This window comes from Vipera berus (genome assembly GCF_964194415.1).
Source record: "Vipera berus genome assembly, chromosome: Z".
NCBI lineage: Eukaryota > Metazoa > Chordata > Lepidosauria > Squamata > Viperidae > Vipera > Vipera berus.
In genome coordinates this window covers 96,055,255-96,199,433 of record NC_138205.1, presented here as the reverse complement: position 1 = coordinate 96,199,433, position 144,179 = coordinate 96,055,255, and the positions used below count along the sequence as shown (strand labels likewise).

At 37.2% G+C, this 144,179-nt stretch overlaps 1 protein-coding gene across 1 annotated transcript; it reads left to right on the top strand.

The window, feature by feature from the left end:
- Positions 1–28,144: 28,144 nt before the first annotated feature.
- Positions 28,145–126,282, top strand: LOC308678154 (histone deacetylase 9-like; the record flags this gene model as incomplete). Its single annotated transcript, XM_081345094.1, has 11 exons — positions 28,145–28,250; positions 83,007–83,248; positions 84,545–84,692; positions 86,588–86,714; positions 87,578–87,699; positions 99,639–99,770; positions 101,614–101,726; positions 109,293–109,415; positions 109,916–110,126; positions 111,172–111,389; positions 125,965–126,282. 11 exons carry the CDS (start codon positions 28,145–28,147, stop codon positions 126,280–126,282), a joined length of 1,860 nt encoding a protein of 619 aa, XP_081201220.1.
- Between the last annotated feature and the right edge of the window lie 17,897 nt (positions 126,283–144,179).

The following is a 144,179-nucleotide window of genomic DNA, read 5'->3' as shown; positions in this document are numbered from 1 at the left end:
AAACTGAAATATATCTTTCCTGTGAATGATCTTTCAAGTAAGCAGAAATCTTAGACATTTCTGCAAGATTCGAAAATTTAAGCACCCATTCTTCTATAGTAGGCAAACTATCCTTCTTCCAATATTGTCCCACCAGTAACCGTGCTGCTGTTATCATATTCAACATCAAATTAGTTTCTTTAACATCACAATCTACAACAATACCCAATGAAAACAATTGCGGAGAAAACTTTATCTTTCTCTTAAAAATCTTTTGAATGTTCCACCAAATTTTAATCCAAAAAGCTTTTATATTTCTACAAGTCCACCACATATGAAAATAGGTGGCTTCTAAACTACCACATCTCCAACATTTAGACTGTAAATTAGGATACATGTTAGACAACTTCTTGGGATCCAGATGCCATCTATAAAACATTTTATAAAAATTTTCTCTTAAGTTTTGAGCCTGAGTAAATTTAACATTTCTGACCCAAATTATCTCCCAAGTGTCCAAAGAAATTGGTTCCTGAATATTTTGTGCCCACTTTATCATACAATCTTTAACTAATTCTGTTTCCGAATCCAATTCAATTAAAGCATTATATATCCTCTTTATATGTGCACAATTTAGCTTTTCCTACTCTTTTATTGATTATGAAGGCTACTCCATTTCTTCTGAGGGATTCTTGCCCGCAGTAGTATACCTGATGGTCATCTGAATTAAATTCACCCATTCCTGTCCATTTTCGTTTGCTGATTCCTAAGATGTCGATGTTCAGTCTTGTCATCTCTTGTTTGACCACGTCCAACTTTCCTTGATTCATGGATCTTACATTCCAGGTTCCGATGGAGAAAAAATCTTTACAGTATCGGACTTTCCTTCACCACCAGATACATCCACAGCTGAGCGTCCTTTCGGCTTTGGCCCAGTCGCTTCATTCTTTCTGGCGCTACTAGTACTAGCCCTCTGCTCTTTCCCAGTAGCATATTGGATGCCTTCCGACCTGAGGGGCTCATCTTCCAGCGTCATATCTTTTTTCCTTTTGGTACTGTCCATGGGGTTTTCATGGCAAAGATACTGGAGTGGGTTGCCATTTCGTTCTCCAGTGGATCACATTTTGTCAGAACTCTGCTACATTGTTATGGCTAGCTAAACCCCCAAGCATTTACCCCATCCCATCTTCTACATCTGAACTCTAAAAGAATAGGAAAGGCACACTAGAAGCAAAAGTAAAAATGCCTGCTGATTCTCAGTTGTCAGAGCAACAACATCCATTGTTACAGCTCTCCTTAACAAAAAGGTGTAATCCTGCAATTTAAACAGAAGAATAGGTTAAGGGTTGCCTCTTGGCTTGTTGGGGTGTTTGTCATAGAAGGGACCTGGGTATTTTTGTCCCAACTTCTTACTAGGCAATTTAAGTCGTAGATATTTTGTGGATAAATACACTTTTTCCCCAACATGGAAAGATCTCTGGGGAGATAGTTTTTTATCAGCTTGCTTTTTATATGTCTCTGAGGCTTTTTTCAGCGCTGTTTTTGTTTTGTCCCAAACTTCCTCCCGTTTTGACATCCATTGGTCAGGAGTCTGGGAGGTAGAGGGTCCTTGAAGATACTCAGGTATTGGGTTGAATTTGTTTCTTGTGGCAATTTTAAAAGGAGTGAAACCAGTGCTGCTATGAACGGTATTGTTATAAGCCACCTCAGCAAAAGGGAGGAGGTCAGTCCAGTTTATTTGTTGGTAGTCCATATAGCACCTAAGGTACTGCTCCACCATTGAGTTCACTTTTTCAGCTACCCCATTCATAGATGGGTGAAAAGCTGACAACAGTCTTTGTGACAAGCCAATTATTTTCAGGAAATCCCTCCAAAACCTGGCTGTTAATTGCATTCCCCTGTCATAGATTATCCATTTTGGTGCACCATGCAGCCTGTAAATATGCTTAAGGAACATTTTGGCTAATTTCTTTTTTTTTTTATTTAAAAAGTTTTACAATACATTTTGACTTTAATCCCCCCCTCCCCCACCCCTACCTAACCCTCCCTATCCCTCTCCCCCATTCCCTCCTCCCCCCCCACTTCCCAGAGCTAAATACAGGGTATAAAATCAAAAAACAAACATAAGCACCCCTATGTTATCAGCAATAAACTATTAATTCTATCTCCCTCTAGCTCATATAAAATGAATACAAACAATATTAATATTACAAATAAAGTAAAAAAGAAAAAGAGGAAAACAGAAAAAGAGCTTTACTCAGAATAGATTTTCTTAATCCCAGTCCTTATTCATATTTCAAAAAAAAAAAGAAAAAAAACTTTCACCTATTATTTACATTCTCCAACCTTTCTCTAATTTCTAAACAAATTCTCAGTTACGCGCCAAAAGCGCCTATCTCTATTAACCTTAATAATCTCCAACCAAACTAAACTATGATCAAAAATAGTTCTTGCATGTATCACGCCAAATGTCTCGCAGTTCCAAATCATCCTTGAGTTCAAATAAAAAGAGTAAAAAAAAGGTTTAAGCAGTCTGTAAGACAACTTGTTGTTAATTAGGAGCTTGCATACCCATTCTTAGTTCAGCACATACTTTTAGTCCATAACCCTAATATACTTTTCTAACAAGCAAATAACATCAATCTTAACTTGTGTTAAATATTAAAAAAAATCTTTCTTTCTCCTCTATGATAAATTTAATCCATTGACATTCTAATTTAAAAATTTAATCACCAATCTTAACGCTCCAAAGCTTTTGGAGCACGTCTGTCATGACCCCCAAAACTTCTTTGGACCGCGCCCCTCCCACAGCTTCACTGTAAGTACACTTTGGAGATTCCATAACTTTCTGCTGGTCTTGCTCTTGCTCTCGTCTCGCTCTTCTTAGGGCGGCACGCGTCATCCTCTGGCCTCCTGCAACATCCGATGAAACTGTTTCTTGATCCCCTCCAACACCATTGTCCTCTATCTGTCTATCTGCAACATCTTGAAGCTTTCCCTCGCCGTATCCCTTTACAGCTTCCAAAAATGATAAGGGAGTTGCTTTTAACACATTGCTATAAAAATCACGTGCCTGGGCCACAGTAACCAGACAATGTCTTTTACCTTCATGCGTCACCACCAGTCCAACTGGAATCTCCCATCTAAACTTAATATCACATTTCTTAAGTTCCTGTACTAGAAATGCAAAATCTTTCCTTCTCCTTAAAATATTCGGAGGAATCTCTTTTAAAACCAAGACTTCTTGCTCAGCCACTACCAATTTAGTATCATAAGCAGCTTGAATGACTTCATCTCTAATTACTCTCTTTGTAAAATAGACCACCACATCTCTGGGTAACTTCCTCTGTCTTGCAATCCATGAATTTACACGAAAAATTTTGTCCATATTTCCCTCAATTTCAGATGCTGGCTGGCCCAATACCCCTTCCAGAGCCTCAGAAATCAGCTGCTTTAAATCTTCTTTACAATTCTCCTTTAAACCCCTAATTCTAATAGCATACTGCATCTGATGATACTGAACAAGGCTCAATTCTCCGTCCATTTTATCCCTTATATTTTCATTTTCTAATACCTTTGCTTCTAATATAGAGTTCTTTTGACTGAGATCCTTCACTTTTACATCCAGCTGTTGCACACATTCAGCTACAGATTCAATCATAGACAACATGTCCACCCTCATTGCTCTAAACTTCTCTTCCATCTTCTTCTCCAATTTCTCCATTTTCTCCTCCATTTTCTCCTCCAGCTTTTTCAACTTTTCATCCATCATGTCAGACATCAATTGTGAATGCTTTCCAAGAGCATCTTGTAAATCCTTAAGCGTCAATGCCGGAGGAGGTGCAGGAGGAAGCAAAGCTTGCAATGAGGTCTGTTGCACCAGGGAAGACCCCGCGCTCCGAAGAACTTTAGACGTTTTAGCCGCCATCTTCCCCCACTTTCACTTATTGCGCACTTTCACTTTAAAGCTATAAAATCCATTGAGCTAGAGAGTAAAGATAAGAGTCCACATCACCTTGACCTCCTGTACCGCTCTGCCTGCATCTTGACAATCAAAAGTATTTCCTTTTGGCAGGGGTGGTTGCTAACGCCTGGCTCCTCTTCTCCCGAGGAGGGGGCTTCAAATCCATCTAAACAGCTGATCGGCGCTGTTTACGATGGAAAAACACAGCTGCGGAGCGGACAGCCCGAAAAAGGCTGTCTTCGGCGTCGTGTCGCCACCGGAAGTCCCATTTTGGCTAATTTCTGGGCTGACAGGAGTCCCTTGCAGGCGATGAAGTAAGCTTGCTTCAAAAAAAAATCATTCACAGTCCATATTACCGTATTTCCTCTGCTTTTGGGTAACTCAACTGTAAAATCTATAGCAATCTCTTCCTATGGTTGGGAAGGGTCTGCGACAGGCTGTAATAGTCCGGGGGGGGGGGGTTTCCCCAGAATTCTTTTCATGTGGCACACACCGCACAGCTTTTGGCATAGTTTTCCATGTCCTTCTTCAAACTCGGCCACCAAAACTGCCAGCAAATTAAATGTAGTGTTTTCAAATAGCCAAAGTGTCCAGCTTGTTTTACATCATGGCTGTGTTGAAGTGCACAGAGACGGAGGGTTTTGGGCAAATATAACTTTCCCCCCTTGTAAGCTAGTCCATCTCTGCAGGTTAGGGAGGTTTGATGGTCTTTAAACCATTGATCATGGAGGAGTTTGTGCTTCAGCTTTCTCATCACGGGCCTGTCTGGGTTCAGATCTGCTGTAGATGGGGTTTTCTGTGGGGTTAATTGAGACACGATCTGTGCCATAGGCATGATCAAATCATTGACTTGTTCACACTGGCTTTTATACTGGGCAATCTGGACAGAGCACCAGCCAAAAAGTTCTCTCCCCTCCCCCCCGGTATGTACTTTAGATGAAATTAAATTGACTGAAGTATTGTGCCCACCGTACTTGTTTGGGGGAAAGTTTGCGACGAGTTTTCAGTGCCTCTAGATTTTTGTGATCAGTCCATACTTCAAAAGGCATCTTGCTCCCTTCCAGGTAGTGCCACCAGGTTAACAGAGCCCAACAAATTGCAAAAGCTTCTTTTTCCCAAACTGATCACCTCCTCTCACAATCATTGATTTTTTTGTTATGTGTAGGCACAGGGTTGTAAGACCCCCATGTTATTCTTTTGCAAAAGTACTGCTCTGACTGCTACATTGCTAGCATTGGCTTGAATCACAAATGGTTCCCCTGAGCAGGGGTGCTTTAAGCTTGGCTAGGCCACAAAAAGTCTTTTTAAATTCTCAAAAGCTGTTTGACATCTCATAGTCCATGTTGGCGGTTGGCCCAGTCATGGCTTTCCCCCATCTTTACCTGTTTTTAATATGTCTGTTAGAGATAAAGCAATTTCAGCAAAAGAAGGAATGAATTGACAATAGAAGTTTGCAAATCCCAGAAAGTTTTGAAGCTGCTTTCGAATTGTTGGAGGTTGCCATTCAATTACGGCTTTCACTATGTCAAGATCCATCTCTATGCCCTCACTGGAGATCTGGTAGCCCAAATAATCTAGTTGGGTTTGGTGGAATTCACACTTCGATAATTTAACATATAGTTTGGCATCTAGTAGTCTCTTTAGTACCTCTTGCACTAAATTCACATGGTCAGTCATGTTCTTGCAATAGATTAAGATGTCATCAAGATACACCAAAACCCCTTTGTATAGATGATTGTGCAGCACCTGGTTAATCAGCTGCATGAAAACAGCTGGAGCTCCTTGTAATCCAAATGGCATAACTTTGAATTAATAGCTGCCCATAGGACAGTTAAAAGCAGTTTTCTATTCATCTCCTTCTTTTATCCTTACTTGGTAGTACACTTCTCTTAGATCTAACTTGGTGAAGATATGACCCTGTGCTAGATAACAATTATTATTATTATTATTATTATTACTACTACTACTACTACTACTACTACTACTATTATTATTATTATTATTATTATTATTATTATTATTATTATTATTATTATTGGTTAGTAGGTCCTTCAGGAGGGGGAGAGGGTACATATTCTCCACTCTCACAGTGTTTAACCCCTTATAATCCATGCAGAGCCTCAGCGATGCATCTTTTTTTTCCTTGAATAACACCAGGGCCCCCACCTAGGATTTAGCCGGCTCAGTGAAGCCTCTGGCTAGGTTACTATTCACATACTGCTGCAGCTTGTCCATCTCAAGGGGAGACATATCATACATTTTTGATTTAGGCAGCTTGACTCCTGGTAATATTTGAATGGTGCAATCATTTGGCTGGTGCAGTGGTAGGATTTCACATTCCTTCTCACTAAATGCTTCTGCTAAATCTCGGTATTCCCTGGGGATGAGGGGCTCCCCTGGCAGGCGAATGGTGGCTACTTTCACTGTTTCAGCTGGTGGACTAGGCTCTCCACTAACATCAAAAGAGGCATGAGGGGGGTTGGGTCCTACTGGCAATGTCATAGTCCTCATCCCCTTTTCTCACCAAATAAAAGGTTTCCACTTATCTGGCCATGCTAGACCTATTTTTTTTTAAAATTATTATTATTTTAATTCCATTTATATCCCGCCCTTCTCCGAAGACTCAGCTTCAGTCATTTTGGGGGCCACCACAAAATGGATGAGCTCCCAATGTTTGCCTATTTCTAAATGTAACAAGCAGGAAACCGTATACCAGACATGTCAAACACAAGGCCCGGGGGCCGGATGTGGCCCGCGATGTGGTTTCATGCGGCCTGCGAAGCCATCCTGAAAACAGTGAGGGAACGGCCCCCACTGCCTTGGCCCTGGCCCAGAGACCCTCCTTTTGCCAGAGACCCTCAGATCTGTCCCACTCCTGCCCAGGCCCCATAGGCACCCTTGATGTGAATGATGTAGAGCTGGCCACGCCCACCCAGTAGGCCATATGCACTCTAGCCACGCCCACCCAGTAGGCCACACCCACCCTGGCCACACCCACCTGGCCCCTTGAGGGCAACCGCAATGCTGATGCGGCCCTCAATGAAATTTAGTTTGACACCCCTGCCGTATACCATTTCAGACAAATGGCTGTCCAGTCTCTTCTTAAAAATGTCCAGTGTTGGAGCATTCACCACTTCTGGAGGCAGGTTGTTCCACTGGTTAATTGTTCTAACAGTAAAGAAGTTTCTCCTTAATTCTAGGTTGCTTCTCTCCTTGATTAGATTCCATCCATTGCTTCTTGTCCTGCCTTCAAGTGCTTTGGAGAATAGCTTGACTCCCTCTTCTTTGTAGCAACCCCTGAGATATTGGAATACTACTATCATGTCACCCCTAGTCCTTCTTTTCATTAAACTGGACATATTCAATACCAGCAACGGTTCCTTATATGTTTTAGCCTCCAGTCCCCTAATCATCTTTGTTGCTCTTCTCTGTACCCTTTCTAGAGTCTCAACATATTTTTTTACATCATGGTGACCAAAACTGGATGCAGTATTCCAAGTGTAGCCTTACCAAGGCATTGTAAAGTGGTATTAATACTTCATGTGATCTTGATTCTATCCCTCTATTAATGCAGTGTAGCACTGTGTTGGCTTTTCTGGCAGCTGCAGCACACTGCTGGCTCATATTTAAGTGATTGTCCACTAGGACTCAAAGATCCCTCTCACAGTTACTACTATTGAGCAAGGTTTATGATTACGGACAGCTTGGGTTCAAAATGTTTTTTCAGTCTTCATTTTAATTCAGCATACGTTACTGACTTGATGCTGGCTGGTGCCACCAAACTTTCTGTGATGTCGTATGTGGCCTGTCCATACATGCAGAGCAGGGTCGCCACTTTAAACCCATCCTCTCCGACCTGGTTGGCCCGCAAGTAGGTGTCCATCCTAGAGACGTAGGAGCTCCATGGTTCTGGGTGGGAGACGTCAAACTCATTGAGTCTGCCCACCTTTGCTATGGTGGTATAGTGGTGAGGTCTTGGACACTGCTTCTCTTGCTACGAAGGAGATGAACTGCCTAGATCCTGGGGATGGATCTCTCAGGACAATGTGCTTCTAGTTTGGCTTACTGCCAGACAGGGTTGGGACATGGTCCTGCCAGGGTTCTGATGCCTGGGCTAAAACCCTGTGACTTCAACTCTAATAGGCATCACTCCTTCGCCAAGATCCTACCTTCGTCGCCACTGTTGCATAATGGGTTCGTAGAGACATTGACCAGACCGATTCAATGCAATATGTTTATTTACAAGAATAACAGAACTGAACTCAACCAACAGACTAACAGATATTTATATGTGCCGCCACTAGGCGGCGACCAATCAGATTTAAAGCTGGTTTTCCCACTCAAATACAACTTCAGTTTCCCTCCAAAACAGTTGGAGACACATTTAAACTAAAACACATTAATGGTCAATATTAGTACATAACACCACGTTCCCCTGGACAAGTCAACCCCAGTACATTTTATGCACATAATCATTTAAATATGCTGGTGGCTTATGCATTCCTTTGGAGCGCCGCAAAACTGTTTGGGGCTCCCGATCAACTTGTCGGTGAACCAGACCCAGTAGACCCATGCTGGTATGTCTGTCTGTACTGGGTAGACGGTTGTCACTATGTTTGGGTGACCTGGGTAGAACTGTACTGCGGTGTTCGTTTGCATTACTTTCTGGCAAGCATGGCTCAGTGTTCTGCATTGACTCTGGTTCTACTGGTACAGTCTGTGGGTCTGGATGATTCAGGAATGGCCACTTCCCTATACATGTCTATAGTTCTCTCACCTTCTGCCCCAAGACTCTTGACTTGCCAGCCGCTGCCGCATTTGGTCAATGTGGCATCAGACCACACAATCGTCATCCAGGGTCACCTCATAGGATAGTGGCCCTGACACCTTTGTCACAATAGCAGTTTCTTGGCCAAACAGGCTCACACAACTGTAAATTTCTCAGAGGCTTGGGTTGTGACGTTTTTGCAGCTGCTCTGTCAGGATGGAGAAGGTCCTACTTTGTCGTTAGTCGACAACCCCATCAGCTCCACTGGGCTGCAACCTGTAGCAGTACTCGGCGTTGTGTGCTGGAATAAAAGAAAGTCTGCCAGGTGATGATTCCAGTCTCCAGTCATTAGTCTTTTTAGCGACTCTTTAGTGGATCTCACCATCCATTCAGCTTGGCTGTTGGAAGCTGGATGGAGCAAGGCTGAAGTGGTGTGTCTCATCATGCTAGCTTTAAGGAAGGACTGGAACTCTGCTGCCATGAATTGTGCCCCATATTCTGACACAATGACGTCCAGCAGGCTGTGTATAGCAAAAAGCCTGTCTGTGACTTCAACTCTAATAGGCATCAATCCTTCGGCAAGATCCCACCTTCGTCGCCACTGTTGCATAGTGAGTTTGTGGAGACATTGACCAGACCGATTCAATGCAATAGGTTTATTTACAAGAATAACAGAACTGAACTCAACCAACAGACTGACAGATATTTATACGTGCCACCACTAGGCGGCGACCAATCAAATTTAAAGCTGGTATTCCCACTCAAATACAAACTTCAGTTTCCCTCCAAAACAGTTGGAGACACATTTAAACCAAAACACATTAATGGTCAATATCAGTATATAACACAAGGTACCACCTATACTATACTTGTACATTTGGTTGTTCTTGCCTAAACGTAGAATCTTACTTTTTTCACCATTGAATTTCATTTTGTTAGATAGTGCCCAGTGTTCAAGCCTGTCCAGATCCTCCTGTATCTTAAGCCTATCTTCTGGAGTGTTGGCTATTCCTGCCAGCTTGGTATCATCTGCAAATTTGATAAGTTCCCCTCTATCCCCTCATCCAAATCATTGATGAAGATGTTGAAGAGCAGTGGGCCTAGAACAGAGCCCTGGGGCACCCCACTACACACTTCCCTCTATGTAGATGCAGTTTCATTGAGGACCACACACTGACTACAGCTAGTCAGCCAGCTACAAATCCATCTGGTGGTAAGGCTGTCTAACCCACATTTTTCTATCTTATCAAGTAGTAGGATGTGATCTACTTTATCAAATGCCTTACTGAAGTCCAAGTAAATTATATCCACAGCATTCCTCTAGTCCACTAATTTGTCACTTGGTCAAAGTGCAATAAGATTTATCTGGCATGATCTGTTTTTAACAAATCCATGTTGGCTTTTAGTAATGACCTTGTTTGCCTCTAGGTGTTCACTGATTTGTTGTTTGATTATCTTTTCCAGAATCTTCCCAAGTATTGAGGTCAGGCTGATAGGTCTGTAGTTTCCTGGATCTATTTTTTCCCCTTTTTTGAAGATGGGAACTACATCAGCTCTCTTCCAGTCTTCTGATAGTTCCCCAGTGCTCCAGGATCTTTGAAAAATATAGTTCAGTGGTTCTGAGATCAGGTCTGCCAGTTCCTTCAGAACCTTGGGGTGTGATCCATTTGGTCCTGGTGATTTGAACTCGTCTAGGCTGGAAAGGTGCTCACTTAGCATTTTCTTGCTTATCTTGTGTTTCTAATCTGTTTTTTTTTTGTGTGGTACTGTTTTTGATAGCTTGGACTGTTTTTCCCCTTTGTATAAAGACAGATGCAAAAAAACAAATAAAATAGTTCTGCTTTCTCCCTGTTGCTTGTCACCTTCTTGCCATTTTCCCCCACTAATGGACCAATCATTTCCTTAACTTTTTCCTTGTTTTTTACATGTTGAAAGAAGCTTTTTTTGTTATTTTTGACTTTGGTCGCAAGTCTTAGTTCATTTTGAGCTTTAGCTTTCCTCACTTCATCTTTGCAGGCTAGGGCTATTTGCTCATATTCTGCCTTAATTATGTGCCCCTCTTTCCACTTTTTATACTTGTCAGTTTTATCTTTCAATTTATCAGAGAGTCAATCAGCATATATCAAAATGAAATTTCATTGCATACAGCTCTCAAAGGGTCACCTCCTCTGATATACACTCCTTGTTTGTGTCCAGCTCAAGTTTCAGATCATCCATTTTAGTCTCTAGGGAGGGAACGATGGCAAACAGGACAGATGGAAATGAAGCTCTATGTTGATTAGCCCTCAAATTACACAAACACACATGGAAAACCTCACTCTCCATATCCATGTCTCCAAACTAAACAACTTGGCTTTGTACAATATACAGAACTGCAAGCTGGACAACTAGTGTGTTATTGAAACTCAGCCAGATAATCCAGATTATTCCATTTTGATGGGGTGGTTAAATTGCATAAAGAATGGGTGGCAGGCAGGGACATTTACTAGTCCAGATCATGATTCCAATTGCCTTTTGGAAAAAGTACTTTGGGATTCACTAATTCAAAATTAACTAAAAGACAAATATAGCATAAAGTGAGGAATAAACACGACAAAAATACTTCTCAGAATTTGACTGCAGGGAAGTTTGGAGTTTTATTTTACAGAGCTCAAGATTCTAAGAATTCTAAGGAGCCTTGGTGGAGCAGTGGGCTAATGCTTCCTTAAGTAACACCAGCTGCCTGCAATTAGTGCAGGTTCGCATCCCACCAGGCTCAAGGTTGACTCAGCCTTCCATGCTTCCGAGGTAGGTAAAATGAGGACCCAGATTGTTGGGGGCAATAAGCTGACTTTGTAATAATGCCGCTTGGGGTGTGTGTGAAAGCCCTAATAAGCAGGCATATACATAGAATGAAGGCTACTGCTAAGCTTGTAAGCCGCCCTGAGTCTTCGGAGAAGGGCGGGATATAAATGGAAATAAAATAAATAAATAAATAAAGTTAATCTGTATTGTTTAATCAGGCAAAGAGCCAGCGTCCTTTAAACCCAGCTCAACCAAGCTGAGCAAGTGTAAAGGACTTGCCTCCAGCCACAGCAATATCAGTTGTGCCATACTGATCAACAGTATGAAAAGTGACATAATTTTTCCCATAGGAAAAATCTTTTTTTGTTCCTTGCTTTGCTTTTGAGCTCACCATAGGTGCTATACTTATGTACTTCACCAATTACAAGCACACTAGGTATCTTCGCTCTATTATTTTTACACCATGTTATTTTTTTCACAGAGCAAATGAATCACACAAAACAAACCTCAAATTTCTCAAAGATAAAAATATCTTAAAGTATTTCAATGTGGAAGCGGGAGGTAATAGGCATAGGTTAGTAATTATCCTAGCAGGTCAAATGAGGCAGAAGATTTCATTGCTCAAGTATCTCTAGAAGATATCTACAGTAGTCCCAAATTGTTTAATTTTTCTTCCATCTCTTAATTCTCTGATTCAGTTTTGATTTCAGTAATCTGCCATGCTAAGGCCATTGAATATTTTATAAATTTGGTTGCTTATATTTGAACAGTCTGTGAGTTTCCTAGCCATTCACTATACATCTACTGGATGAGATCAGTTCCAACAGTTTGTTTTTTAGAAAACAGGGAGAAGAAAATTGAGTGGCCAGTTCTGGCTGTCGAGTTTTCTACTTCATAAAAACCAGTCATATGTTTCAGTATGAAAGATTATATAGTACGTTTGACAAACTAAAAAAGGAAATCAGAGACTAAGTTATCATTCAATACTTAGCACTTCAGTAGCAAACTAATCCAGCACATTATATCATTTAGTAGCTAATACACTTCTGTATTACGTTCTATTACATTCTGTATTGCATTCTAGTAATTGTATTTTTCGAGATTGTAAAGCCCTAGTTTACTGTCTTTATATTTAATAGAGATTGCTAAAAACTTTACATTTGGCATAAAATAAGGTACCGTATATACTTGAGTATAAGCCGACTCGAGTATAAGCCGAGACCCCCAATTTCACCCCCCAAAACTGGAAAAAGTTATTGACTCGAGTATAAGCCGATCCGCCGTTCTGCAAGCCTGAATACACAGGAATACCCTGTGTGGCCGCGGCTCGTCGGCAGGTCTCCGTTCCTCCTGCCGACCTTTGGGGAGGTTTGGGCGCCTCCCCAAACCTCCCCAAACGTCGGCAGGTCTCCGTTCCTCCTGCCGACCTTTGGGGAGGTTTGGGCGCCTCCCCAAACCTCCCCAAACCTCGGCAGGTCTCCGTTCCTCCTGCCGACCTTTGGGGAGGTTTGGGCGCCTCCCCAAACCTCCCCAAACCTCGGCAAGTCTCCGTTCCTCCTGCCGACCTTTGGGGAGGTTTGGGCGCCTCCCCAAACCTCGGCAGGTCTCCGTTCCTCCGCGCAGACCTGCCGACCTTTGGGGAGGTTTGGGCGCCTCCCCAAACGTCCCCAAACCTCGGCAGGTCTCCGTTCCTGTTTGGGGAGGTTTGGGCGCCTCCCCAAACCTCCCCAAACCTCGGCAGGTCTCCGTTCCTCCGCGCAGACCTGCCGACGTTTGGGGAGGTTTGGGCGCCTCCCCAAACCTCCCCAAACCTCGGCAGGTCTCCGTTCCTGTTTGGGGAGGTTTGGGCGCCTCCCCAAACCTCCCCAAACCTCGGCAGGTCTCCGTTCCTCCGCGCAGACCTGCCGACCTTTGGGGAGGTTTGGGCGCCTCCCCAAACGTCCCCAAACCTCGGCAGGTCTCCGTTCCTGTTTGGGGAGGTTTGGGCGCCTCCCCAAACCTCCCCAAACCTCGGCAGGTCTCCGTTCCTCCGCGCAGACCTGCCGACCTTTGGGGAGGTTTGGGCGCCTCCCCAAACGTCCCCAAACCTCGGCAGGTCTCCGTTCCTGTTTGGGGAGGTTTGGGCGCCTCCCCAAACCTCCCCAAACCTCGGCAGGTCTCCGTTCCTCCGCGCAGACCTGCCGACCTTTGGGGAGGTTTGGGCGCCTCCCCAAACCTCCCCAAACTTCGGCAGGTCTCGGACGGCGGTGGCTTGGGAGAGGTGCGGGCGATCCCGGAAGCACCAAAGCCTCGGCCGCGCACAAGTCCTCGGTAAGTTTTTTTTGTTGACTGGAGTATAAGCCGAAGTGGAATTTTTCAGCCCAAAAAGTGGGCTGAAAAATTCGGCTTATACTCAAGTATATACGGTACTCAACTAGGAGGGTTTCTTTATTGTCATGCTCTCTTTTGTTTTCTCTGAGGGAGTTGCCTTTTTTCAGAGCTGAAAATAACAATGAAATAAAGGTTACGTCTGCGTACTACATCATTTGGATTGATTATGTTCTGATTTGTTCTCTATTTTTACTCTTTTCTTGCATTTTTTTTGTTGAAAAGTTTTACAATACATTTTTAAGATAAAAAAAGAAACAAAAAAAGAAGAAACCCCTCCTCTCCCTCCCCTCTCCCCAACCCACCCCTACCCAACCCTCCCCCCTCCCCGACTTCCCAGAGCTGAATACAGGGTATAGTATTACAAACATAAGCTAAAATATGCTAACAACCCAAAAATAAAACATTAAATTCTGTCGCACTTTAACTCTCCATAGTCATCATATTGCTAACAAATAACAAATAACTAATTATACATCATATAAAACCACTACTTATTCAAATGCTAAATGAAACTTTTTAGTCCCATATTTATTCTGAATATATTCAATCCATCTTCTCCATTCCACAATATATCTCTGTTGCAATTGTTCTTTCAAATATGCTGAAATCTTTGCCATTTCCGCCAAGGTAGAAACTTTCAAAGTCCACTCTTCTATAGTCGGCAGTTCCTCCTTCTTCCAATATTGCGCTACTAAAAGTCTTGCTGCCGTGATTAGATTCAACATCAATTTAGTGTCTATAACAGTAGTATCTGTAATAATACCCAACAAAAACAACTGCGGAGAAAACTTTATCCCTTTCTTAAATATCTTTTGCATATTCCACCAAATTTTAATCCAAAAAGCTTTGACTTTTTTACAAGTCCACCATATATGAAAATACATTGCGTCTTCACAAACACACATCCAGCATTTGGGCTGACAATTCGGGTACATACTTGCTAGTTTTTTAGGATCTAAATGCCACCTATAAAACATTTTATAAAAATTCTCTCTTAAATTTTGGGCCTGTGTAAATTTTACATTTCTAACCCAAATCTTTTCCCAAGTATCCATTGTTATAACCTCCTGAAAATTCTGGGCCCACTTTATCATACAATCTTTAACAAGTTCCGTTTCTGAGTCAATTTCTATCAATGCGTTATATATCCTTCTTATATGTGCTTGACCTTGATCTCAAATTTGTTTTACCAAATTTTCATCGGTTATCGAGAAACCAACTTTCTGATCCTCTTTCCATCTTGCCTGTAACTGCCCATACTGGAACCAAGTTTGTACAATCTTTTCTTCTTTTAAAATATTATATGGCTTTAATTGCCACACATTCCTTTCTAACCTTAAAATTTCCTTATATGTAGTCTCATCATGTTTAAATCCAACGTTTATATTTTCTATTGCATGTTTAGGTATTGTCCAGATTGGTATCTTATAATTTAACTTATGTCTATATTTTTTCCAAACTCGCAACAGAGCATACCTTAATATATGTATCTTAAACACATTATCCACCTTCTTGTCATACAATAGATATGCATGCCAGCCAAATAACAAGTCATAACCCTCAAGATTTAATAATCTCCCTTGTGTTAAATTAAACCAATCACTTATTGATGATAAAGCAGCAGCCTCATAATATAATTTAAAATTAGGCATTTTAAGACCACCTCTTTCGCGCGTGTCTTACATTATCTTAAATTTAACTCGTGGCTTTTTCCCTGCCCAAACAAATTTATTAATGCCTTTTTGCCATTCCTCCAAATTTAAATCCTTTTTAAGTATAGGTATCATTTGAAACAAAAATAAAAACTTTGGCAAAACATTCATTTTCACTGCTGCGATTCTTCCCAGTAAAGATAATTGTAGTTTTTTCCAATTATCTAATTCTTTTTGTGTTTTTGCCCATAACAGTTCATAATTATTCTTATATAACTTCACATTTGAAGCTGACAAATAAACCCCCAAATATTTAGTCTTTTTAACTATTTCAAATCCCGTTAACTCTTCTAGAACAACCTTTTGTTCTATAGTCATGTTCTTAAGACAGTATTTTAGTTTTTTGTGTATTTATCTTAAATCCAGAAACTTTCCCATATAACATTATTATCTCCATCAACTCTACAACTGAGTAAGTCGGTTGACTTACTGTAATAACCAGGTCGTCCGCAAACGCTCTCAATCTATAATCCTGATCTCTTATTTTAATTCCCTTAATTTTATTTGAATCTCGTATTTTTCTTGCATTTTTTTTTAATTGGCTGACATTTTAACTGGCTACCAGGTTGTCCCACCTGAATTTATTGTTTTTGTTCCGTTTCAAGTAGAGATGTGAATGCTGATCCCTCTTGAAACAGCCAGAATAAACTCAAATGAAATGGTAATAACAAATCACTTTATTTCACATGCTTCCAATGTCAATAACTCACGGTTACAGCAAAGGTCCATCCGGAATGCAAGGTTGTAATTTGAACCCATCTCATTAGGTAAAAAAATGATGAACTTCCCATCCTGTGCAAAGTTACATGTTGAAGTTGGAGCTTGATATCCCCAGCCATACCAGGGTTTATCCAGAGAGATAGGACAAAGACAAAGGCAGGAAGTCCTGCCATAAACTATGAAAACTCCACCCATTTAACTAGAAAGCATGGTATTCACTATACAGCTAGACTACAATTCCCATAAGGCATTTCTTGAGGAAATAAGGTTTAACCCTTACATACAATGGTACTAAGGGTGTTGTATTAACCCTGTAAATGCTGAATACACTAACACAGTTCTTACTTTCTAAACTAGATATAAAATAGAGCAGCTGAATGTATACTGGTCCAGCATGCTCCCCACTTGGAAATATATATAACTAATCAGAATAAGCAAAAACATAGCATCAAGCATGCAATATTGACTATTAACTGAACATTAACTAGAATAAGAAACATGGTATCAAAATATGCACAACATTAAGGTAAATAGAAAACATGCTTAACTATAACTAAGATAAGCAAAGTGTTACATAAAACAATGCAATCATGAGGTAGACACAGCATAGTTCAAGGTTCAGTCTTCAAGATTGGTCGTGTTCAGCAACAGGACCAGTTCGGTGATCGGTCTGGTGTAAAGCCATTTAATGAGAGTGCGAGTCACGACCTGACTCTTGTGGCTTTACGATCTGGACTTCGACTTTGCGAACTAGTCCACAGAGGTGGGTAGGACCTGGTACACAAGACCCATGGGCCAAGAGTCCCGATGGGCGTCCTTGTCTTTCAGCAAGACAAGGTCTCCTTCTGGAACCAAAGGATCTACAGGAACAGAAGAAACTGGAACCAAAAGATTCTCAGGGACAGAAGAAATTGGAACCAAAAGAATCTCAGGAACAAAAGAAACTGGAACCAAAGGCTGAGCGTTGGTGATAGGTGCACTTTCTGCCATGAGGGTAGCAAGGACCTCATGCATCAGTGTGGGTGTCTTAGTCAATATAGAGTCCAGGGTTTTGCAGGCTACGCCAGTCATGCACTCCCACACTCCTCCCATGTGAGATGCATGGGGACAACTGAATGTCCAAACACAATTTTGGACCTTTAGGTATTTGTTAATTACTGGGTCATGTCAAATGCCTTCATCAATCTGTAAGACCTTGCAGGCTCCTGCAAAGTTAGTTCCTTGGATGCTAAGACAAGTGAACAAAATGGTTACTGCTACACCAAATATGTGCGGTCTCCGTTTGTAGGAGTGTTTAAGGCGGGCTGGTGTCAAGTTTCCGACGTATGGGCTTTTCAAGTGACTCAGGGTTTGTTTACCTTAAAAGTCCTTTATTAGCGTAATACACCAGCAAATGCTTGCTCGAAGGAAGCTGGAATGTGAAATCTCTGCCGCTTGCACAATATATTAAAATACAATTCTGCACCTTTCTAACTTTGTCATTAATCATATTCTCCAATTAATTTAAATAATAAGCTTCCCTTCCATTAGAAAACTCGCCAAGGTCTTATCTTCTCTAGTTAGAGACGGCCTTGAAAAGTGTAATCCTACTCGTCCCCCCTCCCAACCTTAAACTAAATCTCTTGCCATTTCTTGTCAAGCAAGAAAATGCTAGCGGATGGTTTCTCTGTTTCCTTGTCCAGCACCTGAGGTTGAACATTGGTGTCTTGACCTGGATCTAGAAGCGTGTAGCATTCTAGTCTCGGTGACATCAGACTGTCTGAATGAGCCAATAACTCAGGACTCTTTAGCCATACTGAGTCTGCCAACTGTGATACAAAAATGGACCACTTAGCTTGGTCCGCAGGGTTCTGATCTGTTGGCATATGTTGCCACTGCTCAGAGCTTGCAGATTTTTTAATTTTTCCTTTTTTTCATATAAACTTTTTAATTGTTATTTTGTTTCTCTATATACCGGTACATATGTTAGTTTTTCAAACAACATGCGAGCTAGATTCATAACACGCTGATACATATACAAATTCTACTCTTTGGTTCTCTCTTCCAACCATTTATAAAATAAATGCCAGCTTTTATAGTATTCTGTTTCTTCTTTGTCTTTTAGTCTCATAGTTAATCTGTCCATCTCTGGCATTCCAATATATTCTTTATTACCTCCTCTTCTGACGGTTCTTGTTCATTTTTCCAGCATTGCGCATAACTTATTCTTGTTGCAGTTACAATATGTAAGACCAAGTATAATTTTTTTTTGTTAGTCTTTTCTGGTACAATACCTAATAAAAAAATTCGGGATTAAATGCTACATGTTCTCCTAATATTGAACTCGTATGGTTCAACAAGTAGATAGATTTTGTATCTTAGTATCTTCTTTTTTATTTTCTTTAAAAAAGAGTTCCATTTCTTTTTTTGTTAACTCTATAAGTTCTTTTTCCTTTAATATGGAACAGTTTAAAGTCCATCTTGGCCATTTTTGTGACTCTTTCCAAGTCATTTTCAAAGGGTTATGATCTGCCCATGTGCCTATTTCTATTCCAGTGTCCTGCACATTCATTCTCAAGTCAGCAGTCATCCAAATTATATCAGTTCTTGACCAGGATTTCTGGCTATTTAAGTAAAAAGTATATTGTAATTTTTGTGGATTTATTTCTCTCCAAATATCTTGAATTCCAATTTCCTCTGCCATGTCAAAAAATGTCTTAGTAATCTTCCTCTACCATTTTTCCTTGTTTTGTTACTTTTATAATCAATTTTTCCATCTGTTATTGCATTAAAATCTCCTAGTAAACAGATATTTTGATACTCCATTTCTATTATTTTTCTATGTAGGTTTTTATAAAAATTTTCTTGATTGTTATTCAGTGCATAAATTTCCATTAATAATATTTGTTTTTGATGCAGATAAATTTCTACCATTAACATTATTCCTTCTTCATCTGAATATACCATTTTCAAATTTATTGTCTCTTTAATATATAGAGCTACTCCTCTTTTTTCTGTTGTGTTGAAAGTTTTCCAATTTTTGGATATTCCAATAGATTATGATGATGTGCTTTTATATGTGTTTCTTGCAAACAAATTATATACAAATTCAGTTTCCATAGTTTCCTAAAAATCTTGTTTCTTTTAATTGGAGAGTTCAGTCCATTTATGTATACTGAAAAAATTCCACTTTATCCATTTCCGTTTACTTATATTTCGGTCTAACCGATCTAGTAGTTCTTTGTTCTCTAGCAGGTCCTTCATCCTCCCCTTTTAGAAGACCTTCCTCTTTCTGTTCGTTTGTGCAGTTGCTCCTTGAGTTTTCTCTTCTGTTTGTTTCTGTTCTTTACTCTCCCCTTGACCTCTTTTTACTCCTCCATCCAAAATTGACCTATTCTTCTCTTCAAAGTCTTCTGCTTTCCAAATTGAATCAAGTCTATATCTTGTATTGTTCCAGTTTATTAAGATGCCTTCTGGCATCAACCATCTAAAGTTTATGCCATTAGCCATCAACTTCGTAGTCAAAAAATGGTACTGTCTTCATGAATCTCTGACTCTCTTAGGTATCTGTTTTAACATCACAATTTCTTTATTTTTATATTGTATTGGTTCATCTCTTACTTTCTGCAGTATTTAATCTCTTGTTGTCTTCCTTGCAAACCGTACATGTACTTCTCTTGGTAACTTATTTCTTCTTGCGTAGCTTGAGTTGAAGTGGAATATCCCATCGAGTTCAAGTTGAATTTCCCCTCGGTCTGCTTTCAGAGCCTCCTCCAGGATATCAATAATCACCTCTTCTATGTTTTCTGCTCTATCTTCAGGAATATTTTGGAACCTTAAGTAGTGTTCCGCATTTGCCATCTCTAAAATCTTAATTTCATTGTCTTAATTTTTCATTTTCTCGCAGTAACATTTCTATCTTTTTGTCATTATCATCTGTTTTTCTTCAATCTTATATATCTTCTGTTGATTTTTTAGTATCATTTGATTTTGAGTTTCCAATTATCCCTTTATATCCAAAATTTCTTCATTTAACTTCTCCAGTGTTGTTTGTGTGATTTTATAATTCTCTTGTGTCTCTAAGTGGTTTTTTCCAAAGTCTCTTGATTTTTTAACATAAGATCCTGAAGAAATTTTAATGAAGTCTGTGTTTCACTTTGAGCTGTGATCTTTTCCCTTTGCAACATAGCTTCAATAGATCCCTGTATTGTAGGACTAGATTGTTCTACTGAGGGTGCAGAAGACGTTTTTTTCATAAGTCTAGTAATATTCGATGAAGTCATTTTGAAGTTTACAGTCTATAGCCAAAACAATGTCTGTTTAAATTTAAATAGAAGTAACTTTGAATCTCAGTCTCATAACAAAGCATCTTTATCAGCTGCAGCTGTTTTTTCCAAGGTTGAATTTCAGTCAACAAAGAATGTTACAAAAATTTCGTTCTTTTTTCACCACTAGATGTCCTCCTTGGCTTATTTATCAATGTCCAGTATTTTTAACAAAGAGCCTCTTCCTCCCCCATGTAATTACTCACCGCTCATAAATCTTCTGGGGGTCTTTACTTTCCAGCTCTTTCCACTCAGGGGTTCAAAATTTATAATCCTCTAAGAGAAGAAAAGGAAACATCTTGCTCACCCAGCTTCAACACACAGTTGGAGTTCCTCTGATTTATGATTATTTGCTTCCCGCTGGAGACGCCTATGGCCGGAGATTTAAAACAGCCTTTCTCTTCGTTTTCCAGAGGGTCCTACAGTTCGCTCTGATCGGGTGCCCCCTGATCTGAGCTCCTGAAGTATCTCTCCTCCTTCATTGCCCCTCCAGGGCAACTTTCCGACCCTTTAAGGGTCACTAGACGAAGAAAAAACCAAGCTGGAAAGCCGAGCACTGACTTTCCCAACTTGTCCTGATGCTACCAAACAGGAAGTCTCTTTAATCTTTCCTACTGTATTGTTTACATAGACGTAGAAGTTTCTGCTTTGGTTGTAGATGCAGTACAGCACCACCTTGCTGTTTGTGTAGAAGGTGATGGATTGAAACTCAAGGTTCATTGATTTAGTTATCAGGTCTGCTGTTTCTATGGCTAAAATAGTGCCGTGGAGTTCTAATATGGGCACGGTGTGACCTTGTAGTGGTGCCAGCTTTGCCTTTCCAATGACAAAACCAACGTTGCAACTCTCCCCACTGTAGACTTTGATGTATCCTACAGCTGCTATTGCCTTCTTTGTAGTGCCTGACAACACGAGCAGCTCTTTGTTGCGGTGGCAAGTGAGATGGAAACATACATGCTCTGTACGTAGGCGCTTTTGAGACAACTTAGAGATCCACGCCACATCTCCCAATCTTGCTTCTGTTCTGGTGGGAGCAGCTTGTCCCAGTCCGAGATGTGTTGGGAGAGCGCCAAACAGGCTCTTTACTGTAGACAGGACTCCTTTTCTTGTGAATCATTGTCTTTCGCCGGGATTCTAAAGGTGAAGACATGGGATTCTCTCCCATTACTGAAAATGGAGGTCGTTGAGAACTTCACCTGGGTTGGAGTTTGCAGCTGATCAACACGGACCGTTCTTGGGATGAACCATCCAGGTTCCATCCCAAAGGCAATTGGGGAACTTGTTAGGCCTCTGACCATTCTGTGATAGGCAAAGTTTAAGTTTAAGTTTAAGTTTATTGAATTTTTATACCGCCCTTCTCCCGAAGGACTCAGGGCGGTGAACAGGGCATATAAATAGAAATACAAAAGTTAAAAAAAGGATTAAATTATCACCCGGATTAAAACAATCAAAATATAAAAACATTAAAAACCCTAAAATTCCCCCATCAGGCCAGGCCAGCTTGTTCGAATAGATGGGTCTTTAACCCACGCCGGAAGGAGCGAAGATCCGGTGCCATCCGGAGCTCAACCGGCAGTTGGTTCCATAATGGTGTCAGGGGTGTCTACTCTCAACAGATTTCAGCCTCGGGCTTTAGGTGATCATCCATGTGCTTCAGGTGTGGTATGGTGTGTGTTACTTCTGGTGTAGATATTTGACTGTGATCATCTTGTGAGGCCTCCCATTTTGGCAATGGCGATGGTAGGAACTGTGAACTCTCATCTAATGACTGGATGCGGAGTTCAGTGACTGGCAATGGCAATGGTAGGATCTGTGAGCTCCCATCTAATGACTGGATGTAGAGTTCAGTGTCTTTCCTCCACACTGTGCTCTGTCGCACAGTGCATGTTGTGAAAGGCATCTCTTCGCTTGGGAGTGCACTTGGTAATGGCAAGTTGCTATATACTGATGTGCAGTTGACCTTGGTGAGTGTCTCTGGGCGCTCTTTGGAGCCATGCTGGGGCTCCTTGGTTGAAGAAGTAGTAGAAGTTGCTTGTTGTAGCTGCTCAGAGTCTGGATGCAGGGCCCCTGGGCGTTTGTTATCCTTGCTTGGGTGACACTTCCCCTTAGCTGTGCAAGCTTTTGCCACATGATCCGTAGACTCACAGCATTCGAAGCAAACCTTGTACTCTTCTGAATCCAACCTTCTTCTCCAGGATGCTGGAGGACCCATTGGTGGTGTGCAGGATTTGCCGTCAGGCTGGGCTGGTATGGCGTTGAGGTCATCAGGGGCATGATCAGTGGCTACTCATTGATCCTCATAAGCATTGCTGCTAAGAGCAAGAGAATGTGGCACAGAGGGCTGGCAGTTTTCTTCGCAATACTTCTTGTTGAGAGTAACTTCCCATGGCTCACACGAGGGGCCTTGAGGGTTGAATGAATGTATACTGATCCAGCATAGTTTTAATATCTTTTATTGTGGTGTTCATTACAGATTTTGCTGTTGTTTGTTATTTTTCCTATTCATTTTGCAGTTTGTTAATGAAAACAAGGAATACAATGGACATAAATAATAATAAATTAATATATGTTATACACAATGCACAGTACAATTTACTGGAAAGCCATCTTGTGAATATCTGACTAAAATGAATGGTAACCAGTAGGAATATATACTTTCAGTGGTATATATCTTTCCAATGAATTGTGTCTTTTATGGGCTAAATGAACCTATAATTTTCTGTGTTTCACAGTGATTATATACTGCTCACATTCAAAAAGAGGACATAGTAACATTTCAGTTTCTCTTGACATCACTGAGAAGTTTGTTTTCTTAATGATTTGTTAGCGGGCTTGTAAGAAACTAGTAAACAAGCTTTATTTTTATATTAATATTGTTATTCAAATAATATTTAGATAATTTTCTGAAAGCTAAATATGCAATCAATAATCACATATTTTATATTTTCACCAGTTATTATTAAGTTATGTTAATCAACCCAGGAAAAGAATGAATGAATAATAACATCTTTTATTAAACCTGTTATGTCCTTAAAATTGCATTGTTCTATCACCTCTAGCTTCTTCTGCTATCTACTTTGAAATAGTGCTAAGATTTTTTCATGTCAATAGTTTTTAGGTATTTTTTAAATTTCTTCTCTCTAATATGTACATCAATTCTGTTTTCTTATAAGACAATGCTAAACAGAGCAATTTGTTTCCTTGTTTGGTTTACTTGCACTTATTTTTTATTGGCATCACATATACTGAAGTTGGTTTGATTGGATGATTTATTTAGTTTTCTTTCATTCTTCTCAGAGACCCGTGTTATATCTCAAAATTTGGAGCATCTTATGTGTTGCCACAAATACTGTGTAAGCAAGCACTGGCATGTGAATGCTCAGAAGTATAGTCACAGAGACACAAAATAAAATGATAAGGTATAAGAAGATATGAGACTAAAGTATACCTAATGATGTCTCACTTATTCAAAAACTCTTTTAATTATTTTCTACATTTCGACCCAACAAAATGTTCCAGGAGGAAAATATAGAACTGATGCATATGCTACCAGATTACAGCGCTACAGATAAATTATGATGAAGAGGTTTATCCAATCTTTTTGGATTCATACATATTGCCTGACTCACCAGCAAACAATATAATTTGAGAACATTATGAAAATTGTGCAAATAAATGTAACAAAACCAAAATATAGAAAAACTTTGACTTTCAATTGTGCTGGACTTGAAAATAGAAACATTTAGTTGTAGATGATAATTTTATTTTTATAGTGTTTTATTGTATGCATGTTGTTGTATTGTTTTATTTTTAAAAACATTATAAGCCACCCAGAATTACCTTGTGATGAAATAGTCTTAGCCTTCCCAATAAATGTGCCTGATAGTAATCTGTCACTTCAGCATGTACCTACTCAGCTTTTATATATTTACTATTATGTAAAAATAAGCTTATTTGTAAAATTTTGATACTACCCATCTCATTCACAGATATAAATATATATCTGTATATGTAGGTCATAGAATGGATCCCACTTGATAAAAAGCATCCACAAAAGAGACCTAAAGCAAGATGGATTGACGACATCAGCAAGTATTGCAAACCTAATTGGCAAAGGAAAGTTCAGGACTGTATTGGTTGGAGACATGCAGAAGAGGCCTTCATCCTGCAATGGATAGACAATTGCTAAAATGATGATGATATAATTTTTGGTTATATTAATAAAATTGAATACAAATTTAAACAAATAAAAGAGAATTGGAAGGAGTAAAAAGTGAAAGAAAGAAGAGAGAGAGAGAGAGAGAGAGAGAGAGAGAGAGAGAGAGAGAGAGAGAGAGAAAGAAATATATAAAATGTGTTCCAATATTCATCACAAGTAGAAAAAAATTTAATGCCTCTGCACATGCTCTAAGTCTATAAACATTTATCTCTTCATCATATACATCTCATGCTACCATACATCTCATGCATGCCATAAAACATGCTACTTTTAGTCATAGAGTCAGCAAAAAGTTTTACCAGAACATATCCTGATCTAATTTCCTTCCTTCCTTTTACTTTTAGGAATCCTAATCTTTAGTTTGTAAAATGGATTTAATTATTGCTCAATTTTCATCCCATCACATGGAGTAATTGATGCTTATCAATCTATTTATTCTATCTTCAGGTTAGCGTTTGTTGTCCAATCACTGGACAAATCTCTGCAGTTTTCTTGGCAAGTTGCAAGAAATGGTTTGCCATAGCCTACTTCCTAGGGCTGAGATTTTGATTTGATTTTGATTTTATTAAATTTATATGCCGCCCTTCTCTTTGAGGACTCAGGGCAGCTCACAACAATAAAAATTAAAAAACATAGAATAAAAAATTTAAAAGAGAATTAAACAATAAATGCAAAATTACGAGACAATTTAACCCAGTAAAAAGCCTAATTAAAAACCATAGTCAGTCCAGGCCCGTTGTTAGAACAACCAGGTCTTCAGGTCACGGCGGAAAGACCGAAGGTCAGGGGCCGTCCGCAGCTCCGGGAGCAGTTCATTCCAGAGGGTCGGCGTGCCCACAGAGAAGGCTCTCCCCCTGGGGGTCGCCAGCCAGCATTGCCTGGCCGATGGCACCCTGAGGAGGCCGACTCTGTGGGAGCGAACCGGGCGATGGGAGGTTGACAATGGCAGCAGGTGGTCTCGCAAGTAGATGCATTACATCAGGGGTCCCCAACCCCCGGTCTGTAGACCGGTACCTGGCCATGGCATGCCAGCAACCATGCCGCAAAAACAAGCAAAGCCCCATCCGCGGGATGCAGGCAGCACACAAAACCATGCATCCTTGGGTCCATGGAAAAACCTATCTCCCTGGAACCGGCCCCTGGTGCCCAAAAGGTTGGGGACCTCTGCATTACATCATCAACTGGCTCTCTTATCAGTCTAGAAACAAATAAAACTATTTGTAAAGGGTTTTTATCAATCCATTATCATAGACATATTCTTGAAAGAAAGAAGACTGGGGAAAATAGGGAATCTTTGCATAAGAGGAATCATTAGTTCAGGGAAAAACACAATGTTACAATCTAAAATAAAACTTTCATAGCAATCCTGAAGTATAAAGGTAATGAAATCTTGGTTTGGGAATGCTTTCCAATCTGAGGATCCATCTGACTTATCATTAAAGGGAGCATGACAATTCTACAAGATCATACCAGAACACTTACTTTCAGTTCAAACTGAAATGGATGCGGGCCATATACAGTAAAACAATGATCCTAATAATCAAGTCTGCAGATTAATGAAAAAGAACAAATATTGCTGAATTGAGTTTGCAAGAAGAAAGTGTCATAATTTCTACATAGCAGTTTACCAAAATATTCATGCTTTGAAATAAGCAAAAACCATTAATGTGATTAGTTTATTCAAAATTTATATAGTAGTAAGATCTTTAGCAAGCTCTAATGTCTTTCATTGCCCAAAATATGCAAGAATTTTAGAAAAACTGATTTTTTTCATGGAAATCTATGTTAGATAAATGATGAATAGATTTCATTTCTTAAAAAAATAGGGAAAAATGCAAGTAAATATCTTTAAACAATATTATGCTGCTGATTTAAATAGTTATTTTAAACCAGTATTTATTTTATATTTAAATGTCTCTGCAAACTGTAAATTGTTTAGTGCTTTTGATCTTTTAAAGAGAGGCTATTGTAGGTTGCATCATTTTAACACGCTGTGCTGAATGATCCATGGGCAATGATCCATTTCAAAATCAAAGCACAACTTCTTATTGAAAATGTTTTTTCTCCATAGGGGTGCAATATCTTTTTTAAAAATAGAAAGCCCTCCCTGCCCTGTATCAGGATAGTAACAAAATAGCATTGCTCCAGCCTGTCAACTCTGCAATAAAGTAGAAGAAACAGCAAACAAAAATAGAACATCCAGGTTTGTTGTGTGAGGGTGAAGCAAAAGCCACAATATGACTAGAAGCTTCCACAGTGTTATTTCTGAACTTGCACAGATCTATTTCCCGTGTACTCTTTTGTCACAACAGCTCAGCATCCACCAGAGGGAAATACTGATCCCTCTCCATCACATGCATAAGCAGATTTAAAAATGTAAACATACATGCAAATATAGAGAGAGTGTAAAGGAGAAAGGGAGGGAGAGAGGGAGTGGGAGAGAGAGAGAGAGAGAGAGAGAGAGAGAGAGAGAGAGAGAAATGCATTGCTTTGGCATTGGGACAAAGTATTATTTCTGAGGGATTACATTGGAGACCTGCAGCTTTTTAAGACAGAGAACGGCCAGCTGGGTTTGCTGAAATATTTTTAAATGCATTCATGCAGGCTCCGATCATCAGGCCACGCTTGACCTATTTTTGGCTCAGACCAGCCATTGTTCTATTTCTGTTGCCTGCGGGCCCTGCTGTTGTTGATCTGTATGCAAATGAGCACTCACTAGTTCCAGCCAATTTTGCCAAGGAGAGGAAGAGAAGCAGGCAGAAAGGCAAAGACAGAACAAGAGGAGGAAGAGGAAGGGGAAGCATTGGACTCGGGAATAATGACATGTGCCAGGGTTGAGAGTAATTGAAACTGAATTCCATAGGGAATATAATCCCTAGAAAATGCCTGCTAGTTTTTGGATTTCAGTGGCTTTGTTTCTCTCATTTGATTCCTAAGAATAAATTGAAAGAAAAAATTATCTTTCTTCCTTCCACCTGCTCTTTGAATGCAGAACACAACTAAGGTACATAATAACGTTTATTTTTCTCTCATTTGCATATGCAAACACACACATGCACACATATACATACATACAAATACGTGCACACAGAGAAAGAGACTTTATTCTTCTGTAACAAATTGAATTGTCTTACAGCTGGATTTCATCATAATTGGAACTGGATTGATAACTTAGAAATCTGTCTGTATAAAAGTAGTTCATATATATTCATTTTGGCAAGTTGTACTATGAATATTGCTTAAATCCCAGAGAAAGGTTTGTTTCCAACATCTCTGAACGATTGGTGATGAATCTTTCATGTAGCTGAACTGCAGACTGATTGGAACATGCTGCAGACAATTTATGAGAGTGAATTGTTTTTTTTCTCAGATGGAGTTTCAAGACGCGATGAGCTCTTGGCTCAGCAAAGAATGCACAGCATGATCAGCTCAGGTAGGAAATTCAGAGTAATTTATCAATAAAATATAAATATGAAACATCTTTTATGTTCAGCTTCTTATTAGTTCTATTCCTTCCAATCTAATATTTTGTGGGTTGAATGTCATGTCATTCTGGGAATGATTCTTGGGTTGGGGTTGGGGGAGAGGTTCTCTCTCTCTCTCTCTCTCCCTCTCTCTCCCCCCCCTCTCTCTCTTGTTTTTTTTTAATAGTGGGTTTGGGAAACCATTACAGGTTATGATAATAAACTTGTCTAGTAGCTTGTCTGCTTAGAAGAAAGCCCCATAGGCTGAGGTGCTCCAAATCCACTTACCGGTAGTTATCCAAATCAATGAGTTCTTAGCTGCAAATTTAAGATATTGGTTTGCTGAAGAGGGTTATATCCATGTTACAACGAGAAGATCTGTTAAAATCCTTCTTAGACTTGATTTTACCAAAGGACAGCAATACCAACTCAAAGGTGCAAGTTATTGATGTCATGGACGCATGTTCCTACTGTCATACTATTGCTGGAAAATAATCATATGATTTCTGCTGATATGATTTTTTTATTCTGTAGTGATGTCTTGGAAGATTATACTTAAGTTCCTTGGTTTGCACTACATTTGAGTTCATTTCTAGTACTTGAAACATATTTGGGAAAATTGAATGTGAAAATTAGATGGCAATGAATCAATGCAAGTGTTTAAAAAACAGGTGTTTTAAAGATGCAGTTACCAAATGATTGAAGCCCCCCTCCCCCTCCCCCATCAACTTTTATGGCTTCTCTGTTTAGATATTTTGTAAAAATCAAGGTAATGTGATCTTGGAGGAATTATTTTATGTGTTTGCCAGTCATTTAAAATACAGATAAATACATAAATGTTCTTAGGTATATCACATGTTGCAGAGGTTGTACTGTATTTCCAAAATCGTAATGAGATTATTTTAACCCTAACTTCTCTAGTTTGTTCATTTTAAATTCTCTCCATCTTCTTCATTTGAAATATTTGCTCATACCTGCAAATAATTTATAAAGATTTTTGAGATTAAAAAAATTGATTGACACTGTGATATTTATATTTCCAGTACATCTATTGATCTCCACATGATTTAAATGTATGATATTTGATATTGTTACTTTTTCTGGTTTATATGGTAAAACATATGGAATTATACCTTTATAGAAAAATTAAAATAGAACAATAGGAATTGTGAATGCCTGTACCTCCTCCCCTTTAATTATGCTTTTGAGAATGATTTAATTTTATACTCTGTTAATCTATTATGTATAGCCATAGACCAGGGATAGGCAACCTTGGTTCTTTTATGACTCGTGGACTTCAACTCCCAGAATTCCTGAGCCAGCTATGCAAATTTTGAATTAGAAGGCACAGGCTTACTCTATAGTTCCTATACAGATGTACAGAAGTAAGATTTTTGACAGGTATGATTTTCTTAAACTCAAAAGATATGGCCAGCAGAATCTGATAAAATTCCATCTTAAAGTTTAAAGATACACAGCCTTAATAATTAAAGTATCAACAGGTATAATCTATACAGAGGTATCTCTCTAGAAGGATTCTTGACAATTCAGATCATGGTTGTCCAAAAGGTCCCTTTTCCAAAATACAATTTAAGTTCTGAAGAAGCTTCTTGGATGAGAGGTGAAACATTTTCAAAGGAAAAAAACCACAAGAAAGTCCATGCTGTCTTTTTGAAAAAGCATCTTTCATACATATAGAGCTATAATAAATTTAAAACTTCAGGCTTCCAATTACATGTTTTAATAGTCAATACATTTTTCCTTTTCTAAAACATTAGTAGAGATTAATCATTTATGAAATCTCTAACAGTCATTTGAATAAAATATTTTAAAGGATTTATTAAACAGAAGAATGATGAAAAGTTAGCTGATGGGATAAAGAAATGAATTCATGGAAAATAAAAAGATCTATAGTAGAGATCCTGGAAAGGCAGTGGTTTAGCAAAAGTAATAGTATGAGATATTATTTGGATGTTTGATTCCATGATTATCTTTGATGTCATGTTTATAGTAAATAATTTAATGGGTTTGTAATTAGTTCAGATATATAGCTATTTGTTTAATCCTGAGCATAGTCATTAGCATGGTTAACAACCTGGCTCTATGGCCAATGTATATTTACTCAACTCTGCTTTGAATTATTTTAATTAATAATTAAATAATTAACAACTGTTATTAATTATAATGTCATAGGATCCTACATAGGCTCTTTCAGGATATTTAGGAAAATATGGTGAATGTTTGCAACCTAATGCTTTGTATTAAAGCATGCCCACACAACTAAGATTTGTGTAAATGTAAGCTCAATACAGAACATTTCAGGGCTAAAAAGAATGAGAAAAAGCAGCCATATTTCTCTGCTTTCTTTACATGAAAGTTTCATTTAAATGTGTATTACTCTATCACAATCAACCTTATTTTAGCTGCTGAGTTCAGTATGCCTTGCTAATCTATAAAATGGTACACTCGTGTCATTTGGAGAAAGATTATGGTTAAAGGAATGAAGTTAATGTTTTCAGGTAAAACTAGAAAAGATTTATATTTAAAACCTTGGAATTGCTACTAACTGGTGTTAATTAATCTCTCCAGTTCAGTGCTTTCATATATGTTGGGGCTACAATTCACAGAATGGTAAAGCAATGTGGCAAAATAAAGGGTTAGTAATTACTAGTGTAGACACTACTAAGCTATATACTGTATATTGATTGATCTAAATCGGAGGTTTGGAACCTATGGCCCTTAAACACTTTCTGAACTTAGAAGATCCAGGCAATACCTTTATACCCTTTTGTTTATATGATACAACCTGGTATATATAAATCATCTACCACAAATTATAAAAGATAACAGTATGCACGCATGCATACAAACAGGCACTTTTATTACACATTAAACAGATTCCATTGGAATTTAAAAATAGATATAGATATATTACTGCTTAATAATACATCTTTAAGTTGTTATGTCTCCAGAAATATCTTTTTGAATATATTACTGCTTTTCCTATAACAAAAATACTTTTGAAAATACTCCCTATTTATATAAGAACCTCTATCGGTAAAATATGAAATTCAATCAGTACTTTTATCAAATGGAAGTTTACAGGAATTGATGGGATACTTATAAAAATGTGGCAAGAAGAAGAATCAACAAAGGTTCTAATCAAACTATGACAAACAGATTAGAAGTAAATCTGGCCAAACAATGTAAGAACTCAGTCTATGTATTTATTTATTATTTTATTTATTTATCATTCATTCATTCATTAAATTTATTTGCTACCCATCTTGTTTCAAATCAACTTTAGGTGGCTTACAGCATTAAGCATACATAGGAAACTTAATAGAGTATGAAACTATTGTACAATAATGTACAATTTATATGATAACAAAATAATGCAGATTAGAGCCCTACATGCCAGATATTCAACCTGATTTTAAAAGGCCAAAGAACAAGAGACATCATCCATGCTGATTGAGATAGCCAAAGAATACCAGAATGAACTCAACATACTCTTCATTGATTAAGGTAGTTCTTTTATTGTTGACCATGTCAAGCTATGGAATATCCTCTAGCTGTCATGGATCTGTCCCCACACCCCTCTCTGGACATGAGTTCAGAGGAGGAGGGTGAGTTTGAGTTGGCAGAGGAAAGTGCAAAGCTGTTGGTCAGGATTGGGGCTTAGAAAGTCCTAGCCTGACAGAGGAGCCTCAGCTGCATTGATCTGATGAGTGACAGACTGAGGCTGAGCAAGGCAAGCCACAATGGCAGCAAGTTCACCAGGAGGCTGGAGGCAAGGACAAGGAGCAGCTGTTGCCTATTAGCATGAAGAGGAGATGAAGTCCACATCTCCTAATCCAAAGTGACTGGTGCAATGCCAGTCAGTTAGATTACTCTTGAGGAGGCAACCTCACCTTTCATGAAGAGCTGCACTGGTGTTGCCTACTTAAAACTGCTTTGAGGACTTGAGTGTTGCTGGAGCAATGTGCCCAGTTCCGTGCCTTGTGTGCTTTTGCTGTGTATCCTGACCCATTTGAATCACGGACTGCTTTCTTGGACTTTTTATTTTTCAGTTGGATTCAGTTACCCGGGGGGGGGGAGGACTTGGGCAGCACATTAGCTGTGCCATTGGATTCTGAATAAATTTTAGCTTCAAATGTTATTCAAAACAGCCCCATGTAGAGTATATTGCAATAATTCAAGTTACCAAGGCATAAATGATTATGTGAGATAATTGGCAAGAGGGAATTGTGCAAAGACACTCTTGGACTCAAATGCTTCCTAGAAAAGCATGCAAGAGTAGGGGTGTCAAACTCAATTTAATTGAGGGCTGCATCAGCATTATGGTTGCCCGCAAGGGACCAGTAAATTGGTCACCGCGACAAGATGAATGTGGCTGGGTGGGTATGGCTGACTCGATGCCCCTCACTGGGTGCAGCTGACTTGGAATGGCTGGGTCGGGACGGAACAACTCACGCCAGCTAACTTAATGTGGATACAATTCGCTGTCTCAAACTCTTTGCCTTTTCAAACTGCTGGCAGCCAAGCACTTGTGCACAAGCACACACACCGCATTCCAAGTTTGGAACTTTTATCCACAGAGGAAGAAGAGGGCTATCTCTCCAAGTCCAGGTATGATTGACCGTTCTCAAAAGGAAATCCTCATTTCCAATTGTGTATGGTAAGGATGCTGGCTTGTTAGAGCAGCCGTCCCTCATGCAGCTTCCTTGCCACCCCCTCCTTGCCAGAGTTCTGACAAGGCAGAAGTTGAACTCAGAGGAAACTGCTTCCTGCATATTTTCTCCTCCACACTTCCACATGCAGCAGTGTTGTCCTCTGCCTCCTGCAGGGGGGGCAGAGGTCAGGCTGGAAAGTGGGATCTGAAGATCTCCAGCAGAGAAAGGCAAGACCGGGGTAAATGCCAAAACTTAGTCCACCAGAGGAGCCTCATCGTTCCTCTCAGGCCACACAGACAACTCTGGATAGTGGTGTGGGCTGCCCGAAGCCGTGGGCAGCATAGGGCAAGTGCCAGCCCAGCCCTTGAGCTCCTGGGGCCCTGCAGCCTAGTCCAGCCCATCTTCCCCGAGGGGACACCCGGCTGCCCTTACTTCCTCCCTGAGGCTGTTGCTGCTGTGCTTGCTCTCCTTGGCCAAGTTGCTCATGGTGGGTATGGGAGGGCAAAGTGCATGGATCAGAGGGAGGCCCACTCTGCTTTGTGTGAGGTTTTGTAATAGTGATAGGATGGGAGACCACCAGGAGAGACGAGGAGTGGTGGGCAAGGGGATGTTGAAAGGGCAGCAGGTGGCCAAGTCCTAAGGTAGGACTTCCCTCAGACCCTCCCCCCCTCTCATTCCAATCTCCCTCCTTCTCTTCCTTCCTTCCTCCCTGTCTCCTTCCTTCTTATTCCCATTTCTTTCCTCCCTCCTTCCCTGCCTCCCTCCTTCTCATTCCCATCTCTTCCCTTTCCCCTTTCCTCCTCCCTTCTTTCCTGCCTCCATCCTTTTCATTCCCATCTCCTTCCTTCCTTCTCCCCTTCTTCCCTCCCTCCCTTCCTTCCCTGCTTCTCCTTCCCTTCCCATGGAATGGAATGGAATAGAATAGAATAGAATAGAATAGAATAGAATAGAATAGAATAGAATAGAATAGAATAGAATAGAATAGAATAGAATAGAATAGAATAGAATAGAATAGAATAGAAATAACTTTATTGTCACTTTGAATGTACACTAATCGGCATACATTAAAATGAAATTTTGTTGCATTCAGCTCTCAAAGGGTCACCACCTCCAATATATATATACTACATAAATATGACACTAATAAATAAATAAATAAATACAGAATTATGCATATACCTACATTTATTATATGACACAGAGAAACAACAGTGTACTTCGGGTTATGTATACATGTACAAGGCAAGAAAAACAAATTTTGGGAGTTTACCAGATGGATGGCATAGGGAACAAAGCTATTACAGAATCAGGTAGTCCTGCTAGAAATACTTCAAAACCTCCTCCCAGAGAGGAGCAACAGAAACAGACTGTAAAGTGGATGTGTGGGTTCTCTAACAATGCTTTGAGCTCTAAGCACATAGTGCTTATAAGCAGCATCCTGAATACCAGGGAGCGAGCTTCCTATGATCTTCTCAGCTGTCCTTACCATTCTCTGTATGGACTTTCCATCTGAAGCATTGCTGCCACCAAACTAGACAGTGATGCAGTTGTTAAAATGCTTTCAATCGTATCTCTGTAAAAAGTGGTGAGGACAGAAGGAAAAAGATGTGCTGTCCTCATCTGATGCAGGAAATGCAGACACTGATTTGCACGCTTCACTAAAGATGACGTGTGGAGAGACCAATTCAGATTGTTAGGTATTTGCACCCCTAGATATTTAATAGTGTTGACTACCTCTACAGCTGCATCCTTGATACTGAGTGGAGTATGACTATGCCAGCTCTTTCTGAAATCTACAATGATCTCCTGTGTTTTATCAACATTTATAACCAGGTTGCTTTTATTGCACCAGTCCACCAGAGCTTTCACCTCTTCCCTATAAGCATCTTCATTGTCATCCTGGATAAGACCCACTACTGCCATGTAATCTGCTTACTTCACAATATGATTTGTAGCAGATTAGGCACAGCAGTCGTGGGTCATCAAGGTTAACAGTAGCAGACTCAGGACACAGCCCTGTGGAGAACCTGTACTCAAGAAGATGGAATTGGAATTTTTCCCCATCTCCTTCTTGTTTTCCTCCCTCCTTACCTGCCTCCCTCGTCATTCCCAGATCCTTCCTTCTCCCTCCCTCTCTCCCTTCTTCTACACCCAGGAAGGGACGAGGGGGAGGAGAGGTTGGCAGTACTGCCAGTGGCCATGTAGCCAGTGGCTGTGGCTTTGCCATGTGGGGGCAGTGATGGTACCAGTGAAAGGGAAGCGCTCATGGCCTGGGAGACCAGGCTGGCAAGTGGGGCATGGGGATGCTGGTGGTGGACATGGCACTGATCTACGAGTTTGTGGCAGCCATTTGGGCCAGAATACAGTCAGCCTTATATCCGGCCTGTGGGACTGCCCTGGAGACAGCGAGGGGTTTCCCCCACAACCTTGGCTTTGCCCCTGGGCATGTGCAGAGGAGGCAGTGAGTGCATAGGGGCTGGCACAGTCCCCACAGGCTGACCTTGTTCTGATCTTCCCTTTCACCTAGGACACCAGCTCCTGTATGGTTGCTGCCTCCTGTGTGTGCACTCAAGGTGTGGGGCCAAGGGTAGTCCCTCACTGTCTCCAGGGTGGCCCCACAGATCTAAGGTTGACTGTATTCCAACCCAGATAGCTGCCACAAAGTTGTAAATCAGTGCACAGCCGGGCTTGGCTAGGACCAGGATAGAGGGGGCTGGTCCCTCGCTGTCTGCAGAGCAGCCACGTGGGCCAGATCTGGCCCACAAGCCTTGTGTTTGACATGTCTTTGCTAGACTGTGTCTCACTGAACTCCAGTGAATCTGTATATCCAGATTCCAAGTCAGAGATATCCAAGTGACAGTCTATCTGTAAATGTGATAAGAATATAAAAATAATTATAAGTTGCTACTCTAATCACAATGTAATCTTTAATATAGACCTTTTACTATGCTCAGGTGTGCTTGCTTTTTGTTTTCTTCCAGTGAATCTCTAGATCCGTCGTGGCGAACCTATGGCATGGTGCAACAGGTGGCACGCAGAGCCCTCTCTGTGGGCATGCATGCCATCGCCCCAGTCCTAGTAGGCCTTCAGCTGGGTTTTATAAAACTTTTTCGGTTTCCGCCGCTGTGACCAAAAAAATAAGTTCAATCAATCAATTTCAACATCTCACAGGAAAAAAAAGATCTCGCAAAGTTGGAATTGATTAATTGAACTTTTTAGTCCCACCCAGTCTGCCATTACCACTGCGGCCACGCCCAACCAGCACCCGACGATACAACATGCATTTGTCCTTAAGGCATGGTCTTGTGCAGCCAGAATTAGTCCCTCGGTCTCTTTCTTCAACTTTCCTGCTCTTAGCCTGTAATGTATTGGGCTTTGTCTTACCAAAGAGTATAACATGGGGTTAATTGCTGCAAGGTTGCTTAAGCAGGGAAGCTGGCTAACAGCTCCCAGCTCCTCAGACAACCCGTCTCCGGTGCCACCATTGGCTGCTTCTAGAGTCGCAATAGATTGCTTTAAACCTATTGGCCGCTACCTAGGGGCCAGAGTATAAATAGCTGCATTCGCAGCCCTGTTTCTCAGTTCAGTTCCTGTAAGCAAATAAAGAATGATTCTTGCTGAACTCACTCGCCTCGTCTCTTCAATCAAGCACAGAACCCAGTATATAACACTGGCGATGAGGATGGGATCCTGCTCCTCCAACAGAGCTGAGAGTCACTAGGAGAGAGACCGGAACACGCCTGGTGGGAAAAAGCAATTCCCTCCCCCCTATGGTCAGTTTAGCACAGCCATGCTAGTGACCATGCGCCCAGAGGACCAGTTCCTGGGCATACGGAGGAACAGGTTAAGAAGACGATGAGCCCCAGCCGCGAAGACCAACAGAAATGGTGAAGGTCAGAAAGCTGGAAGAATTTGATATAGCTCATCCTGAAAAATGGTCTTTGTGGTCGAAAACTATCTCCCAATCAAGTTGCCGAGGACGGCCTGAAGGCTGCTATGCTCCTGTGTGTTTGTGGCCCAGCCACATTCGTCATCGTGGAGAACTTGTTTGCGCCGATGCCATTGGAGTCCGTAACATTCACGGACTTGAAGAAACGGCTCAGTGACCATTTCCAGCCCAAGCTTTTGGTAATCGTTTGGTGCCATGCATTCGAACAGAGGGTACAGCAGCAAAGTGAAACAGCATCTGAATTCATTGCGGCAGGCCACATGCCTATGTCAGTTCTCCGAAATAGAGGAGAAGCTTTGGGACCGGCTCATCTGCAGCCTCCGGATTCGAGAGTTACAGGAAAAATTCTTCACCAAATAGACCCTGTCATTCCCAGACAGAGATCATGGCAGACAAAGCCACCGGCAGGGCTGTACGAGCCATGCGACCCACCAAAACAGCACAGCACAAGGAAGCTGTCCACCACGAGGACGCAGAACACATGGAAGACCCTGAAGACAACACGGAAGTTGACAAGCTTCATAGGCACAATGACCAACAGTGTCACAGCGACAAGCAACAAGGGGCAACTTACAAACCCTTCCTTAGGTGCCCAGGATGTGGTGGCCGCCATCAACATATGGACTGTAGGTTCCGGACAGCCACATGCCGGGCCTGCGGGAAGACCTGCCACATCGCGTCCCTCTGCAGAGGTCGCCAGGAGGACCTGCAATCGAATGGCCAGTTGGACATTCTGATTAGGAGAGGTACCAGGGCCCTGGGGCAGTATAGCAGAAGCATTTGCCACACGGGAGCTCGCCGTCCTATTAAACCGAAGTTTAGACTTCAGGTGGAGCTCCAAGGGGTCCCTTGCAAGATGGAGTGGACATGGGCTCAGCCGTCTCCATTATATCACTTGAGACATTTAATTTCATCTGCAATCACAGCAGGAGATGGGCCAAGCTTAGGCCATCTGACATTATACTGACCGACTTCCAGAATGCCAGAGTCACAGTCAAAGGTGAGGCCACACTGACCGTCAAATTTAAGGGGTTTTCTGGGCACCTGGATGTTGTCGTAGTAGGGGGTCAACGAACGAGCCTGATCGGGCTCGATTGGTTTGATGCACTAGGTATCCAAGTAACTGGAATCAACCGGATGGAAGTCACGAGTCTAGCGACAGTATGCGAGGAATTCGCAGATGTGTTTGACTCAGGTCTGGGAACGTACATGGGCCCGCTAATAACATTTAAACTAGATCCTACTGTAGTACCGGTCAGGATTAAACCTCATAGAGTGCCATTTGCTCTTAAACACAAGATAGATGCTGAGTTACATAAACTCATAGAACAGGGGGTACTTCAGCCTGTAGATGGGGGTGAATGGGAGACCCCAATCGTCATGCCACTAAAAGCCAATGGGGAGGTCAGAATCTGTGCTAATTACAAATGCACAATTAATTGTGCACTCAAACAGCATGTGTACCCGGTACCAGTAGTAAGCCACATCGTGGCATCCTTGCAAGGTGGTACAATTTTTGCAAAATTAGATTTGGCTCAGGTCTACCGACAGCTTTCTGTGGATGAGGCCACAGCCGTGGCACAGACTATTGTAACCCACAGGGGGGCTTTTAAAGTAAAATGCCTGCAATTCTGGGTTAACGTAACCCCTGGCATTTTTCAAGGCATAATGGAGCGCACGCTCAAGGGCATTCTGGGGGTTTGCCCCTATTTCAACGATGTGCTCATCGCCAGTGAGTCCACTGAGGTGCTTGCATGGAAGCTCTGAGCCGTCCTTCAACGACTTCACAAAGCGGGCCTTAAACTTAAGAAAAACAAGTGTAGCATTGGAGTCCCTTCAACTGAGTTCTTGGCTTTCCGTATCAATGCCGATGGCATCCACCCTGCTGAGTTGAAATTGAAAGCCATTCAGATGGCACCCAGCCCCAAAACAAAGGGAGAGCTTCAGGCATTCCTAGGCCTCCTAAATTTTTACCATGTGTTCCTTCCTAACAAGGCCGCAGTGGCAGAGCTGGATAAAAATACTGCTTGGAAATGGACCAATGTTCATGAAAGCAGCTTTAAGGCATTGAAGGCCCTACTGTCTGCCAGTTCTATGATCGCTCATTTTAAAGAGTCGATGCCGGTGTGCCTTGCGTGTGACGCATCCCCATATGGGGTGGGGGCTGTTCTAAGCCACTTGGAGAGCGATGGGACTCAAACCCCAATTGCTTTCTATTCCAGTACACTGTCCTCCGCAGAGTGTAATTACGCACAAATTGATAAAGAGGCATTGGCCATAGTAGCTGGAGTAAAAATATTCCATGACTACTTGTATGGCAGGGTCTTCACGGTCTTTACAGACCATAACCTGCTATTGGGATTGTTCACTACAGACTGACAGACACCCCACATCTTATCCCCTAGAATGTTAAGATGGTCCATTTTTTTATCGGCATACAGCTTTAAGATAATTCACAAACCCAACGAGGATATGGGCCATGCAGATGGCCTGAGCAGGCTTCCACTGCCTCAAATTGAGCCAAATCCGGCCCCATCGGCCCACGTTTTGTCCATTCAGGACTTGCCAGTGTTTCCCCTCCACGCAGGAGACATAGCCGCAGAAACGGAGGCAGACAAGATTTTAGGCAGAGTGCTATCTTGGGTGCACACGGGGTGGCTAGACAAAAAGCCCTGGACCTGAATTCCAAAGCTACTTCACACGGAGACATGAGCTCTCAGCTCATAAGGGTTGTATTCTATGGAGGAACAGGGTCATTGTTCCCACCTCATTGAGGAACAGGGTATTGCAATCGCTTCATGAAGGTCACCCGGGTATTGTTTGCATGAAAGCTTTGGCACAAAGCTATTTATGATGGCCAGGATTAGATAAAGCCATTGAAGCTCAAGTACATGTTTGTTACATGTGTCAGCAGACTAGGCCTGAAATGCCACACACTCTTGTTCATAGATGGGAGGAGACACACACACCCTGGTCGAGGATTCATATAGACTTCGCTGGGCCCTTTCAGGGACAGCTATTTCTTATAGTGGTCGACAGCCACTCTAAATGGCTGGAAATTATACCAATCGCGAATATGACTACTGCTAGGACCATCCAGGTGCTTAGGAAACTCTTTGCAATGCACGGGCTACCGGACATCGTTGTGTCCGATAATGGGGCCCAATTCACTGTTGCAGAATTTCAGGCTTTCCTGAAGGCAAACCTCATTAGGCATGCAACATCGGCTCCTTTTCATCCATCTAGTAATGGGCAAGCTGAACAAACACTGCAGCTGCTGTGCTAACTCTGTGGAAGGATTAGAGCCTGCGGTGGGCCGACCTGGAATGGCCAGCCAGAGAATTCTGAGTCAGCCAGACTCACTTGGACCCTGGTCTACCCAGCCCGGCGGGAAAGCTGGTAGACCGGGAAATGCCCGGCTCTCCCAGTCATTCCACGAGGGTTCGCAAGCCTCCTGTGTATTTACAAGATTTTGTTCCAAAATAACTGAGCTATAATGTTGTATGTGTCATTGAATTGCTGCTAGCCAGGAGACCCTCTGTATTAGCAAAATACGGAACAACGTGTACTTTTGCATACTACTGTTGTATCTCTGTTAACTATGTAATTGCTCTAATCATTCCTTTTGTTACTATAATGTGTGTACATTCTAGAGGGGAGGGGTATAATGTATTGGGCTTTGTCTTACCAAACAGTATCATGTGGGGTTAATTGCTGGAAGGTTGCTTAAGCAGGGAAGCTGGCTAACGGCTCCCAGCTCCTCAGACAACTCATCTCCAGCGCCGCCATTGGCTGCTTTTAGGGTGGCAATAGGTTGCTTTAAAGGGACGCGGTGGCTCAGTGGGTTAGGACGCTGAGCTTGTCAATCAGAAGGTCAGCAGTTTGGCGGGTCGAATCTCGAGTGCCGCGTAACAGAGTGAGCACCTGTCCCAGCTTCTGCCAACCTAGCAGTTCGAAAGCACGTAAAAATGCAAGTAGAAAAATAGGGACCACGACGGTGGGAAGGTAACAGTGCTCCATGCGCCTTTGGTGTCTAGTCATGCCGGCCACATGACCACGGAGACGTCCTCGGACAAGCACTGGCTTTTCGGCTTTGAAACGGAGATGAGCACCGGCCCCTAGAGTCGGAAACGACTAGCACATATGTGCGGGGGAACCTTTACCTTAGGTTGCTTTAAACCTATTGGCCGCTTTAAACCTATTGGCCGCCACCTAGGGGCCAGGGTATAAATAGCTGCATTCGCAGCCCTGTTTCTCAGTTCAGTTCCTGTAAGCAAATAAAGAATGACTCTTGCTGAACTCACTCGCCTCATCTGTTCAATCAAGCACAGAACCCAGTATATAATATAGCCATTGCGAGGTCTTGTTATTATCTGCTTTCCCAGCTATTTTTTTTAATGTACTGGCCATGTAGTGCTTTGTCTTCCCATGCCTCTATTCTGTTCTTCATTTGGTCTTTCTTGTAGGCCAGTTTGGTCTCTCCAGTAGTCAGTAAGCCTTCCTCATATACTAATTTCAGTGCATCTTCATCATTGTACTTCAGATACTTTTCCAAAGCCATTTTTTCTTCTTCAGCCATCTGATGTACTTGCAGCATTCCATGTCCACATATTTGCCTTGGTAGATAGAGTCTGTCAATGTAACTGCATGGATGAAGGGCATGATTCATTGTCATTATTTTTCTGGTCTTCCTATTCATTGCTTTTAGTTCTGCTTGAGTCCAGTCCACTATTCCAGCTGTGTATCTAATGACTGGAATTGCCCAGGTGTTGATTGCCTTCAGGGTATTTTGGACTTTAAGATCTTCTTCACTCTCTTGATGTATTCACCTCTAATCTTTTTCTAATCTTTTGATGTTTGATAGCCATGTCCTGAGTTATTCAGTATTGTTGACAGAGGAAACAGTGCAATAACAAATAGTAGTGGAGATAATGAATCTCCTTGAAATATTCCTCTCTTGATATTAACCTCTCCCAGTCTTTCACCATTGACCTGCAACTGTGTCTTCCATTGTGCCATTGATCTTTGCACAAATTTTCTGATGTTTCTACTGACTCCTGTTATTTCTAGGCACTTGATTACCCAGTCATGTGGCAGAGAGTCAAATGCCTTTTTGTAGTCAATCCATGCCACATTCAGGTTGGTCTTCATTTTCTTACAGTTTTCCAAGATCATTTTTTCTATTAGGAGTTGATCTTTTGTTCCTCTTGCTTTTGGGGCAGTTTCCTTTCTGTTCGGGTGGAAAGAGATTGTTTTCAACTAGATGCTGTTGTACTGCATCAGCTACCACACCAGTTAGCAATTTGAAAGTTGTTAGTAAACAGGTAATTGGCCTGTAGTTGCCTGGTGTTGCCCCTTCTGCTGGATTTTTCATTGTTAGGTAGGTTTTCCCAGTTGTTAGCCACTTTTCAATTTCTCCTCCTTGTAGTATATTGTTGAACTGCTTGGCAATGAGTGGGTATATAACATTTAGATGTTTCAACCAAAACCCATGCAGTTCATCTTCACTTGGTGCTGACCAATTTTTGATCTTCCTTGCTTTTTTTTCTACCATTTTTGTTGTTATTACTAGTTCTTTCATTTCAACTTCTGTTTTATTTGCATCCGCATCCTTGTTGTGTTTCTTTGGGTTATCCCATATCTGCTTCCAGAACTGTACTGTTTCTTCCTTGTCTGGTACTGACTGATTCATTACAGTTTCTCCACTGATGGATTGGTAGAAATGTTTCTGATTGGATTGAAATTGGAAGGTTCTGCCTATAATTTGCAATTTGAGCTTCGTATCTACTGATTTTCCTGGCTATAGCTGTTATTTGCTGCTTTACTATTTCCAGTGCTTCCTTGATCTTCCTTGTTTCTAAGTGGTATTTCTTGATTAGGTATTCTTTGGTCTTCTTGTTCTTCAGCTTCTTTTCTTTCATCTGTTCTAGCTTGCTTGCATGTGATCTTAACTTGCTGATCTTATTTTCTAGTCTAACCTTCCATTTTTGTGGTGCACTGTTTGTTTGTTTTTCTTCTTTGTTGATTTTGCATCCCAGGTATTCAGTTATAACTGCAGCTGTGCTGTACATTAGTTGATTTGTTTCTTGCAGTGAATTGGTGCTTATACTTGATATTGCAGCATTTGCATCTTTTAATGCTTGAGCTAGCTGTTTCTTTGGAACAAGCTTCAATGCAGGCAGCCTTATTCTGTTGTTTTTGTGCTGTTCTAGATACTAAGTTATTCTTTGTTTCAATTCTTTTATTTCTTTAGTTTAGAGTGCTTTGTTCTTCCTGAGAAAGAGGTGTCTGGTTTCCAAATGAGAACAGTTGTATATCTCTGCTGGATTTCTTCACTGCCAACTCCCGCTGGTGCACCTCTACATTCTGAATTACTTCTGGCAAGGCTTTGATTTTTTTTGCCCTGGGTAAACCTTTCCAGTTCGTCCAATTCTGTTTCTGTGAATACTTTATTTCGTATTATAAATCGGCATTGATTTGCTAGTCTTTGTTCGGTTATTTCTGATTCTGGATGTTGTTCTTTCTAGAACTGGTGCATTCGTTTTAGATATCCTCTTCTTGTTGGACTTGATCTGTAATAACAGATCATTATTTCTTTGTTTTCAATCACTGTGTATTTGCGATGGGTAAACACCTTTTATTCCAGTAGTTCTACAGCTGCTGGCCCTGGTTGCTCAGCCAAAGTCCTGAGCCTGTAATCCATTTTTCACCAGATATCCAGGAACTCCAACATCTAGCGTGGACCTTGTTAACTCAGGCGACCTCCGAACTGGTATTCTGAAATTTACATCTCATGATATTTTTTATGGGAGAGACACTCTTTGTCTGACTCCTCTGATGAGAGCTGTCCAGTATGGTTGAACCTCTGGCATAGCTCTCATCTTCCTCAGAGTACACAAGCCCCACAACCACGTCAAGGTAGTGCCTCACTGGGGGTATTATTATTATTATTATTATTATTATTATTATTATTATTATTATTATTACTATTACTATTATTGTCGTCATCGTCATCATCATCATCATCTTGTCTCAAGGAGTTTTCTGTAAATGTAAACAAATAATCCATATAGGCATGATGTGATTTGAGGACAAGACTGTCCCCTTGTTTGAAGTGCCAACTAAGACCTCAGTTGAACCATTCATCAGAGCATCAGAAACAATTCCAAATTTCTTTTTAAACCCAATCTTGTATGTTGGTACTGGGTTGGCCAATCAAATATCTCCTTTTCCCCCTCATTAGTGAACAGCTGTATAGAAATCTTTTAAAATGAGCAGAGAATGAATTGACTATTACAAGGGACCAATAATATTTCCCCAACTCCAAATTTTATCATCAATGCTGAGAGAGAAAAAAAGTATAATGTATGACCACTTCTATTGAGTCCATATTAATAGTAACCATTAACTTAATAGTAGCTCAATAGTAGTAACTGTGAGAGGGATCTTGGAATCCTGATGGACAATCACTTAAATATGATCCAGTGGTGTGTTGCAGCTATCAAAAAAGCCAACATGGTGCTAGGCTGCATTAACAGCAGTATAGAATCGAGATCACATGAAGTGTTAATACAACTTTATAATGCCTGGGTAAGGCCACACTTGGAATACTGCATCCAGTTTTGGTCACCACAATGTAGAAAATATGTTGAGACTCCAGAAAGAATACAGAGAGAAGAATAAAGATGATCAGAGGACTGGAAGCTAAAACATATAAAGGACGTTTACTGGTAGGTTTTTAATGAAGAGAAGGACTAGGGGTGACATCATAGCAGTGTTCCAATATCTCACAAGTTGCCACAAAGAAGAGAGTCAAGCTTTTCTCCAAAGCACCTGAAGGTAGGGCAAGAAGCAAATGATGAAAACTAATCAAGGAGAGAAGCAACCTAGAACTAAAGACCTGGCTCTTTGAGCTGTCCGGCCCAGGCTGAGAATTTTTAACTGGGGTTTTTATTTTTAGGGATAATTTAATCTTTTTAATTGTTTTTTAACTTTTGTATTTTGTATTGGTTTGATTTTAAAATACCCTGTAAACCGCCCTGAGTCCTTCGGGAAAGGGCGGTATATAAATCTAATAAAATAAATAAATAAATAAATAAATAAGGAGAAAATCCCTGACAGTTAGAACAATTTATCAGTGGAACAACCAGTCTCCAGAACGTGTGAATGCTTCAACACTGAAAGTTTTTAAGAAGAAACTGGACAATCATTTGTCTGAAATGGTATAGGGGTTCCTGCCTGAGCAAGGGTTTGGATTAGAAGACCTCCAAGGTCCCTTCCAACTCGTTGTTGTTGTTGTTAACAAGCGACCTCTGAACCAATGGCCAGAAAAAGCAGATTAAAATTTCTAATTATCATAAATTTTAGAAATTCCAGCACCATTTCAGTCACAGCATCAAGCAGATTAGAAATTGTATATATCAGGGAGATTGGTATAATAACATCAAACCCAATTGAGTTGAGAGTTATCAACTGGATTTTACAATCCTGTCCCAAGGGGGCAACAGACATCTATTCCATGGCTAATATCAGCCTTTTCTGAGCCTTCATCAAAATCCTCTTTCATTAAATCTAGTTGTTTTTTCATCAGTTCTTCAGAACAAAAAATGGACAAATCTGGACCTGCTGGCAGATGGAGAAATCAGGACACAACTCAGTGTAGAAGAAATAAAATGGTTCAGCAAGATAAACCTTGCAGCATTTGGAAAACACAATCCAGCCTTCCAGTATATCCACAGTCTGCTTCCATAACTTCTTTAGCACCATTACCTGGGTGCTTGCATTGTACAGTGCACTGATGGTTAGCATCCCTGGGTCATTATCGTCCCCATCTCTCAGTTGGAAATGGAGAAACTATTCCAGTTAGTCATACTGCCAAATCATCAGCCAAGTGGTGGTACCTTAACACAGTGCTTCACATCTGCTGATCTGCCACTTATCCCCATCAACTCATTCTATAGTCCAAAAGCCAAGCAGCTCAGCCCATGCCTGAATTGAATGTTAACTCCTGAGCAAGTTTTCCAGCCTGGTTACCCAGGAGGCCATTCCAGAAGCTCCATGCCTCACAAACACCTACCAGCACCTGCTGCACTGAATCACTGCACAAAAGTGGGTCCAAAGACCCTCTGAACCTACACAGATTTTACACCTTCCAAAGATCAGCATCAACATGCTTTAATCAACAACTGCTATGCCAGCAGAATCTGATTTCAGTGTCATTATAGAAACTTTGTTAAAAAATCATCTTAATCGTATTGTTAATCTTATTTTGCTTGTCTATTCCCATGCAAACTTCACACATTCCATTTCAAATCTGTTTGCTCTTCCCATCTCAACCTTCCTCTCTCTTCTCAGTTGGTCTTCAGGGCCTGATTAAGATATCTTTTATATATACAATCACTCTTTTTAGTAGTAGTAGTAGTAGTCCCCCCAGAGAAGGAAATATTAAAAGGGCAGAAGATATTTCCGTAAAGGATTTTAAAAGAAGAAACCAACCCTGCCCCCAAGTGTCTCTGTCCCAAATAGAAACCAAGTTTTTAAAATCACAGATGTAGATAATCTTGTCAGAAAGACTGGAATCAGGAAACTGGGATTAGGAAGAAAGATCCCTAGAATCAACACCAAAATCTAAGAGTCATTAGCCACAGCCCCAGGGAAGCAGACTATGACCTTTGGGACATAATAGGATTTGTTGTTGTTAGCTGCGAAGTCGTGTCCGACCCATCGTGATCCTATGGACAACGTTCCTCCAGGCCTTCCTGTCCTCTACGATCTTCTGGAGTCCATTTAAGCTCACGCCTGCCGCTTCTGTGACTCCATCCAGCGACCTCATTCTCTGTCGTCTCCTTCTTCTCTTGCCCTCAATCTTTCCCAGCATTAGGCTCTTCTCCAGTAAGTCTTTCCTTCTCATTAGGTGGCCAAAGTATTTGAGTTTTAGCTTCAGGATCTGGCCTTCTAAAGAGCAAAATAAAATCTGTCGCTACCTCCATTTCTTTCCCATCTATTTGCCAGGAATTGAGAGGGCCAGATGCCATGATCTTGGTTTTCTTAATGTTAAGCTTCAACCCAAGTTTTGCACTCTCCTTCTTCACCCGCAGCACGAGGCTCTTTAGTTCTTCTTCGCTTTCTGCCTTAGAGTGGTATCATCTGCATATCTTAGGTTGTTGATATTTCTTCCAGCAATCTTAATTCCAACTTTTGATTCATCTAGCCCTGCCTTTCTCATGATGTGCTCTGCATATAAGTTAAAGAGGCAGAGTGACAGTACACAGCCTTGCCAGACTCCTTTCCCAATTTTGAACCAATCAGTGGTTCCGTGTCCAGTTCTTACTGTTGCTTCTTGGCCCACATATAGGTTTCTCAAGAGACAAATAAGATGGTCTGGTATGCCCATTTCTTTAAGAACTTGCCACAGTTTGTTATGATCCACACAATCAAAGACTTTAGCATAGTCAATGAAGCAGAAGTAGATGTTTTTCTGGAACTCTCTAGCTTTCTCCATGATCCAGTGTATGTTGGCAATTTGATCTCTAGTTCCTCTGCTTCTTCGAAATCCTGCCTGTACTTCTGGTAGTTCTCGATCCACATACTGCTGGAGTCTAGCTTGTAGGATTTTAAGCATAACTTTACTAGAATGAGAAATGAGTGCAATGGTGCGATAGTTTGAACATTCTTTGGCACTGCCTTTCTTTGGAATTAGAATGTAAACTGATCTTTTCCAATCCTGTGGCCACTGTTGAGTTTTCCAAATTTGCTGGCAAATTGAGTGTAGCACTTTTACTGCATCGTCTTTTAAAATTTTGAATAGCTCAGCTGGAATACTGTCACCTCCACTGGCTTTGTTGTTGCTCAGCTTTTCTAAGGCCCACTTCACTTCACATTCTAGGATGTCTGGCTCAAGGTCAGTGACCACCTCATTGTGATTATCAGGGATGTTAAGCTCATTCTTGTATAGTTCTTCTGTGTAATTTTGCCACCTCTTCTTAATCTCTTCTGCCTCTGTTAGGTCCCTGCCATTTTGGTCCTTTATCATGCCCATTTTTGCACGAAACATTCCCTTCATCTCTCCAATTTTCTTGGAAAGATCTCTGGTCCTCCCTATTCTATTGTTTTTTTCTATTTCTTTGCACTGTTCATTTAAGAAGGCATTCTTATCTCTTCTAGCTATTCTCTGGAATTCTGCATTCAATTGGGCATATCTTTCTTTTTCTCCCTTGCCTTTCGCTTCCCTCCTTTCCTCAGCTATTTGCAAAGCTTCCTCAGACAGCCATTTTGCTTTCTTCCATTTCTTTTTCTTTGGGATGGTTTTAGTTGCTACCTCTTGTACAATGTTGCAAACCTCTGTCCATAGTTCTTCAGGCAGTCTGTTTATCAGATATAATTCCTTAAATCTATTTGTCACCTCTACTGTATACTCAACAGGGATATGATTTAATTCATACCTGAGTGGCCTAGTGCTTTTCCCTACTTTCTTCAGTTTAAGCCTAAACTTTGCAACAAGAAGCTCATGGTCTGAGCCACAGTCAGCTCCTGGTCTTGTTTTTACTGACTGTATAGAGCTTCTCCATCTTTGGCTGCAGAGCATATAGTAAATCTGATTTCTGTGTTGACCGTCTGGTGATGTCCATGTGTAGAGCCATCTCTTGGGTTGTTGGAAAACTGTTTGCTATGACCATTGTATTCTCTTGACAAAATTCTATCACCCTGTGCCCTGATACATTTTGTACTCCAAGGCCAAACTTGCCTGTTATTCCAGTTATCTTTTGGCTTCCTACTGTAGCATTCCAATCCCCCATGAAGATAAGGACATCATTTTTTGGTGTTAGTTCTATAAGGTGCTGTAGGGCTTCATAGAACCGGTCAATTTCATCCTCTTCATCACTGGTGGTTGGGGCATAGACTTGGACTACTGTGATATTGAATGGTTTGCCTTGGATTCGAACTGAGATCATTCTGACATTTTGAGGATTGTATCCCAGTATTGCTTTTCCTACTCTTTTATTGACTATGAAGGCTACTCCATTTCTTCTGAGGGATTCTTGCCCGCAGTAGTATACCTAATGGTCATCTGAATTAAATTCACCCATTCCTGTCCATTTTAGTTCGCTGATACCTAAGATGTCAATGTTCAGTCTTGTCATCTCTTGTTTGACCACGTCCAGCTTTCCTTGATTCATGGATCTTACATTCCAGGTTCCTATGGAGACAAAATCTTTACAGCATCGGACTTTCCTTTCACCACCAGACACATCCACAGCTGAGCATCCTTTCGGCTTTGGCTCAGTCACTTCATTCTTTCTGGCGATACTAGTACTAGCCCTCTGCTCTTCCCCAGTAGCATATTGGAGGCCTTCCAACCTGAGGGGCTCATCTTCCAGCGTCATATCGTTTTGCCTTTTGGTACTGTCCATAGGGTTTTCATGGCAAAGATACTGGAGTGGTTTGCCATTTCCTTCTCCAGTGGATCATGTTTTGTCAGAACTCTCTGCTATGACCTGTCCGTCTTGGGTGGCCCTGCACGGCATAGCTCATAGCTTCATTGAATTATGCAAGCCCCTTCGCCACGACAAGGCAGTAATCCATGAAGGGGATAATAGGTTTAACCCACCACCATTAGAATACCAGAAAGGCACACTCAGACTCAGGTCAAAGTTCATGCCACAGGAACAACTCTAAAAAAATGCTCACTCTCTACCTGTGCTCACTCTCCTTTTCTTCCAGAGCCATATTTTTGTCTGGGTCTCCTTCAATAAACTGCAACCTTCTTCCTAAAGCAATCTCCATGTTGTTTATTTCTGGGTTGGACTGAACCACGATGAAGAGTTTTCCCTCAACAGTAGTTTGTAGTAGAGAATTCAGAAAGTAAAATACAGCAACATTAGATGGCTTGGGTGTTCACCATTAAACTTAGCCAGTTTTAAAATGTTTGTCAGTTTCTTCTTCCACATTTTTTTCTGCTAATTTATTCTAGTGTAAGTGTATTCTTATAAGCAGATTATCAGCTGAGAATAGTTTTGAAATTCATTAGCAGAACATGCACACTTTTTAAAAATTGCAGGCATCAAATTCTAAGTTCTGATTTGAAATACTATAGGTAACTATGGTAGCCCTAGATTCAAAACTTACTCATTATCATGGTACAAAGAACAGGGAGTGAGGAAAATCTTTTTTTTAAAAAAAAACATACTTGTGACCATAATTGAGCCCAAAATTTCTTTTTGCTTAGCAAAACATTTGTTAAGTAAGTTACATTTATGATCTTTCTTGCCACATTGTTAATGGAATCGATGTAGTTGTTAAGTTAGTAATAGGGTTGTTAACTGAATCTGGCTTCTCTATTAACTTTGCTTGTCAGAAGGTCATAAAAAGTGATCACATGACCCTAGAACACATAAATACATGCCAGTTGTAAGCGTCCAAATTTTGATCACATGACTGTGGGAATGCTACAATGGTCATAAGTGTGAAAAAAGGTCATAAGTGACTTTTCAATTCTGTGGTACCTTTGAATGATCACTGAATGAATGATTGTAAATCAAGGACTACCTGTATGATTAAAGCCATATGATTTGTATTTTCAAATCAGTCTGAATTGGATATAATGAATTAAACAATTCTATTATATATTTAAATATATTATTCCTATATAAGAAAATATGTTTTATAGAATACGTTTAAAGAGGATTCTGGGTTGTCAAGGTACCTGTGATAAATATTGGGAAAACTGCAATCATACCTGTTTGTTATGTGCATAGATATGAAATGTACATGTTCCTCTGCTCTTGCCAATTATCATTATGTACTACAGGTAGTCCTTATTTAACAATTGATTTGTTTAGCCATTACTTGTAGTTATGACAGTGATGAAAAAGTAACTTTGCAAACATTCCTCACATTTACAACCTTCACAAGCAAAGGAAAGCTAAAGTGAGATTGTAAGCATAGTCACAATTTCAGTTAGTGACTACCGGTATTTTAGTTAATGACTGATTTGCCAACTGAGATCACTAAACAAAAACCACCTGTATCTTGAACTGTATAATGCATATTTATGTAAAGCAGTTGTACAGGCATATTTATGTGAAGAAGACAGAAATCATTGAATTTCATGCAGTGCAATTTTAAGGATTTGAGGATTACCAATTAAGTGAGATACAAAATAGTAATACTGAAAGAAAATGGATATAGAAGGACAAAAAACATTAGAACAGCTATATTTGTGCTAGAAAGATATAAGCTCATAGCTTTAAAGCTCTACATGGCATGGTTTTTTATATTATATTTTTATCTTTGTAAATGCTCAGAGACACTAAGAGTGACTTGGAGGCCCTTATAATAATAATAATAATAATATAATAATAATAATAATAATAATAATAATAATAATAATAATAATAATAATAATAATAATAATAATAATAATAATAATAATAATACAAAAAACTGCGCTACTCGGAATATCTTACATTTTAAGGAGATACCTGGTTGATACCTAGGATGCTGGCAGCAACCCATGTCAACCATTAGTGCCAGTCAATTTGAGTGTTCAGTTGACTGAGATTCATGTTTAATAAATAAAAAGTTTAATAATAATAATAATAATAATAATAATAATAATAATAATAATAACAACAACAACAACAATAACAATAACAATAATAATAATAATAATAATAAATACAGTTGGAAGGGACCTTGGAGGTCTTCTTGTTCAACCCCCTGCTCAGGCAGGAAACCCTATACTATTTCAGACAAATGTAAGTAAATAGCTTTTCACATACAAATTTACTTTGATTTTATCCAGGGTTTACTTTATTTATGCACTAAATAGGTGGCATCCTTCAGTCCCATCCAACACTGAACTAGAAATGCAGGAAAAAGTGCCTGATAATTACAGATATGAAATGAGGTTTTAAAAATTATTTCTTTTTCTGCAGTGCCTTCAAACATAATAAAACAATGTTTCAATATGAATGTCGCTGTTCCAAAAAGTAGCCAATGAAACAGAATAAGACTGTAGAATCTTATTCTAAGATTATTTTTAGAATTTTATTCTTCAGATTATTTTTTTAAAACAAAGCAAAATAATAATGAAAACTTATAGTGTGATGATATTAAATAAAATAATTAAATATTAAATAAATGATAACCATAAGTCCAGTAGACTGACTTTAAAATCTTTTAACTTTCCAGGATATCAGCTATACTCAACCCATTAATCTGGGCTCCAAAGCCCTCCAGTTTGATATGGAAATCACTTAAAAAGCTGTCAAAATTTCCTGGGAATAGGTTTCCTGACTATATATTTTTAATTGTACTATGACGTTTATACATAAATCCTTTAAAAGAAAACAGTGCTAAGTATCTGCCTATTTTATGTCATACAAATGAGTACTACTTTGTACTATTCACCAATACACAAAAATACATGTTCATATAATCAGTATCTATCTTTCTTTCTTTCTTTCTTTCTTTCTTTCTTTCTTTCTTTCTTTCTTTCTTTCTTTCTTTCTTTCTTTCTTTCTTTCTTTCTTTTTCTATTTATTTGTAAAATTTATTGGATGCCCATCTTAACACAGGGTAACTCACGGTGGTTTAGAGTCTTAAATTATTTACTTGCATCAGATTATTAATCTAGAGATATGAAATAACATTGAAATGAGCATAGTTTAATTCTTTTCTACTGTAAACCCATAAGAAGTATTGAATAACAATAATTAAAATATATGGCTTGAAAATATGTAAATTGTGGTTAACATTTTACTTATTCACTTCCAAACTGGCAAACATAGTTTTCTGCAGATTCATAGAAAGAATATATATGATCATTTTTCCCTGCTGCAGCTCATTTAAGGCCATTAATATTGCATATAAATCTATCAATACATTAAAATAAATTGCAATTATACAGTAATTTATATACAAACTTAATGTATTGGATAATGGCTAATTTATACCCAAAATATAAAGGTTAGTGGGAGAGGGGCTCTATCAGTTAATTTTTTGATATGCATAAAACACTTAAAAGAATTATCTTTGTTTGATTTTATGGTAAGAAGCTATTTATTATTGTTATCTTGGTTCTCTTTAAGATAAAATGTTTTGATGGCAACTTGACAGACTATGTTTCCATACAGTACCAATCACTCAATATTATGTTTTAGAGTTTTGCTTATCTTGATCAACTCATCAGTTCTTCCAAGTAACCACATCTACATTTTGGATATCATATATTTATGTGCATAGAGGGAATATTCACTTTCCAAGACTAGGATATAGTCATCCTGATAGTTACTATTAAATTAGAAAGTATAAGTATAAAAATGGAATGTAAAAATTACAAATAATAGCAATAACAATTACTAATAATTAAAAGCCAAAGTTCACAAATACACCCAAATACACAATACATAAATACTTCATATTTTCTTTTAAAATTTAAATTTAACAATAACCCTATACTTTTTTTAAAAAATCCCATTTATATACCACCCTTCTCCGAAGACTCAGGGCGGCTTACAATCTAAAGCACAAATCAATGTGCTTAGCAATAGCCTTCATTCTATGTATATGCCTGCTTATTAGGGCTTTCGCCCCCCCCCAAGCGGCATTATTACAAAGTCAGCTTATTGCCCCCAACAATCTGGGTCCTCATTTTACCTACCTCGGAAGGATGGAAGGCTGAGTCAACCTTGAGCCTGGTGGGATGCGAACCTGCACTAATTGCAGGCTGCTGGTGTTTCTTAAGGAGGCATTAGCCCACTGCTCCACCAAGGCTCAATATACTTATGGGTATATTGTTACAAAACTGATTCTTGTTACTAAAAAGAAACTATTTTTAACTGTAGTAACCATTTTTTGCTTCAGATTGGTGACATTTCTTATCAGACCAAAAACTTAAAACAAACCGTCCCAGTTTACTTTTTCACCTATAATATGGGTTGGCAACCCGCAGCTCTGGAGCCGCATGCAGCTCTTTCAGCCTTTTCCTGCAGCTCCCAGTCATCCTCCACCATTTTCAGAGAGAGACAGAGACGGAGAGAGGCACTTGCACTTCCCTTCTCTCCTTCCTGCCTTTGCTGCATCTCCACAGGAAGCAGGAAGCAGCAGAAAGCAGGGCAGGAGAGCCAGCCCAATAAGAATGTGTGTCAGCTTGTCTGAGAACAGTGTGAAACCAGCTTGCCAGGTGAGCAGAAGATCGGAGAGAGGGGGGGAGAAGAGGGAGAGAGAGAGAGAGAGAACTCATGCACAGCACCCTCTGTTTCTTTTTAATTAAACTCTTCAATCAAGCTCCCCCCCTCGAGTTCGCAAGCGCACATGCTCACACTGGTTTTGCGGCTCCCAATGTTTTTTTTCTCTGGGAAATGGGTCCAAGTGGCTCTTTGAGTGTTTAAGGTTGCCGACCCCGGCCTATAAAATATATCTAATTAAACAGTGGATAGTAAGTTCTCTTTCTGAGAAATAATTTGTATTTAATATTAGATCCAGTAGTTAGTCATTTAATCATTGAATGAATAACATGAGGCAAAAATTGTTAAATGAAAAATAGCCTGCCACTGTTGTTAAAATGTTTGGGTTAATTATTAATATTTTTGTTCATTTTAATTATATGTAATGTTAGGAATATAAATGTGCATACTTTTTAAAGAAGTATAAAGAATATTATCTGCAAAGAAGTTATATCAATGTGAATTTTACTCAATGATACTCAATGATATGTTTAATAACTTGCCACTTGACATGAATAACTAGGTATTTCATAAATACCTGGATTAGACAAAGAACAAGAATTCATTCCTCTGACAAAATTAGTATGAAATTTAGGAAGTTTTATAAACAGATAAATATAATTGTCATGTTGACTAGTAACTATCACGTAGTTATTTAGATGACTCGATGTATTTGATATTTTTGCTACATGGATTTTTTTTCATTATTTCACTTTATTTACCCCATTTTTCTCGAAGAAAAATTTAGATGAATTAATAATTTAAATTGTTCTGTTAAATACTAATCTAAAGCATCATTTTCTGTGGAACAGGCTGACTTCCCTGGGTCAGTTATTCTTAGTGTAGTTTATTTTTATCTTATGGTGTTACAGGTCTAAGATTAGTCAGTTAGGCATTATCATACCATCTGAGTTACCTCCTAATATAACTCTATACCGGAATGATTATTTATAGACTGAGCATTCTGTCATTTTTGAGTTATTTCTAGTAGTTTAAATAAAGAAGAGTAAGTTAAGAAAAACCACAGATTCCTTCCTGCTGCCAAAACAACATGATAACTGTTGGTAGTCAGAGTAAGATACTGTTTTAACCATGTGTGAGTTGCAAATATGACAGCTCTTTGTCTCCAGTTTCTACTAAAAAGTACTACACTGTAGTTCTCTCTGATGGGCAGAGAGAAGAAGATCAAAATGAATCACACTGTTAGAGCATATATTGGATGATGATAACCTGAGTAATCCAAAGGATTCTTGGATAATTCCCTATCATTTCATTTCATTTTTCTACTGCTGGCATTCTTGTTGCAAATTTTTATTGAATTTATAATGTAAGCCACTTTGAATTTTTCCAATTTGCAGACATATACTGTATCTAATACATTCTAGAAAGCTTTATTATTAAAGTATTTAATGATACCATCCACCATAAGCATGCCGACTGCTTCAGTATCAGCCTAGCTAATGAAAACTTACTACGTAGCTTTGTAAAATTATTATTTAAGAAAGAAACATCCTGAATTCATTTTGAATGAATATTTTAGGCAGTTGAAACACTTTCCCCTTTTATGTAAACTTTATATAAATCTTAGCCTTTTCTATGATGGTTCCAATGTGACATCCAGATTATCCTCTTTCATTTCATTTATTGGTCCACATTGCCCAAGCAGTAGTCCTTGGCTTATGACTTGTTATTTAACAGCTGAAGTTATGACAACTCATTTTTACCATTATAAAGCACTTCCAGTCATTGTAAAATTTTGCTACAGCTGCAATTTCATTATTTACAGTAATCTGGGTGCTTAGTAACCAGTGGTGGGATTCAAATATGTGAACAACCGGTTCTCTGTATGGATGTTGCTTCCGGAAGGCCATTCTGGGCCTGGACAATAAAAAATTAGCTACCGGTTCGGCCAAACTGGTACAAACCAGGCTGAATCCCACCACTGTTGGCAACCTATTCATATTTATGACTGGTTGCCAAGCACCCCACAATCATGTGATTGCCATTTGCAATCTTCTCTGCCAGCTTCCCCATAAAAGCAGTGGGAAAGCTGGCAGGGAAGATTAGAAGCTGGTGCCATCTGCTGAAGAATTTTCCCTCCTCTCTATACACAGTGTTGATACAGAAATCCTTTGTCAGGCTGCAAAAAAAAAAAGTTTGGATCTTTAAGATCCCCATTTTGTCTCTGCAGCCCAGCACTCAAGTTCTCTTCCAGACACAAATTGTCCCTTCCCTTCCTTGTGGCTGCAGCATTATTCCTTTGGTTTTTGTTCTTAGCTATGAAGTCATGTCCGACCCATCGTGACCACATGGACAACGTTCCTCCAGGCCTTCCTGTCCTCTACCATCTTCTGGAGTCCATGTAAGCTCACGCCTACTGCTTCAGTGACTCCATCCAGCCACCTCATTCTCTGTCGTCCCCTTCTTCTCTTGCCCTCAACCTTTCCCAGTATTAGGCTCTTCTCCAGTGAGTCCTTCCTTCTCATTAGGTGGCCAAAGTATTTGAGTTTCAACTTCAGGATCTGGCCTTCTAAAGAGCAGTCAGGGTTGATCTCCTCTAGGATTGACCGGTTTGATCGCCTTGCAGTCCAAGGGACTTTCAGGAGTCTTCTCCAGCACCATAGTTCAAAGGCTTCAATTCTTTGGCAGTCTTGTACAGGAAATATACTTTCAGACTTTTGATTGTAACCTTATTCAAATAAGGCACACACGTGCGCACGTGCACACACACACACAAATGTTAAATTTTACCGACAAAGGATTAAAGGGAGACTAGTATAGCTATTTACAATCTGATTGCACACACACACACACACACACACATGTTAAATTTTACCGACAAAGGATTAAAGGGAGACTAGTATAGCTATTTTGAGCTATTTAGCTCTCATTACAATCAGATTGTAAATAGTAATTCTGATCAGAAAATTACTATCAACAAGTTGTGTGTATTTAATGTAATCTTGATAATCTAGGAATTGAAAAAGAATCTGAGCCCAAGGTAATTTAGCCCTTCCTTCTTTATTACTGTCTATACTTGGGCTGAATAAAGTTTAGTACTCTCCATTCTAATTTAAAGCTAGGACTAGTGTATACTTTTATGCTTCTGTGCTTACAAATAGCCATTTTCACTTCTTCCAAGAAGCATTCATTTCTCCTACAGAACACATACTAATCAGCACCATCATACTAAAATTTTTAATCCCTTTTTTCATTTTTTGTCAAACATGTCTACTTTTCAAAATATGGTAACTGTTGCAGTAATACCTCTACATATCTTTAGGCAAACATATGGATTTGAAATATGAGAAGATAATAGTAGTAGTAGTAGTCATTGTAAAGTTGGAAGGGACTTGGAGGTCATCTAGTCCATCCCCCTACTCAGGCAGGAAACCCTACACGATTTCAGACAAATGGCTGTCCAGGCTCTTCTTAAAAACTTCCAGTGTTGGAGCTTTCACAACTTCTGGAGGCAGGTTGTTCCACTGATTAATTGTTCTCACTGTCAGGAAATATTTCCTTAGTTCTAGGTTGCTTCTCTCTTTGATTAGTTTCCATCCATTGCTTCTTATCCTGCCTTCAGGAGCTTTGGAGAATAGCCTGACTCCCTCTTCTTTGTGGTACCCCCTGAGATATTGGAACACTGCTATCATGACACTCCTAATCATTCTCTTCATTATACTATACATACCTTAAGGACCTGCCTCAACTAGGTCTCCCAAGAAAGCAGAACAACAAGAAAGTAAAAACAACAATATATGATACAATAACCACAATAGTATTTAATGATGTGGCCAATGGAGTTAATAGTATTTCATTGTGGCTCAGTCTGAATACCTTGTAAAATAATATTTTAATAAAATTATTTCTGTCAAAATGGCTATTTTAATCATATTTTTCCACTTAGACATTATTCTGACCTATTATTTGGTTAGAGATATTCCAAGAAGAAAGTCAATTAATATGGTTTCTTGTGCTTTTTGGAAATAATGAAGATATAATATCACTTTTAATAATTTCTTCCACATGTTTTTTAATATTATTTTGCCTATTGGACAATATGGATCAAATGTAACAGTAAAAATAAAAAGGTGGACTATACCACCTCAGTATAAAATATTTCAAATTAAGCTCACTATATCTTCCAATTTCTAAAAAAAAAATGATTAGAGCTAATATAGACGTCCTTGGCATCATGAGTTATGTTAGACAGGCACTGGTCAATTCAAATCAGATGAGTTTATGATTTATTTTTCTGGAACTGATATCATCAGACAAAAAGGACTTGCAATTCTGAATAAGTAAACAAGTGGCTGAATGTATTGAGAATCATAGAACATACAGCAATTGCATAATATCTCTCCAAATTTAAGGCAAGCCATTCAACACTAACATATTACAAATCTCCAACTGTAGACTCAAATGATGATGAAATTGAACTTTTTTATAGTGAGCTTCAATGTGCTTCTTAGCAAATATCAAAAAAGGATCTTTTATAAACGGGTGATTTCAATGCAAATGTAGGCCAAAGAAAAGTTGTAAGAATACTAGGCAAGTTTGGCTAGTGAATGGAATGAAACGGGCAATCAGTGGATTTTGCCAGGAAAATCATTTCAACATAATGAACACATTGTTTATTTAACACAATGATGTTTAAACATATCCTAATGGATAACATCAAAATCAAATAGACTTCAATTTTATGCCAGCAATGCTGGGAAAGTTCAGTTGCATCTTTTAAAACACTTCCTGGCATTAATTGTAGCTCAGACCATCAACTAAAGGTAAAGGTAAAGGTTCCCCCGCACATGCGTGCTAGTCGTTTCCAACTCTAGGGGCCGGTGCTCATCTCCGTTTCAAAGCCGAAGAGCCAGCGCTTGTCCGAGGACGTCTCCGTGGTCATGTGGCCGGCATGACTAGACGCCAAAGGCGCACGGAACGCTGTTACCTTCCCACCGGAGTGGTCCCTATTTTTCTACTTGCATTTTTACGTGCTTTCGAACTGCTAGGTTGGCAGAAGCTGGGACGAGTAACAGGCGCTCACTCTGTTACGCGGCACTTGGGATTCGACCCGCCAAACTGCCGACCTTCTGATCGACAAGCTCAGTGTCCTAACCCACTGAGCCACCGCGTCCCTAGACCATCAACTATTAGTGGCTAAACTGAAGCTCAAATTGTGCATAGTGAAAAAAGGTATTGTCCCTTGAAAATTCCATGTTAACAACATCTCACCTGTGTATGGCATAGAAGTGAAGAACAGGAATGAACCACTGAATCTAGAAGACAAAGATCCAAATGAACAGTGGTGAAAGATCCAAGGTAACATCATGGAAATTGGGATACGGCCAAAGCTGTTGTTAGGGGACTGTGTTTCACACAGTCAAAAGCTCTAGAGTGTTTAAAAGTAGGAAAATCTTCCTTTGCAGCTGTTATTTAATGTCATACCTCCTTAAATCTAGAGGTCACTTAAATTGAGGAGTCCTTGGTGCTCTCCGAGCTTGGTTGTTTTCTTGCAGACATTTTGTTACCCAAACTAGGTGACTTCATCAGTGCAGTTACCTAGTTTGGGTAATGAAATGTCTGCAAGACAATAATCAAGCTCAGAGAGCACTATAGATCCCTCATTTTGACTCTGAGCTACAAATATTCTCCTTTATCAGTAACTTAAATTATATGAAAGTATGATTTTCTGGTTATTACATTTTAAAATAACTACAGTAATTTTTTAGATGCTTTATGTAAATGGATTTCAATTTAAATGAATTTGCTCGATATTTTATTGATTATCTACAATCAAACATATTTAAGGACAATCCTATTTCATCATATACAATATTTAGCCTCAATTTACAATTGTAACAATTTTTATTTCCAAACTATATAAATATAACAGAAAAACAACTTCTGAACGCAAGTCATTGCTCTGGTTAATTGTTCTCAGTGTTAGGAAGTTTCTACTTAGTTCTACATTGCTTCTCTTCTTGATTAGTTTCCATCCATTATTTCTTGTTTTGCCTTCTAGTGCTTTGGAAAATAGGCTGACCCTCTGTTCTTTGTGGCATTTCCTCAAATATTGAAACACTGATATTACAGTATGTCATCCCTAGTTCTTCTATGCTATTATATGTACATGTATTTGTATAATAGCTTCACATATAGGTTTCTGCAGTATAGGGAGATTTCATTTTGAGTTTTAAAAAATACAATATTCTAAATAAGTATATTTCCATACGACGTTTCTTAATATAGTTAAAGCAAAATCACTGAAATTATAGAAGAGAGATTCAGAATCCATTAGAAAGGCTGGGGAATAAAGAATGTGCATAGGGATTAAGAGATTTCTATTTATAGTCTATAAATGAAAAAGCTGGTGGCTGGGGGAGAGAGCATAATCATATGCTATAAATAACTTCAAGGTAACAACATAAATGAAGGTTAGGAATAATCTTTCTCAAGAGATGGTTAAAAGTGCAGGGCTGGCCTAAATCTAGTCATTAAGCACTTTATGTATGACAGGGAAAACTAGTCGGAATCTACAGTGAGAAATGTCAAAATGCATTCCCCCCAGCACAGGATGGGGGAACACTTAAGCACCATTTGCAATGGGGTAGTGACAGTGATTGTGTTGCCTATGCATTAAATGCAAAGCATATAGCTGTAATTATAGTGTTGCAGTACTTTTATGTTGTGTACTTTATGTTGCAGTATGTTGAAAGGACTTGCTGTAACAATATTAAGAATGATTCAACATAATTGTTTCAGCACCTTGATTTATTCTAGGTTTTTTCTGGAGTTATGCCAATCTTTCAGAGTGTTCCAAGATATATACAGTACTTTTCCATCAGAAGAAATTCCAGGGACACAGGACTTGTTGGAGTTCTCTATTGGAACAAACTTACCAGCCAAAAGACATTGCCAAATACTGTTAACTCACAGGATATTCAAACTTCAGACTTTGCTTAACCCCTCTCCACCTCCCTCCCTCACCCCCCCCCTCTCATTTCAGACTGAGGTATAGACAGGGGAAGAGAAAATGCAGGTAGGATGTAGGTATGCACTCTACAGTTTTATCATTTTTTTCCTCAGGAAACCAGACCTGTATTAACATGTCTGATCATGATAATAAATAAGACCATCTGCACATTTCATGGAAGGACAGCAGTCCAAACAATATGTTTATAAGCAGATTGTCAGAAGAATAAATTTCTGCTTCCCCTGACAATCTTGTTATTGTTGAAGGGGTTCTAGATTAATGCTTCCAAATCTCAAGGTTTCCACAATTAATCCTCATCTAAAATGATCTCTCTGCCTTGGAGACTGACTAATGAAAAAAGTGCTCCCAAGTATGGATTCATTAGAAAGTAAAAAAAACAAACTATCATTATTCATTGAGTCTGAGGAATGAAATGCAGGAAGGGTAAAGAATGACATATCATAGGTACTAATACAATTCAATGCTGTGAATAATTAGTAAAACAACCTGTTAAAAAGAAAGATCTTTTGATTTTTTTTAAGGAGTTCTGGGATGCAAAAATGTAAATGATCAGTAATGACAGCAGAGATAAGTTTTCAGTAACCTTTTGCTGGCAACCAGTTTTTAGACTTGCAGCTCAGATCTAAAAGTTCTTAAAAATTAGCAATTCCAATTAATAATCAGGGTGATGAGAAATAAGGATTATGAAGTACTTAATATAGTAGAAAAAATGAGCAAGTACCAATTATCATAGAAGCAGGATAAAGTATGAGTATTTTTTAAAGTATGCATTTTCTAGAGCAATTAGTTATTCCATTATTTCCAGAACCATAACAGTGTGAAGCTTCAGTTGTAATCATGGATCTTAGCATGCAGGAATTTTACCCTATTACAATTTGATCAATGATTCAACATGAATAATAAGGACATTTACAGTCTAATGTGTTTCATTAATTTATTTTTACATCATGTAGGGTTAGTTTTCCCCCCCCCTTAATGTTCAGGAATGAAGAATTTCATTTGAAAGAGAGATAGATTGCAATGTTGATATTAACTGTTATGTACTGGGCTTTTGGAATATCACCATGTGTTTGCTGGAGAACTAACGATTCTCCAGCAACTCAGACAGGACGTCTCCAGTCCTACTATTGGTCAACTTTGGACGGCAAGTATAGCTTCAATCCGATTGGTTAATACCATAAGGCCTGGCTATATATTGAGGCAGGGTGACTCCAATCTCTCAGTACAGTTTCTGCTTAAATAAAGTATGTGTTTGTCTGTACTCCTCTGTGTGTTCTCGTTCCTGCTCATCAGAGCCCACAACATAATAGTGGCGACAAGGATGGGATCCTGCTTCTCTGCCTGAGGGCTGAAGTCATGAGGGGACAGCATTACTCACTGGAGGGAAGAGGCATCTTCCCCCCCTCTAGCCGGCTAGTAAACTATGCTAGCGGCCGCGTGCTTAGAGGAAGCATTCCCTGAGAGTAGAAGCAGGATCCAACAGCAGAGCAGGAATTGAGGAAAAAAGCCAAAAGTCTGCAAACTCAGAGAATTCGACATTAAACATCCAAAAGATTGGCTGTCTTACCTCTCACAGGTAGAAAATTACCTACGAGCTAACCAGATAGCAGAGGAAGGCCTAAAAGCTGCGACGTTGCTGTGTGTATGTGGGCCAGCGACTTTCGATTTAGCTGAGAACCTCTTCGCGCCAATGCCCATTGAAGCAGTATCTTTTGCTGACCTGAAGAAGAAGCTGACCAGGCATTTCCAGCTACAAATGTCAGAGATGGCCTGGCAGTTTAAATTTGACCAACGAGTGCAGCTTCCTGGTGAGACAGCATCCGAGTTTATCGTGGGCCTAAGACAGGCCGCACATCTCTGCAAATTTTCAAATTTGGAGTAGCGTTTGAGAGACCGACTCGTCTGTGGACTAAGAGACAGAACCTTGCAGCAGAGACTATTTGCCAGACCAAACCTCACATTCGCTGAAGCACAAGATGAGATCATGGCTGACGAAGCAACCGGAGGTGCAGTACAAACCGTACAGCCCACCAAAACCCCAGACAGAGGTTTCCGTCCACCACGAGGTAGCCATTTGCAGCGGAGAATCGTCAGAAGAAAAGGAACCCGAAATCAACAAGCTCCAGAGACAGTCAAGCGTGCAAAACCATGGAAATCAACAAAGAGAGAACAATTACAAGGCAGTTCTCTTACCAAGGTGTAAAGGATGCGGAAGCAACCATTCCCACGCAAACTGCAGATTCCGTTCGGCCATGTCCAGAGCTTGCGGTAGGACCGGGCACATCGCGGTGGTATGCAGAGCTCGCCAGAGAGACAGGCCACCCAAGCACCAGTCGGAGGAACTGACTAGGAAAGGTACTGGGGCCCTGGGTCCAGTCAGTGTGGGGTTCTTCAGGAGCCGGAGAAGCGTTTGTCGCACCGGGGCTCGTCGTCCCCTTAAGCCTAAACTTAAGCTCTCAGTAGAGCTACAAGGAATTCCATGCAAAATGGAATTGGACTCCGGCTTGGCAGTCTCAATTATTTCACAGGACACATTCAACCTTGTTTGCAGATGCAGCAACCAGTGGGCTAAACTAAGACGGTCAGACATTATTTTAACAGATTTTCAGAATGCTCGGGTTAAAGTTAAGGGTGAAGCCACCTTATTGGTGAAATTTAAAGGGTTTTTGGGGCACCTGGATGTCATAGTAGTAGAGGGCCCAAGAACAAGTCTTATAGGACTTGATTGGTTTGAGGCTTTGGGCATTCAAATAACAGGCATTAACCAGACACAGACAGCAGACCTCAAGGCTGTTTGTGAGGAATTTGCGGATGTTTTTGAGTCAAAACTAGGAACTTATACTGGGCCACCCATCTCTTTTAAATTAGATCCTAACGTTGTTCCGATAAGAGTCAAACCTCACAGAGTTCCTTTTGCCTTAAAACACAAAATTGATTCTGAAATTGATAAGTTAGTAGAGCAAGGTGTACTGCAGCCTGTTGATGGGGGGCAGTGGTGCTGAGAAAACTCTTTGTAACACATGGGTTGCCTGATGTTTTGGTTTCTGATAATGGGGCTCAATTCACTGCTGCTGAGTTTCAGGCTTTTCTCAGAGCTAACCTCATCAGACATGCTACGTCTGCACCATTTCACCCCATTTCACCCCTCTACAAATGGACAAGCATGGTCAGGACAACAAAGGAGACGGTCAAGCGCATCATCACAGGTGACTGGCATCATAGACTGGCAGATTTCTTGCTCTGTCAACACACTACACCCTGCACAGCTACAGAAAAAGTCCTGCTGAGCTTCGTTGGGGACGGCGATTGATTACTAAACTGGACAGGTTGCATCCAGACAGAGTGGCATTCGAAGCCTCTAAACCAAAACCCCCGAGGGGGCTGCAAATAGGTGATTGGGTTTGGGCCAGAAATTATGGGCCTGGAAACTTGTGGGTTCCTGGTCAGGTGGTCAAAGAATCTGGACTCCTATCTTACTAAGTGGGGTTGGAGGGAGGGCGACTGGTCAGAAGACATATTGACTAACTCAGAAAGAGTCCCAGAGCAGTCACTAAGTGAGGACTATGGCACAAGTCCCTTCCAAGGTCCTCAAGCTGGCATCCAGGCCAGCTTACACCAGTACCACCAGGGTTTTCCTTCCTCAGTGGAACTTGATCCAGAAGAGGAACATGGCAGCTCAGAAGTGTAACATGGAACCCCTGACCAGGCAAACCAGCCGAATGTCAGCGACCGTTGTGCCTACTCTGCAAAACAGACAGACACTGGGGTGGGCCCACAGGAAGAGGCCAGCCAGAGTAACTCAACTCCCATGGACACAGGAGCTCAGGGGGACAATGGTCTACCCGGCCCAATGGGTGAGTTGGTAGACCACAAGGTGACTGGAACCCCTAGGCGTTCATCCAGACCACATAAAACCCCAGCCTATCTTAAAGACTATGTTGTAAAATAAAGTGATGTGTAATTGTATGACAATTTGCCACTATCTACAGAAATTGGGGGTGCATTGTAACTGCTGTAAGACATGCTCATTGAGACGTTGTTTTATCTCTTGTAGTATATTGCATAGACATATCATTCTTTAATTTCTTTGTAATCCACTCTACAAGGCACGTCTGAGAAGGTTGCGTAAGGATTTCTAAGTACCTTAGCTTTACAAAACATCACATTTATTATTGTTTAATATTATTTTAGTTTGGCCCTTGACAATTGTCAAGGGTATTATAGTCTGATCATAGTAGGGAGAGGTGCTATGTACTGGGCTTTTGGAATATCACCATGTGCTTTGCTGGACAACTAACGGTTCTCCAGCAACTCAGATAGGACGTCTCTAGTCCTGCTATTGGTCAACTTTGGATGGCAAGTATAGCTTCAATCCGATTGGTTAATACCATAGGGCCTGGCTATATATTGAGGCAGGGTGACTTCAATCTCTCAGTACAGTTTCTGCTTAAATAAAGTACTCCTGTGTTTGTCTGTACTCCTCTGCGTGTTCTCGTTCCTGCTCATCAGAGCCCACAACATAATATTAACACTGCTGTCAAATATTATAGAATCATCAAAATTATGTTAGACGCTGTGATACAATGAAATATCAGTAATATATTCAATTTCTTTATTTCACAAACTAGCCAAGTAATTCTATTTATGCCATAGTTGTTTTATCTAATATCTTAAGGTTTCTTTTCTTAGAAGTGTCTCTTTTGTTCAAAGAATGACTGGCAAGGACTTTCTTCTTTTGGCAAATTTCCCAGGACTTAAGGGAGCTTAGGCATGAAAACTATCTCTCTTTCACTCTCTATGACACATATCAATATTTAATGTTTATTACATTTTGAATGAGCCATCCAGATTTTGCCACCAAGATATAATTTTCTTTTTCTGCAGTCAGTTTACTTACTTACTTTAGCATTATGATTGACATTAGCCTAGATTTTCCTACTCTTCTTTTCTCTGACATTTTTTTTGTTTTCTTTGACATTTTTCTATATAATAGTAAAAACATACATTATAATGGATTTTTACTGCCCAGGTTCAGGTATTCTTATTTATTTAGAGAATATTGTTTTTACATATCAAGTATTTTATCTATTTAATGTAAATATTTGAATATGAACATGTGAAAACTGAGTACAGGATTATATGAGTTGGATCCATTTTTTTAGTGAGGGGGTTAGAATTGAAGCAAAGGGATTGCCCCAACACTACAAGTCCATACAATATTCATAACAAGATGAAATGATATTTATTTTACCTGAATCATTTAACCACTAACATGTCAATGAAGATAGGTTTAAATTATATAGTGAGAGGTCCTGCAAGTCTCATTTTCCAAGACTGGCTTCAGTCTCTTTCTTTTGTGGTGTTTGGGAAAGAAGCAGTATTGCACATAAATAAATTAATAACTTCATATGGAGAAAAGGTTTGGGTTTGGAATGTGCAAGGAAAAGTACAAATGAGTAGATATAGTGCCTAAAAGACACTGCATGATGTTAGAAGTTTAGAGATTTCTTTTATCAGACTCTTTGGAAAGAGGGTTTCCAATGACCAGTTTTGGGGTGGTGAGAAAGGATAAAGCATTGTAAATTGTGAAGGATCCTCTAATTAAATACTGTGGAAAAGATATTAAAGATTGCAGCTTAAACATTTTCAAAAGTTGAAAAAGAGTTGAGGAAGGATTTGATTGTATTGTTGTGATGATGCATGAGGAGAAAAGTTTCATAAATATATAATAATTTCCATTATACCTTTTTGGACTGAGTAAACAATTTAGCAGAAGCTTTTACTGATATAAAAGTAACTATAAGCCCAGAAATCCTAATTCTGGCAATATTCTTGCGTCAGAATTTTTTATCACATAATTTAGCAATGTGGTATTGGAACGTCTACATACCTAATATACAGAAACCAAATTGACTTCAGTATTTGGGTCACCTTTTCCTTTCATTATTTTTATTTTGATATTTTTCTGAAGCATTTATAGACATTTCCATTTTTCTTTTAGATATGGTCATCCCATGAGAAAAAATTGTTACCTAAAATATTTTACTTTGTTTAATTAATATTATAAAATAGTAAATACTATGATGTGCAAAGAAGGTGTACTGTATCTTTGCACAATATATTTATTTTTATTAGCTTATAGTGTAAAATACAAAAGCAAGTAGTAGGGAACCAAGGTAAGGGGAAGGGAAAAAGAGAAGCATGGAAGAGGAGGGAAAAAGAGAAAAAAGGCGTTGACTTCCGACTCCTCTATTGCAGTAAAATATGGCATTAGCATAGAACCGTTTTATCTTTATATTCATTTTAATAATTTTCTCTATTAGAATATGAATACTACTCCAATATGTCTTTGCTTTATCACATGTCCACCATAAGTGATAAAAAGTCCCTTCTTTACATTTATATTTCCAACTTTCATTTGAGATACCTTTATACATTCTAGGTAACTTATCTGGTGTTAAATACAACGATACATATTATAAACATTTTCTTTTAAATTATAATTTAGTGTGAATTTTAAGCCTCTTGTCTACATATTCTCCCATTGTTCAAGCATCACCTTATGCCCAAAGTTCTTTGCCCACTGAATCATACAATGTTTTACATGTTCACTTTCCAAATTCAATTTCAATAACATTTTGTAAACCTTAGCAATAATCTGTTCATCACTACCACATAGTAAAGTTTCCAATTCATTTTTAACCCATAACTCTTTTTATCTAGTTTGAATCTTTCTTCAATGTAAGTATGTAAACCAATGGCAGACATGAACTTCTGATTTTAACTCTTCCTTAGACTTGGGGGTCACTGAAATTATTATTTTACCATGTCCACCAGTCCAGTGTACTGTATCTGTATATGAATTATAGTATAATACTTTATATACTAGTAAATAATATGAAACATTACTACCTGTGGGTAAAACAAAGTTGATGGATATCATAATGTTATATAATATATGTATGTGATTTTATAATGAAATTTTATTTTTACTTATTTTCTTTAATCAGCACTATTTGTTGACATAGCTTCCACAATTCTTACTACAGTACTCTAAATCTGTAAATCTGATATTCCATGAAAACCTATATTCCATGAAACTTGATGTCAGAAATACTATCATAAATGACTATATGAGTAGCTTCTACTGTACCAGTGAGATGCTCTTGACAGCATATCCATCCAGCAGAGGAGCAGGATCCATGCATGCGCTCAAGGCTTGCAGCTAATCATTTGTGCACAATGTTTTCTTTTCGTTTTGTATCCATAATTCACATGCAGTGTAAGTAGATCAGCGATTGATTGATTATGTGCCAGCAAGTTGGTGTCAACTCTTATCTACTGTATAGATAGAATTTCTACAGGAGTGATAACTAAATGCTAAAAGGTATCTTTGGTCCAAAGATAAGGATAAGGTACTCTTGCAAGGCATTTTGAAAAGATTACTTTGTAGTTCATTGTAAGAATTTTTGAACTAATTTTTTCCAAACATTAATGAAATCTATCATAGGCAAGTACATTTCATAAACATTAGTAAAGGATGTTAAAACATGCTTTATTTCAAAGTTATTGCTATTTCCCACCCCTTAAAAATAAATGATGGTACATGTTCCTTAAAAGAATTCTTTGGTATTCTGTAATTTTGAGATGTTTAAGAAACATTAAACAAGACACCTAGCAAATAGCAGATGGCAGGTACAACATCCAAGTGGTCTTTCTCACACTGTTTTTTGTACCATACAATCTTTTCTCTAGTGCTAAGAGTTTGACTCATGAACCCATTAAAGTTGCTTTGCTCTGAGGTTATGAACTCATCCTTTTGTAACACACCAAGAATTTTGGCATGAATATGGTAGGATTTGATAACTTCTGGATAGCTACATCTATTCTGGGTCTAGTGGTGTTATGACTATATAAGCAACTAATTTTTTTAGTATATTGCATTATTATAGTATACTCCAGGAATATATAGTGGAGTATCTATGCATATTGCAGAAAAATAACTGGCAATGTTATATTTTATGTAAGAAGATAACTTATAAAACTGAATCAATACTTTACTGAACGGACATATCTGTAGCTCGGAATAAACTGTTATAGCTATAGCCAGGTCCTAAAATAATCTGAACAAATTATAGCTCTGATTACATAGAAAGTAAATATTTTAGAGCACTTTCCTAATAAAAGTACAAAAATATACAACGCTTAGCTGTTTACAATATTTTTGTAACCGGCATTCCATTGAATTAAATTTCCAAGAAATTCCAGGGCAGTAACATTATGTGAAGACCCTGCCTGAAGGAGAGCCTTAACTTTTATACTCAATTTCAGTTAAATCTAGAGCAAATAACACAAATGCAAGACATTTGCTTTTGTTATTTAAATCTATATTCTAATTATAATTACAACTCTAAACTGTTCAACATTTTTTAGTTTTTTTTAATGTGAATTTTTGTAGTTTTCATTTTATGCTTGGCTATGTGATCAAATAATAAAATAAAATGAGAGCCAATTTGGTGTAGTAATTAAGGCAGCAGGCTACAAACCAAGAGACTGAGTTCTAATTATGCCTGAGACACAAAGCTAGCTTGCTGATAGCTTGGGCCTGTCACATTCTCTTACCCCCAAGACACAGGCAATGGCAAATTACTTGTGAAAACCTTGCCAAGTAAATCATAGGGTTTGTCTAAACAGTATGCCTGTGTACACACACGTACACACACACACACACACACTCACACACATTCACATACACACAAATATAATTTTATGATAGATGGCTGCCTTCACTAAATTTGTTCTTTATATTCCAAAATAGTAGGTATTATACATTAATGATGGAGTCTTAAGCCTGCTTTACTCAAAAAGAAATGTGATTCTACCATAATGGAATTCATTATTTCTTTTGCAGACATATACTGTATAGGAAATTAGTAATTGTAAGAATTACTGCACCATACTGAATACATTCAAAAAGTTAACAGAGAATGAATTTCCTATTAATTTTTAGGAAGGAAAAAAGTAATTGTTTTGGCAGATCATATTTGCCTACGATATGGAGGCATCTGATTTAGAATGTATTTTGGAAAGTTCCACAAGTTCAGTCATATATAAATGTGGCTCAAATAAGGTATTTATATTTTTTATATTTGAATGGCTTAAGACCTTTTTTAGCAACCAGTTTTTTCTTTCCTCAGATTTACATAGGTTACAGGTAGTCTTGTTTTTGACCACAATTGAGACTGGCAAATTGGTCATTAAGCAAAGTAGTCATTACCATGCTTGTAATCTTCAGCTTTTCTATGCTTTATAGATCTATAAAGATTTAAACATGAGGATTGGTTGCAAAGTGATCTTTTCATCATTGTCATTGTTATATTTTCGGTTCTCCAAGTGTTGAAACAGCAAACAAGTTTATTAACTCAGAAGAGAAGCAGCCCTAATGGCTGCTGCGCAGCTATTTATACAGTTAGCCTCTAGGTGGCGACCAATAGGTTTAAAGTAACAGTTTCCCACCCCAAATCTAATTATCAGACTGAAGACAACAAGTCTGGCTTCAGTAACAGCAACCGTTACATAACAGAGAAATCTAGGTCAGACATTAAGCAAGTGATCAGACATTAAGCAAGTGATTTAAAACAATTATGGCCAATACATTACAGTCATAACTGAGAACAGTCGCTAAATGAGGACTACCTATATACCAATTGTATGTACTAAGCCTTGGTTAGATGCTACAGTAACAAACTGAAGTCCCAAAATATATTTTAGATGAAATCTAAAGTACAATGAAATCATATAATATTTATTGAGAGCTAATTATTTTAATATAGCGATATTAGAATTGACTAATAAGGAAATCTAATACACTTCAGTGGGATTTAGTTCTAGTCACAAATGTAGAGTTGGAATTCTACTTTGATTATTTAATAGATTATTTATCCTGTATCTGTTGTAGTAATGCACGTAGAGCTTCTCATTCACTCATACCCTGGTCATCTCCCTATGGAACTACTGCAATGTGCTTTACATGGGATTACCCTTGAAAAGTATCTGGAAGCTTCATCTGGTGCAGAATGCAGCTGTGTGAGCCATATTGGGTGCCCAAAGAAGGGCACATATAAGACCTCTGCTCCATGAACTGCACTGGGTTCCAGTTTGTTTCTGGTTCCAATTCAAGGTGTTGGTTATTACCTGTAAAGCCCTACAAGACATAGGGCTAGGCTACCTACAAAATTGGTTTTGCCCCATCATATCATCCTGTCCCACTCATTCAGGCAGGGAAGGCATGCTGCAGTGAAAAAATTTCAACTGACTGGGTCAAGGAAGAAGACCTTTTCTGCCATTGCTCATGTGTTGTTGTTTTTTAATAAAAATGTTATTAAATATACATTTAAAAACAAAAGTGGACATGATTCAACTTCCCTATCTACAACACTACTATTAGTATTATCTTATGTTACAGAAAAAAATAACAAAAACCTAAAATACAATATAACAGGACAAAGTATAAAAAAGTACATATAAGATCTGTCGGTTTAGTAAACTGTCATTCAGTCCTCAGCGTTATATTTACATATCTTTCAGTTATATCCATTATATAGATGCTAATAAAAAGTACTTACATTATCAACCAATCAAACAATGTTCATCTCAGCGATCCTCCTTAACTCCAACCAATTGTACAAATTTTGCCAAATTTCATAATTCTCCGTTTCATTCTTATAGTTTTGATCTCTAGGGTTAACCTGTCCATTTCAGAGCAGGATAAAATTTTATCTATTATTTCTTCTTCAGTGGGTGTTTCCTTTCTTTTCCATTTTTGGGCATATGCCAGTCTTGCTGCTGTTAAGATATGTACTAATAAGTAGAGAGATGCTTTACTAAAATTATCGTTAATAATCCCTAATAAAAAAGTTTCAGGTTTTAAATCATTTTTTGTCATAATATTTCTTCCAACCAATTTTTAATCCGCTGCCAAAAAAAATTCGCTTCTGAACATTCCCACCACATATGATAATAAGACCCTGGAAGCTTTCTGCATTTCCAACACATTGGTGAGATTTTTTTAATCTATTTTTGCTAACCTTGTAGGGGGAAGATGCCATCTATAAAACATCTTGTACAAATTCTCTTTATAGGAGGTGGCTAGCGTTAACCTCCTATTTCTATCCCATAGTAGTTGCCAATTATCTAAGTCAATATTTTAACCAAAATTTTTACTCCAGGTTAACATTGTTTCTTTTACCTGTTCTTCTAATAAATCCTGTTCTAATAAATATTGGTATATCACGATACAGAAAAGATAAAAAATAACCAGGGATAAAATTAGAGCATACACAATTAGATAAAATTCTTCTAGGAACAGAAGATCGATTGATAAAAAAGATATACCATTGCTCATGTGTTGTGGAACAGCTTGCCTTCAAAGATGAGGAAAACCCACAATCTCTTGCCTCCACAAAGTTGTCAAAACATGGCAGTATAGCCTTGTGGGGAAATGGGTGCCCACACAACCATGAGGCCACTTGGCTCTGTGAGACCCACTACCACTACTTTTATAAACAACTGCTGACTTCCCCATCTTGGAATTTTTCATCTTTTGAAATGTTATAGTGTTTGTTTTTAATTTTAAAAATGTTTAATCTTAAATTATTCTGTTTGTAATGCTTGATTTTATTGATTAAATTGTATACCACCCAGAGGCCTTCTTTGAAGAAGATGGTTGGTTTGGTAAGGAAATATGAAATATAAATAAATAATAAATAGTTTTCATTATTTAAATCTGTCTGTTCCTCTTGTACTGGTGGTCAGTAGCTTATGCTTAAAAATATAATTATTTTTATTAAATTATTTAAAAAATATGTGTGCATATGTATATATGTATATTTATATATGTATATTTGCAATCCTAGGTCTAAAACTACCCTTTCCTTTAATAGCATAAGGTAGTCCTTGACTTATGACTATTCATTTAACAAATATTCGAAAATATGACAATGCTGAAAAAGTGACTTAGCACCAATCCTCATAACTTACAACTCTGCATCCCAGCAGTCACCTGATTATCATTTGTGACCTTCTCAGATGAACTCTGACATGCAAGATCAATGGGGGAAACTTCCTTAATTACCCTGGTGATTCCCTAAACAATCAAAGCAAAAACATTGTAAAATCATACGTAACTCGCTTGATGACTGCCTGCCTTGCTTAGTGATGGATGTTCTGATCTCAGTTCTGGTCCTATGCTGAAGTCGACTTATACCTTTCTCTTGACATGTACCCAGAATCCTAATGTGTTCTTGTTTTAGACCTTATGGAATAATATATTAATATTCTAAGACTATAGGCTATTTTCAGAGCTCTTACAGCATTTTAGCTTGAAATTGAAAAACCTATGGCTCTGTCTTTTTAGGAAAGTTAAATATACATTGGTATCGTATCATTGGTATGATACATTGGTATCGTATCATTGGTATGATACATTGGTATCGTATCATGTACATTGCAACTAAAAGTAACACTAAAATCAATAAATGCCTTTACTATACAAATTGTTTGAATGAATAATGCAAAAGAAATATTTAATATATTTAGGAAAAATATACAGTACAGGTATATTCATTAATATAAAACCTTATATAAAGCTTTTTACTTAATTAAAGATATCCAGGAAGGGTTATTTTTATTAGTACTATATTTATATTCCATTATTTATTTATTTATTTATTTTTATTTATTTAGTTATATTTATATACCGCCCTATTCCCTGAGGACTCAGGGCGGTTTACAGGGAATTAAAAATCCAAAATACAAAAATTAAGAACCAAATTAAAAAATACTTCTCCTTCTCCTCCCTCTTTTATCACTTTAGGTTTTGAAAGACATACAAAGTTCTGGTTCTTGCACTTCTTGTTGCCTCAAGCATTGTTATTTGATGCTTTTGTAGTGTATGTATTTTTGATGTTGTTTCTCTATCTTCTTCTGAGTCTGCCTTTGTTCGTTGACCTTTTCCTCTTTTTGTATATGCCTTACATGGTATGGAATCCCAAGACATCCTCTCCAGATGAGAAAACCATTTAACTTAGTGTCTTTTTAAGATTGGTTCTATTCCATTTCTTTCTCTTATGATCCATTTTTTATTTTATCACTTCTGGTCCATCCAGCAACTTTCCTTAAATATCTCATTTCTGTGGTAACTAACTTTCACTTATGTTTTATTGCCAGTCCATGTTTGACACTGGCAATATAGGGTGGGGATGAATATGCTTTGTATGAGATATTTTTTGTGCTGATTGGTACTGCTGTGTTCTAGGAGTGGGACTAGCTGTCCTAATACTTGATTAGTCTTACTATATTGTATGATAATCTCCTCGTCCATTTTTCCATCTTCAGTGAGTGTCTTTCCTAGATATTTGAACTCTGATACTTGTTTTATGCTTGTCCCCTTTATTATTATGTTTAGGATGTGCTTTTTTCTAATGATTGCCATTATTTCTGTTTTCTCTTTGCTGATACTCATATTATTTATCTTGTATTATTAGTTCATGGACAGAAGATGTTGTTGCTGTACAAGCTATCAGTGCTTGACCATCTACAAATTTTACTTTACCCCATTAATTAGTAACATCAGCATTTCTAGACATTCTATGACTTCTCACTGGTCTTTCCATTTCATCTTATGTATTTATATGCTAGTACAACTATTTTAAAATTGGATGAATATATATCACAAAGAAGTACTTTCTCATATATATCAATATATATTTCATAATAAATAATAAGAATGTTGAATTTGTTTGGCAAAAATTTGATGAGTAATGTATAGCTTCTTCACTTATGCATAAAAATATAAGAAGTGCCCGGATGAACCCTTAGCCCCTCTATTCCAGTAGTTCTCATGTTGCCCTACAAAAACACTCCCACTGCTATCAAGGCTAATAGCCGTTGGTTCCCAGTATAGACTTAAGTAAGATTGCCTCAAAATCTTTAATTTATGGATCACTGATTTAAGGTTCAAAATGAAATTTTGCATATACTATAATCATCACCATAACTTTTCTTTTGCCTTTATTCAATATTTTTGAGTAACAAAACCACCCAGGAACTTGTATGAAAGTCTTGCATGATTTCCAGTGGCACTTTTCAAAGCAAGTTCTGATTATACAATTTGAGGTGCAAAGTTTGGCTATATTATTATTGTGCATTTAAATATATAGATTTATCACAAAATAAAGACTATTGCTGTAAGCCACCTTGAATAGCACATAAAATAGATAAAACTATAAAACAGATGATTTTAAAATATCACTTTCTTCAGGGTTAAAAATAGTGAAAAGTAATATGAATGTTATAATGTTATAATACTTTATAACATAAATTTATTATTAAATGTTATAGGGTTATTATTAAAGATTATAACATAACATGATAAAGTTATAACCTTATTAAAAGCAAACCCTTTGGGACTATATTTGATATTTCAATATGATTCAAAACCACGTATCAATTATTCTATTTTCTTTAAAGCTGCTTCTCTCAGCTGGCACCCTTCAAATTACATTGTGTGAATAACAGAACAAAAGATTTGGAAGGGACCTTGAAAGTCTTCTAGTCCAACCAGTGGTGGCAAATCTTTTAGAGACCAAGTGCCCAAACTGCAACCCAAAACCTACTTACCGTATATACTTGAGTATAAGCCGACTCGAGTATAAGCCGAGACCCCCAATTTCACCCCCCAAAACTGGAAAAAGTTGTTGACTCGAGTATAAGCCGATCCGCCGTTCTGCAAGCCTCTGCCGCCAGCAGAGGCTCGATCCGCCATTTTGCAAGCCTGAATACACAGGAATACCCTGTGTGGCCGCGGCTCTCGGGGAAGCCCTGGCTGTCCGCTTCCTCGCTCCACGCTGCTATTCGGGGCCCGCGCGTTCCCCGGGCAAATCGCGGCGCCCAGCAGGCGAGGAAACACGCCCGCTCCAGTCGCCCCCCCCTTCCCTCAGGAGACGTGAAGCAAGTGACCACCCGGAGCTTACCGAGGACTTGCTTCGGTGCTTCCAGGATCGCGCGCACCTCTCCCAAGTCGCCGCCGTCCGGAGACCTGCCGAAGTTTGGGGAGGTTTGGGGAGGTGCGCGCGCACCTCCCCAAACCTCCCCAAACGTCGGCAGGTCTCCGGACCTCCGCGCCCTGCCTGCCTGCTTCTTTCCGCAGCGAAAAGAAGCAGGCAGGCAGGGCGCGGAGGAACGGAGACCCGGCGATGTTTGGGGAGGTTTGGGGAGGCGCCCAAACCTCCCCAAACGTCGGCAGGTCTCCGTTCCTCCGCGCCCTGCCTGCCTGCTTCTTTCCGCTGCGGAAAGAAGCAGGCAGGCAGGGCGCGGAGGAACGGAGACCCGGCGACGTTTGGGGAGGTTTGGGGAGGCGCCCAAACCTCCCCAAACGTCGGCAGGTCTCCGTTCCTCCGCGCCCTGCCTGCCTGCTTCTTTCCGCTGCGGAAAGAAGCAGGCAGGCAGGGCGCGGAGGTCCGGAGACCTGCCGACGTTTGGGGAGGTTTGGGGAGGTGCGCGCGCACCTCCCCAAACCTCCCCAAACTTCGGCAGGTCTCCGGACGGCGGTGGCTTGGGAGAGGTGCGCGCGATCCCGGAAGCACCAAAGCCTCGGCCGCGCACAAGTCCTCGGTAAGTTTTTTTGTTGACTGGAGTATAAGCCGAAGTGGAATTTTTCAGCCCAAAAAGTGGGCTGAAAAATTCGGCTTATACTCAAGTATATACGGTATGTATTGTTGGGTGCTGGGTGAGCTTGACCTGCTGGGTGGGTGTGGCCCCGCTGGGTGGGAGTGGCTATGCTGGTCATGGCAGAGTGGGTGGGCATGGCCAGAGTGGGCATGGCTAGTTCGATTTGGGGAGGGATGCCTATGGAGTTGGGGGAGATCCAGGGGGTCTCTGGTAGGTGGGGCAGTGGGCAGGAAAGCATTTTGCTCAGCTGATGGCTGGGGGGAAGAGGGCAGCTACAACCCCTCCCAAACGCTACCATCTCATGAAAGCAGGATGAAAACTCCAAAAAACGACAAGGAAAAAAAGTTAAAGCAGAAGAGAGTCTTGTGATGGTTTTCTTCCCTGGGGGAGATGGGGGGACATGGGTGGAGGCTCCTGAACCCTGCAGCTCTTCTAGGGGAAAGGAGGAGAGTGGGGAGGAGCTGTGCTGGGATTGGAGCTCCTCGTGCCTTCTGCTGCCCGCCTGCACTTTTCTGCCACAGATCCCGTGGCTCTGCTTGCCTGGCAGGGGACACATGTGGGGCTGCTGCCTTCCCATGCTGGGGCTAGACTGGGCTGGGTACAGAGCCCCCTTGCCGCTTCTTCCCCCATGGACATTGGGAGCGCCCACCCTGCCTATCCCTCGTTCTGGGGCAGCTGCCGCTGTTCGGTGTTCTCCAGCCTGTTATTGGCCAACCGGGTGCACCGGGATGCCTCCCTTTGGGCTCCCTTGTCCTCTCCCCCCCTCCCGGCTGGGGCTGGTCAGATTCCACCCATGGGCAGAGCTGCTTCTGTCCCCAGCCAGCCCTCCTTTTCCTCCTGTGGGCAGACCGTGGCTTACCAAGCTGAGCGGCATCTCTCCCTGCACGCATTCTCAGGCAGAGGAACTGGGCAGCCACGGCTCTCACTCCCCTCTGGCTTCCATCTGCCCACAGCCCGAGCTTGGCGTGCCTTGCTGGCTGGCGATGGGCTGGAGACTGTGGGACAGTGGTAGCTGCCCTGGGACGAGGGGTGGGCGCTCCCGATGTACGCAGGGGAAGAAGCAGCACGGAGGCTCCGCGCCCAGTCCAGCCCAGCACCAGCATAGCACAGAAAGCGAGGCAGCAGCCCCACATGCATCGGACCCAACCCTCACAGAGTGCCCTTCTTCTATGGCAACCCATTTGAAGTGGGTTAAGACGCTAAGCTTGTCGATCAGAAGGTTGGCAGTTTGGCGGGTCGAATCCCGAGTGCCGCGTAGCAGAGTGAGTGCCTGCTACTCGTCCCAGCTTCTGCCAACCTAGCAGTTCGAAAGCATGTAAAAATGCAAGTAGAAAAAATAGGGACCACTACGGTGGGAAGGTAACAGCGTTCCGTGCGCCTTTGGCGTCCAGTCATGCCAGCAACATGACCACGGAGACGTCCTCGGACAAGCGCTGGCTCTTCGGCTTTGAAACGGAGATGAGCACCGGCCCCTAGAGTCGGAAACGACTAGCACACATGTGCGGGGGAACCTTTACCTTTTACCTTATTGTAAAATTAACTTAATCCCTCCCCAGGAGTTAAATATTTCCAGTTGTTTCAATTTCTGATCATAATACTTAGTTTCTACTTTTATAAGCCTCATGGTCCTGAACTTAGTCCAAGTTGTTTGAAACCTTCTTAACCTGACAGAATCAGATATAATATCTGAATTGAGGTCTGAGCAACACAAAAATAAAGTCATATGATTAACTCCAGCAATTTAGAAACTGTTTTTTTTTTCTTCAGCTCTGAAATGAGAAAGGCAGTTAGTTCCAGAACTGTTTGATAATGGAATCAGTTACCAAGAGATGTGATGGGCTACTTTTACTTACTAGTTGCAGCAAAGTCTGGGCAGGTATTTGTTGTTTTGATTTGGATACAGGCTCAGGGCTTTGAGGCAATATCCTAAATGCTCTCTCCCAACACCATGATGCTGTAACTTCAGTGACAGGTAACCGATACCCATGCAACTTTTCATGGGTATATCAGAATCTTTGACACTGTCCCAATGGATAGGAAAACATTGTCCTGAAAAATCATTCAATTGGCTGATGGTAAATTTATGAATTGTTACCTAATTATACATTGATGCCAGAAATATTATCAGTATTTCTGTGAAAAATGGAGCATATTTGCATATATGCTACTCTGTCCTATAGACCTATGTGAGATTTTAAATTAATTTTTAATTTCATGTGGGACTTCAAAATAAAATGGTAAATTAATAATTCAGAAAATACATGTACATGTTTTTATTCATTGCAAAAAATATATTTAGAAGCATTTGCATAGCTTTGTGCAGCATATTTAGTTACATTTGGTTTGTTTGAGATTGGCTTAGCATGTGAGTATCTAGAATATCTTAAAGTGTCTTCTTTAAACCATGGTTTTATTTATTTGTTTTGTTTTATATACCGCCCTTCTCCCGGAGGACTCAGGGCGGTGTACAGAGCAATAAAGTAAGAATACAATAAAGCAATAAAGTGAGAAAATTTAAAAACCCAAATCCATCAGGCCAGGCTGGCTTGTTGGAATAGATAAGTTTTTAGATCACGCCGGAAGGAGCGAAGGTCGGGGGCCATCCGGATTTCAGCTGGTAAGCGGTTCCAAAGGATTGGCGCACCCACCGAGAATGCTCTCCCCCTGGGGGTCACCAGCCGACATTCTCTGACCGGTGGCACCCTGAGGAGGCCCTCTCTGTGGGAGCGCACAGGACGGAGGGATGTTGACGCTGGCAGTAGGTGCTCCCGTAGGTAATCCGGACCCACGCCATGTAGGGCTTTGTATGTCATCACTAGCACCTTGAATTTCACCCGGAAGGCAACTGGAAGCCAGTGCAGCTCACGGAGCAGAGGTGTAATATGGGAGTATCGGGAGACCCCCAAAAGCACTCGTGCAGCTGCACTCTGCACCAGCTGAAGCTTCCGAGTGGTTCTCAAGGGCAGCCCCATGTAAAGAGCGTTGCAGTAGTCAAGACGAGAGGTCACAAGTGCATGGGTGACTGTACGCAAGGCATCCAGGTCCAGATAGGGTCGCAGCTGGCACACCAGACGAACCTGGGCGAAGGCCCCTCTAGTCACAGCTCCTATATGATCTTCTAAGGAGAGCTGTGAATCTAAGAGGACACCTAGATTGCGAGCCTTATCTACGGGGGGTAATAACTCGCCCCCGATATTAAGAGATGGAATAATCTGAATATTCTGACATGCCGGTATGTACAGCCATTCAGTCTTGTCCGGGTTGAGTTGAAGCCTGTTCCTCCCCATCCATTCCCGGACCGCTTCCAGGCAACGGGACATCACGTTGAGGGCATCACTGATGTGGTTTTTTAAATAAAATAGGTCTTAGTATGAGAAAAATAAATTACTGCATCCCAAGAGGGTTGTAAACTAAGCTGGAGAAAAAGGCTTTGATGTGAATATGCTTATATTGCTGCAAAGATTACTACTTATTACTATTAAAAGTGGTACTATCCAATATCTTGCACTGAATGATCACCAAAATAATTAGACAATCATCAAGATATTTGATAGTTTAGCATTTTTTATCTTAGGAGTATGTAGCATGTGGCCACTGAATATGTGTGTGGGGGGGGGAGTATTTTTGTAGCTGAGTCTTCCTTGTAATATTCTGTGTTGCATGTACTTTCCTTTTTACATATTTACATTGTATTTACTCTCCTAGGGATGTGAATATATTTTTCTGCTTTTTTATATGAGGAACATTTTGCACTCTGCCACTGTAGACAATCTCAAGGGATCACAATTTTACTCAGTTTTATAAACTCTTATTGTTCCTGGTGTGGTGTATTATGTGGCAGGAAAGACATTAGAAAGTCCATTGCTCTACTATAAACATAACAAGCCTCTGTCACCTACATTGCAATTAATGCTAAAAATAGAAGAGTGTCTATGATAAGGCTGTGACTTAAAGGGAATAAACTATTGTCCAAAAAATTATCTAGAGAGTTGGCAAAGTCATCTTTCACTGAGCTGTCATTTTGCTGATTGCTGTTTCTGTGTGACTTGGATGAAATATTCATGTCTTTTGCTCTCTTCACTCCAAGCACTATTGATTTCTTGTATAAATGCTGCTATATTTAGGCAGGAGAAATAAAATGTAGCTTGCTGCAGTAGAAATTGAATAGCAGAACTGGAATTATGCTACCTGCTTTTTTTAATTGGAACAATTATTTATAACTGAGGGTAATTTTTGTAACTTAAGGATTTGCAATTCTGTGATAAATTGTAGAACAAAAGCCAAAGATTATATATTATGATTAAAGTAAATATGGTTACATTTGCACTTTCAGAAAAGAAATAATACTAATTGTAATACAAGCTACCATATTTTATATCTATTGCTAGGAAGTAGTGAGATGTTTACCATCTTCCATGATTCATATCTATCTATAATGCAAATATATCATCCATTAATATATAATGCATTAAAGAACAGATAATAAGCTCACATTGTTGCTGCACATATGTTTTTTTAAAAATCAGAAGATATAGCTATGCAATTCCATTTTGTGATTCATTCTTATTTCTTTGAACTAAGGAAGAGCTGAAGAGTGAACAGATACAAGAATGTTGTCTTAAAAATCCAAACTGCATATTAGTCCAAATACATGTTTTCTGATATACATATCAGGAAATTCGGAAAATCTGTAGTACATTTTTATTTGATAACCTCATTGATATATTTGTATATAGTGCCCTCTTCTGGATAAAATGTAAACTAAACTGTTTTGCACCATGGGTATTCTCATCAGGCTGTTCCTCTCCATCCACCATTAAAATCTTTACATAGAACTTTAATTCATATATTTAAATAAAAGTATTATATACAGATATGTACATAGATATCAAACCAATAGCATAAAAAAGCTAGAGGTGTCACTAAAGCTACAATGTAACAATAGCTGCATATTTTATGTGGCATTATTGTTATATTTTGCTATAAAGTGCAGCATAGTAACCAATATATCACCATCCTACTAAGCAGTAATTGGTAATCCCAAAAGTGTACAATTACAAGAGGATACTACTAATACCTATATCCAGAGATCATGGCCATCTCTAATAAGAAGAACACTTACTTTCCTATGAATGTCATTGGGGATTTGTTGAGCGTGCTTTGTGAATTCTCACAGCTTAAGAGACTTTACAAGCACAGTACTATATTTATAAAGCATGTTTTGTACCATATATAAAATAGCTTGCCTCTTGTAGTTTCATAGTTACCCATAGTATTTAAATAATTAGTACACAAAACAGTACACAAAAACATAAGAATTACTTCCTAAATTGCCCAATACTCTTTTTTCTTATATTTACTATTTAATCAATTATCAATCAATATTTAACTTAATCTTTCATAAGGGATATTGCAAACAAAAAATATAATGCACAAGCAGAATATCATATAAAATAAATGAAACAACTTCCATGGAGTGAAGGTGGATGCTTTCATATTTAATACTGTATTTTCTTTAACAAGCTACCCTAAATTTAAAAGGAAAACAATCAGAAGATTCAGACTGTAGAACAAAATGTAGCTCATATATAAGCTATTCTCTCCCCTTTAATATATTTGACACTAAAATCTGGATTGCCTGATATTATGAAAAATATTTAATTTATGATAGCAAGCATCAAATGACATGAGTTATAAGCACCATTTAAAATCAGCAGCAGTTAATTTTTTTCTATCCATAGCACATTAATTTTAAACTAGTTTAACAAAAGCAGAAAAGCTTTGGGGTTTTACTAAAATCTGTGATAATGTTAATTAATGTTAATGTTAATTTTATTTGTATACCGCCCTTCTCCCGAAGGACTCAGGGCGGTGAATAATAATAGTACAGTGGGACAAAAAAGTATTTAGTCAGCCACCAATTGTGCAAGTTCTCCCACTTAAAAAGATGAGAGAGGCCTGTAATTTTCATCATACAGTATCAAAATTTACTTTGGAAAGTTAAAAGGCTCTATTGATAGTAATCTCCAGTCTTACAGTCTTATCAAAAGGCCAGAGAAAACAACAACTATTTAGTAGAGAGGAAGCAAAATCTTCATTTCATATATGCATAAAATTTAAACCTACTTCCCAACTTTTTTTTGTATTAGTGGATGTGAAATCAGAAATTCCACTTGGATTAGAACAAGTCAGACCATTAGATTTGCGAACCGATATCAGGATGATGGCACCCATGATGGATCCCTTGATGCAGGAAAAGCAATTACAACAGGAATTAATCCTGATTCAACATCAGCAGCAGATTCAGAAACAGCTTTTGATAGCAGAATTTCAGAAACAGCATGAGAACCTGACACGACAGCACCAAGCACAGATTCAAGAACACATAAAGGTAGCAGATTTTTTTCCCTTCAAAGTGCATCTGGAGGGGGAAGGGTTGGTTACTGTAGAAATTGAATAGCAGTGACTGAGTTATTACTCTTGTATATCAACATGGTACAGTATGTGATGAAAGTTTATATTAGTCCCTCGCTTTGCCATTTCTATCTGACTCTCACTTGATGCAAATATACATGTAAGAGTAGCTATTTGCAATTACAGAGAAACAGGCTATTGGAAGACTAAGTAAAGTCAGCAAATTTGAGAACACATTTGCCTCTCATTAACGTATCAGGATTAAATTTAGATATGAAAAATATCTTTGCTTAGAATGTAATGAACAAATTCAATTAGAAATCTAACAAATGAGAAAAAAACAGCAAATGTTAAAGGTCCAGTTGTTTGAAAACTAACCCACTAGGAAAAAACTATCATAGATATACAATAAATATTTTTAAGACTGATTCAGTTTTTAAGAGATTCAATCAGAAACTGGAAGTACCTTAATAAAAAAAAAATTGGCTGTCAACTGTCTGAATTTGTTTTTAGTTGATATCCTTTATATAAAAATAGCATTCTAAAATTTGTTAAACAATTGAGCATAAACAAGAATATCTACCCATAATTTTTCTTGAAATAAATGGAACAAATTAGCTATCATTAGGAAATTATAATTTCTAGATGACCACTAGATGGTACCAAACAAATTCAAGAACAGAGTAATTCTTTGCAGCCATCTATTAGTAATGCATATTGTTTTAGTTCAGATCGAGTAAACTTAATTATTGATAACTTATTTTTATCTGGAACAGAACATTTATTTAATTTATTATAAATAGTTTCATTCATGTTTGTAAAGTTCACGCTTTCCAATTAATTAAAACATGATAACTATTTAGTTTTTTTTTCCATTTCATGACCTTTGTAATTCAGTTTTTCAATCCAAATACAAACACATAGAAATACATTTCATATAGAAATAGATTAGATACATTTATTGCAAAAAGAAAGCAGAAATTAGAATAGTGTGCTCAAAAACCTTGCACTTATTTCATGTGATCTTTTGATGAAATATTTTCAAATCAATATCAAAATGGAATAGAATAGAATTGTATTTTCTAACATTTTAAATATTATAGCACAGATTTCTCCTAACGTATGAATCAGCTTCCAGAATTGTAGCTGCAGCTATTCTAGCTTGCGAATTCTAAGAGCTACTTTTTTATATTCACACAATTTGTGAAGTCCTTATTATGACCAATGCTACCATAAAAATTGCACTTTCTCATGACTTTGTCTTTTTTACAAGTTACAAAAGGAACTCTTAGCCATTAAGCATCAACAGGAACTTCTTGAAAAAGAACAAAAACTTGAACAACAGAGGCAAGAACAGGAATTAGAGAGACATCGCAGGGAGCAACGTCCACCAATCAAAAGCAGAGAAAGAAGCCGAGAAAGTAAGATCTGTTCAATCAGGCTAGAAGAGGACATTTAAGTTTTGTACACCTCTCCCACCAATCTACATTATCCCTCTTTATAAAAATATAATAAAGTAAAATTCTATACAGATTGAGTATGTAATTCTCTAAAAATATACAATAATCCTTCTAAAGTTGTATTTTATTGTATTTCCATTATAATGTGCACATAAATACGGAAGTATACTCTGCACAGATTAGAGAGGACATGAAATATTTCTTCTGTTTTTTCAGTTCCATAATTTGGATCTTTTGGCTTTTAATGTTTTTTTAATAATATTTCTGTGGTTTTAAGGCAAATAAAGTCTAAAAGAAAGACATTATTGGAATACGATACTCACTAGGGGGAGATAGATGCATATAAGTCTGCTCACAAAAGGAATGGAAGTAAAGGCCAAATATTTCAGAATTTCACAATGCTACTTATAGAAGGAAACAAATTATAACATCAAATGCCTTCAGTTTCCCTCTGGAATTTCTCCTTGATAAGTGTATTGTGTGCCAATATTGAGAAAATTAATAATTTTATTGCATTCTTTCTATATGTTTTCCTTTTAGAAGGCAATTCTATAAATTTAGCAGTAGCATAATATTGTGTTGGATTTTGAAAGAAGATTCTTCTTCTGTGCTACTTCACTTACAATAATAAAACACATCTTACAGAATATGCCCTTTTTTGTTTATACTAAGCTTATAATAGCATATACTTCATACTTTCATTTGTTGTGACTGTAGCAGTATTAATCAGCTTAATGCATGCTTATTGCTCTTTAATATAAAGAATTAGACTTTGAAAGTAATGATACATGAAACCATTCTTTGGCCTCTATTAGGAATTTGGTCCATAATCAGTACATTATATATAGCATTTCCACAAAAATATTAGTTATGAACATTGCACAGTTCATCAGTTGCAAACTAAAATTGTTTAAAATCATACCTCTATAGGCATTACAGGAAAACTGTATAAGAAAATAGTCTGGAGTTTCATTCTAGAGTAGTCAATCATCTTGCTCTAGAGTTTAAAGCAAAGGTGGGAAATTTTTATGGTGGAAATATCATGTTTTTAAAAATATTTTTAGCTTCTCAGGGTGCTTCCAGTGATGCCATTTAGGGGAGGATACTAAAATTTTGCATATATTTTACATGGTGGGAATTGAGTGTGGAAATAGCTGCAGTTTGCCTCACAGATGGAAATAGGTTGTGATGAAGCCAAATATTATCATCTGGCAGTAGGATGCCTCCTCTGATTTAAATAATCAAGAGATCAGTTACGGTTAGAAAGAAAAAGGCAATAGCTGCATAAAATAATTCCAGTTGGGAATGCTTCCTTTAATGCTAGAAAACATCTGCATTCATCACTGTTCAGATCACAAAACCAAGAATGAACCCATACCTGATGTAGCTTATTTGTTAGATTTATATAATGTCTTCTTCAGGGGGGTTCAGGATGGAATACACAGTTCTTTTCCCTCAGTTTTTCCCTCAACAACAGCTGTGTAAGTGATGACTAAGACTGTCTGATCTAAAATCAGCCCTTGAGGTACCATGGTTGAAACCAGATTTAAATTTGGGATTCCTTAGTCTTAGTCCATTTCCATTAAGTATTACATCACACTGGTTTTATTTTCCTTTATTGTATTACTTGGTTTCAATGAAACTAAAAGATACACTATACAATTTTAATCTACTTTGTTCCTCTTGCCATTATTTTATTCCTTTTGTTCTGCCATAGTAATTGCTTGTATTAATTGCTCATAATTAGGGTGGTTTTTTTTGAGATACTTATTTGGATCACAATCAAAACTAGAAAGCTGCAATGGAATGCTTGAGCATATATGAATGGAATTACAAAAAAATGCTATATGTTTTAGGAGCAGTGGCCAGTCCTGAAGTGAAGCAGAAACTTCAAGAGTTCCTGCTGAGTAAATCAGTAGCAAAAGACTCGCTCTCTAATGGAAAGAATCATTCCACTAGCCGGCGCCCCAAGCTCTGGCACATGTATGTTTATCCTTTTGCATCTTGTTGTTGTTGTTAGTTGCGAGGTCGTGTCCGACCCATCACGACCCCATGGACAATGTTCCTTCAGGCCTTCCTGTCCTGGAGGATCTTATTTATCTTATTGCATCTTATTGGTATCTAATAAAAAGAATATTCTTCATCAGGAATAAAGTGAATTTTACCATTTACTATTCTGTATAGAAGAGGGTGGAGGTACTGCATCTCCCTTACTTTCCCTTTCTATGCCAATTAAACCAGCCTCTCTTTTTTAATTAAGTTCAAATGTATCCTATGAATACAGTACTTTTGATATAAAAGACAACTATCAGTCCCATTAGTTTCCTTTAATTCTTTGAATTAAGATGGAATAATTATGTCCTATGAATACAGTGCCGTTTTTTGTCTAAATGAAAATTATTTTGTACGTTTTTAAGGAAAACTTTCATGATGATATAAATGATGATGACGATTGTAGCCAATGTAATAGTTTATCAAGTATTATCATGAATTATCTGTTCACAGAAGGAGTAATGTGTGGGGCAAGGACCAATCTCAAAATACCCCAAAGCAAAAGGCTGCCCCTCCCTCTAGAGGGTATTATTGCTGCTGCTAACATTTTAAAAGGTTTTAGATATCTTCCCTTTTCATGCAAGCTTTGATTTAAAAAAGTCAAAACAATAAAATTAAAATCAAGTAGCAGGAACTCCCTTTTTCCAGAGGACATATCTCCAGACTTTTATCTCCTGAATTATTGAAAGATACAAATGTTATGTCTCTGGACATTTTGAGAATACGATGCAGCAAAATCTAATCTAATTTGTAGATATTAGTAATACTAATCAATAATAACTACTTTTCTATAGGGCTGCCCATCATACCTCATTGGATCAAGCTTCTCCTCCCCTTTGTGGGACATCTCCTTCATATAAATACACATTGCCAGGGGCACAAGATGTCAAAGATGACTTTCCACTCCGCAAAACTGGTGAGCATATTAAAATGATTTTAAATGCCAATTTAATTCTATAACCAAATGAGTTTTCATCTAATCATAATATATTAATATGTAATATTTGATTTGAGTTTAGTTAAAACATAATTATATGTGATAAATGGGAATCTTGTTTTCCATTTTCGTAACAGCTGCTGATTATGATTACATGGGTGGAGGATGTTATGATGATGATGATGAGCAGGAAGAGGATAATGGTGATGGAGGAGGAGGATGGTGATGATATTTTATGCAACTTTTTAAATAGATATTTTAGTTAGGTCAAGGCAACAAAGAAGCCTAATACTGTATCTTCCTCCTCTTTTTCCCACAACAATAACCCTGTGAGGTCGGATGGACTGAGAAAGTGTGAATGGCACAAAGTTATCCAATTGGCTTTCATGCCTAAGAGGTCTAGAATTCTTGTCCATTACTACCTCTCACTCTGCATGATTCTTTTGAAAATACTATAGCCAATGATTGATTGAAAAACGTATTACAGTTGAAACATCTTGGTGTTTAAGACTTTAAAGGGGCTTTGCAATAGAGTAGCTGGATGGGTCTAAATAATTCAATGTGTTATGTTAAAAAAACTAAATTTTAAATTAATAGTTTCAAGCATAAATTGAACCATAGAAAGCATGCGGCCCCTTTTGAACAGCACCTCTCTGCTATTAATTAAAGCAATGTTTCAGCATAAACTTGAAAAAAGTATGTTTTGGTTTTCAGAAGTCAGCTCATTAAAGCAATTCCTAAAGTATGGGGGTCCTTTTTCAAGCTGATGTGTAAGTCTGAAAAAGGAAGTGGCTGCTTTAATGAAAAGCAGAGAAATGCCATTCTTTAATATGTGCATGGTCCAAAGAATTTAAAAATTATTTCTGTTCATGGATATTTCAATTTTCTAAAGAATATTTTTTCTAGTAGATTTATAAACTGTTCAGTTAATAAGTCTAATGTCCAAATTAAATAGCTGTTTTGAAATTCTATTTCAAACTCTGTTTTTAACAATACTTTATATATACAAAAATATAAAAAATTAAAAGGATTTCCTAAAAGCTACTTTTTATTATCTTTTCCCTTATTTCAATATAGTGATTCTTTAAAATGTTAGATATGTGTGTATGTCTGTGTGCTTGCGTGTATGTGTGTGTGTGTGTGTAATTTGCTTTTCCATTTTAAAAAGCTCCTTTGAAAGGCATTATCAATATTTAAGAGGTATAACAGTGTTGATTGGTAAAGTTAAACATTTTCAAATATTTCAACAGTATTGTTCTGTATTGCAGCTGTTAATACTCTTACAGCTCCATGGGGGTTTCAAAATATTCTTTAATTCAATTCTCATTGTCTATATATGAGCTACAGCATAATTAAAAACAGATGTTTTCTATACATTATTCCAAATATTTGGGCACACCACACGTTAGCTGCAGAGAGACTACACAACTATAGATTCTTTTTAAAAACCCAGGGGTGAGAGAAAAGAAGAATGAACTCATTTCATTTCTTTTTTAAAAAAATCTGTAATCAATGCAGTTGTGTGCAGAATGTTAGCATAGTAACTACTTTTAAAGAAAATAATGTTTTTCCCATCACAGTTTTATCATTTGGTTGCCATTCTACATAGATTTTGTTTAAATAATATGCACTAATACCTAATTGGAGAGGGACTAATTTCAGCCCTCAGCACATATTCACATTCAGCTTCTAATAAGTACTTGACAGTTTTAGAGGAAAAACAACCGGAACTGGGATGACACAAGTGAAATGACCCTAAACTGATCAGGGTGGCTACAGGGCATCCCTTAGGCAAAGGGGACATTCTGGAGCCTACTGCATCCTCATGGGACCATTCCTGACAAAGCTGTTCCATGAAACATTCACAGAGTAAGGGGGAAAGAGAGAAGCAGGTTCTTTTTTGGCAAATGTTTGACCTTTGTCACAAGAGTGGATTTTTTTCCTCTTTATCCTTTTCTTTCAGTTATGAATGGTGAGTGTCACTGATTTCGGATTTAACCAAACGTAGGCTTTTCATCTAATTTTCGAGAAGTTGCTTCATCAGCATTGGGCTTTCTTTTGTCTGAGAAAAAAAGGAATCTCTGTTCTTACCTCTAACTATGTGTCTCAAATTACACGTTTACGAATTCAAAACAGAATATATGAGTTGAAATGTCTATTATTTAAAAAGTTTGGTTATTGATTCTCTTCTTTGTTTTGTACAATTGCCAATTGTAACCAAGAAGGCAGAATTCATGGTTTGCAAATGTTGCCTGCATTTGAAGTGTTTGTACAGATAGAAAAAAAAAGTTATATAACTGAATTGAAAGAAAAAGAATCAGCTTGGGGAAATAAGTAATCTTCAGACTCTTTCTAAATAAACTGAAGCTTAGTTGTAACAAATAGATTCTGTGAATGTAAGAAAAATCAATAGGCAACAGGTGACACCATATTTGAAGGTAATGAGGGCAGACAGTAGTGAGATTGCAGAATATATTCAAGGTGTAGAGCATGGGTGTCAAACTGGCGGCCTGTAGGCCGGATGCATTATGTGCAGGCCACGCCCACCCCAGCTCCACACAGGCAAAAAACATCATGATACATCATGATATGTCACATGACACAATCAAGTTTGACACCTGTGATGTTGAGGAAGGGATGAATCGCTAGACAAAACAAGTTGATGAAATTCAAATTATTCCCAAATATGACATCAGATTTTTCAAAAATTCTTTTTTCAAAATTACAATATTGCATCAAAGCCAGCTTTCAGCTGTATAATAGTATGTGAGTTCTGCTACTTTATCGTTTATAAAAGCTCACTTATTGAACTTTTATAAATTGATTACTGATTACACTGGTCTACAAGGAGAAAGTCTCAGAAATGAAAGTAGCTTAATTTTACCAGAATTAGGTCACTAATAAAAAGAAAATTAAGTTCTGAATATTAATTGGCTCCAGTTTCTAAGATATAGCTTCAGGTCAAATTTGCATCAAAATAATTCAAAATTATCAGAGGGATGTGTGATTATGCTCCATAACATTTCTGCAAAATGTGATATAGTAATGAGAATGGTGCCACACCAATCATTATAAATTTATCTTTTTATTGATACCAATAACATAACTTTCCATTCATTTACTGGTTTTTCATGTAACATTTTCATGCTTTTTGGATGAAAAACTGACAAGGTCTAATATCAGATTAAACGACAAGGTTCCTCTGTTGTAATCTGGAGTCCAGTAGCTCTGCCTTACTCTTAGGCAATTCCAAATCCCTGACCAGATCATTTAGTTCACTTTGTGAAATTAGATGTGGTTCAGGAGAAGCATACAGGGGGCTAAAGTTTGGTTCCCCTGACATCGACAGCTCCGGATCAGGTGCATCCTGTTCATCATCTTCATCATTATCTGAGTCTAGAGAGTAGGATTCTGGTGGATCTAGAATTGGCAAGTCCTCACCATGGGGTACAGGATGCAGTGGGGATGGGATGTTTGGATATTCCATGGTCCACTATTTATTTCTTGAGATCCCTTTAGCAATTGAGGGAACCATGTGAAAAGAGCAGTCACTACTATGATTGGTGGGTTCCCTCCACATCATTGGAATTGCAAAAGGCATGGACTTTTTCTTCTTGTTTAGCCAATGATGCAGATAAGTTACAGATTTAATGCAACAATAATGAGGGGACAAACTCTAGTCCTGATCCACTATTTTGTATCCAAATATAGGTGGTATACCTTCTTTACCACTGCCTACTGCACTTTTGAGGTGCAAATGCAACCTCACCACAAATGTAGCAGAAGTTTTCTGCATTGTTTACATAGTTTTGTGGCATCTTGGCTTCGGAGGGAAAATATCATGCAACTGTTCCTTGGAAATGTTAAGCAATAACACTTTCACAAGCCACCAAATATAACTGTATGATGCATAAATCTGACCAAGACAAATGTACCTTGCAATAAAAGAGTAATAAATTACAGTTAGGTAATACTCTTTAACCTCAAAGTGAAGGTAAATTTATACACTTCCATGTGGTACCATTTTCACTGTTCTACCGTACTTTGTCAAGAAATTACGAGGCATTATGATAAGTAGACACCTCCCTCCTTTGTAAGCAAATATACTTGCCTGTGTATAAATTTTTATTGTAAAATATCTTGAAAACTTTAGCCAACCAGCACTTTTATCACCTGTTTTATAATTCATCTAATCAAACTATGTAAGAATTAACACATTTTATCTTGGAGGTAGATAATTTCCCAAAATTTGTAGACCAGTGTTTATTGAACCTAACTGATTATAACTTTTTATAAGATTTTTTTTTATTTTATAAGTCAGTAATACAAATAAATTAGGACAACTGTCTCCAATTTGGTACTCTCCAGCCATGATGTCAGACAGTTTTATGAGTTGTCTATGCATATCTGGAGTGATTCAGATAGACAACATGATGAAGGACAAACTGCAATCTGAAATTGATGTTAAAATGATAGCTATATTGAAAGTGATATAGTAATATTAAAAGGTTTTTTTGTTCAAGCATCTTGTGAAATATTTCAGAGTTGAAAATCAAATGTATAGATTTCTATAGAGTCTTTCTGCAGGAATGGAGGCAAAGTCCTTCTACAATTGCAACTGCCTTTGTTGAATGCTTGTACAATATTTAGTTGTTGTTTCATATCAAGCAGACCCGTCCTTTATTTATCATATCACTCATCTTATAAAAAAAAACACCCTAAATATTAGGCTCCACACAGTTGTGAAATTGCTGGCATATTTAAACATTTTCTTCCCTTTTTAGGAAGCACAGAGTCTGACAATCTGATAAAGTAATGGGATAGATCTATAGTAACAAAAAAGGAGGGAATCCTATAGACGCCCATAAGAATAAAGTAGATTCTATTTGCTGCTGTAAGAAATTGTACATGGAATGGCATTTCTGGTCTATATAGCACAAACTCTCATCTTAGATGAGAGTACAAAGCTCTCCCTCTTAGTCATGGCTATATATCAAGACTTCTAAAACAGACTGTTTGGTTATTGATAAAGGATCTTTTCCAAGCTATGGAAAGGTTTATATTAAATATGTGCTCAAACTCACAATTACTATTAAGGATTCATTCTGACAAGTGACTTGACTTGACTGAAGGCAAGTAAGTATGTTGGAGCTCCTTTTGAATAATGGCACTAGTTTTATAGTCTTTCTTGATTTTCTCATGGGAAAGTAATATAAATGAGAGTGATTCCTCCCAGTTGGCTTTCAGTGTTAGCAATGCAAATCATGCTGAAATTGTACATAATTCTCTTCCAAAGGAAAGGAAATAGCTTTTCAATAGTTTTCCTTAGTGTCCTATTGACTTATAGTGGTATACAATTAAGTCTGTAAAATTACTCTACCAGATGGAAGTTTATTCTATGCATGAAGCTAATTAAGTCAAGCTTATTTAATAATTCAGATTATAAAATCCAAATCATAAAGTAATTTTAACTTAATTAAATTCTGTAGGGAGATTAAAACAGATTAACATTGCCACTTTTGTTTTAATATTTATAGATGTTCATTTGTTCCAAGCAGTTCAAATTATCACACATGATTCTTCCCATGTTATCCCCACAACAACCCTAGAAGATAGGCTACTTTGAATAATGATTTACTTAATGTTAACAGGGACCTTCCTGGCTGAAGAGAGATTTAAATCTTGATTTCCTAAAATAATTGTGCAAATAACATATTATTTTGATAAGAAACAGATAACAATTTATTCATTCTTTGTGGCTGTTTGTTCCTAATATTTCTGTATACATAAATTGGAAGTAGAGATGCTCTAGAAGAGAAAATCGCAATCATAGCAAATATTGATGGACAACACTAATACAATAGATTCCAAGGAAGGAAGGAACACGTTCCAAAAAGGAGGACAAGACAAGATTCAGCACAGTCTGGAGCTGAATCATGTTAAGAGGAAGAGCTTTAGAAGAGTCATTCCCAGGCTATATCTGTTAGGGTAGTATAGGTTTAGTCTGGCAAGATTCTATCTATATGGTGTAAGCAAATAAAGAATTGAACTTTTGTTGGATTGTTTTATGTTGCTCCTGGGCTAGGCCTGACAAATTCTGGCTTTCCCCAGACATGGTAAGGAAGCTTCACCCACTTACCATTTTATAACCCTTAGAAGCATACTCCTCAAAGTGAAAGGAAATCTCCATCAACAAAATAATAGTCATGCATTCTCTTTTTTTTTTCAAGCCAAAGGTCAGGCTTATCGTTTAAATAGCAAGTGTGAGAATGAATTCCCCAAAATAAGCAGAGTTAGGCCAAATCAATGGGCTGGACTAAAACATTTCATAATACCACTCTTTCAGAATTGCTTTTCACTTATAGAGGCAAGCAACTGGTTTCAGTATGTCATAATGAAAGGCAACCATCTGTGACACATGTTAGAGTAAAGCTTAATGTTCCTACATGGCAGTTCACGATTTGATGTGTTGATGAGGTCATGGCAGTTCAGAGCAGTTTTGTAAGATCAGAATTATCTCTTAAAATTAAATTAATAAACTGCTAAAATATCAATTAAATAACAGGTAATATTAATGATTAAAGTAAATGATAAAAGCAAAGGTTAAAATGTGAGTTGATACATTGGAACTCTAAAATACCCAGGCATTGAATTTTAAAGTCTAGAAAGCTCAGAGCTGAATTATTAATGAAACAACTTCATGGATAATTAAATGCTGTTGAGTATTGAAAATCATGCAGCAAGAGGCGTTCGGTGAAATAACCTGGATCTCTGCAGAGTAGTAATAATGATCAGGATTTTGTTCTTTGCCTAGAAATCAATTGGCTATCAAAACGTTGCTTTAAGCAGGAATATAATATAGCTTCTTTGCCTTGTTCTTAAGACAAATCTGACTGCTGACTTTCATACCAACTGGAGTTTCTCATCTGGACAGAAAAGCAATCCCATGTAAAAAATACATTAAGTATATAATGAGTACAAGCAAATGCATCACAGTGTCAAGGTCAATATATTTATTTGTTTGCTTATCTTGCCAGGTGATTAGACTCAAAACAATTTACTTATTTTATTATTTTTTACTATTGCAATTTAAACAAAAATATTACTATCACAAAAGATCTTAAACCAGAGATAATAAGCAAATTCAACTGCTGCCTCATTGCCTCCCCAGGAATGATGAAAGAATATAATCTTCATTGCCTTTCTAGAAGGTAGGAGAATGAGGTCTCTCCAAACATTAGATGCCAGACTTTCCACAGGACTAGAACAGGGTTGGAAAATGCTTGCTTCTTTTCTTCCATATTTCTAGCTTCTGAAGATGGGAATGTGGAGCAACTCCTGAGTAGGCCACACTAAATGGGAAAATTCTGTTCAGACCAGATGGTACTGGAGGAAATGTGAACTCAGTGTGCTGTTTTATATGTGAAAAATAACATTCGAATTTGACCTGGAAAAAGTACCCAACACAGTGCCAACAAGAATGAGGTAAACCAACTAAATGGCTCTAACCCATTAACAGTTGGTTACTGTATTCTGTACTGAAGATGACTTGGAATTTTCCAAGTCATCTTCCAAGACAGTCCCAATTTTCCTTAAGAAACCCACATATTTTAGATTTTTATGTTCTGGAGTCAAACTATATTTTTAGGAAAGGTGGTGGTCTTTCAACTACAGAGATTTCTGAAGAGAATGGATTATTGCCATATTTGTTGAGATTCTATGGCTATGGTTGCTCTGCTAGATTATCTCTGGCAAGGCTGAAATGGAGAAGTGTGACTGTCCTGGTTTTGTTGAACTTTTGGCCATGGTGTCTGGACCTCTTTCAGGGTTGGAAATGTGGGACATCATTTTACAGTAGTTATTCTTCCTGAGTAGCCAACAGCAAACAGTATGTATCTGGGGAAACAACATGTGTCTGGGAAGAGGTCACATGCTCAGATTTTCCATTATTAAAGTTGCCCTGGTATTCAACATTTACATGAAACTGCTGGATTAGGCCATTAATTCATACAGATTGAGGTAACATCAGTATGCTGAAGATATCCAGCTCCACACCTACACTGAATACTAATGGGCTGGAATAGTTGTGAATCCAAAGGCCTTATAAATCTGAATATGTTCCATCTGTAGATTATGTGGAGAATCAAGGAGATCATCTTGAGGGAAAGGTAGTGTTTGGAAGAGATTCAAGTAGGATCCTCCTGGTTCACTTAGATATAAATTGGTGCAGAATGTGTGGGTAGTAAATGACACTGGATATATAGCAAATGTAACAACACTACTAAGTGAGCTGCAAAGGATGTGTTTCTGAGTGCAATTCAAGGTGCTGGTTATCATCTTTAAAGCCCTACATGGTTTGAGATTATGTTACCTGAGGAACCATCTTTTTCCAAGAGTCTCTATCCACCAAATTTGATCCAGAAGATTGGGCATGCAGCAGATCAGCCAGGGAGTTGACTGGCGGGAACTAAAAGATGGACCTTCTGTGCCATAGATCCTACTTTGTGGAATATTCTTCCATTGGAGATTATAATGGTTCCAGCCCTTTGGCCTTTCATAAGACTTTAAAAATTTGTCTATGTATCCAGGCGTAGAATGTGTTAGAAGCTCCACTTCTTGGCTTTCTTATTAATTGCTTATAACTCAGCTCTTAACATGTATTTTTTTTATCCCATTTATATCCTGCCCTTCTCTGAAGACTCAGGGCGGCTTACAATCTAAAGCACAAATCAATGTGCTTAGCAATAGCCTTCATTCTATGTATATGCCTGCTTATTAGGCCTTTTGCCCGCCCCCCCAGCGGCATTTTTACAAAGTCAGCTTATTGCCCCCAACAATCTGGGTCCTCATTTTACCTACCTCAGAAGGATGGAAGGCTGAGTCAACCTTGAGCCTGGTGGGACTTGAACCTGCACTAATTGCAGGCAGCTAGTGTTACTTAAGGAGGCATTAGCCCACTGCTCCACCAAGGCTCTATTTATTTTTATGAAAATTTTATTATTTTTAATTGTTTTATGATTTTAGAATCATAAGTCACCTAGAGTCATTAGACTGAGATGGATGGCTATAGAAATTGAATAATGGAATAAATAAGGTAAAAGGGAAAGGAGGTAAATAAAGCACAATAAGTCTTGCAAGATAAAGCAGATCAGGATATCAAGTTCTTATAAGCCTAGAACTATATTTTATTGAGATAATATAGTAACTGAATTTGGCAACTCTGATTATGTTTCACTTTCACCTCTTATATCACATTGAATACTTCTTGTTTCTCAAAACTTAAAGAATCCTTTAACCTGAATAGAATAGAATAGAATAGAATAGAATAGAATAGAATAGAATAGAATAGAATAGAATAGAATAGAATAGAATAGAATAGAATAGAATAGAATAGAATAGAATAGAATAGAATAGAGCTGGAAGGGACCTTGGAGGTCTTCTAGTCCAGCCCCCTGCTCAAGCAGGAGAACCTATACCGTCTCAGACAGGTGAATGTCTAGTCTCTTCTTAAAAATCTCCAGTGAGGGAGCACCCATGATTTCTGGGGGTAAGCTGTTCCACTGGTTGATTGTCCTCACTGTCAGGAAGTTTTTCCTTAATTCCAGGTTGCTTCTCTCTTTGATCAATTTCCAACCATTGTTTCTCATCCTTCCCTCTGGTGCTTTGGTGAACATCCTGGCCCCCTCTGCCTTTTGACAGCCCCTCAAATACTGGAACACTGCTACCATGTCTCCCCTATTTCTTCTTTTCTTTAGACTAGCCAAACCCAAGTCCCATAGCCGTTCTTCGTATATTTTAGTCTCCAGGCCTTTGATCATCTTTGTTACTTTTCTCTGATTTTTTTCTAAACTCTCAATATCTTTTTGTGATATGGTGACCAAAATTGACTGCAGTATTCCAGATGTGGTCTTACTAGGGTTTATAAAGTGGTACTAATACTTCACGTGATCTTGATTCTATGCCTCTGTTTATACAACCCAGGATTGTATTAGCTTTTTGGGTTGCTGCTGCACACTGCTGGCTCATAGTCAAGTGATCATCCACTAGGACTCAAAGTCCCTTTCACAGTTACTGTTTTTAAACCAGGTCTCGCCAAATGTTCTTATTTGCTTCAAACTCATCCTGGTTCTCTACATGTTAGAGTTGTCTCCTCTATGGAGCTGATTCACAATCTTGAGTTTCTCCTGGACTCAGACTTGGATAGTAGGTGGAGACCATGATAAGGACAGCCTTCACACAATTATAGCTAGTGCAGCACTTTTGTCTTTTGCTGAATTAGGATGCATTGCACATAATCATAAAATAGATAAAAACAAATAAAGCAATAATACAAAGCGAAAACACATGAAAGCTGAACTTCATAAAATAACTATAACAAAGTCAGGAAACGGACTTACTGCTTTTGGAGCACCAGGCCTAGGCACAAATCCCAAGTTTTTAGCACCTTGTAAAAGGCCAGCAGGGTCAGGGCTAACCTAATCTGGGAATGATGTTCCACATATGAGTGTCACTCTTGTTTTTCTTACTTTTACATTGGAGGTTTGCAACTTCCTTGAAGTCCATTGAAGGAGGTTTACCCTTTTACAGATTGTAGCCATCTGGAGAGTTATACATGCCTCTAAATTTACCCAATCTACTCCTAGAGTTGCATTGTTTGCCAATTAATTTTGGAATGAATTCAAAGTGTGGTTATTATTTTTAAAGCTCTCTATTGTTTAAGACCTCAATGTCTTCAAAAGTATCTTCTCTGACTGCCATCACTAAATCTGCCAATCCATTAAACAGGAAGAGAACACATGTTGTAGGTCCCATCTCTGAAGGAATTCTACCCACAGAGACCTTTAATCAAACTTTTTCAGTGGTGGTCTCCTTCTCTGAATCAGCTTGACCCTGCAAAACGAAATCAACTTTCTCCACAAGGCTGTTAGTACATGGCTCTTTGACAGAACAATAGGAGATGATAAGACAGAATGTGTCCTTGGTGGAGGAGATTGTTAGAATGGGTGGGTTGTTATGATTATAATGGTTTACGTTTATGTATATGATTATAATGTTAAATTATTTTGCTGATGATTATATAGTATATAGCTCAGTTTATAGGAATAGAGTATCACGAAAGAGATAAATAAATATGTATACTTTTTGGGGGAAAAACATACCGGTACATATATTAGGTTTATCCTGTTTTTTGTTGTACAGTTGTCATAATTGCCATTCTTTAAATATCCTTTTTTGTTTAACTTTTCAGTTTATAATAATAAAGCAACATCAGTGCATTTTACAGGGCATTTGAGAAATGAGTAAAGTAAAACAAATAGTTTTGAACAATATTTTGTATCAGCGCTTGACTTTCCAGATTTTAAATTCCATTTGCCCTCAGCCCTACCTAAATAGCAAACGTGAGAGATGAATGGAATTGCAAGTAATAATATTAAAAACACCACATGTTAACCACATTTGTTTTATATAAACGTGTAGAATTCATAAATCAAACTCTAGTGTTTATGATTTAAAGAGATGATTAGGAGTCCAAAAAGCCAACGTTTTTGCAGAAGAACAAGCTAATCATGACTTGTTTGCATTTTGCTGGTGGTTTATTCTTTTAAAATTGGTATTTGTAGATTTATTGAAGCTTCAGCAGAAAACAATATCAAACCAGAAATAAGATGAGTAAATACAAACTAAGTGAATTATCATTCATTGCATTAAGCCATATATGTAAAAAGATAATATAAATCATGATTCAGACATTTATATGTGAACCTACTATTATTAATAAGTTACATAAGCTTGTTCAATGGCCATGTTGCTAAGTTGGAGATTGTAGACAAACTGCAAACCTGGAAAGGCAACAGGTCTAAAAAGGAAGGTTGCAGGTTTGTAATCTGTAATGATAGATTTTGTGATCTTATTCTCAGCCTCCGAACCCAATTTGAAAGTTCGCTCCAAGTTAAAACAAAAAGTAACAGAAAGAAGAAGAAGCCCTTTACTCAGAAGGAAGGATGGAACAGTGGTCTGTTCATTCAAGAAAAGATTATTTGAGATGACAGGTAATGAACTAGAAATATCATGTCTAATTATTATTATAATTTATTACATAGTCAGCCAAATATCCAGACTGGATTTGGCATTTTTATTCACCTGTTAAGTTCTTCCCAAGGCTTAGGATAGGCAGATGTTGATGTTTGATGTGGTTAAAGATATTATCTCAGGATATAAGTTTTTCTGAGTAAAGCTGCCTTTTGCAATTGACTGATGATGATTTTGTCAATCCAATGGTGTTCATGTGGTGCTCCAGTTATCTTGGAATTTCACTCAAAGGTATTGGTACTACCTTTCCTTTCTTTTGCCACAGTCATTTTATTTCTATTTGCAGGTCTTTGTATTTTGTTATCTTCTCCAGTTCTTTCTCTTCTATTCTGCTTTCTCCAGCTATTGCCATATTCATTATCCAGACTTTTTTTGTCTTTCTTATTGACAGTTGTTAAGTCTGAGTGTTATGTGGCAGGTGCCTGACTATTTGAATTCTAAAGTTCTGAAGCAATTTAGCTTCTTCATTTTCTTTGACTTTCTCTATTTCATGGTTCTACTAGTTCTTATTATATTATATTATTTCTGCCACTGGTTTCTTTTAATAAGAATCATTATTTGGAAGATACCTTTAAAATTAGAGTAAATCCTAGGAATTCTGCACTTTTGAAAAATGATTTAGAAAAGTTATTCACAATAAATGTTTTATATCTTATGTAAAGATAAACCATGGTTCCTTCAGCTATATGTTAAAAATGGCCAAACTTTTGCAAGATTCCATGCAAGGCTTGAAAAAGATTGTGATACTAAAGTCACTTTAATTAATGGTTTATTTTTAAAAACAGCATCTTTATTTTATAGTTTGTGAAAAAGATCAGATTCTTTTAATGAATAGCAGAGAGGTACCATGTTTGTGCTTGCACAAGATCTAAAGCAATTCTCAGTAATGTCAGTCAAAGCCTTAGTAAACTAATTTAAAGGAACCAAATGATATTGTGTATCTTTTGGTTATTAGCATTAACATTATTTTTGAAGACAGTACTTATAAGCCATCTGTTTATTTACTTTTTATTTAAAAAGGGCATTTTATGTTTGCATGATGAATAGTATATATAATCATACCATTCTACATTGATGTGTGTGTGTGTGGTGTGTGTGTATGTATATGTGTATACACACACACACACACACACATATTCTTTTGATCAGCTCATAAAATATATTTTCTTTGTCTACATAATGAGTTTAATAGGCTCTTTAATCTATTCAGTGGTATATTATTTTACCTTACCATGTAATCTTAAAATAGAAAAACTTTTTAATAGTAAAACAAAGTATGATAAAATCATTAAGATACTATATTAAGGTTTTGAAGATTCTGGTTTTTCCCTTAGAATTCACTGACTGAACTGCAAATGAGGTATTGTTTTTTATTAGTTGCTCATATAAAGGCCAGTTCACAACTGAGTCCTCCAGGGGTTTATCCAAACAGCCTAGGAATGGTAGCAGGCCTCATGAATTGATGACATGTTATCTTGACCTTTGAGAGTCCAGTATCTCTATCATGCTGGTCTCTTACAGAGGCAAAGAGAATGCAGCCAAAGGTACTTCCTTTTCCTTTACTCATTAGAAACTTTTTTTTAGTATTTTGCCTACCACTGAGAAACTTGCCCATCTTGGAAGGAGAAAAATATTGCTCAAGTAATAAATTGTGGGTTTTTATGCAGTGGAAACATTATGATGTAAAGACAAATTATAACATGAATAAAAGAATACATTGTGTGGGCAACTTATTTTATGTTATAGCTGAAACTTTCTGATTACTAATCCTACTTAGATTTATTTCTTTTACCAACATTCCAGAATCATCAATTGGTAGCAGTTCTCCAGGATCAGGTCCTAGTTCACCATGTAATGGTCCTACAAGAAATACAGAAAGTGAAACATCAGTATTACCATTGAATTCCCAAGCTGAGGTAAGAAAATAATTGTTTTATGTATCTGGTATTTGGATTACTAATATTAAGATACCCAAAACTGCAACCAGTCCAAAATGCAGTGCTTAAGTAGTTATGGGTACTAGATGATTTATCATGTAACATCCATCCATTGAGAACTGCACAGATTATAATTTTGTTTCTGGATGCAATTCAGGGAGGTGATTGTCACCTTTAAAGTCCGTTGTGGTTTTTCCAGTCCACTCTGCCTATCCTTTTAAATCTGCAAAATAAGGTTCGTTCTGGATTGCTACCTTTAGCCAGTGTCATCTTCAAAGATCTCAGGTTTGGATGTTCTCAATTGGCCTCCCACCCATCTTTGGAACAGCATTCCCTCCAATCTAAGAGTGGCTTCAATTGTAAGGTAGTCCTTGACTTAATGGCCACAATTGAGCTCAAAATTTCTGTTGTTAAGTGAGACATTTGTTAAATGAATTTTGCCCCATTTTACAACCTTTCTTGTCACAGTGAATTTCTTGTTAAGTGAATCACCACAGTTGTTAAATTAATAACAAAGTTGTTGAATGAATCTGGCTTCCCCATTGACTTTGCTTCTAAGAAGGTCAAAAAAGGTGATTACATGAACATAGGATATTGCAAATGTCAATAATATGAACCAGTTGCCAAGGATCTGAATTTTGATAGGGATGCTACACTGGTCGTAAGTGTGAAAGTGGTCATAAGTCACTCATGGCTGTTGTAACTTTGAACAGTGACTAAATGAAGTTGTAAGTCAAGGACTACCTGGATTTGTAATTACATAAATTTGTAATTTCCCATTAAGATCTGATTTTTTTCAGTGGATCAAACTTTGGGTCTGAAGGGTTGTTTCTGTCCCTCCTAGGGGAGTGATTGTATATATAGGTTATGATTGTTTCTTGGGACTTGGGAAAACTAAAGTGTTTAATTCTTGTGTTTTAATTTTTAATCTTACTGTTTTGTAAGTTTAAGTATCACAAAGTCAAACATGATTGGAAGAACATGTATGTATGTGTGAATGGATGGATAATGCCTTTTGCTGGATATCTGTGGACTCCTTGTCCAATATTTAAATGTAGGTAAATGATCTTATTGTATATAATAGCATGATTTCCCATAATTTCTAGGGTGAAGTAGTAGCAAATGCTTATTGAATATTCAAGCACAGGAGTACAACTATATCCCTTAGCAACTCCCTAAGATTGCCATCTTCTGATTTTGATGCTCCAAAACTGTCCTATAGTCTGGGGATACATGTGTAAAAATTAATATCTAAAATATTGGGATGCCAAAACAGTCTTCCTTTAATGATTAAAATAAACATCTTTTAATCTCAGATATACTCTGTTGCTTTTATCTAAACATTGACATAATGGAGGAAAATGAAATTGAAAATTTTCCAGAAATTTAAAATCCAAAGTTGTAAATAATTATGTATACAAGCAAATAGTTCAGTTTTAAACACTTTTACTAGTATTCTGCGTATTATGGTATATTGTAATAAAATACTTCTGATGCAAGATAAGCCACAATTGACCAGAAACTTATTAAAGAATATATATTCGTTGATTCTCATGTCTTAAAGCATATAAGTTTTTAGAAGCTTACCTGCAAAACATAGCAATATATATTCAGATGTAGACATGTGCAATCTAAATATCTTTGATTTAAAACAGTTTAGATTATTTTATTTTATTTTATTTTACTGAATTGTCTGGTCAAATGCAGAGTAATCAAACAATGTTTATTTGAGAACAGGAAAATAATTTATTTGGTTCTTTGGAAAGTTAGCTTAATAGTGGATTTATTTTGAAATGTAGTCTGCCCAGTTCCTTTATATAAAATAATTATGAAAAAAACCTCCCATTACATTATAATTTTCAGTGACAAATCATAATATCTTTTCCTGATATTCATTTATAGGTCTCAAAATATGTTGTACAGTTAATAATTTACATTCAAATTTAGTATTACATTACATGTTTCAGTCTATTCTCTCAGCTTAATTCAGAATCAACATGGTATTTGCTTTCTTGACCAGCATGCAATAAAGGTTCATTTGGTTTCTGAAGTTTCATCCTAGTTGATAATGTTGGCACAAGTCTATTCAATATACCCTATATTTGCCAATTATTTCATTCTTATGAATTGTATTTCATTACTCAAACATGTTTTGTACATCCCCAGTGTTCAGTAAAAATCTTTGATATTTGTCTGTTAAAAAGTTGATGTTTATTTATTTGAATATTATATCCCATAATATTTAGATACTGTTCAAGATATCTAGTAACATATTATCATTTCCCACTCCCCAGAAGAGTGGTTAGAAAAAGTGCTTTATCACAAACTATGCAGGTACAGTTGGTAGAATAAAATCAGCTTTCAAATTAAATTTACATTGCATATAAACGTAAATAAGATCTTAAAGAACTGATGAAAGGCCATCTACTATGCTAATCTAGCTTTTTAGGGAAGGGACAGTTTAGATATGGCCACTGGGGCAGCCTTTTCATCCCCCCCCCACATCAACCAGATTTCTATAGTTGTATGTGTGTAGTTAGGATGAAAGATGTTTATTAGCAACTGGACTACCAAATGTTGGTTGAATAATTTAAGATAATTTGGAATTATCAATATCCTTTGCTGGAGAACTATTTTAAAAAAGTATTAATAGAGTTGTAAGTTGCTCTGCAAAGCTAATGGAACTCTTTTTAACTCTCCTTTGAAGCAGATTCTTGCTCTGTACTATATTTTCAATACACACACACACAAATGTAAAACTACAATGAGTAAGAGAGAATCAGAAAATACTTGATATTACATGCATCAAATGTTGATCAGAAGGCAAGAGTTCAGTTTGATGTGCTTTATTCATTTTATTAGAATTATCTGTAAATATTAGAAACTTCCCTCAAAATTTGGAAAATACTATGAATTTAACCTGAGATCTGTTGCATGCAATCATATATTCCTTCTCATGTAAATTAATTTATCAAAAAATAAACATATATTTGTTTCAAAAATTAAATGATATGCTAACAACAAGACAACCTCGTGACATTTCCCATTCTGCTAAATGGATGGGGATTCCCAAATTCTTCTATGAGTGAAAGAAAAAGCGTGGAGACATTTTCTGTTTGGGTGAAACACCAAAGATTGTAAAATAAACCCTGACATTTCCGTTAAAAAGAATAGACAGACACATGATAAGGAAGAATTGGGAATATGACGTATTTTTGTTAACCATCAGGCAAACTATTTAAAACAATTCTTAAATATATGAATGTATTAATTATAATTACATTCTGGACTTGGATCCATGCATCAAAGAAACTTATAAAGACTTAATTTAAAAAATTATTTCCCTGTAAAAATCTTATTGTTTAGCATGTAATTTGCATATTTTGCATTATGCTGATTTCTACTAAATTCAATAAAAATGAAGAAATGGAAAAACATTTGCAAGATTGCAACCTGTGAAATCTTTTGATGGAAAAAAATAGCATAAGGGAAAGTAATTTGTCAGATAGAAAGCTAAAGGGATAATTCTTCAGGTCATTGGCAGGACACTAACCTCTGAAGAGTGCGAAGCCCAGTTCAGTCTCCAACAGTGACTTTTTCTAATAACGAATTAATTGTATGTGTGAACTCTGATCCAAGGCCAGGCGTGTGACCTCTTCACACTGATAAGTAGCTTCTTTTTGGCCCCTTCCCTAAAAGGTTACATTGATAGCTAACATGTGGTATTTTTGAGTCATAAAGCTCTTTATAAGATTCCAGGAAGTTAAAAATATAGCATCTCAAAATGCACTAATCCATACAGCAGTACTTTCAACACATAAAGTTTAATTCACATAAGAAAATAATGCTGCATCATCTGTTAATTCTTCACACATTCTTCTTCTTTGCCTTCTGAAAAGATTCTGCTATATGTTTCATCATATTAAGCAATAAAATGGGAGAGACTTTCTCCACTATAATTAAGAAATAGGTTCTCATAATCTAGTTTTAAATGTCTTTTATATTGGAGTAGGAAAAAACATGTTTGCATGCCTTAAAAGGAATATTTTGGGTGAATATTAAAACAAACTAATTTATTATTATATTATATTGTATTATTTATTCTGCTGTTGAAATGTTAATTAGGGAACAAGGCCATCATTTAATGGCTAAAACATATGGTGTGCATGGAGAAGATCCTGTAAAAAAGGATTTTGATGTAAAATACTATATACCTGCTGCTGAAGATGTAAGAGAAGAGTAACCTCTATTCAGCAAGAGACCTGCTTTAATATAAAGATTTTTCTATGTTCCATTGTGTTTTAAATATATATTGGTTGTATGAAAATATTTTCAATCTGCTTATTCATATATTGTGTTAGGATAAATGGATTATATCAGTTTCAAGTTTACAGTATTTTAAACAAAGTGAAATTAGGTTTTTTTAAGCATTTATTTATTTCAGGTGGAAGTATTGATTTCAACTATCAAAAATATGCATATTAGAAAATAAATTGCAGAAACATAATTGCTTATGATAGTAGAAATAGCTTTCACAGTTCTAGTTTAGGTGCATACATTCCACATCATTAAATTATTCTGATTGTAGAAATGCCTATAAATAGAAAAATCAATTCTTATCTAATCTTATCCCAATGTTCTTCTATTATATTTTATATAATTTTGTAGTATTATATGTTATATAATTTCTATAGATCAGAGTTATACTTATTTAAATATGTAGCTATTTACCATAATTAAAACATCCTATCAGTTTACAGTTGTACTGAGAACACTCAGGGAACTAGGGAATGTTCTATAGAGAAGGTGTAAAAAGTTTATGTAGACCCATGTATCCTAACCATACCTCTTCAATGGCCTGACTAATTGAGAAGAAACTGGTCTCAAAGTACTTGACTTTTTAGAACAAACTGGTTACTTTAAGTCTTGCAGCACATCAATCCTAATTCCCTTGGATTTTGGTGTCTGTTTTACATAGTCTTCCATTTCAGCTCCCCAAATAGAAAATGCTTCAAAATTTAAATGCAAATAGAGAAACAACAGATTTCATTGAAGTATTCTGTTTGTTTGCTGTAGCTTATTATATGGTTTTTTTAAATTAAGAACTCCATAAGAATTTCATCTTAGATTTATTTTTAATGACAACTCCTCTAAGATCAGGAAGATAGTATTTACATCAAGAAAAACCTTTTTAAAGTTTTTCACCATAGGCCAGGGGTGTCAAACTGCCGGCCTGCGGGCCAGTTGCATCATATGGAGGCCGCACCCACCCCAGCTCCGGCAATGCAAAAAAGGCATGATACGTCGCAATACGTCACATGACATGGCAAGTTTGACACCCATGCCATAGGCCATATATTCTGTGTGTAGAGGATAAACATCCAGTCATGAGTCCATGGTCAAAACTTGTGGGAGAATCTGACTTGGTAATGTAAATCATATCAGATGGGAATGAAAGAAGGTTCTATATACCAACCCAAATAATTGACCCATCATTATTATTTTTATTGAGAAACAATAGCATTCAAGGATTCCCATCATAAATATTTCCATGCCCTACATAAGTATGGTAGGGATTGAACTTGGGATATTTTGAATCAGTATGTGCTTTACCATGGAGCCACAACCCTTGCCTAAAGATGCATGTAATAGTAATTAGTCTGAAGTTCTTCCCTGTACAGAATATTCTCATTGGGCCTGACATTTTGTGGCTTCTTCTGATCTGTATTAACCAAGTTGTATGACATTTCCTGGACTAACTGATCACAGAGAATAACCATTTATTCCACTAGATATTGCTGTGCTGCTCTTTACACCATTTCAGAATAGCTATTATGAACCATTACTGGTGGGAAGCTATGATTTCTTTTGAATTAAATACATACAAATTGAATAATATCAAGTGTATTTTTAATGATAAAAATGATTTTAATGATACACTTTAATGATACATGCAAGCTTTAAAGCTTAGTTTTAAATACCATTAATCATATATTTAAAGATGTAGCATTTAAAAATATATTAATATGTGTAAAAATATATACATCAATTGTTGTGAAATGTAAAGAAATATAGATTAAAATATTCATTCTACAATGTTCTAAGTAAAAAAAATCCAAAAGCTAATATACCACTTGCATGTTTGTGACATCTATAAAATATAAACATTTCACACAAAAATGTTATTCTATTTTATTTTCACGTGAACATGACTAAAAATAGTTTACACTGCTGCATGTTTTCAGTACAATTTTAATGGATGACCTATATAGATAATTCCTTTATGATGTCAGTGATAGGTTTAGTCTCCAAACAAACTCTATAGGAAGGTTATGTTTTGGAATAACATCCTGTGTTTTTGTGCTGTTCAACTCTTTACTGATGGTCTGAGGTTGCATTGTATTAACTCTAGGTATTTTCCAGCGTTAATTGATATCCCAGGTTTGTCCAGAGGAAAATCTACAGCTCCACACAACATGCTTGACAAGTTATTATATTTATTTTAGTCAAAGCTTGAGTGCACAGGATCCCTCATAGAGGTGGTCTATTATTGGAGTGCCATATGCTTTTTGTTTGGGAAGAAAGCAGTCACTGTGTCATACTGTTACAGAGAGTATTCTTTTTCAAGGATGTTGTTCCCCTGAGGACCATATCATGCCAGAGTTCCAGAGTCCAGTAAGACCTTTTGCAGTTCTTATTGTGTAAAAAAATCTGGGAGGGAGGGAAGAGTTAAACAATAACAACAAAAAAAGGTAATTCTAGAAGGTGTAGTCGACCACATGTTGAAGAACATGAATATCAGAGAAGGAATGGGTAAAACTAACATTTTCATTAAGAAAATGCAATAACCATCAGAAAAGCAAGTTTCATGTTTTATCTGACGTAGAGTGACTAACTACTTAGAAACTATTTAAATATAGTAAATATTGTGTTAAATCGTGAAAAAGCATGTTATATTATCTCAGATATATAGGAAGAAAAATAATAATTTATCTAATTTCAATATTTTGGCTGATATCTGAAATTAAGGAGCCGTACACCTTATGAGCCCTGTGGGATGAATTGGAACCAAATAACCAATGCACAATATATAAGCTTAGATAAATAGTGTTACCGTTATAGATGAAGAAGAGAAAGTGGCGATTCCCAAATGTCAGGCTTGCAGTATTTATTATCCCTCAACCACATCCAGCATATCAGGTGCCAACAAAACACTTGGCAATTCTGCTGCGTTTGCTGTTCCATGCAAGCAGAATGAACAACAAGTAATTTGAAGATTAACCTATTAAACTATTACAGTCCAGATATACTGGAGATGAGCTCTGGGTTTCAAGTAGGCTGTGAATTAATTCTCCATTCTATGTTCCAATGGCTTGAAATTATTAGCCGTAATTGTGAAATTGTGTTCTTGAAGTTTTTCATTATCAGGATTTCAGTGGAATGCTACTAGTGTAAAAGAGAAAGCATTTCCTCTTGTTTGTTCAACAAAGACATGGAAATATTTTTGGCTAGCCAAACATGATCTTTTTTAAAAAATTTCTGCAGGATATGGTTCCACAACATTGCATTCTCATCAATGAAGAATCAATGAACCTTTTGAATATCTATGCATCTCCTTCTTTACCTAACATCACTTTAGGACTCCCGGCAGTACAACCAGCACTCACAGTAAGTGACTGGTTTAGTACTTTTGCTAACTTTAGTTAAGATGTGTTTGTATATTTTCAAGGCGTTACTTCAAGGCAGAGTTAAAATAATACAGAATTATTTCAAATAAAAAATATATACTGTTGAAATAGAGAGCCTTTATTTTACATTTTCCCTTAATAATTTTGTTGTTATTTCAAGTAAAGAAACAAATTATCATAGATCTATTAATTTTCAACTTATGTATATCCAAAGGCAATTTAATTCTTTTGACTGACACTTTTTGTATTTATCTTTTACCAACTTCTTTGTCTGACAATAAGTAAATTTGGGAAATTGACACAAATATGAAATGCTAAATTACAATAAGGGCTGAATATGTCTCTTTCACCTGCCATATCTCTATATTAAACATTATCTTATGCTGTGAGAATAATAAAGTTTTTAAAACTGCTTTGTTCAGTTTTTAAATGTGTAATTTGGAAGTTGTGGTTTTTTTAACGTCTTCATTTGCTCTGTAGGTGCCATCACCATTTGCAGAAAAACAAAAGAATGAGATGCAGTTAATCAAGCAAGGAGTAGCCATGTCTAGTCAGCCCAGGGGGACTATCAGTTCACTTTCAAGTCCTCAGCCCATTGTTCCAGAGGGAAAACCAAACTATAGCCATCAGGCTATCTTGCAACATTTGCTATTGAAGGAGAAAATGAGGCAGCAAAAACTTCTACCCACAGGTAATTATGAAAGAATTATTGGGAAAAGACTTTATTTGTAATCAAAAATTCAACTGTAGACAAAAATAGGAAGTTGCCTTGAACTAACCCAATATCTGCTGTCTCAAGGATAAACAATCCTCAGTTAAGAGTTCACCTGCAAACCTTAAATTGTTTTTATGTTGCCCCTAAAACACACTGTGACCCAAATGCCCTAGTTTCTTCCCAAGTGTGTATTTTTCCCAGTTTTAGGCACAAAATAGAATACAATTATCATTGAATTATACAATGTGTAAAGTATAAAATAAACATGAATCCCATCTTATTCTCCCAAAATCCCAGTTCTAGAATACACAAGACCAGTCCATTTATATGTAATTTTAAATAGCAAAAAAAAATCCCCAAGCCAAAGAATAGTCTCTAGATAATCTTGAACATATATTAATTGTCAGGATCAGTGGACTGGTTATTCAAATCTTTTAGAAGAGATACAAAGGATAGAAGTATGAATTTTTTACATTTTATCCACCAGCATTTTGCTTTCATCAAAGTCATTAACTTTTATATTCTGAATTGTTTAAAATATTAATGTAATCATTGTGTGAACATTTCTATCATTCTAATTTATACTATATCAAATGTTACTTTAAAAAAACAGAAATCTTAATACCGAATTCATAAATTGCTATTTTCTACTTTAAGCGAATTGGTTCTAGTTTGATTCAGACTGTCCAAATTATTTTCTTGTCTTGTTGGTTTTATTCAGAAAATCAATTTAATTTGCACATCCAGATTTATGGCCCATTTTATGCAAATTAATTTGGACACTAAATACAAGTATGTACTTGTACAGTCTCAATGATAAATCAAATTGCAGATATTAAATTCAGTTTGATGTTTGCAGTGAATTGTTTTTTCAGTTTGAAAAAACTATGTACATTGGTGATTCAAATATCATACGTGCCTAATTCTATATTCAGTTAGCTCAATTTTATAAAAAATGGTAATGATAGTCTTACATTTCATTGGCTTTTCTTTTGATGAGAGGTATATTGTTGACCTGCAGGTACAGGGCCTCTTCATCCACAGTCACCATTGGCAACAAACGAAAGAATCTCACCTAACCTAAGAGCTGCACACAAGTTACCTCGACACAGGCCACTAAACAGAACTCAGTCTGCTCCCCTCCCTCAAAGCACTTTGGCTCAACTTGTCATTCAGCAACAGCATCAGCAGTTTCTGGAGAAGCAGAAACAGTATCAGCAGCAAATTCACATGAACAAAGTAAGTTTTTATTTGATTGCAGTACATAACAGATATAGAAATATGCATAATATACACATATTCAGGGAGGAAAAATAGCTAGGTATAAGTTCAGTTTACAGTAGAGATGCTTTTTTTTTAAACAATTTTTTTAAAAATTATTGCCAAGCATTAGATTTTCTGTGAGTGTGATTTATACAACAGTATCTTGGCTTAATGAATAAAAATATTAACACATCTTTTCTGCAACCTCGCTTTTCTTTCTGCAAGTGCTTTTCAAAGCAGAGCAGAGCTCAATTAACCATCACTTTCTATTTCTATTTCATCTAAACTAGAAAATTACAGTTATAAGTATTGGAACAAGCCAGGATTTCAAATCATATTAATGGGAGAATCCTGCTTTATATTCATGCATGCAAGAAGGGAGATTGGGAATAGCATCATGAAATCCAAGGCTAATTTATAGTTCCACTTATTAAGTTGAGATTTGATAGTTCATACATTGTCTATATATTTTCTAAACAGGCAATTATGCATAATGTTACACAACGGAAATAGTTATTTTAATTTACAACAACATTGCACAAAACTAAAAACTGGAAATTAGTAAGTATTCCCCTTCTAGAATGTAGGAACCTATTGTCACTGCATTTTAGGCCTATACAATTTTTGTTACAATTAAAAAAAATCTAAGTACTTAATGATGAGAACATAATTATTCATTATCATCATTTATTTGTTGTATGATCATTTTATGTCATTCTTAGAATGATAGAATATTTTGTAATGTATTTTATACATCTATTTCATATGTTTATTCTTGTAGGAATTTATTTATGCAAATTCTAGAACTCCTGAGTATAAATTATTTTTTCTCTAATTGTGATAGTAGATATAATCATATAACAAAAATAATTTCAAAATATGTTACATCCATCTTACTAGGTAATTTTTCCTCCTTGAGCTGCAGATTCTTTAGGTTGCCTTCGATTCCTATTCCATGTTTTTAAAATTCCCAATCAAATTAGAAACACAACCTGAAGTTTAACTAAATAGTTTGTGTAGTGGTTTGATTATTTAAATCTCATTTTAATTAGGAAAAATGAAGACTAGAAAACTTCAAAGTTTAGATCTGATCCTTGTATGTTAACCCTTCTCAACTTGAGTGTTTTGATTATTCAACTTCAACTCTACTGGGCTTTTCATTTACTATGTGTTCCATATGTTTAATCAAAATGGCATCTTGAAAATCCCAGGTTTTCAATATATTTTGCCATCGTGCAGTTGCTTCAAAAAAAAAGGAATCTTTTATTACTGTTTGAAAGACAGAATCTCTCTGATATTTATCTCCAGAAATACAACACAATGATTAGCTGCATTTCATGTTTTTTTCCATAAAAACTATTTCAATTGGTATTGTTTTCTTATGTTTTCAGGCATGTTATTATTTCTGTTATATTAGTCTCTTAAGATCATTATCATCATCATCATCCAAACCATTGTAGAATAAAAACTTCTTCACTGCAGGTTTTGGCCTGCAATGTAACCAATCAGGCTAGTCTAGTGAAAGTTAATAGATACCTAACAGTTTCTTCATCAAGAGCTGAAGGAGAGTGACTGGCCCAAAATTATCTAGATTGCTTCTATAGCTAAGTGAATACTAGAATATGAATCTTCCCAGTCCTAATCCAGTACATAACCACTATATTACATAGGCACTCGTAGCCATATACGGCCATCTAGAAATGCAACATGGTCTGCCAAATACAAAATAATATCTCCTGATTTTTATCATTCTAAACAGGAAGCCAAGGTAGTTGGTCTGCCATGTTTAGATGGCCTACAATTCATAGTCAATAAGCTACAATTATATCACAATTGAAAGAATGGTATATTGAAAAACATATTTTTAGTGCTGTAGGAACTTCAGTGGGAAAGAAATGCATATAAAAGATTAGCATGTCAAAGCCTGCCATTTACCATTAGGTTGAGACTTAATGGAGGTAATAGAAGAACTGGGGTGGAAATCCTAGTCAGAACAGTTCCCCCATGATGTTATACGGAGTATGCAACAAAAATTCATTTTAATGTATGCTGATTAGTGTATATTCAAAGTGACAACAAAATTATTATTCTATTCTATATGGAGTTGTGATTAAGTGATTTAGCCAATTTAGAACTTTTTGAGAACTTCTTAAAATAAAGGTGGAATGTCAGCAACATCAAAAGCAGTGGCTATGTTCTAATAATGAAGCTTACAATAATAATAATAATAATAATAATAATAATAATAATAATAATAATAATAATAATAATAATGATGATAATGATAATAGAGTTGGAAGGGACCTTGGAGGTCTTCTAGTCCAACCCCCTGCTCAGGCAGAAAACCCTGTACCATTTCAGACAAATGGTTGTCCAGTCTCTTCTTAAAAACTTCCAGTGTTGGAGCTTTCACAATTTCTGGAGGCAGGTTGTTCCACTGATTAATTTTTCTAACTGTCAGGAAATATTTTCTTAGTTCTAGGTTGCGTCTCTCTTTGATTAGTTTTCATCCATTGCTTCTTATCCTGCCTTCAGGTGCTTTGGAGAATAGCCTGACTCCCTCTTCTTTGTGGCAACCCCTGAGATATTGGAACACTGCTATCGTTCTCTTCATTAAACTAAACATACCTTAAGGACCTGCCTCAATTAGGTCTCCCAAGAAAGCAGAACTATTGAAACAGGCATTGTCTCAAAAGGAACTTTTTATTGAGAGTTAGTGATAGCAAGGAAGCAAAGCAAGGTCTGAGGAAATAGCCCCTGCAAGCAGTATATCAAAAGCAGTAATGGTTACTTCTTCCCCCAGGGTCCCCACTGTCCATTTGAATCTCAGCCAATCCACAGGTGATGTCTTGTCTTGATAACTGGATCCTTTGGTGCACTCTTTAAGGTCTCTTTCGGTGTCATTTCCCTCCGGCTCCAAACCGTCTTCCAGATAAGGGTGATGGTATTTGGCTGCATTCCTTCCCCTGGGTGAAGGGCAGTGTGGCATGGGCAAAGCAAAGCATATTGCATATTCCTGCAGTGGAATCCCCCCTCCCAACAGAATGGCAGGCCCCAAAACATGCTTATAGAAGCATGTATAGGTTAGATAGAATGGTAATACATTTCTTTGGGAATCTGACCTATACCCAGTTCCAGCAACCATTCTTTATGTTTTAGCCTCCAGTCCTTTAGTCATCTTTGTCGCTCTTCTCTATACTCTTTCTAGAGTCTCAACAACTTTTTTACATTGTGGTGACCAAAACTGGATGCAATATTCCAACTGTGGCCTTACCAAGGCATTATAAAGTGGTATTAACACTTCACGTGATCTTGATTCTATCCCTTTGTTAATGCAGCCTAGCACTATGTTGGCTTTTTTGGCACCTGCAGTACACTGCTGGCTCATATTTAAATGATTGTCCACTAGGACATCCCTCTCACAGTTACTACTATTGGGCAAGGTACCACCTGTACTTGTGCATTTGGTTTTTCTTGCCTAAATGTAGGACCTTACTTTTTTCACCATTGAATTCCATTTTGTTAGATAATGCCCAATGTTCAAGTCTGTCAAGATCCTTCTGTATCTTAAGCCTATCTTCTGGAGTGTTGGATATTCCTGCCAGCTTGGTGTCGTCTGCAAATTTGATGGGTTTCCTATCTACCCCCTCATCCAAATGATTGATGAAGATGTTGGAAGAGCACTGGGCTCAGAGCAGAGCCTGTGGCACACCACCACATACTTCCCTCCATGTAGATGCAGTTCCATTGAGGACTACATGCTGAGTATGGCTGGTCAGCCAGCTACAAATCCATCTGGTGGTGATGCTGTCTAGCCCACATTTTTCTATCTTATCTAGTTGTAGGTTGTGGTCTAGTAAATACCTTACTGAAGTCCAAGTAAATTATATCCACAGCATTCCTCTGGTCCACTAATTTTGTCACCTGGTCAAAGAATGCAATAGGATTTGTCTGGCATGATCTGTTTTTGACAAACCCATGTTGGCTTTTACTAATGACCTTGTTTGCCTCTAGGTGTTCGCTAATTAGTTGTTTGATTATCTTTTCCAGAACCTTCCCAGGTATTGAGATCAGGCTGATAGGTTTCCTTGATCCGCTTTTTTTTATTTTTTTGAAGATGGGAACTACATCAGCTCTTTTCCAGTCCTTTTCTATTAATAAAAATTGGGAAAACTACGTTACTGTAGATTTCCCCCTGTAAGAAAATATTTATATTTTTTATGTTAAAATAGCACTGGAATCAATTATATTTCTTTATAATCAGTTCCAGATGTAAACCAACACAGTGATTAGAGTGACAACTATAAATACTAACAGAGGCCCGAAATATAGATTTCTCTGGAATAGTTCTACTATAAAAAGAAAAAAAACCAAGTAAATTGAAGCAACAATTTAACAATATTTCAGTTTAGTGAAAAAGAAAAAAATCGCAGATAGTTTCTTCTGTCATTTGTCAGAGAACCAGGTTTTGATGTAGGAAACAATATCCCTTCTCATTGGAGGTTTATACATATGGGATGCAATACAGTGACCTTCTCAAAACATTTTAGCCGAGATGCAAATTTTGACATCTCCTCTAGAAGTCAGCAGAGATCATGCCCTGACTTTCTGAAAAATGGATGTGTGGAAACCTGAACTCGGCTTCCTATTTAAAGATACTTTGCTGTTGCCAGATTTAATATAATTCTATCAAGATGACAGCTTGTTTCCCTGTAGAATCCTTTGATCATAATTTTTAGAACTCCATTCTGCTCAATAAAAGGAATAAAATTCTGGCAGTTAAATAAATTGTCATAGATATCAAAAGACTGTCACTGCAGCAGAACTTTTACTGTTTCAAGTATCTCTGATGTAAAAGATGCCATTCCTATTCACACCATGTATACCAGACTATTTTCAGTCATCGACCAGTCCCCATGTTTGCTTCCTCCAAGAAGCAACTATTTCCCGCAAATAAACTTTCAAGCAGTATAGTATATACTATACTATAGCATAGCATAGCATAGCATAGCATAGCATAGCATAGCATAGCATAGCATAGCATAGCATAGCATAGTAGGTACCTTGCTCGATAGTAGTAATTGTGAGAGGGATCTCGGAGTCCTAGTGGACAATCACTTACATATGAGCCAGCAGTGTGCTGCAGCTGCCAAAAAAAGCCAACACAGTGCTAGGCTGCATTAACAGAGAGATAGAATCAAGATCATGTGAAGTATTAATACCACTTTACAATGCCTTGGTAAGGCCACACTTGGAATACTGCATCCACTTTTGGTCACCATGATGTAAAAAAGATGTGGAGACTCTGGAAAGAGTACAGAGAAGAGCAACAAAGATTATTAGAGGTCTGGAGGCTAAAACATATAGGGAACGGCTGCTGGAACTGGGTATGTGTAGTTTAATGAAGAGAAGGACTAGAGGTGACATGATAACAGTGTTCCAATATCTCAGGAGCTGCCACAAAGAAGAGGGAGTCAAGCTATTCTCCAAAGCGCCCAAAGGCAGGACAAGAAGCAATGGATGGAAACTAATCAAGGAGAGAAGCAACCTAGAACTAAGGAGAAACTTCCTGACAGTTAGAACAATTAACCAGTGGAACAACCTCCCTCCAGAAGCTGTGAATGCTCCAACAATGGAAGTTTTTAAGAAGAGACTGGACAGCCATTTGTCTGAAATGGTATAGGGTTTCCTGCCTGAGCAGGGGGTTGGACTAGATGACCTCCAAGGTCCCTTCCAACTTTACTACTATTATGATTACTATAGTGCTTTACTACTTTAGTACCTAGCATTGGGAGGCATACTGTCTCTGATCTAGGGCATAAAATCTAGTCAGGATGATTAATAATCATTAGTTGTTATTAAATTGATAGCCATCTTTATAGCTTATGATAGAAAGTAGATGTACTGTGCAAAGATATATTTCTTTTTCATTTGCTAAAATCCACACCATTCAGTCTAGTGGCATCTATAAACTTTCACTCTTTTTGTCAGGATAATGAAAGCATTAACTTATCTCAAGCCCCAGCCCTTTCTATGTGTCATAACCTTTAGAAAAAAGTGAAACTTCATAGCACTTTGCCTATCTCACAGATAATTCTGATTCAGATTCATTTTCTCATAATGTGAGAAAAATAAAAAACGTACTGTAACATTCTATCCAATTTCTTCCACATCATCACCTAATTTAAATTCTGTTATAACCTTTCTATCTACTCATTTTTTAAGCTACAAACTTTCATTGTTGTAAATTTCAAGTTGTATGTTCCACTAAAATTGACAGAACTGAGGATGGTTCTATAGATTTGAATGGAGGTATTTTTCCTTTTTTTCACAACAGCCACACACTGGATTGTATTCTCAGTCAGTATTTATAGAATTCCAATATTCTTCTCCTGATCTATTTCTACCTGTTCCAGATCACATGAAATTAAAAATTGTATTCTGATACCAACTAAAACTCATACATTCTCTGGAGAGGCAAAAAGACCTAGTCTAGATTGCTAAAAACTACTTCTGATGTCCTGAGGTTTCCCTGTTAGAGTTGGCAACTATAAATTATTCACTTATAATTATTAATTTATTCATTATTCAAAGAAGTACATATACCTAATACCAAAGATCTGTTTTTAAAAAAATCCAGATTAATCAATTTTCCTATCAAGAGTATCTCATTTGTCTGAATTGACAACCAATTTGTTTGCCTTTGTCTATCTCAAACACCTGTTCTACAATGAATGAGATGTTGAGTTTCAGTCAAAGTTTGAGAGCACTTTAGCCAAACTTCTAGTATATCTACCCTTTGCTAAGATACAAATATGAAATTGGAGAAATGTTTTATATTAAAATTCTCCAAGGACTATGTTCCTAATCTGACAACCTAGTCCTCCTACAGTCAATCTAGAGCAAACATAAATCTAGAGGAGTCATGTATCACACATATCTGTAAAATACCAAACACAAATAGTTGTTCTTGACTTAGCAGCTAAAGTTACAGCCTATGGAAAATGCCTTGAGCCACTTGCAGAAAATCCATCCTTAAGATTGTAACAACATCCATATCTGTAGAGCTATCCCAAAGTCTTAGAATGATATGGCAGATTCCTAATCCTTGCAATGAACTGCAATCTTGCCGTGTGGAACAGAACTCTTAAATCGTAAAGATTATCAATAAATAATTGTTCCATCGTGTAATTCACATGTTTCTTAATCACCTACACTAGATATTTTTGAGTTATTATAGCAAAATTTGCTTATTTTTTATAAAATATTAATTTTTACTTAATGAAGACAATTTCTCTAAATGGATTTTATTCAGGTTGAAAGAAGAAAAATCTATATGTTTTCATTATTTAAATAAACAGCTGCTTACTGCCAGAAGTGATTAAATGCATGGATGGATCTGTACATAATATTGCTTTTAGCTAAACTGACTAGTATAAATTATGTACCTTGGGAATTTATGTCATGCTTTTTGGAGTACTTTGCAGAGAGCATGCAGCCTAATTTATCTCTACTGTCCTTTATTTTACTCCTATTAGTAGGTCCTTTTGTCCTTTGAATATCTACATGGCTATTTAATCTCAAGAACAGCAGGAAAGTTTATATTTTATGAAGGCTAACACTTGGGGGGAAAGTTTGGGAATGTTTATTTATGTACTGTACTGTACTGCATTCAGTAGCCAGTTTACTTAGATTTTCATGTTGACTAAAACTGCTTGCTGTCTCCCCCCACCCCTGCCCCCCATTTAGATGGACTTGCAAATTTCTTGTAATTTCTGGGATACAAAAAATAAAAATGAAATTGTTCAGGTATTACTTATTAGAAGCTGATTTCTTTTGCATTTTAATAATTTGCAAACACTGGTTTGTGAAGAAAGAGACATAAATTTTAATTTAGTCGTTAGTTCAAATAGACTATACATTCTTTTTTATATATACAAGTTTTACTGTTTTTTTAATATTTAAATATACATGTATTTGTGAAGCAATATGGTGGTTGGGTAGTCAAAATAACAAATAACAAGTTGTAAACAGTTCAGGTTGCATCAACAGGGATTCCCTCTCTGATTCCCTTAATTATCACATCGTCCAAAATAGCCAAGTTAATACATTTATAGTTGCAACCTAGTCAAAACAAAATTTTCAATATATTTTCACTAATACATATCAATATTTTTTTATTTTTTATTTTAATTCCATTTATATCCCGCCCTTCTCCGAAGACTCAGGGCGGCTTACAAGCTTAGCAGTAGCCTTCATTCTATGTATATGCCTGCTTATTAGGGCTTTCGCCAGGCCCCCCAAGCGGCATTATTACAAAGTCAGCTTATTGCCCCCAACAATCTGGGTCCTCATTTTACCTACCTCGGAAGGATGGAAGGCTGAGTCAACCTTGAGCCTGGTGGGATGCGAACCTGCACTAATTGCAGGCAGCTGGTGTTACTTAAGGAGGCATCAGCCCACTGCTCCACCAAGGCTCTTATCCTGTTTTTAAAGTTTATCTAATTGCAATAGAGTATTCTAGAATAGTTATATTTTTTAGAAATTCCCCTTAATACATTGAAAGGTATTTTATAATCTATCTTTAGGAATCCCAATCAGGCTTCCCTTTTGGCATCTTTAAATTCTCAAATGTATCTCCCTTTCTTCCTATACCCCTTATTTAAATCCAGGAAGAATATCCAAATGTCAGTTTTGCAAAGAAAGTGGCATTTTCAATTCACCTTCCCCAAGCATACAATAGATGAAATATATAATAGATGAAAAAAAATTGATTCTTGTTCCAAATTTGGATGTGTTGTGTATTGAACTGTCTGTATTATTGTTAAAAAGTGTTAAGAGCTAATGCCTAATATCTACAACTAGAAGAATGTGTATTTAATTGCTAGAATGGATATTACTAGGGCTGTGATTGCTTCAGAAATGATTGATAGAGAGTACTTCAGGCTTTACATGATAATGGGCACAGCACTTATTTATTAATGTTGCCTGACATTTTCAGCTTAACCAAGATTCAATTTAGCTATACTTAGCTACATATGTGCACAACACAAATATCAAACAATAAAATGTAGCTTAACAGTTGGCCTCTTATAATGATTAGGAGAGTTTTTTTCTTTTGGGCAACTGTTAAGAAAAATCTTTGTATGTTGTTTGTATCTGTTCTGTATGTTGAGTAAAATTTAAATAATAAATCTTGTATAACCTGTATCTGTGTATTTGCAGATTATGTGCATGAAAACAAGTATATTCTTTACATTGCCAATCCTACTTCAAATGCTGCTGATGATGATGATTTTTACAGTCATGGAGGGTCATGATTTTTTTTCTCTTCACTGAGTGCCTTGAAATATACATGCTAAAATTTCTATGCTTTATATTCAACTGTCAAACATATCTTAAAATTGTGTAACCAGACAGCATTTGGGGTATTATTCAGTAGGAGCTGATGCCAATAACCTGACCTAGCCCATCACCTGCTATGACCCACTATTGGTCGTATCAGGCAAATTGAAGGCATGTAGTCTTCCATCCTGATTGAGAATTCTACACATTTTGTTGGAGTTTCCAAGATTAAGAAACACTGCTCTATCTTATGAATGTAGGATTTTGTTCTTTCCTAGAAACTGTCCAATGGTTTGGTTGGCCTCTTTGCACTTTTGATTCTGAAAGGTTTTTCCAGCTTTGAGTTTGTGCTTGCTTTGATTTGTCAGTTTCTTAGTCCTTGAGAGCTTCTAGGAGAGAAATAAAAACATCGCTGATTCCTAGTCACTTCTGCAAAAATTAGGTTGATCTCCAGTTGCTTTCCTATCACAGCCATATGAGTTCCTTCCCCGTGAATTTCTGATTGGGAGCTACAGACATCTTGTGACAATTGCATGGAAAGGAAGTGGTCAGTTACATTTGGTGGAGCCGAAATATTATTTTTTTAAAAAAATCCAATGAAGGATATTTCAGCAGAAAAATGATCTAAATTTCTTCAGAACACACAGCTGTTCTTGGGGAAATATTACTGTGGAGTTGGTGAAACAGACCTTAGTACCTACTTTCTCTGTATGTGAGAGTGTGTTGTATGTGCACATTCTGAAAATTCGCTTGCATGTATAAATATTTTTATGTAGGTTTACAAAAAAGCTTGGAATTTATTTCATATATCAGTACTAAAGTTGCTGTAAATGTGCTTTTTATGTGAACTATGCCAGATGTCATATGAGGGTTGCATCATCTGCCTTATCAGGTCTGCAAGAATAGCATTATAATGCATAACAGAAGAAGAAAAAAAAGATCCCGCTTTGAACTTGAAAGCATGCAGAAGGAGTACAGTGAGGAAATAAATATGTTTCCTAACTGCGCTGTAATCTGGATCTCATTCTGTCTTGGATTCTCTTTAAGGGTAACCCACCTGATGCCGAGCATTGGCATATCAAATGTTTTACAGATGGTCCAGCATCAGTGACTCATGTAGCTGTAGATGATTATCTGTCACACAGATGTTTTAGCTTGTATTTTTCAACTGGCCACTCAGCAGCAACAGTTTCTGGTGGCTCAGCAACAGATGTTTCAAATGTCTGAATATCTTGTCCATTCTGAAGTTCAGCAGCTAGTTCCTTTACATATTTGATCCATTGCAGTAGTTTTGGAAGCAATTGGAGAATGTGTGTTTCCTTGTAAAGCTTCTATCTTGAGTTTTATCATCAGACTAGAATAGATAAATATGCTGCTATTCCTTGCTCTTACCCAAATGTGCTGTTGTTTTCAGAAGCAAATCTGGAATCCCAGTTGAAATTATTATCAGTCTTTTAATTTTCTTCTTATATTTTCTTCTTCATTCATTCAATCATATATAATTGCAGGTAGTAAAGGCAGATACTAACAGCCCAAGACTGTCAACTTTGCAAACAGCCCACTTATAACATAAATATAATATAAAATTTATAAAGTAAATAATAGCCAAAGTCAGTTTGCTGTCATTTAAGAAATGACAGTGATGCAATCTTTAAGCTATGGGAGTGTTCTGATAAAATTCAAGACAGTTAATGGAACATTTATATAAATATTGCTAATTAGGAAAAAGTTAGCCAAGTATAAATAGAAAAATAATTATCTGTTTTCTCTTTCAGAGTTGTTACAAAAGGTGTTGAAATTTATCTAACATGATGTTAATCAAACACACACTAATTAATCCTTTCCCATTATTCCCCAATGTTGTCTCTACACATTTGTCTGTATAGACTGAAAAACTGAAAAACTCTACACTGTATTTTAAAGATACTATATTTATTATATACATCTAATAAATATAGTATATTTAAAATCAAATTAACATTTAGACTTTGAAAACACAACTACCAAGCTTATTTTACATTATATCTCTAAATCTTTAATGTCTGATAAGCAGTGATGAGCTATGCAATTTTAAGCACATAATATAATGATCCTACAGCTAATGTATTTCTTCCTTGGGATAGAACACCACCTATTACAGAAAATGCTATATTTAAAAGTAAAAACATGAGCAAAAATGAATCTGTTACATATACAAAAAATGACATTGCCATAGGTGTATACTATAGGCCGCCCAACCAAGCAGAGGAAATAGATGAACTTTTTGCTAGTCAGCTAAGTAAGGTATGTAAGAAGCACATCACAATAGTAACGGGGGAGTTTAATTACCCTGATATCAACTGGGAGACAAACTCTGCACCAAGTGGAAGATCAAACAGATTTCTGACAAACCTAGCAAACAACTTTCTCTCCCAAAAAGTAGAGAAGGGAACTAGGGGATTAGCCATATTGGATTTAATTCTCACAAACAGAGATGAAATGATAGAAGGTGTCGAAGCCACAGGAACCTTGGGAGGAAGTGATCATGCAATATTGGAATTCAACATTCTGGAGGCACAAGCAATAGAACACAGCCAAACTAGAGTCTTGGATTTTAAAAGAGCTAATTTCAATAAACTTAGAGAGACCATGGGAAGAATTCCATGGATGAGAATCCTAAAGGGGAAAACAACTCAAGAAGCTTGGGAAATTTTGAAAAGTGAGATAATAAAGGCCCAGTCTAGTACAATACCAACAAAGAAGAAAAATAACAGCTCTCAAAAGAAACCAGTAAGGCTGCATAAAGAACTCTCTGATAAATTGAAAGATAAAAAGGACAAGTATAAGAATTGGAAAGAGGGGCACATAACTAAGTCAGAATATCAGCAAATAGCCCGTGCCTGCAAAGATGAAGTGAGGAAAGCTAAGGCTCAAAATGAACTAAGGCTTGCGACCAAAGTCAAAAATAACAAAAAATGCTTCTTTCAACATATAAAAAACAAGAAAAAGGTCCATTAGTGGGTGAAAGTGGAAAGAAGGTGACAAGCAATAGGGAGAAAGCAGAACTATTTAATTCGTTTTTTGCATCTGTCTTTACACAAAGGGGAAAAACAGTCCAACCTACCCAAACCAGTGCCATAAAAAACAGAATAGAAACGCAAGTTAAGATAGGGAAGAAAATGGTACGTGAGCACCTGTCCAGCCTAGACGAGTTCAAATCACCAGGACCAGATGGATTACACCCCAAGGTTCTCAAGGAACTGGCAGACGTGATCTCAGAACCACTGAACTATATTTTTCAAAGATCCTGGAGCACTGGGGAACTACCAGAGGACTGGAAGAGAGCTGATGTAGTTCCCATCTTCAAAAAAGGGAACAAAATAGATCCAGGAAACTACAGACCTATCAGCCTGACCTCAATACCTGGGAAGATTCTGGAAAAGATAATCAAACAACAAATCAGCGAACACCTTGATGCAAACAAAGTCATCACTAAAAGTCAACATGGGTTTGTCAAAAACAGATCATGCCAGACAAATCTTATTACATTCTTTGACCAAGTGACAAAACTAGTGGACCAGAGGAATGCTGTAGATATAATTTACTTGGACTTCAGTAAGGCATTCGATAAAGTAGATCACAACCTACTACTTGATAAGATAGAAAAATGTGGGTTAGATAGCATTACCACCAGATGGATTCGTAGCTGGCTGACAGGCCGTATTCAGCGTGTGATCCTCAATGGAACCGCATCTGCATGGAAGGAAGTGTGTAGTGGGGTGCCCCAGGGCTCTGTTCTGGGCCCAGTGCTCTTCAATATCTTCATTAATGATTTGGATGAGGGGATAGATGGGGAACTCATCAAATTTGCAGACGACACCAAGCTGGCAGGAATAGCCAATACTCCAGAAGATAGGCTTAAGATACAGAAGGATCTGGACAGACTCGAACACTGGGCACTATCTAACAAAATGAAATTCAATGGTGAAAAAAGTAAGGTTCTACACTTAGGCAGGAAAAATCAAATGCATAGGTATAGTATAGGTGGTACCTTGCTCAATAGTAGTAACTGTGAGAGGGAGCTCGGAGTCTTAGTAGACAATCACTTCAATATGAGCCAGCAGTGTGCTGCAGCTGCCAAAAAAGCCAACACAGTGCTAGGCTGCATTAACAGAGGGATAGAATCAAGATCAAGTGAAGTACTAATACCACTTTACAATGCTTTGGTAAGGCCACACCTGGAATACTGCATCCAGTTTTGGTCACCACGATGTAAAAAAGATGTCGAAACTCTAGAAAGGGTACAGAGAAGAGCAACAAAGATGATTAGGGGGCTGGAGGCTAAAACATATAGGGAACGGTTGCTGGGATTGGGTATGTGTAGTTTAATGAAGAGAAGGGTGAGGGGTGACATGATAGCAGTGTTCCAATATCTCAGGGGTTGCCACAAAGAAGAGGGAGTCAAGCTATTCTCCAAAGCACCTGAAAGCAGGACAAGAAGCAATGGATGGAAACTAGTCAAGGAGAGAAGCAACCTAGAACTAAGGAGAAACTTCCTGACAGTTAGAACAATTAACCAGTGGAACAACCTGCCTCCAGAGGTGGTGAATGCTCCAACACTGGAGGTTTTTAAGAAGAGACTGGACAGCCATTTGCCTGAAATGGTATAAGGTTTCCTGCCTGAGCAGGGGGTTGGACTAGATGACCTCCAAGGTCTCTTCCAACTTTATTATTATTATTATTATTATTATTATTATTTATTATTATTATTATTATTATTATTAATTATTATTATTATTATTATTATTATTATTATTATTATTATTATTATTATTATTATTATTATTATTATTTATGTTTAGTTGACAAATTCCATTTAGTCTTGCTGTTTATGAACTTGGTTTAACAAGTATGTGGATATAATTGTATATATATTGTAATGGACATCTCATATATACATTATTGTACAGTTTTTCTAATATACAGTAGTTTTTTCTGTGCAGCAAATGCAAAATGTGTATTTTGCTGTAATATACAAGTTTCAGTTTTATTGTTCACTGCAAATTAAGTTGTTTATAATTGAGAGATCTAAAGCTGTTTATTCTTATGAAATTATTGTGCTCCAAATTGCTCATATAACCCCATCGTAAAGAATTGAGCCAAGTGGCTTTTCATCTTTATATTTTTCTGTTTACTCCTTTCATCCCATTCCTGTTTCATATTTCAGATGCTTTCTAAGTCCATAGAACAATTAAAACAACCTGGCAGTTTGGAAGAAGCTGAGGAGGAACTGCATGGAGAGCATTTGATGCAGGAAGAAGGAACTGCTCCTGTTGGTGTCAGCATTAGGGATGACAGCAGTAGCATTTCTTTGCACAACAAGTTGGGACAACCTTTTGGAGCTGTGAAGGTGAAAAAGGAACCAAAGGACAGTGGTGATGATATTCAAAATCAGCAAATGGAATCTGGGGAGCAGTCTGCTTTTATGCAACAGGTAATAGGCACAGATTTAGCTCCAGATTTTATCATTAAAGTGATTATTTGAATACAGTGATGTTAACATTTTGAAATTCCTGATAAAGTGAATGTTTATTATTTTTTCCATCCTCAGAATCCCAAAGAGTTATGCAATTTAACGTTCAGCATAATTAAGAACATAGATGTGCCCATACTTTAAGTATAGTGAAAAAGGGCTTGTTAAATTAAAGAACACTTGCTGTTGTATATATACCTTTTAGTAATTAGTAGAAGTCATATTAGTTATAGTGGATTCTGCCACATTAGATCTAGTGGAAAGGAACTCATTGTTGTGTCAAGTTTCTGTGGAGATTACTGACTACTGACCAAACCTGAGAACTGTGCTTTTTCATACTCACTCTTGCCTATCTCGAAGCCTTTTTTGATATTGCTTAATGTGCAATTTATTCACTTTGTATATGTACAATAGAGTAGTAGTCCTACACACTGTTAAAGAGAGTGGTTTCTTTCCTTTGTTACACAAATACTGGTCCAAATACCAGTGATCTGAACTTTGTATATATGAGGGAATCATTGTAGAAAGCTAATGCAAAAAATTGAATGTGCTTTTAAAAATGATTTTTTTCCTCTCCATTTTCATTAATTTTATGTGAATTTTCAAAAAAAGCATTCTTTTCTTTCTTCCATTTTTAGGTATTTGTAGCAAGGAATCTAACTTTCAAGTTATTATATCTTTTCTTGTTAGTTGACTTGTTCTCAAATGACAATATAGTACACACTGTAGCAGATAGGTTTACATGCTAATGACTGTCAATATTTTCTGCATCCATTTTATTCTTTGTATTCTGTGATTATTCGGATTCCTAGTTATATGTGAATTATAACATATAAAACAACAAAATAATTGGGATTTATTTTCTTGACCATGAATAAAAATACATTGTGTTTAAATATAAACACTAATATACCAAAAAGGATTTTTTCTCCCCTAAGTCGTGCATGGATTTGTAGGTAACTGTGCTTCCAAAAGGATTGTGGTCCTTTCAAATGCTATATCATTGAAATAACTTGATATGCAGTACAAACAGTTGCTGACTTAATGTCAGTCACTTCATTTTTCCTGAAAAATAATAATGGTGTGGAGGTAGACAGAAGTGCCTTGTGGAAACAGGAAGTCCAAGTAATTCATGCACTTGGAATGTAAGAACAGAGCAAAGAGAAACAGAGGCTTGTGTTTTATTCTCTGTTTTGTAAAGAGCACTCTATAAGTTGATTTATGTTAAGACAAAACAGCACATTGAATAGGGAAATTGTTATGGAAGTTTTCCAGTGAAACATTTCCTTTTCTATTTCCTTTTGATATGTTTATTCTCTTGTAGTTTACTTCTGTTTAGCTAAAGACTCATTGTATTTACATCCCCTTATGCATTATTCAGGATTGACCTGGAATGAATTTTCTGTTATATTGTATATATTTTAAAGTATTTTAAGATTCAGTATACTTTCTAACAAAGGTATTTTGCCAAATGAAGAATATTCTTCTAATATAAGCTTGTAGTATTTACATTTTAACCTTATTTTTAAAAATCCATTATAAAATTTTGCAATATGTACAGACTAACATTTTTCATGTGAGTGTGGGTATATAAATGTATATGCCTTTACACATAAAAGAGAGTAGACAGGCAAATACAATGTGTTTATAATTGATTATTTTCTTACACTGGATGAAACTCGTATAATGTTTATATGCTTCCAGATTATTTCTTGTGACAAATGTAGATATTTACCTAATTCATTATACATAAGTACAGCAAAAAAGGCAGAAATACTTGATGGTATATATGAGTTTCTTTCACAGGGGGAATACCAGGATAAGAAAATAGTAATCCGTGATACAGTTCTAAATTCTAAACTATATACCTATAGTACAACTGTTGCCCATTCCAGTGACATATATTGGTTTATTATTTTCTTTAGACTTTTGGTTGTTTATTTGGTGCTATTCCCCACATTTTTCAAAATGTGTATCTGGTTTCCCACAAGCAGTTTCATTTAATAAGTCTAAAAGAGAGAACTCCACTATATAGGTGGAGCTCCTCCGCCATTCAACTTCTTAAATATGTGCTACAGGAGGAGGAGGGGATAGAAGCTGATAATCCATTGTTATGTTATCTGTTAATAACATCAAGTAGTATATAAAGTATGTTCTGATCTACACATTTTTGTTTCTTTTTATTCATACAGTCTTTTAGCACAGAGAGACAGAAAAGGTGGATTTTTTGTACTATATTTTATTTGGATAAGAACCTGAACACATTTTTCTATAAAATGTTTCAAAAATACAGGAAGGAAGGAAGGAAGGAAGGAAGGAAGGAAGGAAGGAAGGAAGGAAGGAAGGAAGGAAGGAAGGAAGGAAGGAAGGAAGGTATTTTTATAATGCAGTTGTGAAAATTTACCTCATTCTAGCCAACTGATTTCCATGTTATTTAAATTTTTGAGAAATTACCTGAAACCAGTGAAAATGGAAAACTGGGTTTAAGAAGTTTTATTTTTGATTGCTAATTGTCACATTTAAAACCTATTGTACTTATTATAATTTACACTTTTGGTGATTTCTTGTTTGTGTTGTAAACTATTTTGTTTGTATGTTTCCTATTTTGCCTAATACAAATTTATATATTCCTTTCACAAATAAAGATTTTTTTTCTCAAATGATTTCCTTTCACCTACTTGACTTTGTGTAAATTTGATTAATTCTTAAAGCTAGTTCTTTTTATTTTATATTGGCAATACATTTTTATTACTGTTCAAAAATGGTTTAGAACCATGATTTTATTCTCCAGTTTAAATTACACAAAGTCTATTTTTGTTTTATTATGTGATCCCACATTAACCATCACACATTGTAAAAAATATGGAAAAATTATCTGTGCATGTTCATTTTATCCTCATCACATTTGTCTTAATTTGTGGATCAACCATTTTAATCACCTTGAAAAATGTAGTATAAATAAATACCAGTTTTCCAAAATTTTGATTCTGATTATTCAAAGTTTTGACTCATGGATATGATTTGACTCCAAATGTTTTAAAAATTAGTATGGAAGTAATTTATTTGCACATGAAAATTATAGAATTGGTGGTAATCCTGAAGAATTTACAGTTAAGAAATAGAGATGACCATATTAAAAAATTATATATTAACAACTAACACCTCCAGTATAGGACAGATTAGTAATAATTCATTACTATTAGTAATAATAGTTCCATACAAATCAATAGGAGTAGTTAGAAATGGCCATGTTTTATTTATAAAAAATATACACTGCAATGAAACACATACCCATGCATATTGTCACACAATAAGCTCAATTCCTTCAAGTAATTCCTAGAACAGCATTTGGGGGATTGCAGGTTTTCTGGAGTGATGTCAACTATTAAACAAAATCTAGCTATCCTCTTCCTAAGGGGAAGCACTCAGATATCCACTTGGGCAGGACTGTATATTTTTTTTATAAAAAACTGATGTGCTACAATGAAAACATATTAACTTGATCAGCAGTCAGCTCTCATTTGCTGAAATAGACTAATGAAGCTTAGGTGGTAGTGAATAGTAAGCGGTGGTGGAATTCAGCCAGTTCGCACCACTTCAGCAGAACTGATAGCTAATTTTTTGTTGCTCAGGCCCAGAATGGACTTCTGGAAGCGGCAGTGAACCGGTTGTTTACATATTTGAATCCCACCACTGATAGTAGTCTCTAAGTTGACACGTTTTCTCATTGTTTTCTCTTCAGAAAATTTAATACAGCTATCTTTCTGAAACCTCTTTCTTTGTATGCCATGCCTGATGGAAAAAAGGTTTTAAATAAATCATTTAAAAAGTTAATAAAAAAATTAAAGAAATTTTGTGGTAGGTGCATGCACATTATAAAAAATTAAAACACTAATTTTCTAGTTCAAAATTTATACCTCATTTTTTTCCTCTGGAAAAAATATTTTGGATACAGCATTTACAATATCATATCCATTTGTATCATCAAAACAGGGACGTGCAAAATATTGCAAATTCATTGTGTTGCAATATGGAAATACTATATTTCAAGTTTGAACCATTGCAGATGTGTTTCACATTTGAAACACTTCTGCTTCAGATACAAAATAGATGTCTTCATCTTGAATTAGGGCCATTTATTTACATCAACAAACTTCTGAAACAGTTGGCATAATCCATTTTGAACTCAAAACATTTCAGACAAAGCATTTTTAACATCTGTATCGACCTGGTCACTTTTTAAATGTTTTGTTCCACATCCTGTCAATTATTAAATATTTATGTATGAACATTTCATTCCATAAAATCTTAGAAGAAAAACAAACAACATATGTCTTTCTCCAAAGAGTTAAAGTGGCTACATTCTCAGAAAAACCAGTATAGTTTCTTCAAAAGCTTTTCCTAATACGTGTTCATTTGTGTACATGTACATTCAACACATCCACTGGGACTGTCAACAAAATGAAATATTGTGTGTTCGTGTGTGTATATTATATATGTATGTATGTATATGTGTGTGTGTTATGTCATATATGTGTGTGTGTATACACACACACACACACAGAGAGAGAGAGAGAGACAATACAGGTAGTCATAGACTTACTATCAGAGTTGCAACCAGAATTTCTATTGCAAAGCAAGGTAGTTAAATGAATCACTGCAGTTGTTATGTGCATCATCCAGACATTAAACAAATTCGTCTTCCCCAATTGGCTTTGCTTATTGGAATCTACCTGGGAAAGTCACAAATTGTAATCACATGACCCTGAGATGCCGTAACCATCATGTACATCATGTACATGTGCCATCATAATTTTGAATGATTGATAAATGAATGGTTGTAAGTCGAGTACTAACTGTGGGCTTCCTTCAAAGCAGTTGCATCCAATGTTCTAGAGCAGTGTTTCTTGACAGCTTTAAGATCTATAGATTTGAGCTTTCAGAATTACATAACTAGCATAATATATGAAGAATTCTGGGAGTTGAAGTCCATACCTTAGCATTTCCAAGTTTTAGAAACACTGTTCTAGAGGACATGGTTACTTTAATAACTCAAGAAAGAGTTAAACAATACATATACATATACAATACTTTAAGGAATCCTAAAAAATTAACATTTTCATTAGCTATGCATAGTCTTAATATTCAAACAAACATTCCAGGGTTTTTTTGCCTGCCTATATACTCAGTGCACATATCATACACACACAGAGATACCTCTACCTCTATTTTCTACTGATTGGTGTACCACGTGTACCGTATATACAAAGGAAGACAACTAGAAGTAACCTTGAGCATTTCATGTATGAATAAATTGAGGTTTGGAATATTAGGGGGCACTGTCATATCCAATAATTTTAAAAAGTGTTTCATGCTACATTTCAAGACATTATTATGCCATGCATATTGTGGAAATATAATATGCTAAATTTTATAGCAGTTTTGATTTTCTATATTTAACTATTTCAATCTGCAACTGAGACAGTCTCCTCCAATCTTTCATATTTCTTGGACTTCATTACCATAACTCCCAACCATCAAAGGATAGATGTTTACAAGTTTGAAAAATTGTATGATAAAGTGGGCACAAAATATCCAGGAACCAATTCCGTTGGATACTTGGGAGGTAATTTGGGTTAGAAATGTTAAATTTACTCAGGCTCAAAATTTAAGAGAAAATTTTTATAAAATGTTTTATAGATGGCATCTGCATCCCAAAAAGTTGCCTAACATGTATCCTAACTTACAGTCTAAATGCTGGAGATCTGGTAGTTTAGAAGCCACCTATTTTCATATGTGGTGGACTTGCAGAAATATAAAAGCTTTTTGGGTTAAAATTTGGTGGAACATTCAAAAGATTTTTAAGAGAAAGATAAAGTTCTCTCCGCAATTGTTTTTATTGGGCATTGTTGTAGATTGTGATGTTAAAGAAACCAATTTGATGTTGAATTTGATAACAGCAGCACGGCTAATGGTGGGACAATACTGGAAGAAGAATAGTTTGCCTATCATAGAAGAATGGGTGTTTAAAGTATCAAATCTTGCAGAAATGTCTAAGATTTCTGCTTATTTGAAGGATCATTCACAAGAAAGATATATTTCAGTTTGGAGGAGATGGATAGATTATATTCAGAATAAATATGGGACTAAAAAGTTCCATTTAGCTTATGAGTAGATTTTAGAGGGATATTGTTATTAATTTTAGTGTTAGTACTTTGTATGTATCTATGTTAAAGGGGAGTTATTATGAATTTGGTTAATTTTATATTATGGATAATTTTTAGTTAGAATATGATTATTATATCTATAACCCTGTATTTAGCTCTGGGAAGCGGGGGGGAAGGGGGGTGGTTTGGGGTGGGTGGGTTTTGGGGATATGTATTGAAAATTTTTTTTTTGTAAAACTCTTTAATAAAAAAACAAGTTTGAGAAAAACTATTTGATAAACTACAGTTTAAAGTAAAATGAAATAGCTTTTTCGTAAGCTAGCATGAAGGTTCTAGCTACTACTACTACTACATTAGCTGCTATAATTCTTGGTGCTTCAGGAATTTTATATAATTTTATTCTTTTCCACTAAAATGTTTGTTACATTGAATAAAATCAAAGGGTTCTATTTGCAATGCAATTATTTTGCATGTTGTTACTTTTATTTATCTTAATTTCAACCTTTGGCTGAAATTGTAGTTGCATTTGTAGTCTTAGTTGCAATTGTAGTCTTAATTATCCTCATGTAACTAGATTTCAGTCAACCTTCTCATTTTTGTTATTGAAGTCTAACTGCTAAATGAAAAGACTTCTCAGGACTTTTTGTGTTAAAATGATAATAGTTCAGGTTAACATGTTAATTACCTCTTCATTACAGTTACAACCAGTTTGCTTCCCACTTGCAAGGAAAATTAAGGGTAGCAGATCTTCCATCTCAATTCTCCATTCTCCCTATCTTTTACCTATCATAGTTCTCTGGAGAATAAAATAAGATTTTTCTTTCCTATAATGAAATTTGCTGTTCCATTATATTGAATTTTTTTCATATCATCTTTGCCTATTTGTGTTCCGTTTGCCACATCAGAGGCAGAATTTTTATTCCATAGAGGCTGGATACAAGCAAAGTGGTATACATACAGAAATTGCAGGAAACCAAGTAGAGTTTTTAATGCTGAATCTTATAGGTATATGTTTTGGCTTTCTAGGCTTAGTTCCAGATGTCCATTCTGCTGTGAAAACCAAAGCAATGGAGTTAGCATATGGGATAGACCTGTGTTTGGAATATGAACTTGGTGAAAGTGCAAGATTAGGATATGAACCATATGCCATCTTCAGAATATACATAGCCAAAAGTTCTATAGAGGACAGAAACATCTCATTCCACCGTTGTCCGCTCTCTGGCAAGTTTTCTTCCATTCACATAGCTGCCAGGAGCAATCATTCTGAACATCAAGAAAGGAAAGGAAACGACATTTCAGAGAACAGAAAGAGTTTTGGCCTCAAACTTGGCAGGGCACATATAAAATACTTCCCAGATATAATGGGACAATGCCATCCCACAAAGCAGGACTAATTTTACTATTTCAGTCATTCTCCTGTATCAAACAACTGTATTATATGAATATTGCAAATTTCATTTATATAGTGGTAATGTAAAATGGAACCAACCACAGGTGTAATAGCCACCATCCATAATTCTCTAGAAATCATATAAAGCTGGATAGAAATTTGTATACCTTTAATTTCTTCACTGTATTTTAAGGCTCACATCTGAAAGATTTCATGAAATTCAAGAGCAAAAAATTTTCCTTTGAAATTTCACTGAAACCATAACAGAAATCTTAATCCTATGTGAACTGCATCATTGAATGGCTGATATTAAATATAATTCTATATAAAATATAAAAGTGCTCGGTCATATTTCATGTATCACTGGCATAGTCAACAATATTTATTTTTAGAAAAACTAGCCGGCATGTTCATGTATGTGCATGTATATTTGTTGCTGAATGACGTGAAAGTAGTTTATATGTGCTTCAGTAAAAAAGTTACTGGGCAAGTAAATGTTGCAGAAAAAAGACAAGCCAATTTTTTATTCAAAATGTATCCCTGTTTATATTAATACTTTACTTATATGAAAAATGTTCTTCCCACTATACTACTCTTTTAAACATAGCCTTACCACAATGATCAACAAGGATAAAGAGTGCCTTACAAATAGAAACTTTGGCTGATGCGCCCTCAAAACTTACCAGTGATCTAATCTGGCACCCTCATATATCCAGCTATATTTTTTACCAGCATACATGCAAGTTGGGTTTTAAAAAATCTTTTACTGCCAAGCATATCGAACAGTGACAAATTATTTCAGCCTTGCGGTTGGCAATGTCACTGGAAATACCCAAAAGTGCTGATAAATATATTTATGACTGATGGCCAACCTATACATCAGGAATTTGTGTAGTATGGGCCTTCTGAAAAGCTACTGCTTAAGAGTACAATCGAGTCTTTGTGTAATGGAATGATAGCACACACTTTTGTGTAGATAAGTAGCCAGTTAAGAAGAAAGTGTTTGTACGCTATACCATATTAATTCTATTCACAGGATTTGTCAAGTTCCCCCATAGTATTTGAAATACTATAGCCCTAGAAATCTTGAATTTCATTCTTTTTATGGATGTCTACAGTGATTCCTGTATTAGATCTGCATTGTTTCTAGCTTGGAAACTGGGGGACAGTCTAGAAAGAAGACAAAAGACATTGCTAAAGAATAGACTACTTATTTATTTTGGATACTGAAAAGAGCATAATGCTTATCTATTTCCCCCACAATGCCTAGAGGTATAAGAGTGTACATCTGAAAGGAGAACCTAGATTGTGGATGAGAAAGTTATATGAACAGTACATACATTATTCCAATTTATATGCATATATGTTATTAAAAACAAGGATTATTTTTAGCAGTGGATTCATCATAATGCTACATCCTGATGTCCAAGAAAAGGGATTGGTAACCCTAAAAAATTAGATACTAGGCTGCCAATGATATCCCAAAACATATGATAATGGGGTTTTAATTATGATTTTAAATGTTTTTATTGGTTTTAGTGGGACTTCGACATAATTTAATTCTTTTTTAATATTTGTATTTTATTGTTGTTAGCCGCCCTGAGTCCTTCGGGAGATAGGGCGGCATACAAGTCTCATTATAAATAAATAAATATAAATAAATATCCTGGATGCCCCATGGTTCAAAAAGGAATAATAAACACTTTAAAGAATCATTCTATTCACACAAATTGATAAATTTAGAGAGATTTCAGCAGAAACTGTTATAGCATTTGGCATTCTTATACAAGGCATCAGGATATCATTAATAACATGTAGGTATGAAATGCTTGTGACGTTTGGAGGAATGTGAGATGATCAGAATACAAGATTGTACAGTGGTGTTCATAGGCTGACAAAGTTTCTGAATGTCCTTAGGTAAAGATAAGCCACAGAAAAAACAGATTTGTCTTGCATGGGGTCTAATGACATATATGGTTACTTAGAATAAATCCTTCATAAAAAGCATAGCATCACTGCCTTCTTTAAAGTGAATGGCTGTACTCGCACAATGTTCATGTTCAAACATCAAACATGCTATATCATGTTTGATAATATATACAATATATATATATTGTATATATATATATATATTGTATAATATATACAATATATATATATTGTATTGTATAATATATACAATATGTTATATAATATATTATATAATATATAATATATTGTATAATATATACAATATATTATATTGTATTGTTTTTAAATTCTGCCCTGTAAACCGCCCTGAGTCCTTTGGGAATAGGACGGTATATAAACCGAATAAATAAATAAATAAATAAATAAATAAATAAATAAAATCAACTTGAAGATTGTTCAAAAGTAGATTTGACAATTGTTTTAGGTTAGATGGGCTTTGTCATAGGACAGAAAGTTCATTTTTGTTCTACCACCCATTTTTTTCATTGCCTCTCAGTTTCAACTATTTTTCTTTATCCATTAAAATCCTTGGGTTATTTAATATGTGTTGTACTTGGATGAAAAGTATCAGTTGATCATTTTAAATAATAAAGTATAAGTTGGATGGACTGCCCTTGTGTGGGAGACCTAAACCAAGTGGGTCGCATAATTTTTTGCATATGTAGATCTAGCAGGTTAGCCTTTTAATATGTGGGATAAGCAGACATGATTAGGTTCTATGCAATATATATCTGAATTTCCAAAATTACAAGAAAATGTTAGAAGTCTACAACTTCTGCTTATCGCTTCCCTTTATCATCTGGTTGGCCATTGCAAGAGAAAGACTACTAGGTCTGGGTTTTGATACCACACTACTCTTCTAGTCTTGAAGAAGAAATGTACATCCTCTCCAATGTCATGTACTTACATTGATATTGATAGTAATCAGCTATACTTTTGAAGCAAATTTTAACAATCCCAACATTCAAACCTTTTGATAAACTCTGTTCATTGTACAACAATCTGACTTTGTACCCCCTCCACCCCAAATAACAAATCCATGTCTGATATTCATAAAACAATAATAAGGAAATTATGAAGAAATTCTATTGTTCATATAGTAATTTTTTCACTTTTGTGAGCATCTTACCTTTTTCAAATGATTTCGCTTTTCCCAGTACTAATCTAGTATAAAAGTTTTACTATTACAGTTTGTGTGTGGCCAGGCAATGGCATATGGAAAACATGTTTCCTGCTATTTAATTTAATTACTCCAATCATGTGCCAGCCCCAGGCATGTCATTCTGGACCTGTGAGGCTCTTTGTCTGTCAAAGAGATGGACAATATCTTGGCTTTGTTTAGTTGCTCTGCAGGCTGTGGATAAAAAACACTGAAATACCGACTGTTTGTTTAACCAAAGTTTGCATTTTTTGCCATTTGGCTTTGATTTCTTTTTGTTTTCCAGCAAGGAAAGGAAAGGACAGGACATTTTGGCCTTGCTGAGCTAAAAGGGAAACATAAGGATAAGAAGATGAACTGTCACATTTCTGAGGTTTGCTATATGAAAATGTGTTTGGTTAGAAATGAGCTTTGTTAGCAGAAATTAAAGACATGAATCACGGTTTATTTTAGACTTCCCTGCTAGCGTGGCACAAATGGAACAAAAATATAAAAAAGAGAGAGATGGAGGGAAGAAGGGAATGATGGAAGGAGGGAGAGAGAGAGAGAGAGAGAGCAGAGAGAGTGAGAGAGGGGGGATCTACTATAATTGTTTCCTTATAATGAACTTAGTTTTGAATATTTTTTGGTGCTTTAGGAATACTATTTCATTTATGGCATCATCTTTAACAGGCAAAAGAATAAAGAGGGACGAGAGAGAGAGAAAGAGAAGGAGAGAGAGAGAGAGAGATTCCACTTTGAACTAATCTGCAGGCATAGAGTAAAGTGCCAATCTTTTTTTTTTTGATTGGTTGGTTGGTTGGTTGGTTGGTTGGTTGGTTGATAGCAGCTCTCCCAAGTTTTATGATGATTTCCATGGAGACTTAATCTGAAACCTTTTGCATAAATCCATTATTGAGCATTGCCTTTCACCTAATGAAGGAAATCAGTCCTTACTGAAAATTTTAATATTAAAACAACTAGCATGATATTAAAATAGAATGGAAGGGACCTTGGAGGTCTTCTAGCCCAACCCCCTGCTCAAGCAGGAGACCCCCTTTCATTTCAGACAAGTGGCTGTCCAGTCTCTTCTTAAAAACCTCCAGTGATGAAGCAACCAGAACTTCTTTTTTTATATACAAGTTTTATTGATTTTTTAATATTTACTGTACATATACATGTATTTGTGAAGCAATATGGTGGTTGGGTAGTTAAAATAACACATAACAAGTTGTAAATAGTTCAGGTTACATCAACAGGGATTCCCTCTCTGATTTCCTTAGTTATCCCGTAGTCAAAATAGTCAAGTTAATACACTTCTAGTTGTACCTAGTCAATTAGCAAAATTTTCAATATATTTTCACTAATACATATCAATATCCTGGTTTTAAATTTTATCTAATTGCAATAGAATATTCTAGAATAGCCTATAGTATACAAAAGAAAGCTTAATTTTGGGTAGCCCACAATTCCCTATTTCAATAAAGAATAATTCTCTTGTCTACAAAACTTACATTGTTCGTTACAAAACATTCTTATGTTTTACCATTAAAGTCTAGTTTTCATCTTAACAAATCACCAATTATTAGAAGTATATTTTCTATATTAACCATTCAAAAATTATTAAAATACTATCTTTTATATATAAAATTCTAGATTCTATAATATAGTTCAAAAGTAACAACTAATATATTCTATAAGTCATCTTAACCATACATCAATTGCTAAAATACTATCTTTTGATATATCATTCCAAATTCTATGTATAGTTCAGAATTATATTCTAAGACCGTACTTTTGTTTTCCCTTACAGATCTAAAAGCTAAATGTAGAATCAGTTATATTTTTATAGATTTCCCTTAATCCATTGAAAGGTATTTTTGTAGTCTATCTTTAGGAATCCCAAAAAAGAAACAAGTTCAGTTTTTTAAATCTAACTCTTGCCTTCCTTTTGTGCCAATCAGGCTTCCTTCTTGGCATTTTTAAATTCTCAAATGTATCTTCCTTTCTTCCTATAGCCCTTATTTGAATCCAGGGAATGTATCCAAATGTCAATTTTGCAAGGAAAATGTCCCCTTTGAAGCCATTGTAGTTTTGCTTTGATAGTTCAGTTTTTGATGATTGATGTGATATAGTTGTCATTAGATCAGTCAAGTCTTTTTGTTCTTCCAATTCTATCTGGGTTCGGTAGAAAGTAGTAGCTGGTGTTATGGTTGTCATTTGATTATTTGAAGGCCTTTAGTGTCCTCACTCTTAGTATTGCCTTCTTCAGGTGCTGTTGCTTTTTGATTGTAAGTTTTGTAGTTGCCATTAAAGTTTGGACCTTAAGGTTTTCTGTAGGTTGCTTTCGTTGTTCTTTGAAATCTCCTATTATAGTGTTAGTTTCCACTTCTTCTATTTGGTTTTGGGTTATCTTTTCCTCATTTAAAGTCAGAATTTGATTTGATGGCTTTGAGTTGTCAGATTTTTCTTGCAGTTTGGCTTTAATTTGCTCTGTCATTGCCAAAATCATGTCCAGTATCAGTTTATAGTCAAGTGGTGGGATATATTCATCCATTTTGTTATTGTTTGCAGCTAAATCTTCCATGGAGGCTATTTTAATAATAGTCAAAGATTATCCACCTCAAAAAGAGTTGTTTTCAGTGCCAGGTGTTCTCACACTTATCTTTAAGAATAATGTCAAGGACAGCTCTGTTATTCAGTCAGTTCTCGCAACAGAAAAAAGAAATTTAGTTGCTGTACCAGGTTTTGCCACAAGATGTCATCAATAATATATAAAATGCAATGTAAAAACTTTCTTCTTTTTTTTCCAAATTAATATAGAGCTTTTGTAACATTAGTCCATTTTTTCCCCTTAATTCACAGCTTAGAGAGAAAATAGGATAATGGATCCCCAGCAAAAAACAGGAGCTTTTTAGTAAATACAGATGAAATTGCTTAGATTCTTTGCTGAATTAATTAAATTTCTTTTAAAGCTTTAAGGCTTTAAGATTTGTTCGCAGAGTAGATATTCACCGTTTTTTCAAAAGATGGGGAAAGAAATTTTCAGGAAAGTTCCACAGGAGGATGGTTAAGGGAATAGGAAAGGTAAAGTCTCATCCAGGTCCTCCAGATTGCTTCTTAGTGCTGGTAGTGCTTTTGGCTTTTGGCAGGGAGCGGCTTAGTGACCGGCCATCTTTATGACCGGTCTCTTCTTCTTCGGGCCAAAGGAGATTGTCCCAGATTCAAGCGGAGGGCTGCTGCCCTTCCTCGATCACAAGAAAGTCCTCCTCTCAGTAATTGCCCCTCCAGGGTGATTTTTGACCCTTTTCAGGGTCCTCCAAAAAAGACAGAAACGGACGGCAGGAAGCGGACTGTTCCTGTGCATCCAGAAGCACCGTGTGCGCAAACTGGAAGCCTCAACCACAACTTCTTATGGCAAGCTGTTCCACTGGTTAATTGTCCTCACTGTTAGGAAGTTAATTCCAGGTTGCTTCTCTCTATATATATATTCTATATTTGTGTACAGGAATAAAGCAAAACTGAGTTCTGAACTTTTACTTTTAGTCACCTCTGCAGTAAAAGAAGACTCCTTTGCAAAAATTCTTGTGCATGGTCTTTTCTAGCAAGACTAGAAAAAAGCATGCTAGAAAAATGCAAGCAAAGCTATTGAAGGAAATGAATGTTAGTTGTTGTTGTTGTTGTTGTTAGCTGCGAAGTCGTGTCCGACCCATCGCGACCCTATGGACAACATTCCTCCAGGCCTTCCTGTCCTCTACCATCTTCTGGAGTCCATTTAAGCTCACGCCTACTGCTTCAGTGACTCCATCCAGCCACCTCATTCTCTGTCGTCCCCTTCTTCTATTGCCCTCAATCTTTCCCAGCATTAGGCTCTTCTCCAGTGAGTCCTTCCTTCTCATTAGGTGACCAAAGTATTTGAGTTTTAGCTTCAGGATCTGGCCTTCTAAAGAGCAGTCAGGATTGATCTCCTCTAGGACTGACCGGTTTGATCGCCTTGCAGTCCAAGGGACTCGCAGGAGTCTTCTCCAGCACCATAGTTCAAAGGCCTCAATTCTTTGGCGCTCAGCCTTTCTTATGGTCCAACTTTCACTGCCATACATTGCAACTGGGAAGACCATAGCCTTGACTATACACACTTTTGTTGACAGGGTGATGTCTCTGCTTTTTAGTGTGCTGTCTAGATTTGCCATGGCTTTCCTCCCCAGGAACAAGCGTCTTTTAATTTCTTGGCTACAGTCCCCATCTGCAGTGATCTTGGAGCCCAGGAAAATAAAATCTGTCACTAATGAATGTTAGACATACTTGTAATTTCTGTTAATTCTAACAGTTTATTGGAATTCAATTTTCTTTGAACTTTTTTATTTTGTTTCTTCATTCAGTTGGAGGTATATGACAAAGTGCATATTGAAGGCTTATCATTATATTATCCTGCTTAGATGTGTTATGTTATATGTTATGTTATGAATAATCTACTAGAATTACTTATTAATAGGATGTAGGCAAAGAATCCAACAATTTTGCTACAGTGTCAGAATATGCATCACCGGATTGGGATGCAAGCAATGGTTTTTATATAATGTGATATTGAAATGTGCATAGCACTGTATGATATGACAAATTTTGTTATTTGACCTCTCCTGCCTCTCTTTCATGAGAATGTGTCTGTAGATGGGGAAAGAGTTGGTACAGGGTCATGTTCTAATTAATTATAGAGGGGTATCAGTCAAGAAATGCCTTAATCTGGAAGCTGGATGTATTGTTCTAGATCAGGGGTAGGCAACCTTGGCTCTTTTATGATTCGTGGACTTCAACTCCCAGAATTCCTGAGCCAGCCATGCTGAGGGGAAAGGGAGAGGTTTCCAAGCTGAGCTATGTTGGCTCTGGAATTCTGGGAGTTGAAGTCCACGAGTCATAAAAGGGCCAAGGTTGCCTATCCCTGCTCTAGATGGCTCTTTTAAGTCCATATAATTCTATACTCCAGAACTATAGGATTTGTAAAACATTGGGGAAGAGCATGAAGTACAGTATTATGTCTAATGTGCCATAACCTTCATCTAACTTAAATAAGCAAGGTAAGTGTCAGTTAATACAGGCAGTCCTCAACTTACAACAATTCATTAAGTGACCATCCAAAGTTACAACAGCTGTTAAAAAAAGTGACTTATGACCATTTTCCCCATTTATGATCATTGCAGCATCCCCATGGTCATGTGATCAAAATTCAGATGCTTGGCAACTGACTCATATTTATGACAATCCTGTGGACATGATCACCTTTTCCAACCTTCTGACAAAGTGAATGGGGAAGCCAGATTCATTTAACAACCGTATTAATAATTTAACACTGAAGTGATTCACTTATCATCTGTGTCAAGAAAGGTTGTAAAGTGGGGCAATATTGTCTTAACAACTTCGCTTAGCAATATACATTTTGGACTGAATTGTGGTTGTAAGTCGAGGACTAACTGTACAAGGCAGAAGAATGGTGTGCAAAGAAACATTTGGTCTCCTGCATCCAAACAGCTGACATCTAAATGTCTAAATGTTGTCTAAATGTCTAAATGTTGCAAATCCTTTGCACCAACTATTCTATAAGAAAAATATTAATGAATATTATGTCTAGTGCTAAAAATCTGTGGAAGCTATTTGTGCTGAAAGATCTACACTTTAAAATGATCTGTAACTGAAACTTTATTTGAAGTTTGCAGTTCCCCACCTTCTTTGTGGTTCACCAGTTTTAGAAAGGTTGATGAAAATATGTTTAAATAATAAGAAAGGCCTTGACCCTCCCAGCAATAACCTTTGAGAAATTGCCACACAAAATGTTTTTTTAAGATGTTTCCATATCAGCTTTTGGCTGATAAGTAATACCTAAAGCAATCTTCATTTGACATTTGGATATCAAATTACTTTAGTGGTAAACTAATGCATCAATAACTTTATGGAATGTAAGCAAAGAGATGGAACTGTTGTGTTAGGTGCCACAAAACATCAGTAATAGAGTTCATTGGTAGCGGTGCCAAAATATTTTTGAAATGACAAATGATTTTTCCATCATACTTGTTTTATTTAATTGAAATACTCATTTGTCACTGAAGGTCAAAGGTCATGTGAGATTCCCTGGGAAATAGGAACAGATTCTAAACCAGAAATTTCTTTTATTCAAGCCCTATTAAAACAAATACAACATAAAGAGATAGGAAATGTAAATGTGCCTCTGCTTTTTAGGTGACTTGAATTATTTATTTGATTTTTAGCCCTTTGTTATTTTGGTCAACTCAAGGCAGCAAATTTATTTATTTATTTTCTATAGCCATCCATTCTCAACACTTTACTCTGGGCAACATACATCACAGTGCATGAGACAAATACAAAACAATTAAAACATTAAAATAATACAAAAGTAAATATATCTGATACCAAGCAGCATTATAATTATGCATGTTACTATGGCCAAGAAATGGGATCCTTGGCTCATTTGGAGACCCAGGCCTGAACACACAACCAAGACTTCATCAGAAGGCAACCAGAGTCAGGGTTAACCTGATCTCTGAGAGAGAATGTTAGAGGACAGGATCTATAGCAGAGAAGGCACATCTCCTTGTTCCCACTGGTCGACATTCCTTGCCTGATGGAACCTATAACATGCCAGCTTACCCAACATATCCAATGCTCTTGCCTCTTATTTTCCTAATAATAATAATAATTTTGTGAGATAGGTTGAGTGCCTGGCCTATCTGGTTATCAGTGGCTTTAATGCCTAAAGTAGAACCAGAAATCAGGTTTTACAGCTCCTATTTGCGCACCTTAACCATTAGATCAAATTGGCTCTCCAACCTTCAATGTTTCTTGAAGACATTGAGCATAATGTTGATCAACTACAGGAAAAGAAAGCAGATCACTATATTTTACCTCATTCTTTGGTTTAGAGAAAGAACCACTGGCCCTCCAGATATTGTACTTGTATATCATCTGCCTCTGGAAGCATAGAAGAACAATTTTAAGTTCAACATATTTATAATCTCTGCTTAGAATGGACATTTTCCACATATTTTTTGACAAGGAAAAGATCTCACTCAAAAAGAAAAGAAACCATTATCATTTTTAGAAATCAGTATGGATGCTTGGCTGAAATCCAGATTCAGCTTCTTTGTCAAATTGAAGCTTGAGATGATTTTTGACACTGGATGGGTGCCTGCAAAATGTCAGACCCATCTTAAATTCTTTCCCCAAATATTCAGGT